This window comes from Antechinus flavipes, chromosome 3, assembly GCF_016432865.1.
Source record: "Antechinus flavipes isolate AdamAnt ecotype Samford, QLD, Australia chromosome 3, AdamAnt_v2, whole genome shotgun sequence".
In the NCBI taxonomy this organism is placed as follows: Eukaryota; Metazoa; Chordata; class Mammalia; order Dasyuromorphia; family Dasyuridae; genus Antechinus; species Antechinus flavipes.
The window spans coordinates 59,628,310-59,772,488 of NC_067400.1; the positions used below are offsets into that span (position 1 = coordinate 59,628,310).

The 144,179-nt window shown below is 35.0% G+C and overlaps 1 protein-coding gene and 1 long non-coding RNA gene across 5 annotated transcripts; one reads left to right on the top strand and one right to left on the bottom strand.

Moving 5' to 3' along the window:
* The first annotated feature begins 5,366 nt into the window (after positions 1-5,366).
* Positions 5,367-8,085, top strand: LOC127557748 (uncharacterized). Its single transcript, XR_007952616.1, has 2 exons — positions 5,367-5,581; positions 5,637-8,085. It is a non-coding gene; the product is annotated as an uncharacterized LOC127557748 (long non-coding RNA).
* Positions 8,086-26,955: 18,870 nt separating this feature from the next.
* On the bottom strand, positions 26,956-93,714 carry ACSL3 (acyl-CoA synthetase long chain family member 3). Of its 4 annotated transcripts, none has more exons than XM_051983459.1 (15): positions 93,472-93,714; positions 65,159-65,575; positions 57,917-58,094; positions 54,203-54,312; positions 51,350-51,488; positions 48,099-48,249; positions 47,561-47,684; positions 47,273-47,344; positions 46,016-46,155; positions 44,684-44,856; positions 43,638-43,712; positions 37,448-37,639; positions 35,543-35,657; positions 32,763-32,920; positions 26,956-30,440 (listed from the first exon to the last, which is right to left on the bottom strand). In XM_051983459.1, the coding sequence occupies exons 2-15, from the start codon at positions 65,534-65,536 to the stop codon at positions 30,283-30,285; spliced, it is 2,163 nt and encodes a 720-aa protein (XP_051839419.1). In that variant the 5' UTR covers positions 65,537-65,575; positions 93,472-93,714; the 3' UTR covers positions 26,956-30,282. The 4 variants fall into 4 exon arrangements, with proteins under 4 accessions (XP_051839419.1, XP_051839420.1, XP_051839418.1 ...); XM_051983460.1 differs by lacking the exon at positions 93,472-93,714 and adding an exon at positions 87,416-87,513; XM_051983458.1 differs by lacking the exon at positions 93,472-93,714 and adding an exon at positions 69,124-69,668.
* Between the last annotated feature and the right edge of the window lie 50,465 nt (positions 93,715-144,179).

Sequence of the window (144,179 nt, forward strand, 5' to 3'; positions counted from 1 at the left end):
GAAACCAGGTTACCTTAGGGTCTTTTGATATCTATTTCACTTACTTTGTATCTAGCATTGGGAAGACCCAAGGAGGCTCCAATAACAGGAAATTCCTTTCATGAAAAAGCTATTCTAGGGATTTGTAGCCATATCCATTCAGTTTCTAAACTCTCCCACAATTAACTTTTACAAAGTATAGTCCATCTACATCTGAGTAGGTTTATATATTCACTTCCAACATATAATTGTGCAAAATTTCTCCAGAATCTGCCTTAGTGCTTGTGCCTGCACACACACACACACACACACACACACACAGAGAGAGAGAGAGAGAGAGAGAGAGAGAGAGAGAGAGAGAGAGAGAGAGAGAGAGAGAGAGAAAGAGAAATATAGAACAATACAAACATAAGAGAAAGGAAAGAAAAGAGAAGGGGGAAAAACTAAGCTTCTACTCCACAAAAAGAAAAGTCCCTGAGGGTGCTAGATAATCAAGAAATCACTTTTCTAATTACCTGTTAATCTAGAGAAATATCTTGACTAAACACTGAAGATATAATCTGTGGCTTAGTACCTCAAAATCTGGGTATATATGGATTAAGTCCAACCTTAAGGAATGTTCCCACAAAACATATCTTAAGCTTCTATTGTTTCTTCTCAAAACTGCTTCTGGTAAATCTGAGTAAAGAATATTATAAATTGAAGCTTTATTGATTACATGTTATAGTATCATATTCATATGTTTCATAACTAGTATGTTGGAGAATCTCCAAAATGCCAAAAGTTCAGTTATTTGAAATTCAGTTTTCTGCCCCTTTTCACCCCATCAACCTGTTTGTTATAGCTGGGGTACTGTTAAACCTATTTTGCTGACACAGTCTCAGAATGAGAAGATTGGGATGCTGTTAGTCTTCTCTCTATTACTTATGACTTTGGAAAAATCCTTTGGAGGGCTAAAACTCATTCTAAGTAAAATATATTGAACCATATGACTTCTAGAAGTCTGTCCTAATTCTAGCACTCTATGAACAACTACTAACCATTTGAAGTCCTTCCATTTGAATACCATGGAAGTCTACTTTCCTTTCAAAAGGTTTGCATTAACTATGAGACAATCATAACATGGAACCAGAACATTTGATAAATGGATCCTATATTTTGAGAGATTTATCCTCATCTTGTTTCAGCCCCTTCCACTTCAAATATCCATGTTATTTTACAAACACTGCACCAAATAAATTTGCACATTTTATCGAGGGACCATTGTCCTTGGTCAAATTTGTCAGTCTGTCCATAACTGCAATTGATAAGACTGCTTTTTTTCACACATAGACAAAACAAAACACTTAGGACACTGGGGAACATTAGGAGTAAGTGGGGAGACTGATAAAAGTATTTTGCTCAGAATTGAAATCTTGCCACCATTATCCACCAGAGAAGCAAAGCCTTAAGTTCTAAAAAAGAAAATAATCTCTTTCAAATTCTGCATTCTTTGCGTGACAGCACATTGCCTCAGGGTAGGTCATCTCTCCACTTCTGACCTCAGTTCTGAGGAATCAGAGAATTGGACTTCATGAAAATCTAAGGTTTCTTCTGACTAAAAAATAAATAAATGCCATAATTCTAATTTCATTCAGAGTTGAGTGAAAATCCCCTGATTTCTTGGGCAAGGGAGTCACAAAACCATACCCCCAATGACAATGTAGGAAATATTTCTGGAGTACTTTTTTTCATCATTGTGGGGAAATGAGGAAGCCAAGCTGTTCCCACAGAGGGAAATGAAGTGTGAGGTAATGTGAAAGAAAACTGCCCCTAAAACAGAGAAAGGGCAGGAAAATGATGAGATCTATGCATGGGAAGAGGTATGGGGCTCTCGGTTCCTTCCGGTGGTCTGAAGACTTTGTTTTCTACTTCTGGCACTAAGAAGTGAGAAGCTGCTATAAATTACTAAGTCCTTGGAGAGTTGAGACCACTATCCTCCAAGCAGGAAGCAGCAGTTTAGACTAGCTGATCAGTTACAGGTGAACAGCAGTTGGTTTGGGGATTATCGTAGCTGGATTGCAAGGACCAAAAGCTCCTATAGTCCAGACATTGTCTGCTGATGACCAAAACCAAATAAATAGGAAGGAATCTAGGAAATGATCAAATCTACAGAGCTCAGAAACTCCAATTTTGGAGATCAATAGTAGCAGAGGTAACTCTTGTATATCAGGGTCATGCAAGTAGAAGACCGTTCTCTTTTATACCTTTTGGTAAAATTTCTAGTTCTTAGAGGTATCCCTCATATGCAATACTTTAAATGCTTTCCAGAACCTACAGGACCAGCTGGCTCTGAACTCTGCCTCTAGAACCCCAAGGATGCAGGAGAATGAGTAAAGTTTGGGAAAATGGTAGGAGAAAAATGTTAGGTACAAGCATTAAAGCTCTTTTCCTTTCATCTTCACTTTGGTCTACAAACCATGCAACCAAGCAAGGTACATGCAGTACCTATCTATGTTCCATAACTGGAAGGATGGGAAGGAGTGAGGTTTAAAGGGGAGGGAGAGGAAGGTCTACAGACTAAGATTCCAAATGCAGCATTAGGACTTTAGTCATATCTTTTCTATTTCTTAAATTCAGCTTCCTTAACCCATTGTTTTTAAAACATTTTGATTACTACATTTCAGTATAACTGGTTTAACTTATTTTTTGCATTTAAAAACATCATTCTAAGGAGTTCATAAGCTGCCACAAAGATCCATGACTCTCCCCAAAATTAGGAGCCCTTGTACTAGATAAATTCTAAACTTAGACAATACTATCTACAAAAAAGTATATAGAGGGATGGGAGTGAAGAAAATGAGGTGATCCTAGGTGAGGGCAGGCTAAGTACCCTCTAGGAGATAGCTGTATATTGATTGCAACCTGTTGGGAAGCTATGGCATTCGTGTGCCAGAGAGGGAGCTAGGCAAGTGACAAGGCCATGTTGTTGTAAAATTAATAGTCTTTGTGTAAGCTCAAGGAAGCACTGAAACAGATTTGGTTTGTCTTTATCACTAAGGCAGAAGGGTGCAGAAGGGAGGAAGAGAAGGCAGATTGTTTTGTGCTTGAAAAAGTAAAATTTAATTTTAAAAAATATAAATTCCTTGAAAGCTATAGACTATTTTCCCTTTCTTTGTATTTCCTAGCACTTAGCAAAGTGATTGATACAAAGTAAGCTTTAATAAATGCCTATTGACTCTCTGCTCATCTCCTTTGACAGCCTAGCCAGTGAGATAATATTGCTGTAAAATACTAAAAGGTCACTTCTATCCAAAAGCTACATCAGCATAAAATCTTAAGAAAGCCCACATTTTGAATAGACAACTATTTCCACTGATTTACTTAAGACACATATTACATAGCTCACAGAGTATGAAAATTCTTTGCAAACCTTAAAGAGCTATATAAATTATTGTTTTTATTATTCTTTATATTATAAGGTAATACCTCTAAGTCCCAAAGAACACCAAGTGTATTATTAGTTTGAACAGGAAGCAAAAGTTGCACATGTGAAGCTACTTTTAGAAGGCAATGATAGTAGAAACGGGATGAACAACTAATACTTTTATCAGTTGCATCAGCAGAGAACACTCAGTACAGGTTAATTTTTCATCATTTACTCTCCATTTTGAGTCCATTTGAGTTAGTTTTATTTTCTCTTTATTACATGCTAAAACAGAGAGCCCAGTAAAGTGGGCAAAAGGCAAAGAAGCCAATAATATTAGGATCTCCATCATGTTATTAAAAAGCCAGAATTAACATTATAAAAGTGCTTTCTATCTATTGGAATATAAGCTTCTTAAGGACAAGGACTCTATTTTTGGCCTTCCTTTCAATCTCCAGTGCTTACAGCTTCTACCTGACATATAGTAGGTGCTTAATAAATACTTATTTTCTGTAAAACATCAGTGATAAGGACATTTGCAAAAGGAAACAGGATTTAAAGATATTCTTTGGAGGATATTAAGGTTTTTATATTTTGGGGTTATTTTGTTTTTACTGCTTCTGCATTGAAGCACATAACCATTACACATTTACCAAGAAAAGGAGAAATGCTCCCTGATTCACTGGGGAAGAGAAATTGAGAGAAAATTATTCCAAGGGAATTACAAATGCTAATTGAAAAGATAATAGAATAATAGAAAATAGAGCTTGCTATTTTAAATATTAATCTTAACACCAATAATCATTCTTTAACTGTGAACTCAGAAAGTCACAGTAGAAGAAAGCTGTTCTTAGCCGTTAAAAGAAAAACAAATCTCACCAGAGCCGCCATTGAAAAGAATAGATAGGAGCTGGCTACCCTCTAGTGGTAAGAGAAGATATTGCCATTTTCTGAGGGATTTGACAGTGTTGCACATACACTGGTCAGAGAAAGGAGAGGGACATCAGGGGGTCAACTTAAGAAACTACAATGGGACACTTTCTGCAGGTTATGTAATATGTGGCTGTCTTTGCATGACCTATAGGAAGGTCCAAATAAATATCTCCAGCTTCTCCTTCCCCCATTCTTTCCTAAGATTTTATTTCCTGCCAAAGTAGAAGCAGGAGGTAGGGGTAGGGATTGGCTACAACTCTGTTCTTCTAAAACAGAGGGAGTACAGGCATTAAAATTATATCTGTCTGCTCCCTTAAATAGTGTTAATCTAAGGTAGTTTTAAGGTTCAAGCTAAACTTCTGATTGCTATTCACTGTTGTTTTTTGCCCTTCATTTTCAAAGACCAATGATATCACAGGTGTTTTGACTTAAGGGTGAATTGGATTTAAGGGAGGTAGATTTGTACCAAGTTTTCAGCCACATTCTTTCTTCTAAAGTAATAGAAATCCAGTGGCAGAACTCAATTCAAGACAACTAGCAATGGCCTGTGATACAAACAGATGGCCTTGGTATCTTCTACGTCTGTAGGACCAAGCTCTAAGCACTTTATTTCGCTTGCTTCAAACACCTTCATGGCCATTGGAACAACAGTCCATTCTGCCAAGAAGTCTTCACATGCATGGTTAGATATCCTGCTAACTTACCAATGGTTTTGCAATCTTTTAGTTACTCTCAACCTGGTTTAGCCTATCTGGTCTGAAATACACACAGAGTGTGGCTATTGCACATGCTTTCTGCAGCCACAGGTGAAAACTGGGTGATAGATGGACACCAAAGATGGATAACCAGCCTGAAAAAGCCTCAGCAAGCTGGTCCTCCTGGAACATCCTATGGGCTCCTGGCTATGAGAAAGGAGAACCCAAGCTTTATATTTAACATATGATTTCTTTTCCACCAAATGCCAGTTTTCCAATAAACATACATTGCAAATAGTAAAGAAACTATTAACTATATATATTAACTATTAACACTTGTGATGACCGCGTATTTAAAATCAGCCGGAATCAGGAATTCAGGTTAAGGGAAAAATCTTCAATCTTTATTGAAGTGAAGAGGTGAAAAAGGATTGGGATAGTAATATGGGCAAGAAGGATTGTGATAGCATTATGGGCAGCTGCGATAAGAAGCCAGCTAGCAGAGGGGGATTGGAGATGAAAGGCTGTAGCAATACCTCCTCAGGGAGGTCAGAGCCCCCAAGGGGAGGTGATCACACTCTCCCTGACTTCTCAGGAAAGGAGGTGAAAGCACCGAAAAGGAGGTGATCACGACCCCCCTGACTTCTCAGGAAGGGAGGTGAAAGCACTAAAAAGGAGATAATCATGTCCACTCTGACATCTCAGGAAGGGAGATGAAAAGCACCAAAGGGAAGTGAGGGTTGCTAGCAGGTTTCTGAGCTGAAGGGTCTTATTATGCACAAACCCATCAGCATGGGAAGTATTACACAAGCACATAGCAACAACACAGAGTCTATTAGTGATGACTCTCCCCACAGTCAGTGCAGGCTTGATGTGGTGTAACAAACATGAATTGTACACTCAAATAACGGTATAACAAACAATATAAATCAACATGGTGTTGTAAAAGATTGCCAGAAGTCCTAGAAGGAGAGTATGTAAACAGCAGTCACACATACGCCTTCTTCAGCAGCCAAGAGATAGTCCAAAACCAATCTATTGTCCATTGCTTCACATGTCAGGGAATCCAATGATCCCCCCAAGTTTTTGAAGTCCTGTAAAAGTTTTTTTATGTGTTAGGGAATCCAATGATTCCAGCAGATTTTGAAGTCCTGTAAAAGTCTTATCATTTCTCAGAAAATCCAATGATTCCTGAAGGCTTTCAAGTCCTACAATAATCTTGTCTCAGAGAATCCAATGATTCCTGAGGGTTTTGAACAATTTTCTATGTTCATGAGTCAAACGCCATAACTGCCATGCTCTTTCAATGGTGAGTACAATCAGCAACAGAACCACCCGATATTTCTTGGGTCTTCTCCTTCGTTTCAAGGGTCTACTCTGTCTCTCTGCGATGGACAAGGCGAATATGGCTCATTGGCACCCATCTGATTCCTTCTCCACCTGTAGAGATACAAGCAAACCCTCTCCTCCAAACAGTTAGCCTATCCGGTCCTTCCATTCACCACTTTCTGGGTCTCTCCACATCACCTGGCGATTATCTAAAGTTAGTGGAGCTGCTCGCACTGGACACTGCCCTTCTAGTGGGTTATAAAACCTGTCTGCCGGAGCCGGCAGACTTTGTCAAAAATCAAGATGTTAATAGTATAAAGGGTTAGATTTAGTAGTTCTCTAGAGTTATCTTTGGCTCCCCCTTTCTTTTGTTTTTGGAGCAGCATCTTAATGTCTCTGGTTCTCCTCTCTACTATTGCCTGACCTTGAGGATTAAAGGGTATGCCAGTGGTGTGTAAAATCTTATACTGTGCACAAAAGTGTGCAAAATGTTTGGAAGTATATGCAGGTCCATTATCTGTTTTTATTGCTTGTGGCACACCCATAATTGTGAATACTTGGATGAGGAATTCAGTGACCACTCGGGCTGTCTCTTTTGCTGCTGGTATTGCAAAAGTGAATCCTGAAAAGATGTCTACCACTACATGGATAAAAGACAGACGACCGAAAGATTTATAATGGGTCACATCCATTTGCCAGATTTCATTGGGTCTCAAACCACGAGGGTTCTTCCCTGGAGGCAGTGTAGGAGCGTGGAAAGGAAGGCAAGCTGTACAGCTTTTTACTATGCTCCTAGCTTCCTCTTTTGTAATCCCAAATTGTAAACACAAAGCTCGAGCAGCCTGATGGTATTTAATGGGATTCCTGGGCCTCCTGAAATAAAGGTGTACTGGCTAACATAGTTAAAAGGCTATCTGCCTTTGAATTCCCATCAAAAATAGGACCTGGAAGTCCACTATGTGAGTGGACATGCAAGATATAAATCTTTCCTGAATGCTTTCTCACTTGCTCTTGAAGTTCCTTAAAGAGCTGATATATATTAGGAGCTACAAATTTTATTTAGGCTGTGGCAATTCTTTGTACCACACCTATTGAATAGGCTGAATCAGATATTATATTTATGTCTCCTGGGTAATAAGTGATAGTCTGCAAACCTCATTAGCATTTTCCTTATCAAGTTGCCTTATCAAAATGTCTGTTATTGCATTTTTTCCATTTGTTCTTGTGATAGCTGTCTGCAAACGTCCCACAAAGTCAAAAAAAGCTTCATTTGGCCCTTGTGTTATTTTTGTGAAGCCCCCCCCCCTTGTCATCTTTATTGTGGAGAGAAGCCACGCTTTGATAGCATTAGCAGCAATTTGCTCATATGCTGCTATAGAATAATTAATCTGTACTGCAACGTCTGCATAAGGACCTACACCTGTTAGTAGATCACAGGTGATTGCAGCATGAACTCCACTTTGACTATTTTGTTGGGCTTGTATCCTACAGAGTTCACTATATTCAGAAAGCCACAAGTAGTTTTGTCCAGGTTTTGTCCAAGGTTTGTCCTTGCTATAGATTTCCAGTCATTAGGGGTCAAGATTTCAAAAGCCAAATTCTGTAATAACATCTTAACATTAGCTGATGTAGCCCCATAAAGAGTGCAAGCCTTTTTCAGGTCTTTGAGGATTTCTATATCAAAAGGAGCGTATTTTCTACTTTCTTGACCTGAAGAATTAAACTGTTGAATTACAGGAAAAATGTGGTGTTGAAATTCCAATACATCTCTCCCTTCCTCTTTGGCCTTAATTAGTCTCTTTTGCAATCTACTACTCATAGGAGTGGCTGGATGCTGGGGGGGCGGGGGGAGGTGCTGGTGCTGTCACTGCTCCTCCCACTACCCCTCCTCCCTCCATCCTGGAGGATGGAGTTGATGGAGGAGAGTCAATTACCTGCTCCTTAGGTGGCTTTGAAGCTGCCTCAGATTCACCCCATCCTTGAGTCTCACTTAAGTCTCCATGCCCTGTGGGGATATGGTCGTTAATCTGTTCATTGTCTTCCTCCTTTATCTCAGGCTTCCCCATTTGGCTATTCCTAGAGTTTTTTCCTTTTCTTCTAGAACTTATACAGTTTCTTAAGGCCAACTGTATTATATTGTATAAATAGAATGCCTCGATGGAAATTGAATGAGAACCGTTTTTGTTGTAATATGCGGAGAGCTGTTGACCAATCAATGCCCAATTATCTGGAGAGATTTGCTCTTCCTCTAAGAACGAAGGGGAGGTGCTTTTTAATGTACCCAGAAGTCTAGCTGTCTGTTCCCAAGTTATAAGTAGCCCTTAATCTTCTATCAGCTTAAGCAGGCTTTCTATAGCAAAACTCCTGGGTGGGACTGGGGGTGAGGGGGTTGGGGTGGGGGATGGAGAATCTTTAGCTAGGATCTGTCCCATTTCAGCCAAAAAAGGTTACTAAGTTTAGTCTTTAAGAAAATAAGTTCCCTGTTTGTCTGTTATACTCACCTAAGTTCCTGGTCACTGGAGACTTCTTCAGTGAAAGTAGGGTCCTTGGTTCCCACCATTGGGTGCCAAATGTGATGACCGTGTATTTAAAATCAGCTGGAGTCAGGAATTCAAGTTAAGGGGGAAATCTTCAATCTTTATTGAAGTGAAGAGGTGAAAAAGGATTGCGATAGCAATATGGGCAAGAAGGATTGCGATAGCATTATGGGCAGCTGCGACAGGAAGCCAGCTAGCAGAGGGGGATTGGAGATGAGAGGCCGTAGCAATGGCAATGCGAGCAGCTATGTCAAGACGCCAGCCAGCAGTCTCTCGTTCCGCTTCCCTTTCCACTCTCTTGCCTCCACCCACCAAAAACGTCATTTCCTATACAACACATCAGGACTTGCAAAAAGAGTGGGCGGGGGCCATTTTTTCTCCAAGCATATATATTAATAGAGTATGGAGCAATTACTACTTAGCCTCACGTGCTTGGGACCTCAGTGCATCAACTTGAGCCTCAGCCCATTACAAACACTTATCTAAATCAACAGCAAAAGAGGAGGGAGAGAAAGTATACATATGAGACTATATACCAGCCAAAATGTCGTGGAAGAAGCTCTCTCATTGCAGGCAAGCTAAGTCAGGTCAATCAAGAAAGAATCACATCTTATCCAAGAGGAACCCCAAAATTCCTAGGGTATCAAGCAGAGAATAAGGATACATAGGGATTGCCAATTCCTAGTTGATTTCTTCCCAGAGACTTTAACAACCTAAAGAGAAGATGACATCATGAGCATCTTCTCTCTTGACAATAGAGGCTAAAAAACCCTGAATCAATCTCCTCTCTTGCTCTTGCCAACTTTGTATTGTTCTTCATGCAGGGGCATTGATCACCAATGAGGAGAAAGTCCCAATGGGCTGTGAGCTCAGGTTACACTTACAAAATTAGAAGAAATCAAGGAAGACCCAAATTCATTGTATGAACCTTCTACACAAACTTATAAAAGGACATGGGAAAAAAAGTCACACATAATGGGCATAAATGGGTTTCAATCAACAATATTAATGGGAATGTCCATGTTGATGGGGTCACCATTGCATAACTTACCAATGCTTCTGATACCCAATAGTCTTAGCTAATAACAATATGAGGTGCAATCTACTTCTAGAAGGATTTTCATTTTTAAAATTGATTCCTGACTTAAAAGGCCTATAAAACCTGGGAATAAAGCTATGGGCAGTTCAGTTACAAGAGATGGAGTCAGTACTTTGGAGCAGGGGATCAATTGCTCTTCCTCTCAAAAAAGCATTTACTGAATGTAAGAAACCATAAGTCATAATCCTTACTTTCAGTGAACCTATAATATAGTTGGAGATAAGACAAATGCCAAACCCATGGACAACATCCAAAATCAATTTAACACAGGATGTAATTAAGTGGTATATTTATGTTAGGCTTTTAAATTCAAAGCAATAGGAAGATCCATCAAGGGCTGGATGGGAAGTGTACATGGCTAAAATGGAGATTTTGCAGGCACTAAAAGGATAGGTAAGATTTAGATAAACAGTTGAAAGAGAATGAGATCCAAAAAGGCCTCATGTTTGTCCAACTTTTGCCAATTCAACAGAAGAAAAATAGCATAAAGTTTCTTGTTATTATCTAGTATGAATTATGGAGCTTTTATTTCCTAGCATGATTTGTGGATCTTTATTTCTGTTTCTCACCATTTGAAATATATGCTATTTTTACAACTCAATTAGCCAAAAGTAAGTATTAAGCATCTTTATGACAGGAACTAGGAGCAGCTAGATGACACAGTAGATAGCACACCAAGCCTGTAGTCTGCAAACCTCAGTTCAAAGCTTATCTCAGACACAAATCAGCAATGTGACTCTGGGCAAATCATTTAAACCTGTTTGCCTGTTTTACTCCAGTATCTTTGCCAAGAAAATTCAAAATGCTGCCACAGAGTCATCAGACAAAACTGAACTATTAAGTCTCAGTTTCCCTGGTGGCTACCCACCCACTACTACCACCCCCTCCACCCTCCTATCCCCACCCACTTCCTAGATATTAGGACTGATATAATTAGGGCTGGGGTGCCCGAATCACAAGCATTTAAAAGAATCATTAAACTATACAGATGGCTTATCTCAGATACCTAAATAGGACTCTCTGAACCAGACTCCTTTTCCCAACTTTTCAGAATTTATGATTCTTCCTTACCCCCATCAGAACTGAATTTATGGTCTTTTCCTGGAATTCCCCATTTACCAGTGCTCTACTCCCACCTTACCTTTGTTTCCCTGATCAGTAGAGCCCTATAAGAGTCTCTGAAATGCCTTGCTCCTTGCTGGATACTTTGAGATAAGAGTCCAATCCAGATGGGTGGGGTCAACATGGATCCTATTTTGCCCCCAGGCCAAACCCTCCCTCTAATAAAAATAGTAAAAATCTCTCTAATCTCTATCTTCCCTCAGTTTCTCTGAAATTATAGAACAATATTTCAAGAATTACAATAGGCCTTGGGAAAAAAAATTTTTTAATTAATAAACTCAACAGTACCTTGTCTTCAGGTAGGTTACATTTTACTTAAGAATAAAAGGTGTTCACAGATTAGTCATAGTAAGATATATACAAAACAAAGTGATTTTGATGAGAAAAACCCTATCAACTATGCGAGTCTAGAAAGGAATTTTATAGGAGGGGACACTTGAAGATGCCTTGAAATAGGAGAAAATGGCAGATGTAAGGAGATCCTTTCAGACATGGGGGAAGGTGCAAAGGTAAGACAGACAATATCACCTATGCAAAATATTAAGTAGACTAGTTTGGTGGAATTACAAGAAGTCATGTGTATTCAGCCTGGGAAAGAAGCTGATCCAGGTTATAAATGGCTTTAAATGACAAAGAAAGAAATTTGTATTTTATCTAAGGACAACAAAGACCCACAGAAACATCTGCAACTGGGGAGTATTATGGTCAGTTTTAAGTTTTAGGAAGATCTATTTGGCAGTTCCATGGAGGACAGAGTAGAGAGGGGAGAGGGAAAACAAAGTAGCAGCAAATTACTGGGTTTATGCCCCAAAGAGATACTAAAGAAGGGAAAGGGACCTGTATGTGCCAAAATGTTTGTGGCAGCCCTGTTTGTAGTGGCTAGAAACTGAAAAATGAATGGATGTCCATCAACTGGAAAATGGCTGGGTAAATTGTGGTATATGAATGTTATGGAATATTATTGTTCTGTAATGAATGACCAGCAGGATGAATACAGAGAGGCTTGAAGAGACTTACATGAACTGATGCTAAGTGAAATGAGCAGAACCAGGAGATCATTATACACTTCGACAACAATATTGTATGAGGATGTATTCTGATGGAAGTGCATTTCTTTGACAAAGAGACCTAACTGAGTTTCAATGGATAAATGATGGACAGAAGCAGCTACACCCAAAGAAAGAACACTGGGAAACGAATATGAACTATTTGCATTTTTGATTTTCTTCCCGGGTTATTTTTACCTTCTGAATCCAATTCTCCCTGTGCAACAAAAGAACTGTTCGGTTCTGCAAACATATATTGTATCTAGGATATAATGCAACATATCTAACATATATAAGACTGCTTGCCATCTAGGGGAGGGAGTGGAGAAAGGGGAAAAATCGAAACAGAAGCGAGTGCAAGGGATAATGTTGTAAAAAAAATTACCCTGGCATGGATTCCGTCAATATAAAGTTATTATTAAATAAAATAAAATGAAAATGAAAAAAAAAAAAAACAGTAGCAGCAATTTGGTCTGGAGAAAGGTGTTAAAAATCTGAATTAGGGTGCTGGTGCTGAAGGTAGGGAGAAGATGGGTATGAGATGTTGAGGGGGTGGAATATATAAGACCTGGTGAATGTTTATATTAGAAACTAGGGGATGAGAGGAAGGGAAGACATGTGAAATGAAAAAGCAATATGAATTGAACCAAGAAAATGATATACATATGATTTTAACAATACAAATAAAAATAACTATAAAAAGAAAAGAAAAAGAAAACTAAATGCTATGGAAAATAATAGTAACCAAGCTTGGCCTCAAAGAGCAGATATGAGAAGGCATTTCCTTCCCTCCTTGGCATAATAGGGTATTATGAGTATGGAACACTGCATATAATGTTAGACTTGGCTAGTGTATTGATTAGTTTTAAAAACTAGCTTTTAAAAAATTTCCCTCTTTTTAATTATGGATAAATAAAGGATGGCTCTCTCTGGGAGGGAAAATTACAGTAGGGAATATTAAAAAATAAAATATAAAAACCAAAAGCTATCAATAATAAAAAAGAAATGAGAGTGAATAAGAGGAGAGTTAAGGAGGCAAACCTGAATAACAATAAGAATGATGGCACCCTTGGCAGAGATAAGGAAGAAATGAGGAAAGGAAATCTTGCAAGACTTACTTCTTCAGGCTTAACAACTCTTCACCATCCCCATCCTGGCTGTCCATTTCTGGAGTTTCTTTAGGGTTTTTTTTTTTAATTTAATATTTTATTTTCCCCCAATTACATATAAAAACAACTTTTGTTTAAATTTAAATTCCAGATTCTTTTCTTTCCTTCACTTTCCCTCATTGAAAAGACAAAGCAATGTGATATAGGTTGTACATATGAAATCATTCAAAATATTTCCATGATAATGTTTAAAACAAAATTTTTTTAAATAAAAGAAAAACTAGGCCTCAATCATTCAGACTCCATTAAATCTTTTTCTGGTGATAAATTCTTCAAAATTGTCTTGGATCATTGTACTGCTGAGAATAGCTAACTCCAGTTTATTAATGTCCTTCTTAAACTGTGTGGCCTGGAAGATAAGATCTGATGCAGGCAAAGTATAACAGGACTATCACCCTTCCATCCCTGGAAGTTGGGTTCTCTTAAAGATGTGCAAGATAATCTTTAGCTCTTTGGGCATCTGTTACATTGCTGAATCATATTTAAGTTTGCAGTTAAATGTTTTAAAAAAATAAAACCAAAGGCCTCTTCTCTTCCAGAGCAACTACCATCCTAGCCATACCTTCCCTTCATTTACTTTTTTATTTTATTTTTATTAAAGCCTTTTATTTACAAAACATATGAATGGGTAATTTTTCAACATTGACCCTTGCAAAGCCTTCTGTTCCAAATTATCCCCTCCTTCTCCCCACCCCCTCCCCTAGATGGGAGGTAGTCCAATACATGTTAAATACTCCCTGATCTACTTGTGAAAATGATATTTTTTTGTACCCAAGTACAAGACTTTACATGTATCCCAATGAATTTCATTAAATCAACATTCAGCCTATTGAGATACTTTTGGATGCTGAATGTCATTCAAAGTATTAGCTATCCTTTCCAGTTGAGAATTATTTACACATCTGATAAAAATGTTAATGGCAAATATAGATCCTTGGACTATTCCCGTTAGAGCTGGAATGATCCAGGCACAACAGCATTGGTCAATTAACAGGTATTATTATTTGAAGTAGTGGGGGGTGAGAAAAGTAGAAGGACTGAAATATAGCTTTTTTCTTGAATTTGATTATAAGAAAGAACAGGTATCAAAGACAATCCGAGGAGAACATAAGGCCAAATAAAAGTAGAGAAGTCAGGGAATAAAGAGAAGTTGAAAATTTAAGCAAGAAGATGTAAGTTTCTGGGCAAGACAGGATCAAAGTCATAAACAGAGGGCTTGGTTCTAGCAAGGAGAATGAACTTGCTATCCTCTGAAAAGAGTTAAGGGGAAAAAAAGAATGGCAGATGATATTGTGGTGACTTGAAATGTGGCATTTCTAGCTTACCAGTTAATGCTCTTTTCTTCCTATTCCTTGCCATTATCCCAGGTAATTTCAACTTCAATGTTGAGGAAAAACTGCATACCTAATCCACACTATTCCTCCTCAGTTCTGTTTATCCCCATCTCCATTCTGCAAACAATCACACAGCACAGAAGGACTATATCCTAGAATTTATCTTCATAAGGTACTTTCTATCTCCAAGATATCAAACTTGATGCTTTCTCTCCCACTCTCTGGTGTTCTTTTGCCATGCAAGAACTTCTCATTACTTAATCATTCCCATTTCACCAAGTCTGATATAATCAAATTATGTATTCTGTGAAAAAAATTTTAAATAATATTTTACTGATGACTTTTCTGTATCATCTATATTTTCCAATATATTCTTCCCCCAAATCTCTCCCCTACTCTCCTACCCCCAAAAAAAAGTTACAATAAAGAATTTTTTAAAAGGAAAAAACCTAAATTTTTAAATTTCAAATTTTATTATACCGTACATATATATTTTATTACATATTATTTAATATATATATTTTATGTGTGTATATACATACATATTTTTCCCTACATTGCTATCCATCATCATTACTTCTTGAAAGAACCAAAGGAAGTACTGTCTCCGAAACCTTTGGGGAAGGGGCAGGGGAAAAACTTAAGTTATTATCATTTCACAGCATCCAATTTCAATCGTTTTGCTGTTATTTTTCTATTTACACTGTTGTTGCAATTGTACATATTGTTAGTTTGGTTCTGCTTTTTACTTTACAATAACTCACATATTATCCCATGAATTCCCTAAATTCATTACATTCATCCTTTATAATAACATAGTAATATTCTATTACTACCATGTACCACCACTTGTTTAACTATTCTCCAATCTCCTTGCTAAAAGGAGAGAATTTGTTTCCACTTCTTTGCTATTAACTAAGTGATGAGTTTAAGTATTACTGTGAATATGGAAGCTTTCTTTTGGCAAGTACCACTCCAGATTTCCTCATTCCCTTAAGACTTGTTTTGCCAATGCCAAATCCAACTGTCCACTTTTTCTACTTACTCCTAGACAGCAGAACGCTGTTGGAAGAAACTGCTAAAACATGAAAATATGGCCTATAACAAACAGGTGCCAACAACTTTAGGAAGAAGGGGATTCTATGATATGAAGTTTATAAAGTAAGGTATATTCCAGATGTGGGGGAAGGCACAGAGATGGGAAGGAGCATGTTGTATGAAAGGAGTGGAGAGGCCAGTTTGACTAGATCAAAAATTATAGAAATACAATTAATGTATAATGAAAGTAGAAACATCTACACAAACTCCCTATTATCATTTCCTAAGGAAATTTAATTGATGTCAATTAATCAAAATGAATACACCAAAAGAGTCCAACTTTGGTCAGCCAACAATACCCTCTCTGCTGGTAACATAGTGCATGGAAAGCTGGGCTGTGGACCATAGCTCCAACATGGCTTGAGACACTAACTACTGTGTGATGCTGAGCAAGACATTAATCTCTGCTTACTTCAATTTCCTCATTTGTAAAAGTGGACATAATAAAGGACACACCTCGCGGGGTTATTATGAGGAAGAAATGGAGATAATATGTAAAGCATTTAGCACAATGCTTGTCACACAGTAGATGCCTAATAAATGCTTCTTCCATTACCTCCTCCTCCTTGCTAAAAGAAGAGTGATCCCATGCTGTGACAACCAAGAACACCACAGTTTAGACGCAGAGGTCCTCAAACTACGGCCCACGGGCCAGATGCAGCAGCTGAGGACGTTTATCCCCCTCACCCAGGGCTATGAAGTTTCTTTATTTAAAGGCCCACAAAACAAAGTTTTTGTTTTTACTATAGTCTGGCCCTCCAACAGTCTGAGGGACAGTGAACTGGCCCCCCTATTTAAAAAGTTTGAGGACCCCTGGTTAGAGTATAAAGTTAATTACAAGACTTGAGGCAGGTGTACAGGAGAAGATTATTAAAAAGATAGTTTCATAAAACAATGAGAAGCTATGGAAAGAAAGAAAAGTTTAGTGAGAGCTAGGAAGAGTTCCAAATGTTCTTAAGGATGAAAGTGGCAACACAAAAGATGAATGAATAATGGGGATTATCTGAACTACTGGTTAGAATACTACTTATCATAGCAGGGATAGAAAAAGTATTATAGAAAAAAAGGGGGAAAAACAGTACTTTCTATATACTTTATTTATATTCACAAAGTTAACAGATGAAACAAAGTATAACAGGAGGAGGTCCATGAAGGAGGTGTCCCAGCATTGAGGGCACTGATGAAGTGATTCTCAACATTGAAAAGAGACCAAAGTGGGGCAGCTAGATGGCACAATGGATGGAGGACCCAAGTTCAAATCTGGCCTCAGACACAACACTTTCTAACTGTGTGAGCCTGGGCAAATCACTTAACCCCAACTGCCAAAGCAAAAAAAAAAAAGAGAGAGAGAGAGAGAGAGATCAAAGGGTTGGGGGCAAAGGAAACAGGAGAGGAAATCTAAGGTCTTATTGTTACAAAGTATAATTAATATGAAAAAAAAATCTACTAACTACCAACCCATACAACATTCTAGGGTTTTGATTAGTGAGATTTCATTTTATCTTACCCCAAATCAAAGCCATTATGCCTCTTTTCTTCACCCTGAAACTGAAGGCCTATCCCTCATTCCATTTGTTTCTAATATCTTTTCCCAAAATGTACTGTCTTCCTTAAAACAGACTCCTTGAGTTTTATAGGGACTATCTTGCTTAATGTTGGGCACTATAGTTAATGGTTTCACATTCATTTATGGGCATTTGTAGGCAGCTGGAAAGCAAACAGGAGATAGGGAGGGAATGAAAAGAGATGAAAAGATGGGGATGATAGAGGGAACAATGTGCTAGAAGACAGATGGAGTGGGATTCACTTGCACAAGCACAAGCTTTGCCCTGGTAAGAAAGGTCACCATATTATGTCGGACAAGAGTAATGGCAGAAGTACCATTGCAGATGCCATGGCAGAAGAGTGGCAGAAATCTTTGGTGAGACCTAAGTAGAAGAGAATGGGAGAAGCTCTCAGCAAATGGTCCTTTTTTTTTCTTCAGTGAAACAAGGTAAAGTTCTCTAGAGAGAGTAAGAAGAGGGGAGCTAAAGGAAGTTAGTTAGTTTGGAAACTTGTTGGGTGCCCCTCCAGGGCAATTTGGGTTAAGTGACTTGCCCAGAGTCACATAGCTAGGAAATGTTGTGTCTGAGACCACATTTGAATTCAAGTCCTCCTGACTTCAGGGTTTATGCTCTATCCACTGTGCCACCTAGCTGCCCCTAAGGTTGGAAAGTTTTGAGGGGAAAAAAAAAAAACTGCTGTTATGAGAGGTGTGAAAAAAACTACCTTGCAGCAAAATAAAATCAGTTGAGGTTACATAACATAAAATTGTGGTGGTTCTCTGACATCCTAAAGCTTCCTTCAGCCACCCAAGAGTAAGTGGTGAAAGTGAACCAGGACAAAAACATATGAGGACAAGATGTGATGACCACGCTAGCCCCCAGGATACCTCAGAATCAGCTGGAGTCAGGATAAGCAAAAGTCCTTGGTCTTTATTCTTGGTCTTTAGACACAGGATTGAACAGGATGGAAGCAGAATCTCCACAACGCCTTCTCCCTTGTCTAGGGCCAAAGTGTGACTCTGGCTAGTCTTACTCCACCCCCTAGTCCCTCCTACAATCCTCTGCATATACCAATCATTGAGCCAGCACAGGATAGTGGGAAGGACCATTTTCCAAAAATATGCCCATAGAGTATTATCCAATTGGTAGTTAGCCTCAAGTGCTCAGCAGTCCTGATCTCAGTGCATCGACTCAATAGTTTCAGCCTTCTACAACAAGAGGTTCAAGAGTAGAAATTAAGAGCTGAACTTGATTCAATAATAAGTCAAGAAGAGGAAGAATTTAATCAATGCTGGAGAGAGGGCCTGAAGACAACGAAAGGGTCAAGGGACTAGAGCCACAGTGCGGACAAAAAACAGGGTTTAGGGAGCCTGGGGGGTAATCTTGCCCCCATGAGGCATAATCTTGCTCCCATGGGGCGTAATCTTGCCCCCATGGGGCCATGTTCTGTCACAATGCTCTGGAAATGAGGCACAATGGAAAAAGAGGAATTCTTGGGACAAACTCTACAAGACAGAGGCAGAAACTTAGATCTAGAGAAGAGAGCCCAGAACGAATACTTCCCTAAATTTTGAGTCTATGTGGAATACAGAAATGTTAGGGTCATGATCCAGAGAATGAAAGGATGGATAAAGACGAGAGTGGGAAAAAATCCTTCTTGGAAAGAGAAAGACAGAGACAGTAACTTAAAAAAACTAATGAACAGGACTAGTTGAAAGAAAAAGAGAGAATCTTGACTCAGAAAAAAAAAAAAGGGGGGGGGGGGAAGATTAAATAACCAGATAAAAGCAGAAAAGAAAAAGAAGCAAAACTCTAAAGGAAAAGTAATAAATGGGAAGGGATTAGGAGTGATGAAAAGAGACCTAGCAGAAATAAAGTCATGTTAAAAAAAAAATGATAAAAACCAATAATGATGAAAGTACTAAAATTTGGGATATAACTAAAGTTTTAGCAGGAGAAAAATAATTTTAGGTTAAATTTTGATAGTATTTTTATTTTTCCAAATGCAAAGATAGTTTTCAACATTCACTTTTGCAAAACCTTGTGTTCCAAATTTTTCTCCCTCTCTCCACCTCCACTATCTCCAAAACAGCAAGTAACATGTGCAATAGGTTAAAATGGCTGGATCATTTCACAATTCCATCAACAATGCATTAGTGTCCCAGTTTTCCCACATGCCCTCCCAATTTATCATTATTTTTCCCTGTTATCTTAGCTAATCTTAGAAGTGAAGTGGTATCTCAGAGCTGTCTTAATTTGAATTTCTCTAATCAATAGTAAGAGCATTTTTTTCTTTTATGACTAGAAATGGCTTTACTTTTTTTCATCTGAAAATTCTCTATTCATAACCTTTAACCATCTATCAATTGAGGAATGGCTTATATTCTTATAGATTTTAGAGTCAATTTCCTATGTATTTTAGAAATGAGGCTTTTATCAGAAACACTGGCTGTAAAAAAATTTTTTCTCAGCTTTCTGCTTCCCTTCTAATCTTAGCTGAATTGGTTTTATTTGTGTGTAAAGCTTTTAATTCAATGCAATCAAAATAATCCGTTTTGCATTTTACAATGTTCTCTAATTCTTCTTTGACCATAAATTTCTCCCTTCTCCACAGATCTGTGATTACTTGTTCTTCTAATTTGCTTATATTTATCACCCTTTGTCTAAATGAATTCATTTCGAGTTTATTTTGATATAGGGTGCTAGGTGTTGATCAATACCCACATTTCCTGCCATATTATTTTATCAGTTTTCCCAACAATTATTATCAAATAGCAAGTTCTGATCCCAAAAGCTTAAATCTTTGAGTTTGTCAATTATTAGATTACTACAGTCACTGACTATTATGTCATGTGAATCTAAGCTATTCCACTGATCCACTACTCCATTTCTTAGCCAGTACCAAATGTTTTTGATGACCATCACTTCATAACAGTTTACCATAGGTCTGATACAGCTAGGCCACTTTCCTTTGCATTTGTTTTCATTAATTCACTTGAAATGCTTGACATTTTGTTTTTCCAGATGAATTTTGTTATTTTTTCTAACTCTACAAAGTAATTTCTTGGCAGTTTAATTATTATGGCACTGAACAATTAGTTTAAATAGAAATGTCATTTTTATTATAGTAGCTTAGTCTACCATGAGCAATTGATATTCTTTTATTTGTGTGAAAATAATTATTTAATCTTTTATTTGTGTGAAAAGTATTTTGTAATTGTATTCATATAGTACCCAGGCTTTGTCTTGGCAGATAGACTATGAAATATTTTATATTGTTTACAGTTTTTTTAAATGGGAAGCTCTTGCTGCTGGACTTGGTTGGAAACATACAGAAATACTGATGATTTATATGGGTTTATTTTATATCCTGAAACTTTACTAAAGTTATTGTTTCTAGAAGGTTTTTTAATCAATTTTCTTTAAGTATACCATCATATCATCTGAAAAGAATAGTAATTGATGATAGTGGGCAACCACCTTGTTTCACTTAGGGTGAAAAATCATATCACTAAAAACATCATTATTTTCTATTCTGAATTAACAATTTGAAAATGCATTTTCAAAAACTTTAAAAAACCAACAGATAACTAAATTAAAATAAGCACAAAAGGAAATATTAACAATTGGAAGAGATAAATTGAAAACAAAAACTATAGAAACAATAACTAAAACTAAAGACTAGTTCTTTAAAAATTGGTAAATCTTTACTAACCTGAATAACAAAGTAGAAAAATCAAATAATGTCTTAGCAAATGAATAAGGTAAAAACCACAACAAAACCAAAAGGAATAAAAGGAATAAGAACATATTATAAAGTTATATGCTAACAAGACTGAGAACACAAAAGAGAAAAGTTTTCAAAACTATAAAATACCTAAATTATTAGAAGGTCAAATACTGATCTTAAATAACCTAACGTCAAAAAACAAAACATTTAACTTTAAAGAAATTACTCAAAAAATGGGGGAGGTTGATAAGGGGATGTGATTCTGATCTTTATGGCTTCACAGAAGAATTCTACCAACTTTCCAAAAAACAATCAATACCTATGCTTCACAAATTATTTTCAAAAATGAGAAAGCAAGCAACCTAGTAACAATCGTTTTTATGAGATAAATGAAGCCCTAATATCTAGAGAAAAACAAAAAGGGGGGGGGGGAGGGGAAAGGAGGGATGAAGGAAGAGATAGACCAATATCATTAATAAACATTGCCTCAAAAATTTTTAAACAAAATCCTATCAAGCAAGCTAGGTTTTTATGCAAGAGATCATTCATCATGACCAAGCTAGATTTATGCCAGGAATGTAAGGATAGTAAAAGATTAGTAAATCAACGTAATTAATTCTATCACAAACCAAAACATCCCAAAAAAACATGATTATCTCAATAGATTGCAAGAGCCTTTGACAAAATACAGTGACATCTATGCTTTAAAACTCTACATAGAACATAGTCATTGCTACGTTTCAGAAAATCATAATAAAAAGTAGCTATCTAAAACAAAAGCAAGCATCATACACTTAAGAGAATATACTTAAACCTTTTCCAATAAGCACAGGAGTAAAGCAAAGTTGCCCAGCCTCCTATTATTTGATGAAATTGTGAGAAACTAGTAACATCGAGAGAAAAAAAAAGTCATAAATAATAAGAGATAAAAACTACACCTAACTATTGATAATATAATGGAATACTTTGAAAATCCTAAAGAATCAGTAAAGATTTTGAAGTGTGATGAAGTTGCAGGGTACCTCAAAAAAAAAAAAATCAAAAGCATTTCTATATAATAAAGCACAAGAAGCAATAACAAAGAAGGTAATTCCATTCCAATTAGCTACAAAATGAACAAACTATCTGGGGATTGATTTACCAAAGCATTACAGAATCATGTAATTCAATTTCAAAGTGCTTCTTAAAGAAATAAAGAACTTCTAAGTAGCTGAAGGAATATTCATTGCCCATGATTAGACTGTATCATTGCACATCTACACTTTTAATGCTATGCCAATTAAATTACCAAGAGGATACTTCATAGAATTTAATAAAATAATAAAATTTGTTTGGAAAAACAAAAAGATAAAAGATATTAGGAGAAATGAATAAATAGGGATAAAGATAGAATTAGAACTTCCAGAATTCAAACTTAATCATAAAACAGTTCTCAAGATTTTCATGTGGTATTGGTTAAGAAAGGCAGAGAGATATTAATGAAACAGATATACAAAGAATAATCAGAAACAATGGAATTCAATAACCCAGAATATATATATATGTGTAATATATATAAAATAAACACATATATGTATATGTTTGTAAAAATATAAATTAACAAGGGAAAACTGCTGATTTGGTTTTTTTAAAAACCTGCTGGATCCTTTGACCCAGCAGTGTTTCTATTGGGCTTATATCCCAAAGAAATACTAAAGAAGGGAAAGGGACCTGTATGTGCCATAATGTTTGTAGCAGCCCTATTTGTAGTGGCTAGAAACTGGAAAATGAATGGATGCCCATCAATTGGAGAATGGCTGGGTAAATTGTGGTATATGAATGTTATGGAATATTATTGTTCTCTAAGAAATGACCAGCAGGATGAATACAGAGAGGATTGGCGAGACTTACATGGACTGATGCTAAGTGAAATGAGCAGAACTAGGAGATCATTATACACTTCAACAACGATATTGTATGAGGACATATTTTGATGGAAGTGGATTTCTTTGACAAAGAGACCTAACTGAGTTTCAATGGATAAATGATGGACAGAAGCAGCTACACCCAAAGAAAGAACACTGGGAAACGAATGTGAACTATCTGCATTTTTGTTTTTCTTCCCGGGTTATTTATACCTTCTGAATCCAATTCTCCCTGTGCAACAAGAGAATTGTTCGGTTCTGCAAACATATATTGTATCTAGGATATACTGCAACATATCCAACATATATAGGACTGCTTGCCATCTAGGGGAGGGGATGAAGGGAGGGAGGAGAAAAATCGGAACAGAAATGAGTGCAAGGGATAATGTTGTAAAAAAATTAGCCTGGCATGGATTCTGTCAATATAAAGTAATTATTAAATAAAAATAAAATAAATAAATGCTTAGTATAAAGAAAAAAAAAAACCTGCTGGAAAAACTGTAATGTAGTCTGGCAGAAATTAGTCTTAAACCAACACTTTATAACACATTTCATAACATATTCTTAATATATACACTCTCATACAAAATACATAATTATATATTCCATATAAGTAATAGCCATTGCCCAATAGTTTTCAAAAGAAGAAATGTAAAATATTGCTTAAGCACACAAAAGAATGCCTCAAGTTACCAATAATGAAAAATGTACATCAAAACCATTTCACCTCACATTCTGAAAATCAGCAAAGATGTCCAAAAATAGGCCATATCAATGTTCAAATGGCTATGTAATGAAAGGCATATTAATTAACACATTGTTAGTGAAGCTGTAAAATCAAACAACCATTTTGAAAAATAATTTGTGGGAATAGATGTAAATAAAGTAACTAAAAATGTCCATACTTTTGAACTAGACACTAGAACTAGAATTATATTCCATGGAAGTCATTAATAAGAAAGTCCCCACATACACCAAAATATTAGCAGCAATACTTTTTGTGATAAAAGATTGATTAAAAAATAAATGTCCCATCTATCACAGAATTACTGAATTAGGGTACATGAAATAGGATGCTATTAATGCTATAAAAAATGTGAGGAACAGAGAAATGTTAAGTTCTATATAAACTAATAGAATGAAGTAAGTAAAGTCAAAAAATAGGATACCTACAACAATGTAAATGGCAAATACACATACACAAATAAAAAACTAATGTAACAAAATCACAAAACCCAAGAGTGATTGAATATGAAAAATAATAGGACACTAAGGCACCCATTTGCGGAGGTAGACGTTTTATAGGTATTTTACATATCACATTTTAGACTTTTTCAATGTATTGATCAAATATTACTCTTTTTTCTTCTTTTAATCTTCAAAAAATACAACTTGTCATGTGGGAGAGAGTTGTGAATGTGACTTACTCAGGATCACACAATTAGTAACTGCCTGAGGCAGGATTTGAAATCAAGGAGTGTTCCTGGCTTCAGCCCAGAGTCTGTCTACTGTATCACTTAGCTGCCCCTTCTCCAAGTTTTTGTTGTGACTAAAAACAGGTCTCCACTCAATCAATTGTAATTATTAAATAACTTCTGGTCCCCAACACAAGCATATACATTATGCAGAAAACATTCCACTGAAATTACCTTGGAGAGATGCTTTATGTCTTGGTCCCAAGCAACTGAGGCCAGTTAGAGATTCTCCAAACAAAGGTTACCTAACTTTCAGAAGAATAGGAAGAAGTTGTAGTCTTATGATCTCACTTGAAATGACAAGAATCATGTCTAAATCTCATCTTCTTAAACTGTGGTTTAAGACTTAAACCTTTAAAACGTAAAAAAAAGTCCAAAAGAGGTTGCAAATGAAAAAAGTTTAATAAGCTCTGCTTTAAAGCAGGGGTTCATAATCTTTTCTTTCTGTGAATGGACTAATTGGAAGCCTGTGGAACCCTTCTCAGAATGTTTTTAAATGCATATAGCAAAACACCTAAAATCACAAAAGTGGAAGAAATGGAAAAAGTTTAAGGAAGTTAGGTCTACCATCAAGTAGCCTCAGCTTCCACTTTGAAAGCACAAAAGTCTGGTAACTTGCATAAGGATAGTGAAATAGCAAAGCCCAAAGCATGAGCAAAGTGGAATGAGGAAAAAATAATGAGTTCATTATTCAACAGAACTAAAATCAATGGTCAATTACAATATAAAAGAAAAATTAAAAAGATTGAATTTTACTGTAAATACTTTGAACAGATACTTTTTAAAAGGCTAGAGACAATTCAGTAGAGGCTGAGCATAAATGGAAAGAGAGAACATGGGAATCGTGGAAGAGAGCTGGATTCAAGTCTTAGAGAAGAAGAGATATTCATCAATTGGAGAACGGCTATCCTCATCAATTAGGGAATGGGTTGAACCGGTGACGGCAAGTGAGTATGACAAAATAGTGTTGTAAGGAATGATAAAGGGGGTGGTTTCTAAGAAACCTGGGAAGACTCATATGAACTGATGCAATCAAATAAGCAAAACTAGAAAAACAAAGTAATAATATAATCAACTTTAGAATACTTCTTAGTTAACTCCCACAAATACCACCAACTACAAATCTAGGGACTCATAATGAAACATGCTATTCAATTTCAGAAAATGAAGAGATGGACTGGATTGCAGATTAAAGCATATTTTCTTCTCTCTCTCTCTTTTCCTGCCCTTTTTTGGGGGATGATGCAGAGAACATGACTAATATAGATATTTATTATATAAGACTAGGACCTATATTTGTCTTGCCTGCCTAATTGGATGGCAAAGAATTTGGAATTAAAATTGAATTTTTTTAAAGTCAAAATACAGATATTAAAAAATATTTCTAAATTACTTTTTCGATTTTTAAGGGTGTGGGGGTGAATGGATGGTATTCTATTTTCTTCCATAATATGACTAATGTGGCAATAACCAAGCTCTTAAGTGCTCCAACAGTGCCTGCTTCAGCGTCCTTCATGACCATTTTTCTCATCTACCAATTCTATCATGGGAAGTCTTCACATGCCTGGAGTAGACAACCCCTTCCCAAACTCGCCAATAGGAACAACATGGAAATGTTTTGCATGACTACACACATATAACCTATATCAAATTGTTTGCCTTCTCAAAAGGAGAAAAATAATTTAGAACTCAAGAATTTTAAAAAACGAATGTTAAAAATATCTGAAAAACTTAAGAGGTGATTTAAATTCTAAATCTATTATTTACTACCTTGTGACAACAGGCAAGCTGTCAGCCTCTGGTTCTTCATCCAAGAATATGACTGAATGACCTGTAAAGTCCCATCTAGCTCTTAAATGTATGATCCTCTATTAGGGAAAAAAAGAAAAAAGCCTGTTATATAATTTGATACAAGTGTATTTGCCAAATATTAGGATTGTTCATACATCCAATCTTTCCCCATCTCATTTTATCTTTACAATGATAAATTATCGTTTAATTAATAACCTAAAGGTTCTGGGGTATGAATATCCTAATCCCAGTATTAAATGTTAATTCCAGTCCAAAGAAAATCTTTTGTATTTAAATACAAACGCTGCAGCTATCCTCTTCCAAAGATACGCCCCTCAAAAGCTTTGTTTCAGTTGCATAAAAAATTATCATCTCTAATAAAATGGTATAAAGTAGCACAAATCTCAGTATTCACATTGCAAATGTGAGTACTATTTCTACCAATACCCATTTGAAAAAGTACAGCTTTTTAAGATGCTAAGCAAAGCATATAGGGAAATAATGGAAGAAACACTGAGAAATAATTAAAAGGTTAGAATGTAAAACATCCTAGAACTTAAATATCACCGAAAACCTTTAAAGTGATAGAATGAAGATAATTTTCATTCAACACAAATGCTATGTAGAAAAAAAGAGGAAGTTATAATAAACAAAGAGAAAAATTGAGTTCCCAAGTTCTGAAAACTCATAATAGTTTTAATAGTCTAAAAACGAGTCTTTTTGAAAATAATATAGAAGCATCCAATAAAGTAAAAAATTCAGGGTTTAACTTAAGAAACTTATTTTACATTTCTTTATTCTTGAAACTTGTCCAATTACAAATAAATAATCCATACAACATAACTCTTTGATATACACTTTTTTTCAGGCAGGTAAGAGCGACAACCAAGAATACATTGAAAATGAGTTTACATTAAATAACCAATTACAATATACAACTGGTCATTCGGTTACATTTTCAGCATGGTCCAATATATACACTGTTTAAAAGTGGACCACTTTATATAAAACACAGATGTATACAATTTTCTTACAGGCCCAAGAAATGAACACACATCACAGCTTTAAAAAAAAGTTGCATCACAGGGTCTCTAAGAATTCAAATACAAAAATGTTTATAAGCTTGTGAATTTTGGCAGCAAATAGAAAAATGTATGCCAGGCTATCTTATTCTTACTGGCAGGTGCTGGAAAAATAGACAAGCTCCACGGGATTTTATAGAGGTTATCAAGTCGACATTTTAAAAAGATTATTACTTAGAGAATTGACATCACCTAATGCCATTGACTCAATTTTGCACTGCATTTAACTTTCATTTCAGCAAACTACTAACAGAAGAATGCTTCCTTGGTGAGCACATCTGATCTTCAAAGAAAGAATTACGGAGATTATTGCAACAAACTTGTGAGAACTCTTCAAACATCTTATTTTCCCAATCAATCCAGGAAACCTCCCTATTAAGAATGTCTTCTATCTGGAATTTGACATAGTTCAAAATTTATTTTAATATTTTCAGAAACAATGCCAAAGCCAAGGAAAACACCTTAGAACTTATTTATTTCCTTTCTTATCTGTCAGGTCACCAAAATAACTCAGTATCTCTCACAATAAAACATTTTAAAATTATTTAATTTTCCTAATGATGACAATGCAAGATTAATTGAAGGATGAATAGTATTTGTTCTATATACTTAGTCTCAACATTCTTGTTTTGCTGTGGTTATAGGAATCTGGCTCAGATTTGGCCTACTGAACCAATGTTCCACTCTAAGCCTATCAACAAATGAGAGACTAGGTAGATAATGAAGTCAGCTAAGTCTCAATAGCTGTTTCTGGAAAGAAAAAGAAAATATATTTTTCAGTTCTGAAATACATGCTAATTGGTTATCTAATCTTTTCTAACTAAATTCTACTTTTCTTAAGCATATCCCCCACCTGAAAGAAAGTATATTGCAGAATGCAACAGAATCCCAAATTAGAAAAATGCTCCCACTGTGGAGCAATTTTATTCTACAAGGTCAAAAAAAAGCCTGGCTTCAAATGGCATGTGAACCTTGCTTCTTTTTATGAGTTGTTTTCCTACAAATCTACATTTTTTTACCCTTCTTAATTCTTTTGTCATGTAATATATGCAATAAACTGGGGCAATTTAATTGTTTCTAATCTCCATTTTCCTAGAATTCAAGACTTTCTACTTCATAAATTATATTAATGTTGATGTAGAAAGAAGGCCTTCTTGTTCTTCCTTTAATTTCTCTCATCTTAAAAAAGCACTTCCTCAGGGCAATTGGTTTAAACTATAAAAAAAACATATATGGCAGAGAGAAATATACAAATACATGATAAGAAAAGCCAAAAACAAAAAATAAAAAAACTATTTCTCAAGGTGTGATACCTTTGTGATGCAACCAAAGCCTTCCAACCAAGCAACATACATCCATTTTGTCTTAAGTCGCTCAACATTCAAAAATCTTACCCAAGTTATCTAGGCCAAATATTTAATATCTTTGCCTTTGTTTTTATGTTTAAAGGAGCTGAGATGCAGTTACTTCTATGAACTGTGCTTTTACGTTAATAGGTAAAAAAATATTTCATGTAACATGTTGCTGAAAAGTGTGCCAATAAATTAAAAAGCATTGATTTGTGCAATTTCAATTTGTGTGATCATCTTTGATGTCATATTCTCTAATTCCTTGGGTAATGTTTTATAAATTCTAAAGCACTTCAAAAAGTTTATCTATTAGACAGGCAGCATTATAGGAATCAAGTGTCTAGTGATACAGAAAAACCTGGAAATTAAATTTTAACAGTTCTCTAATTTAAAAGTTAATAAGAAGAATATCTTCTAAATTATCACGTAACCTTGATGAGAACACTTTTTTCAATCCTAGATGGCCCCATTTTTATTCATATATCATATTCATATCCTTCAAGATAAAAAACATTTGTAATTTAGCAAAGGGGAAAAGTTGAAGACTTTTTTACAAGAAGGACTTACTCAAATATCCAACTAACATATACCATGTAAAATAAATACAACCTGGTGCAAATTTATATCCAAGAAAATAATCCTAAATTTAAAAACAAGAAATAATCAAGCCATTTGGACCACAGCTAGGGGATATGACAGTTTTCAATGATTCATGTGTTGCAAAATATAGAAACCTGAATGTTTTTAAGGCTGATGTAGAAAAAAGATGTTTGGCTTTTTAAACTACCATCTTTAAAAAATATCTTGCCGAACCTTCAGAGTTGTTTTCCTTTAACAGTTTCAGTGTCCTCCCAGTTTTAACAATTGTATAAAATTGTCTGGATAAATTTTGAAGTAAAACCATTAGAGGAGAGTTACTAACTGGCATTATACTTCCTACGTTAAATATCTTCTGAATTAATAATGACCTGTAGTATTGCTTCATTATATACAGTGCCATGACCAAACTTCATTATTTCCCGTTTTAAAATTAAATATTTAAAGAAGAAATTGTCAGGCACATATTCACAAGATGTTGATCTCTTAAATCATAAGCCTGAATATATTTATTTCTCTCAAATGCATACAAGACAATAATTACACAACAACAAGTCTGATCTTCTGTTCAACAATGATTTGATTCATAAGCATTTGAAATTTACATAATTTCACATCAATATCCTTTTGTTTTTAAATACTGTAAGTAAAAAAGGCCCCAAAAGCAACCATTTCTAATATTTCTTAGTTATCCCTCTATACAACCAAACTTTAAAAAGTTACAAACTGAACATTATACAGGATATATAAATCATTTTTAAAAATTTTGAGATTTTAAAATCAGTTTCCCCAATATGATTCAGGAAAATCCACAAACTGACAAATATAGTCATAGGTAGTGAAGTAAATTGGGGGGGGTGAAAAAAAAAAGAAGAGACAGACACAAGTTTGCTGTCTTAAAATTTTACTAATCCTGTCAGTTAAAGATGGTGATGTCATGAGAAATAACAGTTTAGGCTTAAAATGAGGAATGGTGTTTGTCTCAAAGACTGAGACATGCAATTCAAGTATTTTCCTATTTGATCTGAGCTCACTGTAGCAAACAGGTGCAAAAAGAGAATGATCATTTCCCTCCGTACATTCGCTCAATGTCCTCTTGATAATGTGTTTTAAGTTCTTTGCGTTTTAGTTTGAAGGCATCAGTCACCAGGCCAGTTTCGGGGGTCCATGGATCTGGGCTCAAACGAATTTTTACTGGAATTTCAAACTTTTCCAGACCTGCTGCCATGACATAAAAAAAAGTTTCAAAATTCAAAAGCGTAAAAAATGCCCATTAACAATAAGTACTATCCCCCATTTTTTAAATCATCATTACTATTGACATGTTTTTTAAACAAAGTCCATTCCTTCTGTCAGGACACTCAAATATGAAAAGTTGTTAGAGATAAATATTCTTGTCAGGACACAAATTTTAAAAGGGGAGATTCCTTTCAAGTAGCAATAACATTAAGTATATACCCCAAAGCAATCAAAAGGAAAAAAGGCAAAGAAGTGGTTAAATAAATGTAAAATAAATGACTATGTTATTAAGCACCTATTTTGTTTCAGACATTGTGCTAAAAGTACTGGATATAAAGTAAAAGTCTGTCTGTGATGTCAGAAGAACGATGACAACAAGCATACAGGGGACATACAAGACATATATGGAATAGCAGATATTCAATTAAAGGAGATATAAAAAGCCCCCAAGAGAAGATGGGAAATTAGTTTGGACTGGAAGGAAGCCAATTTAAAAATAAATAGAAATTTGGAAGAGAATATCCTGTTTACAAAAGATAACTAGTATAACTGGATAAAAGAGGGGGAGAGGTAATAAAAAGGAAAGACAGGGTCAAATAATGAAGAACTTTGCACAGCCCATAGAGTTTTTCATGACTGGCTCTGGAGGCAGTGGGGAACCTCTGGGATTTATTAAAAAGAAGGTGATATAGTCTATGTTCATCTGTTCAGTTCTTTAAGATCACTTTGACAGTTAAGCAGAAGATAAACTGGGGAAGACCAACCAGTGGGCTACTGTTAACATCCCAGGTGTGAAGTGATGAAGATGGACCCTAAAGTGTACCAGTGTCAGAGAACAGAAGGAGTCTTATGGGACAAATGTCCTATAAGTGCTCAAATTGACAGACCTGGGTAAAAGATTGGATTTAGGGGCATGGAAGTGAACAATCAAGGATGACACCTAGGTTTTGACAGTGATAATCTTAAAAAATAGGAAAATTCAAGGGTAGGTAGGTGGCATAGTAGGTAGAACACCAGCCCTGAAGTCAGGAGGACCTAAGTTCAAATCTGGCCTCAGATACTTAACACTTCCTAGTTCTGTGACCCTAAGCAAGTCATTTAACCCCACTTGCCTCAGCCAAAAAAAAAGAAAAAAAGAAAACTCAGAAAGGAGTGGGGATTGGGGGAAAAGTTAATTTGGACATGAAAATTTAAGATGGCTAAAGAGGATCCAATTTGAAATGTTCAAAAAGCTTTAAGAGATGTGAAAATGAAACTGTGTAAAGAGATTCAGGAATCATCAGCATAAATTAACACATGAGACAATAAGATCACCAAGTGAAATGGTGAAGATGTGCAGAGACTAGGACGACACCCACAATTCACAGCATAACCTGGATGAAGATCCAACAAGGAATAACCAAGAAGGAACAATAGATACGAGAAGAACCAGGAGAGCAAGACATGAAAACCTAGAGTATAAGGTACTAAAGAGAAATGTGGTTGGTCCATCAAAGACCACCACGAAATCGAGAATGATGAGGCTTAAAAAAACCATTACATGTGGCAATGAAGAAATCATGAGTAACTTTTGACAGAGCAGTTTGGATTGAATGAGTCAAAAGCCAGACTATAAATAGTTGAGAACAGAGTGAAAGATTTACTATGCTATAAGAAAGGACCAAAGGGACAAATTCAAAGAAATGAGCTGATAAAGTGAGTAAAACAGGGGAAAATGTATACAGTATAGATTACTATCCCAATCCCCACTTCTTGGCAGTTTATGAACTAAAGCTACAGAATGAGATATTCAATTTCAAACACAGTTTTGTTTAATTTGTGGCAATACAGCACTTGATAGTGATATTAAAAAAAAAAATTATCAACTGAATGATTTAAAAACACAACACCAGAGAATAGGTCAGAAGAAGACAATGTAAATAAGCAGACCAGTGTTGGACCAGGTTAAATCTGAACTATACATTTGTTATGCATAATGCAATTTTCAGTTTTATAAGTAGTCCTTTTTATGTTCATCTTTTTGAGAGGAAATGTTTGGTTTTGTTAATATTTATTAAATTCATCATTAGAAAAAAAAATTTATCTAAAGGGAGAGAAAGTGTGAAGAGCTGATTGATCTGACTAATAACATCTTGAATAAATAGCTATGAAGTTTGAACTTTATCTTATAGAAATGAAAGTTGGTTGAGGACATATAAGTTTTATAAAGGAAATATTGTGTAACATCAGAAGAACCAAAATGATTTTCCCCATTTCTTACAACAGTTTTCATGAAATCTGTAAAAAGTTTACCAGAGCACTCACCTGAAACAGCTGCCTCAGAGAGCACTTTTAGCACCTCTTTTTCCATTTCAGGACTGTTACAGATCTCCTCCCAAGTCCCTCTAAGTTCTTTTTGTCGAGCTAGCTCTGTTAGTTCCTTCTGATTTGGCACAACAAATCCAATGACATAAGAATGATAACTGAAATATATAAAAGATGGTAGATTATGTATTAACACATTTTAGATGTTAATGTCAACAGCCATGAATAACACCTGGATAAAAATATTGTCATTTTCAAAATTCTATAAGCGAAGAAATTCCAAACTACAAAATCTCTAAATTCCTTTGTTAATGACATTTGAATGTACCATATTTTACTAAACAAAGTTCTATCTATTCCTTCAATATTTCCCAGCATTTTACATCTACTACAAAGCTTTTTAGAATTTGCAATAGTAATGCTAATGTGCAACTGTATGGCTTTGGATAATATCAAAATATCACACCTTCCATGTGTATACTGCTTCCTAGTTTTTTAAAGTGATTTCACATATTCTGTATATACTGCTTCCTAGTTTTTTAAAGTGATTTCACATATTCTGTCTCAAACCCAAAGTGGCAGGGTAAAAGCAATCATCACCATCTTCATTTTTATGGATAATAGACTTCCACGTAGGAATAAGGATCTTCCTCTCTTGTCCTAAGTTCTTCTTCATGAGCAATTAGACATTTATGGTTATCCTTTGTGCCCCTTCTTGCACAAGTCATCTCTGATGATATTCTATCCTCTCTTTATATACACTCTCCATTGATCTTTATTTTTTGATAATTTTTGATTCTTATAGATATTGTAGTAGTAGTCCATGACTGAAAAAATTAGTTATTTAAAAAAATATTTTTTAACTTTCAAGAGCATCTTGCAAGAGCTAAAGGTAGTAAACAATTTTTCCCAACTGGGACACTGATGCATTGTTGGTGGAGTTGTGAATGGATCCAACCATTCTGGAGAGCAATTTGGAACTATATTCCGAAAAGTTATCAAGCTGTGCATACCCTTTGATCCAGCAGTGTTACTACTGGGCTTATACATATATCCTTTGATGCAGCAGTGTTACTATTGGGCTTATAGCCCAAAGAGATCTTAAAGAAGGAAAGGGACCTGTATGTGTAAAAATGTTTGTGGCAGTCCTTTTTGTAGTGGCTAGAAACTGGAAATGAATGGATGCCCATCAATTGGAGAATGGCTAAGTAAACTGTGATATACAAATGTTATAGAATATATTATTCTCTAAGAAATGACTAGCAGGATGGATACAGAAAGGTTTGGAGAGACTTACTGATGCTAAATGAAATGAGCAGAACCAGGAGATCATTATACACTTCAACAACAATACTATATGAGAACCAATTCTGATGGAAGTGGCTCTCTTCAACAATGAAAGGATCCAAATCAGTTCCAACTGATCAGTGATGAACAGAACCAGCTACATCCAGCAAAAGAGCACTGGGAAATGAGTGTGGACCACAACATAGCATTTATACTCTTTCTATTATTGTTTGCTTGCATTTTTATTTTTCTTCCCAGGTTATTTTTACCTTCTTTCTAAATCCGATTTTTCTTTGTGCAGCAAGATAACTGTATGAATATGTATATATATTGTATTTAACATATTTAACATGTATGGGACTACCTGCCATGGGGGAGGGGGGGGAAAAGGAGGGGGAAGAGGGAGGGGGGAGAAGGAGAGGAAAAGTTGGAACAGAAGTTTTTGCAAGGGTCAATCTTGAAAAATTACTCATGCATATGTTTTGTCAATAAAAAGCTATAATAAAATAAAATTAAGTACACTATCACATTATCTGAAAAAAAAAATTTTCCCAAAACAATTTAGAATTTTCTCTTCCCCTCATTTAATTCTGAATTTAACTTAATATTCACATGTACTGCCTAACAATGAGAGATGTACTGACAACCTGAATGTTATCTCTTTTCAACTCTATGCAATATTCTAGACAACAGACACTGTTCATCCATTTGATTTATCCTGTGTAGATTGGACCAAATTTTGTTTTAACTCATGAATCTCTCTCCAAGAATTTTAGACTTGATGAAATCAAGTCTGATATCAGCCACAAACAGGAAAATCTGGAAGTCACTACCATCTATAGGGAATCTCTTTCATACTCTGTTAAGCAGTAATGGATTCCTTCTGTGAGTATCTACCTCCTGATATTATGCCTCACTTATTATTGATCATCAGGAGAAGGTCCAATTTTTTTTTATCTACTCTGAGGTGAATCAATAATCCAAAAAACAAAATAAATTTACCAACCAACCCTTAGTTTTTTTTTTTTTTTTTAATATAGCTTTTTATTTACAAGATATATGCATGGGTAATTTTACAGCATTGACAATTGCAAAACCTTCTATCCCAATTTTTTCCCTCCTCCTCCAACCCCCTCCCCCAGATGGCAGGTTGACTAATACATGTTAAATATCCAACCCTTAACTGATGACGAAAATTGGAGTATAAAATATCATGAAACTTAACTATCTAGTTTGGTATTTTCGAATAATCAATTTTAAAAATCATTTATTAGCTCCTTATTTATTTGGTAGGTACTGTACAATCTAGGTTCAATCAAATGGATGCAACTATTACCTGCATAAAGCTGAAAACTAAACTCATGAGAACTACTGAGATCAGTAGTGATTCTCAATGAAATGAGGTATAGAAAAAGAAATAAAGAAGCCCAAGATAATTATATAAAATAAAAATGTTAAAAGAGACAAAATAGCATTAAATTTTCTTACCATACCTATTTGCATATGCACAGATGTTATCTATTAATGGGAGATTCTTTAAAGCTGCCTCAACTTTTCCAAGAGAAACATATTCTCCTGCCTGAAGTTTTACAAGGTCCTTTTTACGATCTGTTTAAAAAAATAAATAAATGAAGCAGAATCAATCACCAAGATGAAAATTACAAATATGAACAATGAAAGTATATATTTTTTTCACTAAATATCCTTAAATAATTGTCAACTAAATTTATAATAGTAAGGACTAAGCAAAAAGTATATGTCAAGAATTTAGGCTCTAATGAGCAATATTAAATATATACCATTAAAAGTAAAAGCCAAACAATTTGCCTTTTTAATAAAGTGGCATCAAAATCAAAAATCTATTTTTTTTTTTACTTTTATTGAATAAACTCGACAAAATGAAAATTTTTACATGTGGTTATTTAATAACCACAAATATTTGCTATCAGTGCAAATTTAGGCAATTAGCTCCAGCATTGCAGTGGAAGAAGAAATACTTTTAACAAATAAAAGCAACTATCTTTTAAATGGATAAGCTAGAAATTCATTCAAAATAGAATATGTTAGCTCTAGTACATTTTTAATTGTTATGTATGACCAACTATATTAAGTTAGACCTAAGTTGACTACATGGGGAAATTATTGTATTTGCTAAAATAGAGTCAAATAATAAACAACATGTACAATTATTCACTGTAAACTTAACCTTTCTTCCAATTTTCACATTTTTGTTGATGACATTATCATCTTCTAAGTGACCCAGTCAAAACTTCAGAGTTATTTTTATTATTTCCTCTCCTCATATTCCATATCAAGTTATCAATTGGCCAAGCTTGTTGACTTCACTTCTAAAGCATCATGGGTACCCCTCCCCTTTTCTCATAATATAATTCATTTCAGGATTTCACTTCCTCTCATTTAAGTATAATGAAATAACCTCTTTCTACTTCCTCTCTCTTCCTTCTCCAATCTACACTCCATAGTTGCCAAAATAATATTCCTAATTAATGATCACTGTACAATGAAGGTACTCCACATTTAGTGAATTAAAGATTTAAGTGGCCAAATAGCAGTAAAAATAAAAGACCTCAATACAACTGGTTCCATGAGAACTTTCCCTCTGCTCCCCTCCTGTGCTCCCAACAGCACAGACAAATAAGTCATCCAGAATTTTTCTTTTTATGTAAACAATAATAGTTGAGCTGCCTCTCCAAAGACAAAGCAAACACAATTCCTCAAAAATATAAAACCAAAAACTCATCTAGTATATATTGAATAGGGAAGGTCACATGAAGTAGTGTTACTTACACAGGCAGAAATAATACGTAGCACTAGAACACTAAAATATTATTGCTATAGCATTTATTGGAACCCTACAGAATAAAAAAATTATTGAATGTAATATCCACACTAGAAGTGGCCATCTTAGTCTGAATATAGACTTTCATTTTGCCCCCAAATCTGTCTAGTATAAAAGTTGTTAATTTAGAAATCACAATCTTGGTAAGAGAAAACAATACAAAACATTGAAAATAAAAAATTATTAATGCAAATATAAATCATAATCATAAAATAATTCTTTTAATTAGAATCTTATCACTAGAATTTATAGCATAAAATGCTTTTGTGGAAAAACTCTCATTTTTGATATGGTAGGGTAACCTAAATTCAGGTGCAGTCTTTATCCTAATACATTCACAGTAGAACATACAACCAAACAAAGATCACAAAATAAAACAATTAAAATTTATTAATTCTCATAAATTCTCTAATTTATGTGACTATACAAGATGACACAAAAAGATCAGTGCCATTTTAAGCTAACAAAACTGACATAAGATTTTTGGGATAATGTATTAGAAAGATTTACTTCCAACACCCATAATCAGATGACTCACCAATAATTTTTAAACATCCATCAGGATCAAATTCTCCAATATCTCCCGTACAGAGCCACCTCTGTCCATGTTCATCTTCAAAGAAATCAGCATTTGTTTTTGCATCATTTTTGTAGTAGCCCATTGTCACGTTCGGACCACCAATTAGAATCTCACCTCTTGGATGTGGTTTATCTGTATTAAAGTATCCACCTAATGAACATTAAGAATATTTTACATTGAATGTGAACCTCTTTAAGAAAAAAAAATGTATATATTTCTAAATTTTTCAATGCAATTTTTATCTATCTTCCAAGGTTGAACATGACTTAGAAATAACAGAGAAATCTATTTTAGAAAAAATATAGCTATATAAATGAAAAAATAATATGATCATTAAAAAATCATAACACTCCATAGATAGCTTAAGTATACTAATAGATTGAATAATTATTATTATAGATATGTACACATGAAATCTAGCATTTCCTAATATTCCAGAAGAGAAAGGAGGAAGGCACACCACACTTGTGCAGAAACAAAAGAGAACTTGTTTATGTTTTACAAAACTATTAAAAATGAGATGTCACATTCTTTCTTTTAACTAACTCCATCATTGTTTAGCAATTATTGCTCTCATAAATAATAAAAAGCGTATATATTGCCATTTCTATATTTTTTAACCACACATACATGATGATGTTTGTAAATTGTATAAGATACAAAATATAAACTGCATTAATAGCTGATATAAATTACATTTAATAGTGCTAAGAAAATACTTTCAGAGCACAAAAAGGTTATGAGGGTTACCAGAGAATTAAAATATTCTGATTAAGCGAATATTTACATAGAATAAATTAATGAAAAAGCATTTTATTAAATACTATGTGCCAAATATTCTGCTAACATTGGAGATAAAAAGAAGAAAAATTAGACAGCCTCTGCTATTAATGAATTCATACTTTATTGAGGAGGGGAGCATATACACAAATATACAACATAAGAAAATTTCTGTCACAAAGACAAAGGCCCTGAAGTCCTAAGGGTGCAGCAAAAAAGTAGATGGCAATAGTACAGAAGTCCAAAAGGCATCAACACAGGGCAAATGGTCAAGCCCAGATAACCTAAGGACATAGTAGCAGCAAAGTAATGTTTCATCTCTCCAGAACCATCAGCTTTGCCTCATGAAGTAAAAATGAGAAGAGTCAAACAGAAGGAAGAAAGATGCTGCCACCACCCCGTAAATGGCAACCTATGGATTGGGGGAAGGAGTAAAAAGGAAGTAAAACTTTTTATTAAAGCTATACTTTTCTTTAAACATTTGAATTAAAAAAATAAAAGACAAAAAAATTTTTTGAATTTTTAAAAATTATTCCAATTGACTTCTCGTCTTTATTGTACAGAACATACTTCTGGTGGATCCATATCTCATTTTGGGTACTCTTTAATGATGTGGATTACAGTCACTACCACTTTTTCATTCTAAGTGTTTATTGTTCATTTGCTACCACAAATTCTCCACCAGGAGTCCAAGTCCCTCCCAACATGCTGGGAGCTTTTTAACAATATATGGTTATATAATGACGGATGTGGACTGTCCAGTGTTGATCCTCTGCTCCAAGCTACTTCCCTGTACAAGCATACACTTCTCGCTGATGCATTCTTTTGTGCTGTTTCATTTGTGAGATCATGTATTGGTAATATGGCATATCATTATGCCTACCATGCATATGTTCACTGTTCCTTTTGTGATCAACAATTTTAATTATTTGGAAAGTATTACACTTTGAGACACCATACAGAATCACCTGAAGACCATCACTGTTCAAAATATGGATCTGTATTTCAGAAAAAAATCTCAAGATCATGAAAAATGCTGTACAATTTACCCAAAAATAATATCATCAATTCTATTCCTATTCAGCTCTAGGTCCAATTTACAGTACAATGTTCTGAACTTAATAAAACCAATATTAAGTCATCTGCAAAAAAGGAGAAAAATCACTTCTAGTCTGAATCTGACAGTGGTGAATATCTTTAGAAAGTATTCACCTCTATTTGATGCCTTTCATGATCTTTTCCAAAGAATCCTGTAAGATTTTAATATATGAATTGGTTAAACGTTAGTGTTTAACATAACATCCTGTCAGAAGCTAATTTCCCAAACCAAATCAAATGTTATTTAAAAAAACAATAACACTAGAATCCTACAATTAAGATGTGGGTTGGTCTAGATTTTGTGAAAGCCTATTTCATTCTCATACCTCCAAATTGCATTCATCAAATATCATTTGTGTATCTCAAATGCTTTCAGGGCTGTAAAAACTTTTAGTTCAATCTCTTCCATCAAAAAAATGGTTCAGTCTAGTTGCTCTTTCCATCCTCATTTTTTTTTTTATCATTATCTGTGATGTTAAGTCCAAGTAAGAAACTTCATTGTTACTGATATAAAAAATATTTTGTTGAAAAAACAAAAATTCAGATAAATCTGTTTTTATAACAAAATAGATTCAAATTTAACCCTTAAAGCTCTTGAAGGATCTTTCTTCTAAAGGTACTGTGTTGATTAAATATATTATCCACAGAGTTATTTGGTGGACTCAGGGCATATTTTCTGGACATGACCATAACATATTTTTTTTTTACTTGACTATATTAAAAAGGTTGATTTTTGTTTGTTTTGTTTAGCTTCAATGGGAGACTGGGATATTCTTATTTTTCCTTACTTAAAAAAAAACTTTAAAAATAGAGCATTGTTTTTCCTTGAATTGTTTCTTACTTTTCATGAAGTGATGCTACTATTAATAATCTTTTACAATCTTATATAAACATGTTGGAAATCTAAAGCAGTATAGCACTTGGCTGCCATCTCTATCCTTAGGATGTGAAAAATCAGGTATTGAACTAAGCTTGATTTTCAAAGGGTGAATTGATTTTTTAAGAATAAACTTTCTAAGGAAATGGTGACAGTTAAAAGAATTATTATATGAATACAGACTATCTCCTACTATTTGACATCAATTTGCTTTTGAAACATGTCAGATACATTGTTGGTGGAATTGTGAACACATCCAACCATTCTGGAGAGCAATTTGGAACTATGCTCAAAAAGTTATCAAACTGTATACCCTTTGATCCAGCAGTGTCTCTACTGGGCTTATACCCCAAAGAGATACTAAAGAAGGGAAAGGGACCTGTATGTGCCAAAATGTTTGTGGCCCCCCTGTTTGTAGTGGCTAGAAGCTGGAAAATGAATGGATGCCCATCAATTGGAGAATGGTTGAGTAAATTGTGGTATATGAACGTTATGGAATATTATTGTTCTGTAAAGAATGACCAGCAGGATGAATACAGAGAGGACTGGCGAGACTTACATGAACTGATGCTAAGTTAAATGAGCAGAACCAGGAGATCATTATATAGCTCAACAACAATACTGTTTGAGGATATATTCTGATGGAAGTGGATCTCTTCGATAAAGAGAACTAATTCAGTTTCAATTGATCAAGGATGAACAGAAGCAGCTACACCCAAAGAAAGAACACTGGGAAATGAATATAAACTGCTTGCATTTTTGTTTTTCTTCCCGGGATATTTGTACCTTCTGAATCTAATTCTCCCTGTGCAACAAGAAAACTGTTCGGTTCTGCACACATATATTATATCTAGGATATACTGTAACCTATTCAACATGTAAAGGACTGCTTGCCATCTGGGGGAGGGGGTGGAGGGAGGGGAAAAATCGGAACAGAAGTAAGTACAAGGGATAATGCTGTAAAAAATTACCCTGGCATGGGTTCTATCAATAAAAAATTATGGGAAAAAAAAGAGAGAGAGAATAAAGGAGGCCGTTTTGTCAGAAAAAAAGAAAGAAAGAAACATGTCAGAATGGAGTTGCTTCAGTTGCCAAGTTTTATCTTTTTTTTTCACCTTATCTTTGGTTCAGACTCTTTTCTATTAATTTTCTTGCCATGGAGAAAGTGAATGTCTCCAAAGCACTTTTTCATCTGCTTTTCCTTCAGTTCAACCTCCTAATGTATCATCTTTCCCTAATTAAAATGAGTTGCTTGAGAGCAAAGGATGTTTTATTTGTATATATCTCCAAGTCAGCAGTGCTTTGCACCAATAAGAGCTTAATATGAATTCAACTGTAAACAAATGATCTGGAAATTATTCTTATCTATAACCACTTGTTTCCTGAAAGAAAGTAATAAACTCAATTTTTTTATGATGTCATTTGTTGTACATCTTCAGTTTTTAAACATTCTTCTTGAAATATTAATGATAAACAAGCACATGAGCTCTGTAAAACACACAAGCATGTCTTTTTATTACTCCTAAACCATTTTTCCAACAGTTTTCATTCTCCTGCTTTACACTCAGTCTGAGATTGAAATCACCAAGTATTAAAATATTATGTTGACATGGAATTTTTTTCTACCTCCTTGCATTCAATAAAAGATTGAAGCATAGCTTGCAATCATTTTTTAGTGGCCTCTTTGTAAATGTTTATCAGGAATATTGCATGGGTGGGATAACCAATTGGTCCAACAAATTACTTTTTGTTACCATAGATGTACAACTCCAACTCCTTTTGCTTAAGAAAAATGTAAGATCTGCCCTTCTATTCAACTGCAAATTATTTTTATTTTCCAATTCCCATCATGATAAATTACATCTTAATATAATTATATTATTCTTCAGGCCAATTCCAGTAGACTTGGGTTGGAGAGAGTCATCTAACATCCAGGAAGAGAACTGTGGGAAGTTAATACGGATCACAACATAGTATTTTCACCTTTTTTGTTATTTACTTGCTTTTTTTTCCTCCAATTTATTTTTTCTTTTTCATCTGATTTTTCTTGCACAGCACATAATTGTGGAAATATATTCAGAATAATTGTACATGGCTAACCTATATTAGATTACTGGCTGCCTAGGGGAAGGAGTAGAAGGGAGGGAGAAAAATTTGGAACACAAGGTTTTGCAAGAGTGAATGTTGAAAACTCTTTGCATATATTTTTAAAAAATAAAATGCTATAATTTAAAAAAAAAAATAAACTTGAAAAACCTCCAAAAAAAAAAATTTATATACTTCATTGCACTTAACAGTCAACAGTCCAGTCAAATTTAAATTATTAAAAAAATTAAAAAAAAAAACAGTTCAGTCAAGAAACTAGGTTCTTACACATCTAACACCAACACTCAACATTTAAAGACAGTCTGTGTGATAGCATCCTCTGATCTATGTTTCTATCACTGATCTCATCACAGCAGAAATTTAGGGTCACTATCAAGATTACAGGCAATTTTATATTTATCCTTGCTTCATGGACTGCTATGGTCCAAGGATCATCAAATGGCCTATCATCATTGAATTGCTAGAAGGAAAACATTATATAAAACCTAAAATCCCTCTGTACTAATGTGAAGGTTTAAATTCTGCCTCCTATGAGAAACTTATTTTTTAAATGGAAGGATAAATGTTTAAAAATTTGCTTTTTAAAATGTTCTTTGCTTGTAACTTGTAAACTCTGAGAATAATGAGTATTAAATATTCTAATCTGACTGAACAATTCAGTTCAACACATATTTCAATAAATTATATATATATATATATGCATCATGTTTTCATGATAATAAAATAAATTTCTCAGTGTTGAAAACATTAACATAGCAACTGAAAAGCTTTAGAATATTTATTCAAATCTGAACTAAGAAATGACTTCTATCAGATTAGGTAAGATTTTTATTTTTTAATAGAACTAAATGTAATTATTTTTTCAATTTATATTTAAGCAGCAAAAACTAGATACTTAAAGTATGCACTCATGGGATCAATAATTTTCTGTCCATATAATGAACAATAAACAACATATCCTTACATCAAATACCAATATTAAAAATTCACCTAATATTTTTACTGACAGAATAATAAAGACATGAATGTTTTACCTATTATTTTAATAAATTTCTAACTTATTTTGGTATAATTAGTTATGCTATTTATAATCAAGTATTTTTTAAAAATTTTTATTAAATAAAATTTTTTTTAAAAATAAAATTAACTAAGAATATTATATCTTGACAAAATATCATTGCTGTAAAGAAAAAGTACAACCTTTTTTCCATTTCTTAAAATAAGAAAACTAAATATAAATTGACAAGTCCAATCACATATTAATGTACAGTGTACAAAATTTGTTACCTTCTTCCCAGTTCTTTAATTTGATTTCACAGCAAACTAATGGTGCTCCAACTCTACCAGTATTATAGTCCCAAACTAGATTAAAAAGAGAAAAAAAATCAATTTGAGAAAAGGAAAAACTGTATATAATTTTCTATATCATCAAAAAAATAAGGATTCCCTACATACAACTTTTCTAAGAAAGTATGTTAGAAACTAACATCATTTCATATAGCCATTTACTTTCCCCCTGATCTATTTTGAAATTGTTTATATAAACTGGTAGTAAATTTACTAATCTTACATCACTGAATTATAACTTCAAAAATATCAAAAATTTCCTGGCAACACTTGTAGACTCTATGTCCAAAGTAATTAAACAATGTCATTTCTAACATAGGATAAGTTGTAATAAATGGTCTTTCTATTTTAGGTGTCCCTAAAGTCCTAGTGCAATTTCAATACTTAAAATTACAGGCTCCAAAGGAAATTTTTAAAACTAATTTTAAAATACTAATGCTAAAAGAACATTGAGCCTTTTTTTCTCTGAATAAGGACCATAAATTCAGTTCAAATTTTGTATTAAGTAACTAAGTTCTTGGGAAGAAAGAAAAAAGCTGTCATTTTAAGGATATGGTGCATTTTTTTGTAGTGGCCTCTATTTAGAACAGTATGGTATAAACGTATATGTCTAGAGGTAGGATAGAACTAGACCTGTGAAGGGAGGGAGAGGAAAAATTGGAACAGAAGCGAGTACAAGGGATAATGTTGTAAAAAAATTACCCTGGCATGGATTCTGTCAATATAAAGTTATTATAAAATAAAATAAAATATAAAAATAAAATGTCAGCATTTTTAAAAAACTATTTTTAAGTTCATTTCAATGCATTAGTGGGTAACAAAAACAAGTTTTTGCATAAGTGTTTTAAATTTATATTGGTAAAATATCTAGAGTTACTTGCCCTTTCCCTCATTTGGTCCTAAAATTGCTTCATGTTTGTGAAAAACATTTGGGAAAAATTTAAACATATCAAATGAATGATATTATATTTCAGGGTAACACTGACCTTCAGTGATTGTTCCAGCCCCAGCTGATTCAGTGAGTCCATAGCCCTGACCAACAGGACAGCAAAAACAGATATTCATAAATCGCTGAGTTGTTGCAGAAAGTGGAGCACCTCCACATAGCAGGACCCGGATATTTCCACCTAAGAGGCTTCGTACTTTCCGGAAAACAAACCTAAAAACCAGAGTCAGAATTTTAGCTCCAATAGGCACTGTCTCCTGCTTCCTGCTCCTTCCACACTCACAATCATGTATTTCAAAACCCTAAATCTCAGATAATTAAAAAATGAGCTGGACAGAGATGGTGACCTTGTTTTAAAGTAGCTAGTTCTAGAGTCCAGATCAGCTCCACTTCAGAGCTAAGTTATTACTGTTCAAATAATATAAAGATATTTTATATTAGTCTAATTGTCTTTAAACCAAAAAATGCTTCTAAAGTATGGATAAAAATCTTTTAAGTATTATTTTTTCATACTAATCACATGTTTGGACTTCCCTCTAATTCTTAATTTTAAAATATTTCCTATTTTGGAAACCAAACCATCAGGAAGTCTGTGCTGAGCACTATGTCAGGTGCAGTAGTCAAGGACAAAAACGACATTTCTCCTAATACCATTCCTTCCTCAAGAAATTCACATTTTAAAGGGGGAGACTAATGTACAGACTCACATACCAATTCTGTACAAATTAGCATAAGGTAATCTGGGTCCAAGAGGAGAAGGCTCCTGGGAAGGACTGGATTGGTATATGATCTGAGCTATGAAGGAAGAAGGGAGTTCAAAAGGAAGACCAGAGAAGGGATATTTGTGCAAAGCTGGTACTGTGCTTACAAATTACAGCATAAATCAGGACAGCTAGATGGCAAAACCAATAAAGCATCAGCCTGGAGTCAAAAGGACCAGAGTTCTAATACTTCCTAGCTATGTGAGCCTGGGTAAGTCACTTAATCACAACTGCTTCAAAAAACAACAACAAATTATAGCATACATCCATAAAAGCTGTATTTAAAAATTGGATAGTAAATATTTTAGAAACAATTTTCCATCAATTGTTGCTTTCCACTGAAGAGAAATATCTGAATGGGTTTTTTGATTTATGCTTGTTAGAATAAATGTAAAAGCATCAGGAATTACAGCTGAAATTGATAGAAACTAAGCTTGTTAGAAAATATGGGTAACACAATTAACAGAAATTTTACAACACTAAATACAGAAAACCTGCTGTCAAATTTTACTGTACACATAAAATCAGCTAAACCTAAAGGTTTGGCTTTAATGACTTTTTAAAAGAAACACTTAATTCATGTTCACTGAAGAGTAGAGATAGTAAGCTACCTGTCACAAAGTGGGGTGCAATAGCCTTTTGAAAGCTGTTCCATTTTGTAGTTATAGGCCAAAATAAAAAGGTTGCGTTGAAAACTGCTCATCTCATTCACTTTATTCATGACATTTTTGTAGATTCGATCCATGATTTCCTAGTTCATAAAAAAAGGAATTTAATACCAGAATATAATACAGTAACATTCATAATACTGTTAATAATGCTTATATGTAATATTAAGAGATTACTAGAATTACTGGACAAAAACCAGAAGTACCAAGATCTTGAAATTTTCAGCTTTCCACAATGTGGTTCCAATATATCTTTTTCACATTATCCCCACTGTGTAAATTCTATTACCAGAAAAACCAGATCATTCCCCTATTCAACAATTTCTAATCAGATCCTATTACTCTAGGATAACTTGTCTATCTGGCTTAGAATACCATAGCCTTAAACCTATCTTATTAGCCTCATTATAGTTCCCCTTCTCAAACTCAGTTTGACAGTTTAACCACATCGGATTTTTAGTGATTTTTTACAAATAACTTCCTCTCATCTCTATGCCTTTGTCCTGACTATCCAATGCTGGATTTTTATCATTCTGACTTTCTGACTGATAATTTTTATCTTCCCTCAAGAATGTTAGAATATCAAAATGTCAAACAACAGATGAACAAAAGTATTCCTTCCTTTTCCCTTCCTGTCATTTGGCTAATAACTCTCCTCCTAAAAAAATTAAAATTAATGATTTTAGTGTGATGCAACAGAGCAGGGGTGGGAACCTATTTGGCGCGGCCCTGCCAAAGCAATCACAGGCAATAATGACCTTCTTTCTCCTTGTCCATCCACTTGAGTTCTTTTATTGGCTCATTTTGCATGACCTACTATAAATAACATACAAATGATCCTTGGCCAAAAAAAAAAAAAAAAAAAAAAAAAAAAAAAAAAGGTGTTCCCCCCCCCCCCCCCCCCGCAATCCTTGCAATTGAGCTTAAGTCTTCTCCTGCTAAGCTATTAGCTAAAATTTTGGAAAAGTCAAACATAATTATCAGCAAATGAATTATTAAGTAGAGGAACTTGACTCGATTTGGATAAAGAGATAATGTAGACAGACTACTAATAAAACATAAGTGAAATATAAATTGACTCACTGACAATTGTCTAAAATATACAATAAACAGTGCATTATGGGGATATATTTCATTAAGTACATAAGAGAAAAAACAAAAAAGATAAAAGAAGGAAAAAAGTATGCACAGAATTCTTACCGGAACAGCTGCCATTAAGGTTGGTTTCAACATAGATGTATCTCCTTTGCTTCCTCTTTTAATTTTTGTTGACTAAAAATAAAATTTTTTTAATTTTTAAAAAATGTGTTCTACATTTAAGAACTTAAAACCTCAACAAACGTCATAAATAGGTATGCATTTTTTATACCCCATTCTAAAGAAAATTCAAAATGAACAGTTGAAAACAAATTATCATCATTCTTACTCTCAAAAATATGTTAAAATCAACACCCTGTCTTCTATAATTTGGATTTAGTTAAGAAATACCTGATCTGCTAAAGTCTGTGGTGATGAATAGCCAATTCGGCATCCATGAGAAAGACAAACAAGCTCAGCACTTAATTCTAACACATGGGCAAGAGGCAAATATCCAATATAAACATCTTCTTCTCTAAAAAGGAAAATAAGAATTCAGGCAAGGAATTTACTGGCATTGAAAAAAAAAAGTGAATTGGAAATTCTAAAAACTATATAAAAGATCTGTGTTTATAACAGGTGCATCAGATTTCATTAATATAAGACTGTTCCTCTTACTTGGATATCTTAAGTGAACAAATTTTGTTCACTTAAGAGTTTACAAGTTAGCTCTTTAAAGAAAAATACCAAAGAAGAAAAAAATTTTTAATTACATAATTTATATAAACCTATCCACGTAATGATTTCTGATATAAGGTAGTAGAAATAGCAGGTCTAATGTTTCATCACTATATTGTTTTCCAAATGGTACATTTATTGTATCTTAAACTTTGAAGAAACAAGCTCAAATATAAAATGAAAGAACTTTCTCCTGATTGTTAGGACTTACCCCAGTCCTGGAATCCTTTCAGCCATCCCAGTTATACCAGCAATAATATTAGAATGAGAGATCATAACTCCTTTTGGAAGTCCTGTAGATCCACTTGTATACATGATTACAGCAATATCTGAGGGTGTAGGCCTGTTTTCAGGTGTATTTACTGCATTTAAAAAATATGTGGAAGAAAACATAAATATCTAAGAAAATAAGCTCTATCATATTACATAAATGGTAATGAAAAATTCAATTCTTTTGATACTTTTTAGTTAGTACTATAATGAAGAATTCTTGGGTCACTCTAAAATTTCCTCACACATATCTTTTATGTCATGACTATCTGAGTACCTTCTCCCCTAGTAAAGCTGCTGGGAAGTGGTGCAGTACCGGGTATACAAGGCTGGTCTTGCCTTAGAAGGACTTGAGATCAAATTTGACCATATAAAATTTGTGTGTATTCTGAGCAAGTCATTTAATTAAACTGCAAAATAACAGCAAGTACAAATTGGGATTTTTTTGAAGATCAAATGATATAATCTCAATAAAGCATTTAACTAGCACAGTGCCCAGGCATATAAGTACTGTATAAATGCTTATTATTCACTTCCCTCTATTTCCTCATTTGAATGTGAACAAACACCCTGAGTATAGTTAACTATTTTTGACTTTCTTTATATCCTCAGTATTTATCACAGTAAGTTTTTAATAAATGTTTGTTCAATGACTCAACTTTTGATAAAATTTTTCCCGAAAAACCCACACTCATTATTTAATTTTAGGAAGCAAAACTTCATTCACACAGAAAAATCTAAAATCAATTGTTTTTTAAGCCTGAGAGAAATTGACTTATTCAATTAAAATATGCAATTACCTAATTACTACCAATAATTAACTTACAATGAAATTATAATGAAACATAATATAAGTTTCACATCTATCACAAATCTTCAATTTTTTTCAAGTAATGGTCACCAACAGCATTTTAACTTCCCTCTGAAGAAGCAATATGGGTGGAAGAACTAGGGTAGACTTTATTTACATTTTTGCTTAAATTTCACAGATAGTCAGTGACAGAAATAAAGTATATCCCAATTCTCACTAATCCTGAAAGATAGATGCTATTATTATCTCATATTACAGATAAGGAAACTAAGGCAGAAAAAAGTGGCACATTTAGGATCGCACAGCTACTAAGTAGCTTAAGAGGCCACATGTGAACTCTAGTCTCTTGATACCAGGTACAGCACACTGTATCTACTACACTGTATCTACTGCATCACCTCCCTGCTCCAATTAAAAAAAAAAAACTTTATATATCTAATGTTTCTGAATATAGTCAAAGAAACATTTTAGTAACCTCTTAAGAGCCAACTCTCTACAATGATACATACCATTTTCTATCATGACACTAAGAACTATAATGTATATATAACATTCTATATTAGGAGAACAGTTGTACTATATACATTTTTATAGCTATGTACAGAAGCCTTTTAGATTTTCCAAAACCATCAACTCTTCCAACTGCCCTTAATGCTATTACCTCAAAAAACCCAACACCTAAACATAAGGCACAATCTCAAAACTTCCAAAATTGTTCACCAAAATGAATAAAATATCTGCAAGCTAAGAATTGCAAATGTGTATACAGATACACATTTCTCTTATTCCTAGTCTGAAGTATTTTACTGAATAATTCCCTATTGAGAAAGAAGCTATCAGTTAAATTTCATTTCTACATCATAAGAAAGTTCTTGTAACTTATTCTTACAAAAACCCATTACAATCAAGTAACTGGATTTTCTTCTGGAAGATCATTAGAGATACTGACTATGCAGATCTATGGTCTCTACAATTAAAACTCTACCAAAAATATTCAAAGCATAATCAGGGTACCCGGTTGGCCCATACTGAAAAAAAACGAAGACTGGGTTGAAGAAATGAACATTAGAATTAGTAAAAAGTAAGAACTTAAGGGAAAGGAAATGGCTGAGAGCCAGTTATGCTGGAGCATCCAATAGCCGATCAGAAGAGACAGAAGCCTCAGGAAGCCTCACAATGATCCAAAAAAAGCCTATCAAAAATTTCTTTCAAAATCCACGTAAGGAATATGAAATGATTAAATGTAACTGGTGGAAAACTAAATTAAAAAGAATACATACATACATACATAGATAAATTTACAAGTATATAAATAAAGGGGGAGGGAAGGAAGAGTATGTATGAAATGAGAAGAGGTCTGCATTTCAACTGCCACATCAAGAAATCAAAGCTGAAAATTTACTTACAGATGGGGGGAAAAAAAAAAGATGAGATTACGTTAACCAAGTCATATTAAACCGTAGTTATCACTAGGGCTTTAAATATATAGTTCTTACATATTGTAAATATTGTACAGACTTAAAAAAAAAATCCTCCATGAAATAAGCAGAAGACAAAATCAGAAACTGGTCTAAGTGCACTTAGCTCAAGCTAACATTTAATTCACATATTTAGAAAAGATCACTCATTTAAATAATGTATGCATACCTAACTACCAGTTCTATACAAATACATATATGCATTTTCAAATATGGTTCAGGAACTTCTCTGTCCCAAAGCTACTGGCTTCATTTTACTGGGCTTTTTTTTTTTTTTTTTTTAATTTTAAAAAATTTTTTTTAAACTTACCCACTGTAGTCCTGTTATAGAAAGCAATACAAAGACTTGGTGTATGCTGGCAGACTCCTATTCCAAACATGTTAAAATGCATATATAAATTTTTTTTTCTCCAATTCAAGAGATTTCCCAAAAGAATCAGCATTATAAATAACTATTAAGTTCTCCAACTTCAGAAGTGTTACTTAACATCACTCTACTGATATAGAGTTCAAGTAACATGTGGGTACTATATATTACACTGATGGAAAAAAAGCACCCATTTGAAGATGTCATATTTCTCTTTCACAAGCTTTAATGGGCAAAACTATGTAGGGCAAATAATACATGCCACAAATAATGTCCACTTTTGTGTATATACATTTGTATCTAAGCATTATGAACACAAATTTCATGATACAGTTTATGTTGACTATCCACAAGTAATCAGAAAAGAAAAAATGTAAAAAAGAATTCAATTTTTTAAAAGATAAAAATTGTCTTTTTCTCCAAATCACCATAAAATCAGAAGCAATGCACAAAAAGAAGATTCATGAGTATATAATACTAACAGTTTCTAGTATGACTAAAAATAACACAATTAAAGAGAAATGAGTACAGCATACCTGAGTTTGACTTTGCTCCCAAAGCCTGCACTGCTGCCATAGTGTGAACAATGACACCTTTGGGAAACTCAGACCAAGTTGTTGGCTTACCATCTACAGTTATGATATGACGCAGCTGAGGAACTAGAGACACAATTTCCTATGGAAATAGGAAGGGTTAAAAAAAATCATAATCATTACTTCATGCAATATTTCACACTGAAAGGCCTAACAAATATAGGAAACTTAGCAAAGTTGTGTTTTTCCCTTTAAAAAAATGGTCTAAAAATAGAACACAGACACCTTAGACTATTCTGCATTTTATATCAATAGTATTTAACCTTTCTCAGGCAAAAATAAGAGCATTTATTATATGTTTATTTTCATATGTGGCAGGCATTTTGCACATATTCTCACCTAATTCTCAAAGCAACTTCTGAGGAAAGTGTTGCTATCCCCATTTTATAAATAATAAATCTGATAGATTAATACAGAAATCTAGACCAGCTATATCAACTGATCCAATTGATCAATTGATTTTAAGTTTTACTAAATTCTACTACTAATTTCTTCTCTAACTGTAAATACTTTAAATAGAAATAATTAGAAGCAGATATTAGTTTTGTTTTCAAATTTTTTTCCTATATCTTGATTTTCTTTAAATTATGGATTAAAAAAAACCGTAAAAGTGACAAGTTGGTGTTTTGATTTGTATGTAAATTCTAGTCCTTTCTACTTCATCAACCAACTAGCATTTACCAAATCCTTATCATATCACCTTATAGATAAAATGCAGACATTTAAAACTCACTACTGTCAAGGAACTTATATTCTATGGGGAAAAGATAATTATATATATATATATATATATATATATATGTGCATAAACAAACTACATAAAAAGTCAAGAAATTTCAATGAAAAGTACTAAAATAATAGGGGATTAGAAAAGGTTATAAAAGAAATGGCCTCAAGGAGAGAGAGGGAGAGAATCTATATTAATAAAAAGAAGGCAGAATGCTGTGACTGAGCAATAAGCAATACCACTTTGGTTGGATCAAAGAATGTCTGATGGATAATAATGTGTAATAAAACTGAGATAGTAGGCTGGAGCAAGGCTGTGATGAACTTTAAATGAAAAAGGAATTTTTATATGATTCTAAAATTAACAAGGAATTGGTAGAGTTTACAAAGTAAAGAATGACACGGTCAATCATGTTTTAGCAATCTCTATAAACTGTATGGATAATAGACTACAGGGAGAATATGGCGGGGAAACAATTAAGAAATGATTACAATAGTCCAAATAACCTGAGCAACTAGAAAAATGGCAGCTACTTCAATAGAAACAGGGAAGTTTGGAAGAGGGGTGAGTTTATGGGAAAACATAATGAGTTTGTTTGAACAGGATTGCTTTGAAATATCAATATGACATACATTTCAAAATGGACAAGGTGAAATTGGTGATTCCTTCAGATCTAAAGGCCAGGTGAAATAAGAGCTGGATAAAGAAATTGGGACACTATGATGACTGAATCCATGAGACATTAGTTATCTGTTCAGTGTAACACACAGCTACAAAAGTATTTAAGACAACACTCCTATGGTTTAAACTTGGGACCTCAGAGATCATCCAACTCCCCTCCAAGACACTGTTGAGAAGAAGGGAATGTGAAATTAATCCAGTGATTCCTTTTCACTTCAACAATATCCTCAATGAAATCTACAACTTTAGAGGTTAAAAAGTTATTTCCAAACCTAGTCTCTTATGTCTTAAGGACACATTTCAAGTCTTCTTTTCAAACAGTTTCTTACAGCTGATATCCATTCAATCAATGAGAATTTAACAAGTGCTTACTGCGAAGCAAGTACCATGCTAAGTACTTGAACAAAGACAGATAAAAATCCAGGCCCTTCTTTTCAAGGAGCTCACATTCTTAGTGGAGCAGAGTCATGATGCAAAGAGTATAAACAGAAAATATGAAGTAAACTGACAGGATGGACAAGGGTCTCTCTGCAAAAAAGTGACACTGAATAGTGTTTGAAGACAGAAAGGAGATAAAAGCATTTCAGGAATAAGCAGATGGGAGAGTCAATAGTCCGAGCATGTGAGGATGGAGAAAGGGGCAAAGTGTAAAAAGACTAGACAAGTGGATAGTTATGTTTAAATGTTTAAATGTCAAACAGAAAGCTTTACATTTGAGCCTGAAGGGAAGAGGTAGCCAGTAGAATTGAGTAGGGGACTGCACAGATCAGCCAAGGGAAGGATGGATTAGAGCAAGGAGAAATGAGGCAGGAAGCCCCATCAGAAGGCTATTCCAATAGCAAAAAATGCTCAAGAAAGCAATGGGTAAGCAGTACAGATATGGTGATGTAGAAATTGGATGAGTAACAGATTCAATCAAGACAGATGATATCTAGGTTTTAAGCCTAGATCACTAAGAGAATGGTGGTAGTAATGGTGACGGTGATAGCCAAGTTTGAAAACAAAGGTTTTTGGAGAAAAATAATTCATTCAGAATTGGGCACATTCAGTTTGAGACATCCAGGAGGTGATGTGAGATTGGAGCTTAAGGAAAGATTTTAGGATTGGACACACTGATCTAGAAATTATCTATAGAAGATGATAACTGAACCATGGGAGCTGATGAGATCACCAAGAGAGACAGCATAAAGAAAAGAGAAGCCTTAAAGTGACTGAATATGACTCAGATGAAATGACAAATGATTCTCTGCTCTAGCAAAGATCTAACATCTAGATTTGCTAGATGTTAGATCTTTGCTAGAGCAGAGAATCAAATCTAGCAAAAGTATAGCCTGAACAAATACTTAGCATGTTATATATAAAATCATAAAAACAGTAGAATTTCTTACCTTCAATTTTGTTTGCAAAAGTTCTTTACTCGTAATGATGTTGGTTACCTCTGTTTCATTTAATCCATGAACAATTGCTGGACCTCCTAGAGTAGCATATAGTGTAACAACTACAAGGAATAAAAAAGGATAATTATAATTAAAACATTATATTAAAGTTTTTGATAATGAATCAAAATCACTAGTATCAATCAAAAAGCATTTATTACATATCTATTACATAATGAATTCCAATGAATGAAAACATTTTAAATCCATTTGTATAACACAAAAAAACTACTTCCAGTGAAACATTCTGATTTATGTTACAAAAACAACGATAATTTCCCCACTTCCATTCATTTGAAATCAAGATTTTCAATTTGCAAAATAGAAATCACCTACTCTGATTTATTATTAACAAATAAAACCAATTTCTAAAACATAACCCCTCATATTATTAAGTACAATATGGAAATTAATGCTATGAGAAAAACAAAAAAAAGTCTCTTGTCCACAAGGACTTCACAAAACTTGTTTTGAGGAAATAAAACAGATATATTTTAAAAGCTTAAGTATCAATCCAAGATGATAAGTGACTTAGCACTAAAGTAAGTAGTAACAAACTAAGCACTTCAGCAATACAGAAAGAAAAAAAAAAATTAATCTGAGTGGATACTAGTCAGAATCATTAAAAAAAAAAAGATAGGACAAGGGGCAGCTAGGTGTTCACAGTATATAAAGCAACAGCAGGAGAAGCTAAATTCAAATATAGTCTCAAGACATTTAACACTTCCCTAGTTATGTAATTCTGGACAAGTTAGTTAACCTCAATTGCCTTAGCTAGCTAGCTAAATGAGTGACTGGGTGAATGGCTGGCTGGCTGGCTGGCTGGATGGATGGATAGATGGATAGATGGATAGATAGATAGATAGATAGATAATAGACAAACATAGATAAGGTAGGACAAAATCTGGCCTTTTGTATTGCCAAGTCCTGAGAAAGCCATCTATGATTTGCACCTCCAAGCTTATTCTTTTACTTCACTAACTTATTCTGAATCCTTTACATTGTGGATTGCAATCTCATTCAAATGAAATTGCTTTCCCCAGTCACTTGCAGACTACAATGGCACCACTATGTCAGAGTCTGGGTATAGTGTGTCCACCTATGGATAATCAGACCAATGAAAGCTTGGTAAGCACTACTGGGAGTCAGACTATCAAATAGTCAATATGAGCTTTTTTAGTAGAGATCTCTCTAAAAAATGTGTGCCCTTCACATTTTTTTTAAGCTACTACAATTTTCATAGAACACAACATTTTCTCTGAAGCGGGGACAATGTGCTGAGTGGTCCTGTGCCTGTCTGGCCATATCGAAAATTGAGTCCCAATATTTAAATCAGAGAGATCTTGAGAATGTCCTTGTACCACTTCTTCTGACCTCCATGCGAGCACTAGCCTTGAATTCTCCATAAAATAGTTTTTTAAAGCAAATGTACATTTGACATGAGAACATCATGGCTAGCCTAACAGTCAAATTTTCTGCAACAGAGTTTGAATGCTTGAGAAAGGACTTCTGTAAATGGTAACGCTAGATCTTCAGAATCTTTCTACAACAAATCAAATTGCATGGCACTGTCAGACTGTATAGATTTCGTAGCCATACCACAGGGAGGTCAGCATAACAGCTGCAGATCTTCAGTTTGGCAAGCAGCCCAATACCTCTTCTCTCTCATATTTTTCTTAGAAGTGAAAAGCTAATTCTGGCAATGCATACATCAACCTTCTCATCTGTCTGGACATCCAGGGAAAACTAAATGTCACAAGGCAAATGAACTTATCCATAGCATTATTTTTTGTATTTGCTGGTATTCTTGGTTATGGATAGTGTGATGCTGGCTGGTGAAAAACTTTATTTTTTGGAATTGGCAGGCCACAATTAGCACAAACAGCAGAGAAACTGATCCATACTGAATTGCATTTCAGCCTCAGAGGCTGCATTACATGCATAATTATCTACAAATGAAAAATCATGCACCAATTCTTCCCTCTTTTGCCTTGGATATTATAGCACTTTCAAACTAAATAATTTACCAACAATGCAGCAGCTAACTTTGATGCCATTTTTATTTTCATTGAAGGCACCTGAAAATGTCGGTTAAAATACCACCTGAAAATGTCAGTTAAAAAACATAGGAGCAAGCACACAACCCTGATTCACTCCACTGGTAACTGGAAAAGCATGAGAGCATTGTCCATTAACCAGAATCCATGCAATTGGGGAACTGGCATACATACTGATAAAGTTTCTCTAATCCTCAATAAGCCCTCATAACTTAAAGTTTCATAATTACCAATGATCAATTATTAAATCTTAACGGCCATTGCTCAATCCTTTTCATTCAACTTCTTGCTAGTCTTTGACACAGCTGATTATACCGATTTTTCTTGATAATACCTCTTAATTTTTCATAAAGCTGCTCTCTTCTGGTTCTTTTCTTACCTATTTGATCACTTTTTGCTTGATTTTCCTCCATGTCATAATCAGAAAAAGTTGGTATTTCCCCCACCCCCTCCAAAGTCTATCACAGGCCCTGTTCTCTTTCACTTGCAGATTATTTCATTAAGTTTGTGGGTTCAATTGTCATCTCTGGTGCAGATGATTCTCAGATCATTTTGGTCAATACTATCTTCTCTCAAATTCCAGTCTCACATTATCAACTGCTCTTGGGTATCTCAAACTCAATTTCCCATAGAACTCTCAAACTTGTTTAATCCACAACTCATTAGCTTTGTCCCAAGCCATCTACCAAAATTTGCTAGTGTTTTCAAGGACACCATCATTAAGTTCTAGTCACCCAGGCTAGCAGCCTCAGTGTCATTTTAGTTCCTCACTCACAGTTAGTCCATACATCCAAACAGTCAATAATCCTTGTCATTTCCACCTTTATAACAGCGCTACAAAAGGTCCCATTCTTTCCACTCATATAGCTGCCACCCTGGTGCATGCTCACATCTCAAAGCTTTTTACTAGTCTTCTTTCCTCAAATCCATGCTCCATTCATCTGTCAAATGATCATCCATAATAAAATGACTACAATTATATGTTAGTTTTGAATATTCTTTTTTTTCCCTAACTGCCAAAGAAACAAAATCCACATGATACTTTAAGGTCTAATATCAAAAAAATCACTCATTATTGAAGACAGACACGAGGAAAGAGGCAGTGTGATTAGTGATATCAATATGATTATTTTGCAAAATATAAGCCTCAAACAATGCTTGAAGTTTGAACTTCTTCAGTGGGCTTAAGGTCTTTATTTTCCCCTCTCCTATTTTTCCGAACTTCTCATCTCTGTTATATACTTCCAGTATCAAAAGCATAATAGTAGAGAAGTTATATAAGGTTTACAGAAAAAAATGATGGTCAAAAAATCTTTTTAAATTGATTTTGAACATTGATCATCATATATAAACTGTTTCCAATACTACCTCTCCAACTATTCTCACAATAATATGAGAAAAACAGAGGGTTGGGATGCTATTAGGAAGAAGATAATCATATTCAAAGTGTAACTAAAAAATGGATTATCCATTGATTAGAAAGCATAACAGTACTCTATTACCTTTGCAGATTAAAAAAAAAAAAAGGAATTAGGTCAATTACTAAGAGACTTTTAGAAATTTTAAAAACAAAACAAAAAATTCAATTCAATTAAAAAAACTTTCATACGTTGAAAATTATACATAAAACAAGCTTGTGCAGCAATCATCCATTCTGCTCTGGTTTCACAGAAGATGGCAATGTTAGTCTTTGGCTTCTGTCCCAATACCCGGAGGCCATTTCCAAAGTTAAAGGCTCGAACATAAACTTCTTCATAAGACATCCAATTGTAATCTCCAAGAATAACCTAGTAAGAAAAAAGTATAAATACACCATAATGTGTACTGTGTATTGGATCTGGAATAATTATGTAAAAGTTCAAATTAATCAGTAACTGCATTTACTTCCAATTCATTCAGCATGCTTTTTTATAATCTAAGGAAAATCTGGAAAAGTTAAATTGAATAAAAATCATTTCAGTTACTGGTCTTTATTAACTATGATCAGATTTTACTCTCATCTTCCCTTAAATTCCTTCTCTCAATTCTTTTACTCAATTTATTTCTGTAGTTCACTTTCAACTTTCCAAGTGTTGATATCAAGATACAAAACATTCAGTATTAAATGCTATGGTTTTACTAAGCAGACATCTCATTTTCTGAAAAATATTTTTTTTAATCTAGCAAAAGGAAAATCTAGCAAAAAGAGAATGAGAAGTGATCAAACAGGTAAGAGATGAACCAGAAGAGAGAAGAGAGGTAGTATCAAGAAAAAGTAGGGTAATCAGCTGTGTCAAAGACTAGCAAGAAGTTGAATGAAAAGGACTGAGTTCATAGTACCTTATAACTGTTTGTTTTAGCTTTAGGTGAGCAAGAAAAACAAACCTTTGCCAATTTGGACTTGGCTCTGCTCTGCTAACTCATCAAAAAAAAAAAAAAAAAATCCTTTCTTATATAAAACACTACTAGTATCTTCTCATGTGTTTCCTTCCTACACAGATGCTCTATAAATAGACTGATTTCCAAAGAAATGGTATATTCACATATATCAAACTCTCTTTTACAAATATTTGTTATATAAACTACTTCTCAAAACATATGAAGGAGGAAAAAAAAGAAAAAAATAGATCAAAAAAATCTGCATCGTAAGAGATTTAGGAAATTAATATTTAAAAAGAAAAGTTTTAGTTTAGGGGCAGCTAGTTGGTGTAGTAGAGCACCAGTCCGAAGTCAGTAGGACCCCGAGTTCAAATCTAGCCTCATTTTCTGTTGTGTGACCCTGGGCAAGTCACTTAACCCCAATTGCCTCAGCAAAAAAAAAAAAAAAAGAAAGAAAGAAAAGAAAAGGAAAGAAAAAGAAAAAGAAAAAAGAAAGGTTTTTGATGGGTTTTTTTAAATAGCTGATCCAAACTTTCATCTTTTTCAACATGCTAATGTAATGCTCTGCAGTGAAGTGCCAGGAAAGCTCCAGGAAGAGAGAAATGATCAGAATTTAACCAAAACCGTGTGAATAATGGATCATAGTTATTAAGATTAAAATTGTCAATTAATATAGGACATGGAGGGGGACGAGGATGGAAAGGGACAGAGAGAGAATTCTTTCTCTTATTTTTCCTACCTACACACAGGGAATCGGGGATAGATGTAATAAGCATATCTCACTGAATTATCTTTCCCTAAAAAAAATCCATGCATCTTAATGAAATTTCTGCTAAGGGCACTGCCACTATCCCTCCATCATCCAGGTTTGCAATCTCAATGTCATCTTCTAGTCCTTGCTTTCACTTGATCAACATATCCAAATATACTTCCCTCTCCACATCCTTTGCATCTACTTTAGTCTCTCCATTCATCATCACCTGAAATAGCCACTGACCAACTGCCACCAATAGGTGGAAAATTGCAGGAGTCTTTGAGCATCTTCCAACCATCCTGTCTCTGGACCAGACTGCTGCTCACAGGGAATACAAGACAGTTTCTGAAGCAATAAGGCATCCTAAGAGAGACAAGTGGAGGTGCGCACCAAAGTGGTCAAATCACTACCACTTTTACCATAACAAGACAATCAGAAGCCAAGAATAACAATGTTTCTAGCCCTGTGTCAAATGGCTCATTATCAAAACCTAATGATTTTACCAGTGGAAATGCCATTAAAGAAGAAATATTACCATCTGCATACACAGATATAAGTATATATATTTTATCCTGTGGTCTAAATAGCCTAGCTATAGTAACAATATTCAAAATAAAATTCATGGTTTCAATAGCTATGTGAAAACATTCCAAATCATTAATGTTTTTTAAAATGTAAATTAAGACAACTCTGAAGTTCCTTCCCATGCATAAGATGGTAAAATTGACACCTCTCCAATTTTCCTTAAAAAAAGGAAAATGACAAACGTTGGAGGGGCTGTAGGAAAATGATTATCTTAAGACAAATAATTTTGACATTTGCATGGGAGAAATAACTAAAATGATGAGGTCAGACTCAAGAGATGAAATGGAAAAAAATGAGCAAACTAACAAAAAAAGAACGTCACCTTAGAAAGTTATGAAAGTGACAACTCAAAACAAAGAAGTCAATACAGCTACATGCAAAGGCTCAAAGAAAAAATGTGAATTGTATATAAAGCCAAAAAGAATTCCTAGAGCTTGAAAAGGTCAGGCTAACAGATTTCGTTGTCTTGGTCTCCATACAGTGAATAGCCAGAGTTGCACAAAGCAGGTCTGCAGACACGTTTTAGAGATCAAAAAGCAGTTTAATTAATCATTTTCAGAGTAAGGAATATATTTTACAAGTGTAAATTCTCCTGGGTAATAAATCTCTTCCTGTTGCAGTAAAGTAGAATTTTAAACACAAATTCTAAGTGAGAAAGAAGAGAAGGTGGATTGCAATACAATTATTTTCTGGGTTTGAATGGTTTCCCATGGTAAGTCCACAGTAAAAAGAAACAATTCAAATTTCAGGGAGCCACAGGATAATACAGGATTTAGCAGTTTCTAAAACTGGAGGATTTGCAATGATATTTCAGAAGGCAAAAGAACAAGGATTACAACCAAGAATAACTTCCCCAGCAAAACTGAGTATAATCCTTAGAGGGACATTTAATGAAACAGAACATTTCATCATTACCAGGATAGTTAAAAAGAAGTTTATGTAGATACAGAGCATGGTTATAAGTTGACTATGAAAAGATGATTTCAAAAAAATTAAAATGTAGGAGAAAGAGGGATTCACTGGCAGAAGGGGAGAGGTAGGAAGAAAATTCTCTCACATAAAAGAGGCACACGATAAAGTGTTTTTTCAGTGGAAAAATGGGAAAGTGTGGAAGGGGGTATTGCAGGCAACATCTGAACCTTATGGGACTGTTCAAAGAGCATCTCATACTCAACTGGAAGTATAAAAATCTATTTTATCTTACAGAGAAATAGGAGAGGAAAGGGGAAAGGTGGGAAGAGAAGGTAAAGGCTCAGAACTAACAGAAGCAAAACAGGTTAGAAAAGGAAAATTGGGGAGAAGGAGGGTATATTAAAATTTAATGACAACAGTGAAAAGGATGAACTCATCCACAAAACAGAGAAATCGATTAAAAAACAGAATCCAACAATACGCTGTTTACAAGAAACACTTCAAACAGAAAACCACGCAAAGCAAATAGAGAAGATTAAAAAAAACAGAATCTGAAATATGTCTTTACAAGAAACTTGAAAGAAGAAATACACATATATATATACACAGTAAAAATAAGGGGTTAGAGCAGATATCATGGATTCTTTCAAGTTTCTTGTAAAGAAGAAATACACATATATATACACAGAGTAAAAATAAGGGGTTAGAGCAGAATCCATGATACTTCAGCTAAAGTTAAAAAAAAAAAAAAAAGGCAAGAATATCAACTATAATCTCAGATAAAGCTAAAGTAAAAATGACCTAATGATATAGTATCCAAAGTTAGATGAATTACAGAAGAAAATAAAACCATAAACAGTAAAATTATATAGGTGAAGGATCCTCAACTTTTCCCTTTCAGAAGTAGAACAAGAAGTTGAGGAGGGGAATAATTTTTGTTATATCTAACAAACCTGTGGAGAAAACTGAATGGGAATAGAAAGAAACAAGCCTTTTCTCAACTGTACTTAGCATCTTCATAAAAACTGACCATTGTTTCTCTGAGAAAAAGCTTCACAACAAATGCAGAAAAGCAGAAATGTTAAATGTACCCTTTTCAGATACCAATATAATAAAAATGAGTGGATCAAAAAACAAATCAATAGCATCACTGAAAAGAATGACAACAATGTTAATAAACAGTAAAAGCTGCAGCCAAAACAAAATACATATGAGAAATGCTAAATCTTTAAATGCTTCCATCAATAAAATGAAAACATGATGCAAGTAAAAAAGCTGGGGGAAAAAAATTAGAAATCCAATTAACCAAACTAGAAATCTTGAAAATTAAAAGTGATGAATAAAATTAAAAGAAATCGAACTAATAAATAAAATGAAGCTGTTTCAATGGGGTAGGGGGGAACAAAGCATAAACCACTGGTTAATCTGATTAAGAAAAAAACCAACAGTATCAAAAATGAAATTGGTCATATTTACCAATGAAAATGAAATTAAAGGAACTATTTTATCAAATTACATAAATCTAAGTGAAGTAGATAATTAAAATATCAATTACCCAGAATAAAAGGAGATGGTCTAGAATACTTAATGGTTCCATCTTAGATAAAGAAATTGAACAAGCTATCAATGCACTCTCTAAGAAAAAAAATTTCCCAAACCACATGGATTCACAAGTGAATTCTACCATTTCAATACTATATAAATTATTTGGGAAAAAATTAGGCAGAGTCCTACACCAAAATCCTTTTGTGATATAAATGTGGAAGAATTAAAACAGAGAAAGAAAACTATAAATCAATTTCCCTAAAGAACAATGATATAAAAATTTTAAAGTACAAGATAGCACAAAGATCATACACTTTATGAACACATGGGATTTAAACTAGGAATACACCATACCAATTAAAAAAAAAAAAAATGACTGACTAGATGTAGAAAAAAGCAAAAGACATAACATATAAAACTCATTCCTATTAAAAAGTACTAAAAAATTAGTAATAAAGAGATCTTTTCTTAAAATGAGAAGTAAAATCTATCTAAAACCATCAGCAAGTATTATTTATAACAAGAATAAATTAGAAACCTTTCCAATAAAACCAAATTTGAAGCAAGGTCCTCAGTATCAAAACTATCATTCAATATTGTACTAGAAATTCTAGCTGTATCAATGAGGAAAAAAAACTGAAGATATTACAACAAGCAATGAGGAAACAAAAGGATCACTTTTTGTAGAGAGATATGGATGGTATAGAATAAACCAAAAAAGTCCAGCAACAAGAAAATTCCGTTTAAAATAACTGCAGAACTATAAAACATATAGTCTACCTGCCAAGACACACCCAGGAACTAGTTGAACACAATTATGTAATACTTTTCAAACAAATAAAATCTGAAATAAACAAATTGAAAAATATAAATTGTTCATGGGTAGGACAAGTCAATATAATAAAAATGACTTCTATCTAATAATTATTCAGCTACATAACTAAATAGCAAAAAATTATTTTACAGAGCAAGGAAAAAAATTGTTCTGGAAGAACAAAAAGGTCAAAAATATCAAGAAAAAATATTTTTTTTAAATATGAAGGAAGGCAGCTTAACAGTACAGGTGTCAAATTTTATCAATAATCCTTCAAAACAATCTGATATTAAGAAAGAGTAGTGGATCACTGAAATACATTAGGTACATAAGAAACATTAATAAGTGACCATAGTAATCTAATATTTGATAAACCCAAGGATCCAAGTTTCTGGGGCAAGAATTTGACAAAAATTATTGGGAAAACAAAGCAGAAACTAGGTGTATACTAACATTTTGCACCCAATACCAAAAACAAGGTCAAAATGGGTACATGATTTTTAGACATAAGGAGTGATACCAAAGGCAAATTAGTATCGGATATTTTACCTGTCAGATTGATGGGATAAGGGAAGAATTTAGGACTAAACAAAAGGCAGAGAATATGTTAAAAATTTGTTATAAAATAGGATTATTTTGACTACATTGAAAGGGTTTTACACAAACAAAACCAATTCAGCCAAGTCAGGAGGTGAACAGAAAACTGGGGGGAGAGGAGAGACAGGAAGAGGGATAATTACAAGTTTTTCTAATAAGAGCCCTCTTTTGGGGGGAGTGGGGGGGGGGTAGAGGAGAGGGCAGCTAGGGGAAGCAGTAGATAGAGCACCAGCCCTAAGTCAGAAGGATCCGAGTTCAAATCTGGTTTCAGATACTTAACACTTCCCTAGCTGTGTGATCCTGGGCAAGTCACTTAACCACACAAAAAAATCTGCCATATAGCTCAAATTACTCGCAAATGAGGAAACACAATTTAGAATACCATTTTATTTTAACAATGTAGAAATGAATACAATAGTTAAGAAATAAAAGCTTACTGCTCTCTGCCCTATGACAGCACATCATCATCTTTTCCAGAGTTTACAAGAGCAAAATTATCAGGCTAACTAGAAATCCCTAAGAGTTCCACATTCCTGCTAACAAATTCATCCATCACTCAATTATTAAATCTTTATTAACTAAATATAGAGAATACAAAAAGATTCAAAAGACAATCTCTGCTCTGAAGTAGCTTACAATCTACTATGGGAGACAAAAAACAAATATATACAAAGCAAACTATAAACATAATTGGAAATAATTTTAACAGAGGAAAGGCAATAAAATTAAGAGGGGTTGGGAAAGGCTTCCTTCAGAAGATGGAATTTTAATTGGGACACCAGGGAGATCAATAGGTCTAGGGGAAGAGAAAAGAGTACTCTTAACCTTAGTGCCTAGAACCAAGAGACAGGAGTTTGGCTGAATAGGCCAAAATACCAGAATCATTTGATGGAAAAATATGTTTTGAGGACTAAGATTGAAAGGTAGGAGGGAATTATGATGGGTTACAAATGTCAATCAGAACATTTTGTATTTGGCTCCTCAAGACACTTCAAATACTAGAGCAATATCTAACAATTAGGGCCTATGGAGCCATCTTCCTTAGATAGTCAGAAGACTCCATATCTATAAGACCACTTACAGATTAGCTATAATCCACTTTGTGGTTGGAATCCAAACCCCAACATACTGGGTGAATGGCTAAGGTAAAGACATTAAAAAGGCACAAAAGGCTAGTCATTTTCTCTAGTTCTAAAATTTTCAAAACCTGCATAAGCAAAAGCATTCAGTTCTCATGGCCAACATATTTTATCTGCAGACTTATTAGAAAACAAAGACCTGCTTACCTTTTTAAAAATTTTTCCATTCGGCTGTACTTCATCTTCTTCAATTAGTACTTCACGTGTTCCCAGAAGCCTTTTCTCTTTAAATTTGATTTCTGCATACTTAAAAACTTTATCTAGCGTATCACATCCAGGATAGAGCACTGACGCCAAACCATATAAGCTATTAATAGAACGGTATGCTGCATTAGGCTGTCTATTTACAGGCTTTGCTTTAAGTTGATTGGATCTTGCTTGCCTTGATCCACATATAAGGTAAAATGGAATGTACGTTAAAATAGTGTAGACCAAAATTACAAAGTTTATTAAACATAAAAGAATAGGGTTGATATTCTGTTTTAGCTTCATTGTGGCTGTTGCTGAAGCTCCTGGGGTACTCATAACTGCTCACAAGTTAGAATAATGGACTTCAGGAAGAATCTAAAGGAAAAAAAAAAAAATAAGTTACTTTAATGGTTAGATCTTTTAAATATATTTTAAACAATTCTTTAATATCAATTAGGTGATTCAATGTATATTTTTAAACAAACATGCTGAGTCTCCATCCCAATTATCCTCTCTTCCTTTTGACTTTAATTATTGCATCAACCAACTAACCTGTGAATTACATATAAAAGCTCACTAATCTTGAGTAGAAAAGCCTCAGCACTCTAGAAAGTACTCATTTTCACAGAAAGCTATAAAAGAAAAAGTCCAAAGAAAGTCAGAGCTTTCAAATTCAGGATTTCCATTATTTAGAAACAAGAGTGGTTTAAAATTTTTTTTAATTTATTGTTAATATTGTTAATTCTTTCTTAATTTGTGGATTAGCAGGCATACTTTTATTTTGTTATTAAGAAAACTCTGGGGAGCAGGTAGATGGTATAGTAAATAGAGCAAGGACCCTGAAGACACAATTTCTAGCTGTGTGACCTTGGGCAAGTCACTTAAATCAGAAAATAATTTCCTCTTGGGGGAAAAATATCAAAGAAAAATCACTTGCAGAGTGATTAATTCTGTAGGTGATTAAGAGTAAGTTAGTAACAAAGCAATAAAATAACCAAAACTGAAGTTAGAAGTGGAAGTTGGGTTGAAGAACAAAGCTGATAGACTCTTGAATATTTTGGTGCAGTACTTTTGAATATTTTATCTCTGGACTAATCTGAAGACTATTTTAGGGAACATTTTTTTTTAATTAAAGCTTTTTATTTTCAAAACATATGCATGAACAATTTTTCAACATTAAGCCTTGCAAAACCTTTGTGTTCCAATTCTCCCCTTTTCCCCCATTCCCTTCCCTAAACAGCAAGTAATCCAATATGCATTAAACATGGTTAAAAAATAAATTTAATATATGCATACATATTTATGCAATTACCTTGCTGCACAAGAAAAATCAGATCTAAAGAGAAATAAAATGCAAGCAAAGAACAAAAAAGAATAAAAATGCTATGTTGTGATCTACACAATTCTCAACCTATCTTTTCACATGAACTTGATATGTCACATCTATGTTATTTTGTTCATGTATAATCAATATATTTAACATAGAATAATTCATGTTTCAGAAAGAATCCCACCAAAATTAGCTAACCTATTTTGGTCAATCTTTACATAAGTTACAAAGAACAAGATATCATGAAGATAAAAGTATAAGATCACCCATGCCCTCAAGAAACTTTGAATTTGGTTGGGGAAAAATTTCAAAGTAATACATATGAAGAGTTATAAATTCATAAAAAAGAAAAATGGTAGTCAGGAAAGGGTTCCTCAGAGGAAGACCTTGAATTTAGCCTTAAATAATAGGCAAAAAGGTGGAACAAGGAGGAGACAATGCAATGAATCCTCCTTAAAAGTTTGCATAGAGGAAATCCAACTAGCTAGTTTCAATAGAGCTTACATAGCACACATCTTGTATTCAAGAACAGTCTTGAAATGAAACAGAATAACTAGAATAGTGGCAAAATGGAAGTATCTGCATGAAAGAATAATGATTTTGGCCATTATCCTGAAGAAATTGAGAAGCCACGAATTGATCTATTCATTTTAAGAAACAACCAGAAAAGATATATATTATATACTCAGCAAAGTTTCATTTTCTGCAAGAAAGCTTAGGAAAAGAAAAGGATGACTTTACTATCTGGCTGGGTTTTGAATCCTAATAGGATTTCGTCTTTTTTTCCAATAAAATAGTTCTATACTAGAGATCTATCTATATAAATAGCTTTAAAGAATAAAGATTAGAAAAAGGAAACTTCCAAGAATATTTGAAAGCGTTACCAAATAGAAGAAAGAGAGCAAACTGGATTGCATTTGGAAAATTGTAAATCCCTTTTGGTGGCACCTAGGTTTTTTGTTTGTTTGTTTGTTTGTTTGTTTTTAAATAAATTTCCCCTTTTTTAACACATTTTTTTCAATGAAGCTATATTTCAACTCATGGAATAGCACAATTTCTAAGCAATCAAAATTATGTCATCTAAAAGTCATGAAGAGAAGTATGGTAGACAGACAACAGCAAACTACAAATCCTACTTATAACTGGAAAAAAAAAAAGTAAGCTGTGTAGATATTGAAAAGCAAGGAATAAAAGATAGATGCACAGACTGAGTGCATTAGGAACTGGGTGGATTCCCAAGTGGAGATTTGTTAAGACAATATACATAACAACCATAAACAATGAGATAGTATTTATGTGTGAGTTACAATATGTATTGCTGGAGGGAATGCACATATCCCTGTAAATATGGCAGAAATTACAGTGGTACTATAAACGACATTTTTTTTTACACCCTCTGTGTAAAGAGTAAAGAGGAGCAGCTAGGTGATTTAGTAGAGTAGCAGCAGTCCTATAATCAAGAGGACCTGAGTTTAAATCTGACCTCAGACACTTAGTACTTCCTAGTTGTGGAACCCTGGGCAAGTCACTTAAACCCAATTGCCTCAGCAAAAAAAAAACAACAACAACAAAGAGTAAAGATGGTCTTGTAGTCACTTCAAACATCAGTATAAACATCAAAATTACAAGATGATTCAGGCATAATAAAGAAAACCAACAGAGAGACAGTGGAATGAATCATCAAAAGAATTACCTCATAGCTAATGTAAGACAGTATGGATATTAATAGTATTTATATACTATAATAATTATGCTTATTATTGTCTTATTCTGTATTCTATAACTAGATTTAAGCAAGAATGGTATATAGTTATGGTAACAAAGCACTTAATATGTCATTTGATTTTCACCATCTTATAAGAAAAGGGGACTATATGTGGATAGAGTACTGACTGAGTCAAGAGGACAGAGCTCAAATTCAACATCAGACACTTAAACACTAACTAGCTGTGTGATCCTGGGCACTTGTAAATTAGTAACACAAAATAGTAAAGTTGACAAGTAAGCCAAGTTAAAGTTGGTTAAAATCAGGTAATCCCTTTCTTCAGATTTCACTTTCAATGTTTCTTTTACTACTACACAGAGCTACCTTTCTACAAATATTCAATACGGGAGATTAATTTAGATAAACACTAATTTTTAAAATACTCAATGCATACCTATTCTAAGTTTATATTTTTTGTTCAAATTCTTTAAAGAGCTTTGTGACTATTCCTCTTTAGACTGAAGGGGAAAATATATTTGTGGAAATAAAGAATAAAGCATATATCAATTCATATATCGTAAAATATCAGGCTCTAGGAAAAAAAATAAATTGTGGTGTTTTTAACAGCTTAATCACTTCAAAGTAAATAATTTCCAATTTTTCAAAATGGTAACAATCGCACAGTAAATTGAAAATCCTCCAATTCCTCCTACACGTAAGTTCATTTCTCAAAAAATTGAAACTAAGACCCTAGGAAATTCCTATCCCCCAAAAATAACGCGTCGAAAACATCTCAGACGCTCGGTTTGACTCAGTACAAAGTAAGGCACGTTTATTTCACGCTAGGACACGAGTGGAGCGGCGGCGACAAAGAGCCAGTAAACTCACACGTCGGAAGAGCGTAACGGACACATGTTGGCCAGCCTCTCCACGGCATCGGCCGTCCCCACGGCGGGGGCTCCGGGGGCTCCGGCTCCGGCCAGGGCCCCCACCCGCCCGCCACCCGCATCACAGGCATCACACATGGGACCGAACGCTCAGCGCAGGTTCCAAATCAGCCCCAGGAGGCAGGCGAAGCTCAAGTGTTTGAGAGGGGGATTTGGGAAGGGAAGGGCTGGGGAAAGTGGGTTGAGGAAAGGAGGTGTTGGGAAAGACTGAGAGGATAGAGAAAGAGAGGGGGAAGAGAAATAAGGGAGGAGAAGGAAAGAGGCAAAGGGGAAAAGGAAGAGGAGGGCAAAAGAGAAAAAAGAAAGAGGAAAGGGAAGAGAGAAGCGGAAAGGAAAAGAGAAGGGGGAGGGGGAAGGGAAAAAGGAAGAGAAAGGGGAGGGAAAAAAGAGGGGAAAGGGGAGGGGAAAAAAGAGGGGAAAGGGGAGGGAAAGACGAGAATAAAGGGGAGGGAAACAGGAGGGGAAGGGGAAGGACAGAGAGGCCTCAGAGCTCAACAAAGCCCGTGGCCCCGCCCCTCGCCCCACCCCGCGCCCGTAGCTTTAATGACGTAGGCGGAGGGGGCAGGGGTTTCCCTAAAGGCACTCCGAAGGGGCGGGGGTGGACCGCTAGATGATGGCGCCGTAGTCCACAGATCCAGATCCATCTGTTTCCCCTTCCCTTCCCTCCCAGGCCACAGACGTACAAATTCCACGTGACAAAGCTAAATCAATTGCAGTCTTAAGAATTTGGCCTGGAAGCAAGTGGCATTACTGATGAAAAACCAATCCGTATAATTTTCATTGTGAGGAACACTCTGAAAGCCTTGTCTAGTGAACTGAAAGGTGCTTCAGATAATAGTATGTCGGAGTTGGAGTAACTTGTCATCCCCAAATCTCAGGCCAAAAAAAAGTGCTAAAAGCAATTTGTGAGGGCATTTTCGTTTTCGTTTTATGCCGGTCCTAATAATACAGTTTCAGACATGCTGAGAGCTCCCAAAGAGCTCTGTACACGATTTGAAATTTATAAGATTAAAAGAGCTGTTGCCTGGGGCACCGAGAGGGCATTTTGGCTTATCCAAATGGTATATGGCAGAAGCAGGACTTTCATCCAGGACTTACTAACTCCTGAAGCTCTGGCTGTCCCTCTGGCCTCAACACTGCATTTTGTAGCTAGCTAGCATAAAAGCAGGGAATAGACGGAATCTCCGAATCCAAATACAACTTCTTCCTTTTACTGTAATCTGGCAAAGTCAAATGATGTCGTTAAGATCATTGTTTTATCATTTAATTCAAAGCCAAGTCTTATAATCCCAAATTGGATGTTTCTTTTTGCCCCGCAGTATACCAACAAAAAATTCTTTATGGATATATAGGGCTCCATTAAAAAAAAAAAAAAGGTGTTAATAGCCTCTTTTGAAATAAAAAGAAAACAATTCATATCATATTAATCTAAAATAGAAAACTAAATATTTAAGAAGTTGTAGGCCTCATCAGCCTGAAGTGGAAAACAGCCATCCCTGTGAATCGAAGTTTTGGTAAAAAATTATTTTAGTGGTAATTCTTTTGCTCAATCAGAATATATTTTCTTTACTGCTTTTCAGGACTCAAAGGATAATAAAAGTACACAGGTTTGGTCAGGTAGAATTGATTAATATGAAACATTTAATTAGCTTAATTCTCCGCTCTATCTTCCTGTCTTGCAAAATGAACAGCAAGTTATCTATGTATCTAATAATCTACATTATTTTTAAGTGTCTCAAATATATATTAATAATCTTCAGCAGGGTTTCTTTAATGGCTGGAAGGCAGAATAAATAGAATGACAGGTCAGGGTTCAAATCTGGCCTCAGACTAGCTATGTGACTGGGCAAGGCACTTAACTCTCAGTTTAGTTTAACTCACGTGTAAAATGAGCTGGAAAGAGATGGAAATTCATTCCAATATCTTCCCAAGAAAACTTCCAAATGGGATCACTAAGAATTAGACAAGATTTAACAAATATGGTGATTTTGAAAACAACGTGGTTCTTTGGGAAAAAATAGTTCCTTTGTCTAGAAGAGAACAATTAGCCAAACTGATTAAACAAATCAGTATGCAAAAATATAATTCCACTTGGAAATATAGGTGAAATAAAAAACAAGGAACCACTAAAACAATAAAAATGTAACCACTCAAATATGGAAGTGCTGACAACTAGAACCAACATCTGTAAGAAGACTTGTGCCAAGGCACTTTACATTTCTCATTTAATTTCTTACAACAACCCTATTATCTCCATTTTACAATTTAGAAAAACAAAAGCAAACAGAGCTTAGGTGACTGGCCTAAGGTCACAAAACTTGTATCTGAGGTCTGGTAATACGTTAATATAAGAATAGTAAATCTAAAATTAAAAAATACTAAAGGAATGGTGGGACAATGGCAGAATAAGACAAGAAACTACCTGGCTCTCTGAAATAATTTAAAATAGTACCTTAAAAGTAAATTTTAGAGCAGCAGAATGAATTAAGTTAATTTACTGGAGCAGCTAGGTGGCAGAGTGGATAGAACTCTGGAAGACCTGACTTCAGACATTTGACATTTGACACTTACTAGCTGTGTGACACAGGGCAAGTAAGTCACTTAAAATAACAATGATAATGATTAATTAATTAAGTTATTTAAACCAAGGCAACTTGGGAGAACTCTCAGAAAAAATCTGACCTTCCCCGGTGATAATCTGGCAGATACTGCCTGCCAAATCAAAAACTTGCAAGCTCTGCTGACAGCTGTATAAGCCTTATTTTACCACGAATTTTCACAGTTTGGGGATCCAATAGCTGTTCAGAAGAAGACTGCGGGAACCCTCTGCTGGTTCTGGTTAAGACGCCAGACATGCTGACCAGACCCAGTTTATGAGAGTTGCATACAACCCGTTTAGTGTGGTTCCAGGCTCAGAGGCCCCACTGGTTGTGATCATTTACAAGAGAGCAGAGTCCCTGGTTTGGGCAGAGGAGTGGGCTTGGCGCCATCTTAATAACCACAAGAAGGGAATAGGAGTGGTCATAGCTGAGGAAGAAGACTACCTGAGGTTCCTTAGTTTATAAATTCAAACCAGGGTATGAACTGGAGGAGTAGTGACAACACCTGGCCTCAGATTATAAACAATGGAAGAACTAAGAAGTCAAAGGCCACCATTTAGAGCCCAGAACACAACAGCATGAAAAATCTATAAGCCTGAGATATTATCCCCTACCCATGAGCAAAACCTGACTCTTGACATATAGTTAACAGCCAAGAAATGGGATATTTAAAAAGAATGAGTAAAAAAAAACAGAGAAAGAACCAACCATAGATACCTACTATATAGAAGCTCTGGGTTCACAATCAGAAGACAAAATAGCTTCTTGTAAAGCTTCAAAGAGAAATGTAAAATGGTAACAAGTCAAGAAGAATTATTTATATCTATTTCTCTCTCTCTCTGATATACATATAAATATATAAAATCACAATTATATCACCAGCAAAACTAATAGTTTAAAGGAAAATATATCTCAAACTGGTGTAAATTGTGTCCCCCTTTAACCTTTGGGGGGGGCCATTCCTGAATCTCTCCCAGCCTCTGGGAGGGACCACACCCGTTCCTGATAAGTAATCTCATTCAATTGGAAATCTCGGCCTGGGACATGGTCAACATTCTTTTGAGTGGCTCAAACTCCCACTTAAGTAATCTCATTCAATTTTGGATTGAATTGAAGCCCCAAGCCTCAAAAGGCTAATAAAAGGAGATTCTGAACCCCAAATCTTTGCATAAGTCCTAAAAGGATTTTGCCCAATTTTGAAGATATTTTCTTCTCAGTGTTAACTCACCCTGGCCAATTTCCTAATCAGGAACTCTTTGCCTTTCTGGACTTGGCCCACTGATGAAGATATTTTCTTCTCAGTATAAATGCACCTTTGCTAATTCTCAAACAGGACCTGCCCACTAAGTAAGCTTTTTTCTTAGTGCAAATAAATCCCCTTTTGCCACACAGACTTTGGGTATGCAGAGGGGATCTCTTACCCTAAATTCTCACATCTCATCAAAGCTACCCAATCTCATATATATGAAAGTGTAAGATTTATAATATTGGACTTAATGTCTTCTTTAATGAGTGATGAAGGGAGTAAAGAAGAGAGACTTTGGAATTCAAATTAAAATTGAATTAAAAAAAAAAAAGATTTATGACACAAATTCCCAAAACTTGGGGGGGAAAGCAATCAAATACCTCATTAGACAAGTATAATCATAATTTTGAAAAAAGGCAGAAAGGAAAAGATACTATGATGACACAAACATTTTAAATAAATACAAGAAATACAAGCAACATATGGGACAGTAACCCTTACTCAAATTAAAATCAGAGACTTTCAAGCTAAAAAGCAAAAATGGATTTATTATGATCTTGGAGAATGGACAACTCCCAACAGACAAGGTGTCAGCAGAGGAGTGAAAAGCACAAACTGCAAACACAGGATTATATAGATCCTAAAGCAGAAGCCCCCTCCTTCCTTCCCTCTCCTGATCTTTTCTCCCACTCAATGGGGATTTCTAATTTATCCAGAGACTATATATGGACTCAAGAACACACTTTACCATAATAGGTATTTAAATGCTAATAAAACCTGGAGGAGTAAGATGGGAGGGAAATGTTTATCTAAGATAATCGGAACACCTGAAGCTTTTAACTATAGCTCAACTTATCATAGCAAAGTCTCAAGTCACACTTAGGGGATAGGTAAAGGCCACCTTCTTACCCAGGATGTTCAAGTTTCTTCCATTCAGCAATATATTAAATAATCCACTATTTCTAAATTGGATGTATACCACAGATCAAACATTAGAATAATCAACATAATTAATCATGTTAAAAATAAACTACATAGTATTAGTCAAAGGAGGCATAAAGTACTTGATAATAATGCAATACTCATTTAAGTTAAAAGCCCTAAAGTACATCATAAAAGAGTCTTTTAAAAATATATTAAAAATTATAGATTAAAAATTATTCACAATGGAAAAAACTAGATCTTTTCCACTCTAAATGTAAAGATGTAAAGTAGAATTCCCCCTCCTATCACCACTATTACTCGATAAAGTTGCAAAAATATTACATATTTATGTAATATTTACAGATTTATATATAATAATAATTACATAAAGAGAAGTAGAAATAAGAAAAAAATCAAAAACATTAACAATTAAACTCTTTCATTTGCAGAGATTGATTATATCCTTAAAAAACTCCCAAGAAACCAAGGGAATTTTGTAAGATAATTAACAGAGTTTTCAAATTAAGAGGATATTAAATAAAGCCACAAAAATTATGGGCACTTCTACAAAAACTTATAAAAAATTATATAGAAATCCTAATCAAAATAATGGCAAAAAGCATAAAACATTTCTTAGTCATTATGCCAAAACATGTAAGACTTACAATTACAAAGCATTCTGTACAGAAATTAAGATAAATTCTGGATTGTTATCATTATTCCTAAATGATTCAACCAATATCTATATACTTAATTTACCTACTATACTGTTATGCCAATAAAACTAGCAAGAGTATACTAAAAAAGAGCTTAACAGAAAATGAAATTGCTATTAAACAAAAGACTGAAAAGCTCATAGCAAATATTTAAGTAAAAACATTAAGTAAAAAAAAAAAATAAGTAAAAAGGAAAGGGAAATAATATCTTCAAAGTTTTAAATTATTTTAAAATGATAAATGAGCTAAACTTTCAGATATTGGTTAAAAAAACAGAAAAGTTCAACAATAAAACAAACTAAATCCAGAGTTCGACATACTTGAGGAAGATTTCTTATTTGAGCAGCAAAGAGTAGTTTAAGATCAGCATTCTATACTATATATCAAACGTTCCAAACAGAATTTCAAAATAAACATATGTAGTCAAATCATTTTAAAATGCTGCAAGAAACTGAAAATACCTTTACAGAATTCTAACCAAATAAAATATAAAAGAGAGCAAGATAAAATAGACAAATTTTGATTATATGAAGTTGAAAATGTTATTTTTTAAAAATCAATATAGCTAGCATAAAGAAAAATTATGGGTAATTTAACAAAGTCTTCACATCAAACATCTCCAAAAAAGTTGGATATCTATGATGAATCTCTGTTGTGACCAAAAGTTGCAATTCCAAGTAGATAAAGGAGAAATACATGATTCTCCAAAAAAATAATTGTAATCTGTTAATAGCCTTATGTAAAGAGTATTTTCAAGTAACTAAGAGAACTCTATATATCAGCTCTAAATTTTCTTCTCACGTCCAGCAAAATAAGATGACTAAAGACAAAAATAGCTAGTGTTGGAGAAGTTATGAAAGGTAACAATTGCTGGAACTGTGAACTGGTCCAATTATTATGAAAAATGATTTAACAGTAGATGGTTCCACCACTACTCATTTGGTCCAGGGAGAGGAAGAATAGGTAAAGAAATTCATAGATATATACACACACCCACATGAAAATTCTCTTAAGATGCACTATTTTTGATAATAAAGAATAAAAAAACAAAAGAGCAGACATATAAGAGAACAATGAAACATTATTGTACCATTATAAGACAACTAAAAGCAATTCAGAGAAACAAGGACTAATATGAACTGATGATAAAAGTAAAGTAGAATCAATTACACAATACAAGAAATATAACAATGTAAACAAAATATAATAAAATGAAACAACACTTTGTAATTCTAATCACCAAGTTTAACCCCAGAGAATCAAAGAATCTGAGAGCTAGAAAATCTTAGGAGCCAGCTAGTCCAATTGATATACAGTATAAATAAAATAAGGAAATGTACCTCCCTCCTTTTCTCTTGGAGAAACAAAGGACATGGCTATAAAATATTATGTACAAGGATATAAAATACTGTACACAAATGTGTCACAATGAAAGAGCAAGCATATATTTAGATATGGCTGAGTAAAAACAAAAGATCAATAAATCTTTTTTTTTTTTTAAATCTTATTAAGGATTTCAAAATCTAGTTAGGACAAGAGAAAAGTTAAGACGTGGTTTTAGGAAGTCAGATACACAAGTAACTATGATGTAAGGAAGATATCACAAATACAAAGGAGAAATTTGAGAAAAAAATTTCAGCTTTTTTTGGGGGGGAGGAAATGGGGGAGTGGTGATTTGGGTTTCAAGAAAGGCCCCATTAAAAAAAGGCTGAATCTTTAAAAAAAAAAAAAAAAAAAAAAGTCTTTTCCAACTAGTAAAGATGAACAGCAAGGTAAGCTACACAGCTAAGACTGGAGAAAAGAAGGCAGCAGGAAGAGAAACCAACCATAATCCAAATTGGCTACAATGTAAAAGGGAACAGTATGAGATAATGCTGAAAAGCTAAAGTTGTGTGGAAGGTCATGAATATCTACACAAAATTTACATTTTATATTAAACGATCAGAGCCCATAATAGAGATGAAAAAGGATTTAGAAATCCATCAAAATTCTTGTTTGACAAGACAAGTCCCAGAGAAAAGGGATTTGTCCAAGATCACAGCAATATCAGTGGCTCAGCTGGTTATAAGGAAACCCAATCTCCTGACTTCTAGTTGTCTTAACTAGCCAGAAAAATTATAAATATATCAAGGACAGATATCATTTTATAACTCCCATTCCCAGCAGTGCTATATGTGAATACAGATGTGTGTGTGTGTGTATATAGATTATATATATATGAATATTTATATATGTGCATAAACTTGTGAGTGCACATGTGCATGCACATGTATACATTTACTTACACACACACACACACACACACACACACACACACACATCCAGCACTGCTGGAAACAGGTTGTAAAATAGCCATTCACATCCACACATATATAGGCAAAGTGATAAATCTGTTGAAATTGCTGAACTGAAGTGTAAGTGATTTTGATGAGGTCATACAGCACAGTCAGTAGCACATTTAGGGGGAAAAAGCCCAGGTTTCCTAACTTCTCATCCAGTTTTTTTTTTTCCTCTCTGCTACCTGAGTAGGATGATTAAAAGGCTTATTAGTCTTAGCATTTTAAAAAGTCCATAAGAATTTCAAAAAGTGTCTTTGGGTTCTAGTTCTGCAGAGAAAAGAATTAAAAGAAAAGGTTGCTGCTGCCTCTAGAGGGTAGCAGTGATACACCAAAGGAAACAGCCAGCCTTCTACTTTGTACTAACCAGCCAAAAAAAAACACCCTTTGGGTATAGCAAGTCCCAAGAATCTCATACTGGGAACTCTAGTTCTCTCCTATATAGAGGCATCCTTACCGTGAGATGGCTAACTAGGTTTCCTGTAATCAATCTTACTAACTTTACATTTAATCACATCGACAAACAGGCTTCATATTAATGGAAAGAGTTATCCCTGTATAGGCAAATCAGACCTCTGCCCATCATAATCATGACTCAACCCAAGGCCCAATTTTCCTCCTCATCCACCAACCAACTCTCTCATAAATGGAAAAGAAATCAAATCAGTATCACTGAGTGGCTGCCAAAACATACACTGCTGGTAAGGCTATTCCTCTTAAATTACCTTCAGCCCACTTATTTTGCCTATACTCAATTTTTGCAATTTCTCCATTAGAATGTGAGACTCTTAGGGGCAGTTCTTGGTGGCAGGGATTGCTTCAGTGCTTTTTTGTATCTTTAGCTGTTGGCACATAGTTAAATACTTAAAAAACACTTGTTGACTGGCCACTACGGGATTCTTCATCCCTTCACCTGATTCTGCTATGTTCCTTCCCTCCAACTTTTTTCTCTTTCGGGACCTCTAAAATCCTTATTCTTTTGATAACTTTCCATTCATTTTTGACTTCTTTAGATCATGCCATCTTCTTGTACTCTCCTGGATCTCCATCACTCCCGATGCTTCCTAGCCATTCTTTTAGGCTGCATATAGGCCTCCAAGTAATACTCTGGGACATAAGGAATGGATGTCTTTCTTCTTCTTTACTCCCATTTCTAGACCTTCTTTCTAATACCAACACTACCCATCACCTTGTCCAGACTGTTTCCTGCTATATACCAACTAACAAGACATACTCCCTCCTTCCTTTTTCAAGCCTGACACTTGGTTCCTAAACTTCTTCACGTCAACCCTTGCTTTCATTGCTGAGGACTTCAATATACATCTTGATGTCCCCTTAGTTCAGTCCCCAAAACCATAACCTCTTCATCTTCCATGATTTCATCTGCTTTCCAAACTTATTTTTCAATATCCCAACGTCAAGTTACTGTGTCTTTTTCCAAGCATGCCTCCTATCCTCTATGCTCCTATTCAAGCTATATAATAAAATCATACAAACTTGGTATTAGTTTATCACATCTTTTTCCAATTCTCAAATGGGCTCACATTTGTCTCAACATCCCACAAAAATGATCCAAACTTTTTCTTTCTATGAGTCACATATACTAGTGCCTCCCCACACCCTTCAGCATTAAAAGACTATGCCTCATACTTTTCCAATTGGGTTACATCCATTATAACCATAACCACCAATCTCTCTTAGCTCTGGCATTTGGGAGAGATCATTTGAGAATTGACTCCCTGAAAGCCATTACTAAAAAAAGAATCTATACTTAATATTTCAATATTTCTTCAAAGAGCAGAATTACCACTTGTCAGAGAGGTAAGGATACTTCTTTTCTGATATAGATTGATGTAGATGGCCACTGAGTTCCTCAAAGTCAGAAATCCAATGATTCTATAATTTTGAGTTTTAAGATTAGCACCTTCAGATTCACAAACAGAAAGCATCTAGATTTCAGGTTTTTAGACTTTCCCTTTGATAACCTGTTATTAGATTTTCTTCAATAAATGTTCTGACCCTAACAATCTTTTACACATCAAAAGTTCAATTAATACATTATTGTATTAGCTAATGTACATTACCTAATTTAAGAAGTATATAAATTATGTCTACTTGCTGATTTGTTAAAATTATTTGGTTCTTATGACAAGAAAGAAAGAGTGGATGAAGAGAAATCTAAGGATTTTTGTTCCCAGAGCTTGACAAAAGCACTCTTTTTCTTCTGATACTATCAAACTATCATCCAATCAAGCAACAGAAATCTGAGAATCTACAATCAAAATTATTTATTTCACTTTTTATTGACACAATAACTGACTCATCACCTCATAAACTGGCTCATCCCAAAAGAAGACATTTCTCAGAACCCATTTAAAGGATTAGAACCCATAACAAGCAGCCCCACCCTAACATTACTTACCTACAGTTTTTGCTTAATTAAATCCCCAATATTTGCATTCCCTATTTGCAATGCATTGTTTTCTCTATAAAGATCTATAATTTGTATATACATATAAATTTGTGTATTATATAATTTATGCCTATGGATATAAAATATATTTAACAATTATAATTCAGATTTTGACTGCTCAGGAACAAATCTTCTATTTATAAAAATCAGTACAAAGAAAATGCCCCAAGGACATTATTTTCCTTGAGACTTCACAAAACTAGTCAACAATGTTAGGTCAAGTATGTGCTTGTTTGTACCTTTGTATGCATTTATTGTTTATAATTTACTCTCTAATGTATATTATCCTATTAAATCACATGTTCTTAACCTAGAATCTATTAACTTTCAATATAACTGATTTTCTTTGTAATCCTATGTATTTCATTTTATCCATTTAAAAACCTTACACTGAGAAGGGATCTATAAACCTCAGGACTACACAAATACTTAAGAAGCATGGTATTAAACACCTAAGTTCAATGAGAAAAAGATCCTGTTTTACATGATTTTTAAATTCATTGTACCAAGAAAAAAATTCTTGCTTTGAATGAAGTTTATTTATAAATAAAATTTTATGTGTAAATTATTATTATATAAATTATTATTATTTATATATACAAATTTATAAATAAAACTTATTGAATGAAGTATTCATTCAATAAATGTTTATAAATTATCCAGGAATCAAATTATGTAAACATTTATTAAGGGCCTACTATGTTATTTACAGGCAAACTAAGTGGTATAGTTTAGATGCAGTGCAACTCACTATAATGAGTTCAAATCCAGCCTCAGATAATTAAAGGTAGATACTTGACCCTGGGCAAATCACCCTGTTTGTCCCAGTTTCCTCATCTGTAAAATGAGCTGGAGAAAAATGGCAAACCATTCCAGAACCTTTGCAAAGAAAATCCCAAATGGGGTCAAGAAGAATAGATCATGACTGAAACAACTGAACGATTAACACTACATTACTTGGTACTAGATTCTTGCAAAAAGTAAAACATTTCCTACCCTCAAATAGCTTAGATTCTACAAAGGGAGACAATGTGTGTATATATATCCACATATGTAATATATAAAATGTATAGAAGGCATTTGCACATAGACAAAACTAAAAATCCACTACTAAAATAGCAACTGGATTGAGCTTTGTAGGAAATAAAGATGATAAGAGGCAAAAGTGAGAAAATAAATACATTTCAGGCATGCAGAACACCAAACAAACCAGAAACATGGAGAAAGGAGTTGTAATATGGTAAGTGAAGAATAGCAAAAAGACCAGTTTATCAGGAACAAAGAGTGTGAAGGTAAAGACACATCTGGCATATACCACATATGTCATTAGTCTATCTCTCTAATGACTAAAAAGGTAAGGTGCTGCTAATAGAGAACCAGTCAAATCTATTGAGCCAGATCAGGTCCCCTCTGATTTAAGCATGATCACTTTGGCAGCTATGGGGAGGATGAAATAGAAAGGGAGATTTCAAAGCATTTGAGAGAAGGTAAGTGACTATCTACACAATAGGGATTCCACTAACACATACTCATGCAAAAGTTACCCAGATTTTTCTTTAAGACTTTCTACTGAGTCATGACCAGCAGGATGAATACAGAGAGGCTTGGAAAGATTTACATGAACTTATGTTGAGTGAAATGAGCAGAACCAGGAGATTATATACTTCAACCACAAAACTGTATGAAGATATATTCTGATGGAAGTGGATATCCTCGACAAAAAGAAGATCTAATTCAGTTCCAATTGATCAATGACGGACAGAATCAGCTACACCCAGAGAAGCAACACTGAGAAATGAGTGTGAACTGTTTGCATTTTTGTTTTTCTTCCTAGGTTATTTTTACCTTCTGAATCCAATTCTTCCTGTGCAGTAAGAGAACTGTTTGGTTCTGCACACATATATTGTATCTAGGATATATTATAACTTATTTAACAAGTATAAGAATGCCTGCCATTTAGGGAAGGGGGTGGAGGAAGGGAAGGGAAAAATCAGAATAGAAGTGAATGCAAGGGATAATGTTGTAAAAAAAAAATTACCCATGCATGTGTACTGTCAATAAAAAGTTATTTTTAAAAAAATACTTTCTACTGAGTAGAGACTATTTCATTTTTATCTCTGTAACCTATGGCTCCTGGTTGATAACAGCCCTTCAACTCCCCCAACTCCCCATCCTGGCCAAGCCTTTTCTTCTCTGTTTACATGCCCAGGTTCTTCCTGACAGAGAGATCTTATTGTCTTTCTCTGGATACTTACCATTTAATCATTATTTTTCTTAAACCACTGCACCCAGACCTGGACACTTTTACTACAGATGAAGCCTGACCAGAGCAGAATGGGAATATTACTTCCTTACCATTACCTAAGATTATATTAGCTTATGTGCCTGGCTCTTCAGAGTATGCACTCATGTTGAATTAGTTACTAAAACCATCAAATCTGTTTCAGAATAACTGAATTTTAACTAAGTCTTCCTTATACTTGAGTTGATTTTTTTTTTAATTCAAAAGCAACACAAAAGTCTGTCCTTTTAAAATTTCATCTTAATGGATTAAGTCCAATGTTTTAGAGCTCACCGAGTTTATTTTGATGACTGTATCATCAATGTTATACTTCCCAGAGATCACCTGCACAATTTGAGGAGCATGCCATCTACATCCAAAAAAAACAAGCATAAACTCTTGACTGTGAATTGTCCATGTCAACACCTCTCTGAATCCAACCATCCAACAAATTCTAAATCCATCTGACTTATCTTCTCCACAAACCTCTGCTAATATCCACTTAAAAGAGGCAGCTAGATGGTATGCACATAAAGAACTGATCATAGAGTTGGGAGAACCTGAACGCAAATATGACTTCAGTTTAACACATATTAGCTGTGTGACACTGACAAGGCATTTAACTCCAAGTGCCTCACAAAAATAAATAACTAAATTCTACCTAAGTCATATTTATAATATCTTCCCCTCATAAAAAAAAAAAAAAAAAAAAGGAGGGAAATGGAAGTTAATGTGGCATGACATATTACTGAAGAAGCCAGGGTAATTCTCTGTAATCACCATTTTCCTACCTACATGTTCTCTTTAATGATTCATTCTAAAATGTTTCCAGGAATATAACTCAAATTACCTCTACTACAAAGGCTCTATTCCTTACCGTTTGAGAAAGAGAGAGAAACAGACAGAGAGAATGAACAATGTTTGCCCTTCTCTAATCTAGTAGCACCTCTTTCTATTTTTCAAATACCACTGACAGGGGCTCAGCAATCACATCTACAAAAACCAGGATGCAGTTCAGGAGACTTGAATTCATGCTTGTTTTGGATATCAACTTCAAGTCATTTGTTTTATCATTTTGGTCTCCTTTGCAAAGAAAAGAGAAAACAAAACCAAGTAATTCTTTTCTCACTGCTGTCAGTATTTGTCTTTTTATAGCTAAAAACAAAAAACCTCTCTTGTCCTATGCTTTTCTCACTAGTCTCATCTCATTCTGAACATTCCTCACACAATTATTTTTTCAAATGTATTTTATCTTTCCAAATATATGCAAAGATAGTCTTCAACATTCACCTCTGTAAGACTCTTTGTTCCAAAATTCTGCCCTCCTCCCTTACCTTCTCCCATCCCCAAGACAGCAAGCAATCCAATATAAATGAAACATGTGCAATTCTCTCAAACATATTTCTATACTTGTTATACTGTGCAAGAACAATCAGACCAAAAGGGGAAAAACCACGAAAAAGAAAAAAAAAAAAAACATAACAAAAAAGGTGAAAGAAAATACCATGCTTCAATCCACATTAAGTCCCTATACTTCTTCCTCTGGATGCAGATGGAATTCTCCATCCCAAGTCCTGACAATTTTTACAATACCATGTCATGCTATTATTCACATTATCTTTATCTTACATACATTTTTTAAAAAGTTTAATTGGTTGAGTTCCCTATACATTTATATGTATACTCGGTATGCCTTTTAGAATTTCACCTGTAAGGATCTGCTGAGATGACTTTAGTCTATTATATCATTATTTTCTCAGAATTCTTTGAACTTTATTTTCCCACAATCAAAATCCATGTCAAATTATAACCGAATTTCCTCTTTTCTATCATAAACCCTAGGATGACAGGGTCACATCTCCTCAAAGTTCCCATCATTTCCATCTTACTAACCATCTACTTTAGTAGATGTTTACTTTGTCTTTTTAGTAAGAATTTCCTCTTCTCAATTCCACCACCTTTTGAAAGAGAAAATTAACACCAGGCAAATAAAAAGTTATTAGCTAGCACTTTTCATTATAGCAAAAAAAAGAACTGGAAACAAAGTAGATGCCCACTTATTGGGCAAACTGCAGTACATAAATGCAACAGAAAATGACTGTGGTATAAGAAATGACAAAGGAATACAGAGACAAAAAAGATTAACATGAATTAATACAAAGTGAAATAAGCAGAGCTAAAGAGCAAGCTGGGCTTCAAGGGAGAAACAAGAAAAAAGAGGGGTCTACAACCTACAAGTATGGCACATTCCATATGCTGTCCAATTTTTTCCCCAAAAAAGAACGGGTGGTTTTCCTGATTTTTCTTTCTCTTCTTTTAAAAAATTATGAAGGGCGGGTAGCTAGGTGGTGCAGTAGAAAGAGCAAAAGCCCCGAAGTCAGGAGGACTTGAGTTCAAATCTGATCTCAGACATTTAATACTTCCTAGCTGTGTGACCCTAGGCAAGTCACTTAATCTCAATTGCCAAGAAAGACAAAAATTATGAAGGAAGGCTTCCCAGAAGAACAAGTGGAGAGAGAAGGGAATACAGAGGAAAAGTTAAGTAATATAAAAGCAAAATATATCCATTTTAACTTAAAAAGAAGTTATAAATTGCTGTTTTGGCAGAGAAACCAATTTTCTAATTGGTCACTGCACAATAACAATAGACTAGGTGAGCAGTAATCAGGAGCTGAATTAAGGTAGTGATCATGTGAATGAAGATAAAGGAAGAGATGGCGCATTATGTAAGAATACACAACACTTGGGCAACTCCTATATGCTAAGCACTTTTTACAAATATTTCATAATGAACCCCAAATAGAGAATAAGACATTTTCGGCCATGCCCAATGTATTGATTTAATTTGTATAATATTAGCCATTTGATAATTGAGCTGGGAGGGTTTAAATTAGTATAAAGTGATAAAAGGTGTACCCCCCCCTCCCCAAAAAGAGCATTTTTTTACCTTTTTAATGGCAGAGTTTTAGTAACACTGTTTTCATGAGGAGAGGTAACTTCATCAATTATGAGAACTCCTAATGTTGAAACTCTCTCCACAGAAGCAAAAAAGGCAACTCACTTGCATTCTGAGTTGCAGGGGGAGACATATTTTTTTCCCTGTCGTCAGAGTTAACATGTAAAGGTAGAGCTTACCCCGAGGATTATTACCAACTTTGAGATAGGTTTTAACTCCACTCCAATATACCAGGGGTTAGTCCCCAGGGAGTAGTCACAATTTGAAAATAAAGAAAAATAATAAAATAGGCAGGCAGAATTACACAGGAATGAAAATAGATATTAAGAGCAAAGAAGCATGCTGAGGTGAGAAAAGGATGGCAATACATAAAACTCCTAAGAATAGAGATGTGCAACTATCAAGAAAAAAGGCAACCAATGCAGGATACTTAACAGTAAATGTGAATACAAAAAAGGGAAGCAGCAAAGAGTCAATAGCCTAGTGTCCTTTAAAAAATGAAATAGAAGTAAAATAACAATGGTTAAAATGACAGACCATAGGAAGGCAGTCAGAAAAACAAAAAACGTTAAGGATTTCTGATGTATTGTTTTTGAATTTTGCTTCTTTTCTTAAAAATTACTTTTTAAAAAGGATGGCTCTGTGAAGGGAGAATACAGGGAAATCTAGGTGATATAATTTTTTTTTTTTAAGAGGAATGAAAAGCAATGATATTTCAAAAGCTATCTAAATTAAATGAAACATCCTTGAAATAGTATGGTCATAAAAGTACTCTGAATCTACACCAAAAAAAAGCACAAATAAATCAAGGAAACCTAAGATTACCATAGTAGCATAAAAGTGAAACAAAAGATTAAGCTGTCCCATACTTTTGTATAGGAATAAGAGTTTTTATAATTAAAATCAACATCAGCTAGAAGATATGCAATCTTATCAACAACTATATGGGGAAAAAGTTCCAATTTTACTAAGAGAAATGTAAATTAAAACTGAAGGATTCCAATTCACAACCCTTAAGAGTTGGGGTGAGAGGAAAGGGTCAAAGATAATTGTTACAAGGACTTTGGGAGGCCTGGACACTAATATCTTGTTTGTTGCTGAAGTTGTAAATTGGCCCAAAAGTTCTGTAATTTGGAAACAGACCCAAGAAGTCATCAAATTGTACATATTCTTTTGCCCTATCAATGCCATTATTGGGATTAAACCCAGATGGATGTCAAAGTCAGAGGAAAAGGATCCACCTATGTACAAAAAAATCTGTAATATCACTTTTTGTTGTACAAAGTTATCTGAGGAAAAGTGGGTGACATCAATTGAGGAATAGCTAATTATGCTATATGAATATAATGGAATATTTCTACTCTATAATGACAAAATGAACACATTCTGAGAAATGACAAAATGAACACATTCTGAGAAATCTGGGAAAACTGATAAGAATGAAGTGGTAAGAATTAGAATAATCAATGGTCACAATAAGGTAAAGATAAACAATTCTAAGAGTTACAAACACTAATGAATGCAATAAGCAACCCAGAAGAATCCCAGAAGATTGATATTAAATAAGACTGAGATTTCCCACTTCCTAGCAAAGAGATAATTGACTAGAAGTGTAGAATAAAACATACAATTTCAGACATAACCAGTAATGAATTTGCTTTGTTTGCCTATATATATTTATTTCAAGGGGGGGGGGGGGGGGAGGGAAGGGAAGGAGGTTATTTGAGAGTAGGGCCAAATACAGTTGTTAAGGGGAGCAGGATAGTAGTAATAGTATTTTTTTTAAGGAAGAAAAATGTTACTGGTAGAAAAAATACATAAAAGAGAACAGAAAACAGTTTAGAAGGGATACAAAGCAGAGCAATGTTGTTACAACTATGTTAAATTTAAAATATCAGTTTTAAAGAAATTGTACATTAAAGATTCAGAGATTAATATATAACCTTGTTCTCTTTTTTGCTGAAATATTCATGCTTATTGATGATTTAAGTTCCTAATAAAAATAAAATGTTTTTAATCCGTATCAGTTTTATTAAATTACTGAGCATTAAGCCTCCATAACCCCCCCAAAAATATGGTAAATTTTATTAAAATAAAAGGACTTTTTAATTAACAGACTAACTCAGAAGGAACCAAAAAGCCCATCTAACCAAAATATTGATCTCCCAGGAAAAGACGGAATCAATGACTTTAAAAAGGGGGACTAGAAAACCAGTACATGCTTGCATGGAATATGGAAGAGGAAATGAATCCAACAGGAAGACAACATGGGGAGAGGATTAAGAGGGGAAGACTGAAGTTTTTCTTTTCCTAAGACCTTTAATTTCTTTATTTTGCTGAAAATTCAAACGTAAATAGAAAAAAATCAAAGTGAAATATAAATAAACTTGGTTCTTTTTGAGCATGGGTAAGTCAAGGCATTGATCATGCTCCTCTGACTATTCAATTCAGATAGCCTTGGCATCTTAACAATTCAGTTACATATGAATTCCTATAACCAATTACTAAGCAATCTACTAATTTCATAAAAGAAGTCTTATCTGTGAAACCAAAGTTTCAGAAATGGGAAGAGTTTCCATTCTAGATATCCAAAAATTCTGAAAACGGATTTTTTTATTTCTCTTATTGCTAAGATAGAAGGTGCCCAATGACTCATACCACCCAAGGGGCCATATTAAGGAACTTCAAGGCTCTTACTCACATCAGATAACAGTGCTTTGCAGGTGCATAGGGAATGTTAATAAGGCTTCCACTATCTTTAGAGGCATCTCAGGAGACCAGTAGATGACAGGAAAGAATTCTAGTTTGACCTTCAACTTCCCTACAGTCAACGGGTAAACCAAAAAAAAAAAAAAAAAGTATTACCATTGGTCTCTGAATTGTCACCTTTGTTTACCAAAAAAATAAAATAAAAAAAGTAATTTAGAAATTTTTTTGGTAAACAATCTATTTACTATAACCTAATCCTTTACCAAGATTTAGTCATGATTAAATAAGTGATGAACAGAAGCTCAAGATACTTTCTTACTAGATGAAATTTTCACTAATACGAATTATATATATATATAATGACTAACAAATTATACAGTAAAATGATGATTAAAAACAATATCAAGTGTTGGTTCAGATTCAAAATAGTACATTACTACAGGTTTTTTAAAGTTTATGGAACCTAAGTTTAAAGACCTGTTTTAAGATTTTCTAGTGCAATCAAGTGATCTTTTTTTTTTTTTTAAGCAAGTTATCATTCTGATACTACCAGTGCAGCCAACAAATCAACCAAGAAGTATTTATTAAGGGTAGCTAAGTGGTAAAACAGATAAGACTCTTTTTCCCGAGTTCAAATCTGCCTTCAGACACTACTAATACTAATCCTGAACAAGTCATTTAACCCTGGTTTGCCTCCTCATCTGGTAAAATGAACAGGACATTTTGGCTAAGAAACCCTCAAAAACTTCATCAAGAGTCAGATATGATTGAAAAATGCTTAAACATTTATTAAGCTCAGTCAATATGCAGGTAACATGAGTATAAAAATAAAAATACTCTCAAGGACCTTACAATGTAATAAAGGAGACAAATTTAAATACATGTAACAAACATAAAATGAATAAATACCAATGTATACAAAGTAGTTAATACAAGTTAATTTGGGACAAAGGACATTAGCAGATCAACACTTGAGCTGCCTCTAAAAGATAAGAGGAATGAGGGGGAGATAAAGAGACAAGTGCAACAAAGTAGATGTGGACCTGAACTAAGGTGCAGCTTTGAGTCCAAGGGAAGGGGTCAGATATGGAATATTGTGAAAACAGAAGCAGGATGATTCGACAATTGCCTGTATGTGGCATGAGGAAGACTAAGAGATAAGAGAGAACGATGAGATTTTTGAACTTGGTAGAATAGAAAATAGAGAAGTCTGGAAAAAAGAGACAGTTTGCAGGAAAAGAGACTAAATTCAGTTTTGGACATGATTGGTTTGACATATCTCCAGTCCAAAAGATAACTATTAATTGGGACAATTAAGGCTCTAGGAAGATCCACTGGCCTCTCATGAAGAGAGGGCAAGGTTGAGGGTCTCCCTTAAGTCCAATTCACAAGCAGGTCAAAACATCCCTTTGTGATGTCACTGCTCCTCTTTGAGAATGAAGGATAAACAAGAACAAGAGGGAACAAAGGAGCATCACTTGGAAGGAGGAAGATCTGAGTTAAAACCTTGACTCAATTTTATGCATGACAGTCAAGCACTATGGCTCAGAGGAAACTGAGCCTATAGTATATATAGGAGATATATATGGAGATGATGATAATAACACAAGGTAATTATGATCAACTAAGTAAACATTTGTAAAATGCTTTACAAAGTGCAAGTTATTATTGTTGTGATTACCATCATCATCACCATCACTATGATTATATAGATCTAAGAGTCATCAGAAAAGAAAACTATACAAAACCATGAGAGCTGACGAAGTCACCCTGAGAATGTCGCAGGAACTGAGCAGACCTTGAACAAAATCTGAGAGGACCAAGTTAAAGACAGAACTGGATGAGAAACCAGTTACAGGATAGTGAGGGCTTCAACAGACAGGCAGAAGGAACACCAGAGTACAGACATATCTCAGAGACCACAGCCAGTAAGCACCCTGTCAGAGGCACAGGTAAGTACAACAGCAAAATGACTCATGAAGAATGCAAAATATCATAAGGAAGCACAATTTGATGATAAATCTAATAGAACATTTTAAAATCAAATCCCTCTAAGCATTTATGTCTGATAATCTAAAGGGAATATAAGAATGTATTTTCTTGTGAAACTAAAGATCAACGTAAGTCATATTATTAAAAGGTTTAATAAAAGATAAAAAATATCTTTCAAGCCGATTTAATACTATGATTTTGTGCAGTAGCACTTGTTCAAGCAGTTAAACTTCAGCTCTCTTTGCCACCTGAGGCCTAGTCACTACACAATTCCATAGGTCTAAAAGAGGAAGGCACTTCAAAGAACAACTTTTTTTTTTCTTGTGGAACAAACAATTACCCCTGAGGTTAAGTGACTTATTCAAAGTAACCACTGTGTCAGAGCCACCTAGCTCAGGTCTGACTCCAAAGCCAATGAATGTTCTTTCTATTTATCCTAAAGGAGTATCAATCCTCCTTCCTCAGAAGCACATTCCAAGAATTTAAGTTAAAATGTCTGCATCAGATACTTAACAGAATAATCTAGCTCAACACTTACTAAAATGAAGTAAGTATCTATGTATATGATCTGAAATATTGCAATCTGCATCACTGTGCCTAAAAGTCCAACTTCATGATTTGTCTTTTTTTTTTTTTTTTAAGACAGGTAGTTTGAAACAGTGAAGTGAGCTAGCTTTGGAATCATGAAGATTTGAGTCTTACTTCAAATAATGAGGGTGTGATATCACTTAACCTATTAGTGTCTTAGACAATTCTCTATAACATACATAGAAGATACTGATCTCTAGTGAGGGGGAACTTCCCCAGGAAAAGAGATAAGCTTCATCTAAAGTTACAAGTTTCTTTTTAGCATAGCTTTAAGGTAATAAATCTGAACCAAGTTCTCTTTACACCTGTCTATTTACAAGTTTTCCCTTCCTGAAACTAACCAGTGCTAAGGCTAAATTAAGCATAGCTGATTCTGGCTTCTCAGTTTCTTCTCATCTCTTACATATTCCTAGCAGTGTGACCTTGGGCCAGTCACTTAAATCATATATCAACACTCAGTTTATCATAAGCCTAATGAGCATTCAGTACAGTGCCTAACAGAATAAGCACCCTATAAATATTAGCTGTGATTTATCTTCATTTTTAGAAGCCAAAGATGAACACTTCGGATCAAGTGGAATATTGGTAAAAAGCACTTGCAGCAGCATCTAGCAAAGTGTAGGCACTATATATATATATATATATTTTTATATATCTATGCTTCCCTCTTCTTCCCCTTCCTTGTACCACTAACCTGAGATTTCCAAAGACTGGCTATTTATTCTGAAAACAAAATTTTCTCTCACTCATTGAATGCCATGGTATATAACCTGCAATGATGCTAGAGATGAAACTAAGAGAAGAAAAGAGGGAACTGATTGTTCCAGAGTTTTGGTTCCTATGACCAAAAGTTTCGTCTACATCTGTGAAGATGAGGCTTTTAGAAGCATTAAGAGATTAATCAAAAATTATGCAATTGTACATGGGTAAAACCCTGGCTCCAGTTTTAGTATGAGCACCTACAGTATTTGACTTCCATGTCCACATTATAACAGAAGAGTCTCATCAGAGCCCATAGATCTCTCAGCTCTGAGCTATGAAACCTAAAGAAATAAAACCTCTAAATATATTCAATGTCTGAGGATTTTGATCTCTTTACTCCACACAAAGAACATGTTTCAGATTCACGATTTATACTTTCTAATAAGACTTTCCTTTGAAGATAAACATCAATCTAGAGTCACAGGACTGGAAAAGATTTAAAATTATCATTCCAACCCTTTCATTTAATGGATTAATAGGATCATAGATTTAAAACTGGAAAGATCTTCTAGTCCAAGCCAGCAAACTTAAAATAAGAGAGATTAATTAATTTGACTAAGATCAAGCACCTTGTTAGGAACAAAAAGCAGTCAGTTTTCCCAACAGTAATTTTAATCCACACTACACTTTGGACTTTTAGCTTGTTGAGAGAAATTTAAACTAAAAAGAAAATTCACAGAGATGATTAGGGAAATAATATACCAATATATATATACTACTAAGGTGTCTCAAGAACCAATTGATCCTCACATCAATTCTCAAGCATTAAATCAAGAGACATGCACAAAACAGAACGTTTTAAACTTGGATAACCATGAAGGAGGAGCTATGCCAGTGTTACTATCCACAGCTCTCCTGGATCATAAAATATAGTAACATGGCCAAACTCCCATGCATTTACACAAGATCTAGTGTTCCATGCCATTCTGAATATTTTTATGCCCAAATCACAGGATAAAATAGCATGGTATAGGGAGGGAATAAAGCAGTGGACTTGGATATCAGTTAGACCTGATCAAAATACAGCTTCAGATTCTAGATCACTTAACTTTTGGGCCTCAATTTTCTCATCTGTAAAATCAAGATGTTGGACTTGTCTCTAAATTGTCTTCCAGCTATATTTAGGATGGGGGGGAAAGGGCTGACTATCAGATATGATCAGGCTCTGAAGCTTACTTGTGATGTTAGGTCACAAACCTGGGATTTGGACATGGGAAGTGCTTTGTTGAAAGGAACTGAACTGTCCAAGGTCATAAAGGCATCTTAGTGCTTACTGCTTACAGCAAAGTCTTGGAGGCCAAGTCACTTCTCTTAAGAGTTGGCTTTATTATCTGGAAGGTCTCCTTCTGGCTAAAAATCTTATGATTTTGAAATCTCCAAAATGCACTGACAACCTGGATCAAAAGAATAAGGTCTCAAGAGGATATGCACTGCTTCCAAAGGGGGAAAAAAAAACCCAAACCAAAAACCATGGCACATTCTTTGCGCCATTTGTGCTATTTATCCCAAATGCCAATGGCAATTTGGATTGGTAGAGTAGACCATAACCCAATTTCGTCCATCTTACTTGCCAAGGGATTCCCCTACAAAAGTTGTCAAACCTTAACAATAAAAGTCTCATTTCAGGTGCATTTAGCTTGGCTCAGGTATGGGTTTGGCCTCAATTCTCAACCCAACCCCGACAATTTATGCCTCAATTTCTACCATAGAGACTTGGAAACAACACCCTCACCCCCAATCCAGATCATGCAGTCTTAACCCTCCCCTCCCAAGCTATGACAGATCCAGCAGCAGCAATGCCCCTAATAGCACACAGCCCCCCCCACCCCCCAGCCTCTTAATAAACAAGAACCAGCAGCCCCCCACCCTCCATCCAGACCAGGTTTTCCTTCTTCCACCCCCGCTAACCAGACCCAAAAGGATAGGCAAAGCTCTGAAACCCTCCCAACTAGACCAAGCTATCCCCCTTCTCACTCCCCCACTCCCACGCTAAGAGGTCCAGAAGCAGCAATGTTTAGAACCCCCAGCCCTCCGACAAGACTCTCCTATCACCTTAATGCAGCAGCTGTCCTGTTCCCGGAGGCTCTCCCCCAGTCACCCCCACGCTGCTCTCCTATCACCCCAATGCAGCAGCTGCCTTGTTCTCGGAGGCTCTCCCCCAGTCACCCCCACGCTGTCAGGTCCGGCAGCGGCACAGCTCAGCTCAGAGGCCTCCCCCTCCCACGGTAGGTCAGCTTCAGCAGCAGCCATGCTCTAACAGTTCCCGCCCCCCGCAGGGTCTCCCCCCACACTCTCCACGCAGCGATGCTTGGAGCCCCTCCCCCAGGCTCTCCTCCCCTCGCCCCCACGCTGTCAGGTCCAGCAGCAAGGCTCCTAGAGCGCACCCCCACCACTCCCGAGAGGTGGAGTGCGGCATCTGCAGTCTCTGCCTCGGGGTCCCCAGCCCAAGCCCCCCCAGAAGCAACAGTAGCCTGGGCCGAAGCCGGACCGGGCCGCGCGGGTCCGGGGGCGCGCACGCTTTACCCCCACCCCCGCGGCCCCGTGCGCGCGCCCGAGGCCCTCAGCGGCTGGGGGGAGGCCGGGGGCGGGGCCCGCGTGCCGGCCAACGCTCCCCGGCCCCGGTCCCGGCCTTGGCCCGGCGGTCGGCTCGTCCTCGACCCGAAAAAAAAAAAACAATGGGCCGGCGGGCGTGCGTCCCTCACTCACCCAGCGCCGGCGCCACCGCCTGCGAACGCCGGCTCTCCGCGCCGCGCCTCGGCTCCCCGTCCGCCTCCGCGCCGAGCCGGTCAGAGGCCTGGAAGCATTCAACCCCACCCCCTAGCTCGCCCGCTGGCTCCGGGCGCAGGACCCGCGGCCGCACTTCCGAGGCGGAGCGAGGCCCTCCTCCTCCTCCTCCTCCTCCTCCCTCCCTCCCGGGCCACCCAGCGTCCCAACCGCCCCCTGACCGTGGCGACTAACGCTACCGCCACTCTCGGGCGCTGGGAAGCCAATGTCTGTTAAGTCCTGAACCGTCCGGGACACGCACCTCCCAGCGGCTCGTTTGCATATTCAGGAGCCGCAGCCTCCCATTGGTCCTCCGGTGGTGGCGCGTGAGGAGATGAGCCTATCGAATTCCGGCCGGGAAGAGTAAAGCCAGCGGAGGGAAGGAGGAGGAGCGAGGTTACTACAGGTCATTTGGGCTCGGGCTCCAGAGTCAAGCCGGAGGAAGCTTCCCCGGCTGTTCTTGGGCGTGCGCTGATCCCCTGTTGCAGTACGACTATGTCTGGGTCCCAACCTGCTGCGGGGCTGGGGGGAAGGGGGCGGGGAGGAAGGGTGGGATCTCCTTCCAATAATCGAAAGTGCATCATTCCTGTTGCCCGATATAGAATCCATAGAAGTACCTGTATTTTCATTCCTTCTTTTTTAATAGCACTAATTGACATGTTTTTGCAAAAAATGGTACTTTTCGGACTAAAAAGCTTTGACAACGCCAAATAATAAGAGCTGAACGCTTAACGTCTGGCAGCAGGCAAAAAGAAAATTCTCTTCCCCCTATTAGCCTCCCCTTTAATAAAATATGTAGAAAAGTGAGGTTTTATTTTTTTTTGTCAACGCGTACTTTTATGACCTCTGACTTACAAGCCTCATGCTTTCTTATGCTTTAAAAAAGTGTATTGTCAATTACTCTAAATAATGGAAGGAAAATGAGATTACACAATGAGTAGATTCCCACTGAAATTAACCACTAATCAATGCAATTTTATGGCAAAAAGCTTAATTAACTAAACATTCCTAATTTTAGGATCCTATTCTCGAGACGAAATAGAAGCTAGTCTATTAGGGAGAGCTAGGAAGAAAGACCGAGAAACAGTCGTCTCGAACACAGGATGTGTTACCCTGCGAAAATCACAACCTCTTCATGCCTTCTGCAGCTCTCTAAGATTCTTCCAGTTCAAGGGACTGTATAGACCAGTTCTGGAATGGTCATCTCACCTGCAATTTTTTTTTAAAAACAATGATGAAATGATAGATATAGTCTCTAGCCTCTCTGTCTTCCATACTAAATTCTCCGGGTTACCAGGGCCAGTGAAAAAATTTTAATTTCTCTATGTATTTATTTAGTTGAATTATATACCAAGGTAGAAAAGTAAAGCAAGTATTCCACTTCAAGAAGGAGAACTTTTTTTTGTTGTGTTTGTTGAATGCAGAAAAGCTAGAATCTTCTAACGTAAAGAGGACTAAGAGCTTTGAGATCAGCTCAGACACAAATCTTCTTTAAGTAGGTGAAAGGTGATTTTCATTAGTTAGCCTCTAGCTAAAGTAGGGGCTTACTTCCCTAAAGAATCTCTAGCAGCCAGAATGGGGCGGAGTGATGTCGTGAACAAAGACATCCTACTTAACTTGGGCCTGAAGCCAGTTTATCTACCTAAAGGAACGGATGCTTTACCTGAGCAACCTGTTCTTCCACTGGAATCCTATAGAAATTCTGCTACTCATTAAATCCTTTGAAATATTGTCATTTGATACTCCCCAAAAATAGGTTCTAGAATTTCATATCTGAAAATACTTCTTAGCATATTGTTTTTGCAACCTAGTGTGTGTTTTTCTCCCTCACAGAACTAAGGAAACCGCTTTCAAAATTAACACTTAAAAAAAAAAAAAAAAAAAAAAAAACCTAAGCTTGAACCCTACCAACCTAATAGCACTTATTTATATCCACTTAAATTAACCTTTTACACAACTGTATTTTTAAAAATCCAACTGTATAAGGCCATGAGAAAATGTTCAACATCCTTACTAAATTGCAGTTTTTTAATGCTATATGTGAATATGATGTATACTGGAGGTATGAGAACTGAGTAAATGGTACTGTATTTTGTTACACTTGTTCTCAAAAATAATTTTTGATAAATGTTTATATTTTGGAATGCTTTAAATACCCTAGTATTTTCCCAATTACTTCCTTAAACCAGGACAATCTATGAAACAATAAATCAAGCCTGATTTGTAAATTATAGATTTTACGAGGGGATTTTAATATTCCTTTTCTCAAAGTGAAAGGAGCTAACTTACTCAATCACCCAACTAGTAAGCATCAGAGGTCGATATTGAACTCAATTCTACCCTACTTCGAGGCTAGCTCTTTATATACTATGCAGGACTTCCAATATGTGCTTTGATATAGTAGACGTTAAAAAGATGTTTGCTTAATTAATTGAATCAAAAATTCTATTTATAGTTGCTAGATGCTTATTCTGTTAATAAGTGTTTCTTTGGAAACATTAACAGAGCTTTCACAGATTTATTAAATTGATTCCATTTTTCTCTTCTTATGAAATGTTTAGTTCAGTAAATCCAAAGACTCTATAAAATTACTATTCTTCATTTCTAAAAAGACTTCCAGAATTACAGGTCTCTCAATCTCCCTTGGAACTATGACCTAGAATGTTTAAAGGGTCTCTAGGATATTGGGTGATTTCTCACATTCTCAACTCAATTTTCCAAAATTTAGCTTCATTTCCTCTTGCTGTACCATCTGTGATAATGCAGAACAGTCAGTTGATCAGAATCCTCTTTATAAGGGCTCTTAATAGATATAGAAATGACTAAATCACCGTTTCACCTCCTCTTTTCTAGTTTAAAAAAATCTTGTCTCTTTTAAGCTTTCCCCAAGGGCCCATTGCCTATCCTTTAAATCATTTTTATTGTTTCCCTCATGCGCCCTCATTTGAAACTACCTCATTTGAAAACTAAAATAGTCTTTTTTTTCAGATCTTATCCTATTTGACCCCTGTACAGGTTTTTCTTCCACTGGACCTTCCCCTTCCCCAAAGCTGGCATAGTGAGCATTCCATGTCTTATCTTCCCACCTTCATATACCCTGTATTTCTCACTTACTCTTAGAATCCTTAGCTTCTTTCAAGACTCAGCTCAGAAGCTACTTCTAAAGAAAGCCCTTCCCTAATCACTCAGCTGTACTATTAGAGCTTCTCCATTCCTCAAGTTACCTTGCAATTATTTATCTGCATATATATCATATCCACATTGTATCAGCCAACCGATTAACAAGCACTTATTAAGATTACTATGCCCCAGACACTAATCTTAAGAATATAACCTCCTACACAGAGAATCAAGCACCAGTCCTGAAGTCAGGAGGACCTGAGTTCAAATTTGATCTCAAACACTTAACACTTCCTAGCTGGTGACCCTGGGCAAGTCACAACTCCAGTTGCCTCAGCAAAAAAAAAAAAAAAAAAAAAAAAAGACTTTTTTTTCTTTTAAAGATCATGGTCACCAAAGAATATAGCCTCCTAGAGGAGGACTGGATTTGTTTGGTTTTGCCTTTGGATTCCCAGCACCTAAAGCTGTTTTCTGTATAATGGCTCAATAAATGCTCATTAATTTCAATTGATTTAAATGACCAATACAATGAAAAGTTTTATATGTCATACTCTGCTGATATATATTAATATAATACTAGCTTAAAATAGCATTAAAACATTAACTTATAGGGGTTTTTTCCCATTAAAACTCTCCATTCTTATTTTTTTTTTTGCTGAGGCAACTGGGGTTAAATGACTTGGCCAGGGTCACATAGCTAGGAAGTGTTAAGTGTCTGAGGCTAGATTTGAACTGAGGTCCTCCTGATTCAGAGCTGATGCTCTATCCACTGTGCCACCTAGCTTCCCCCTCTCAATTTTTTTCAATCAATTATTTAAATTAGAACTAGGTCTAATTCATTATTACATTGATGACCTAGTAACTTCCTGATCTCTCAATTCATCAACCTCCTCAACTTATATGAGCTTCCTCGCTAGGAAGTCAACAATGAATTGTTTATTGGTCATTGAGGACCTAAGCAAAGTTTGGAGAGGTTCACCACCAAGCTGACTACAGTGTGATTCATTTTTCGGTCACAGCAATGGACAAGTATCTCTAGCAGTTCTTGTGGAAAGGATGGCAAGATGTAGAATCAACAAGTACTTCAGTGCTTAGAATGTCTTCCTCACAACAAGAGAGGTAAAGGAAGTTAAGTATTGGGGAAATTATCAGCCCACTTTGACAGAGAGGGGAAAAATGAAAGAGAGGTTAAATGATTTATTCCTAATCACACGAATGGTAAGGGGAAAATGGTGGAATTTGGATCTAGGTTTCTAAGTCTAGTTCTCTCCCCTTCACCACATTATTCTCCAAAGACATCACCTAATCAAAGATGTCCAAAAGATGGAATGGGAAGCCAGAATTGCTCTATTTCAGAGCAATATCTTCCCACCTAATTAATGCCTATTCCCTATAATCTGCAGGCATTGCTATGGGGTAAAAGGAAGATACCTTCATTATTCTTAACTTTTCCTCTTTTCTTACCTTCTTTTTCCTTACTTTTTCCTCCATTTTCTCTTTTTACACCAGACCCTTATCTGCTAAGGCCAACAATGAACTTTTCCTGTCAATTTATACATTTCACCTTCAGTCCCTACTCCCCATACTCCATACCCAATCAAAAAAAAAAAAAAAAAAGAAAGAAAGAAAGAAAAAAAAAAGTGAATTCTCCCAATGAAAAACTTGAGGTAGTTTGATTCAGTCTAATCTTAACGTTTTATAGATGAGGAAACTAAAATTCAGAAAACCACAAAAACTGGCCCAAGATTAGTTGACAGAGTTGGAGCTAGAGCTTACTTCTTCTAACAACTAAATCTAAATTATTGCATTAAACAATTCTTTGATAAAATCATTTAATTTCATTTTTTAAAAAAATTAAGGCACTTAGCTTTTTAACTCTTCAGGATCCCTATTAGTCAAAGGAGGAACTTCTTCCTGCCTTTCATTTCTTTTTGTTTCATATTCCCAATATCACTCAATGTCCCAGCATGTATGTGCCATACTTCTCAGTATTGTTTACATCAAGAAAACCTTTTCATATTTCTAAGATTATCTTCTGGTTATGCTAATTTACTAATTCTAATTTGGGAATTTTATTTTTTCTAGATTTTTGATTTAAAAAACATTTTAGGGGAAACATAATTTAATTAAAACTTTTATCAAATTGCAGAATACTTTATATTTTCAATTTATACAAACCCTTAAGATACAACATACTCAGCCCTCAAATTTAATCTTCCCTGTAACCAAAATTAACAAATAGACTGAAAATACTTCCCAATAATACAGTATTCTGAGAAACTTTTTGTAGTTTTGGGTTGTGTATCTCACCAACATGTTCAGGGGTAGGGTGGGGATTCCTGTAAGTAGTAATTCTGAGCTATCAATCATCATAATCCTTCTGCTGAAACATGTCTTGACACACCACTTTGTTTTGAATATGTGTGCTTGTAGGACAATCCTGCCTGTCAGTTGTTGTTGACGTTAAAGTAGTCTTTGCAGTTTTTTTTTTGGTGACATTGTGATGACAGCTCTTATGGTAAGTTCAGTTTTTACAGGAAAGGGGAAGGAGGGGATGACACTACCATGTGCTTTGATCCTCTTCAGAATATAGCCTTGCTTCAGAAATAGATTTATACTATGAATAAATACCCATACTCACTTTAGGGAATTTTCTCATTCTCCTGGATTTTGGCCCCTACTCAGGTAATCTGGAGAAATGTAACATGATATCCTCTAATATACTGAGTCTGATTTCCCAATTAATCACAAAGGATCCTGCTTCAGTCCCTGTACTGTATACATTCCCTGTATGACCATGAGTGAGATGTCACCCAACTCAGTTTCCTGATTGTAAAAATGAAACAGTTGGAAGAGCCTCTATAGTACTAAAGGATTTTACATGACAAAACAATGGAATCGAGTCATAACAGAAAGCCACTGAGATTTTTTGAGCTAGAGAATGTTATAGTCAGGCCTGTGCTTTAGGAATATAAATTAGGCAGCTGATTTGGGAATGGATTAGAAATGAGGGACTTGAGGTTAGGAAAAACCTATTAGAAAGCTATTGCAATAATCCAGGAACTAGAAAATGAGCTAGAATAGTGACTATATAAGTAGTAGACAGAAGGGGACATGGAGACCTCAAGACTGACAAAAGTCAATAATTGTATTTGCAGAGATGGGTGTTAAGATTTGGATCCTGGTTGATGAGAGGGATGGAGGTACCCTTGACTAAAACAATATTACAGAAGAAAAAAAAAATATTTTTTTTGGCTGAGGTAATTGGGGTTAAAGTGACTTGCCCAGGGTCACACAGCTAGAAAGTATTACGTTTCTGAAACCAGATTTGAACTCAGGTATATCTGTCTTCAGGACTGGTGCTCTCCACTCTACCACCTAGCTGCCCCAACAGAAGAAAGTTTTACTAAAAGGAGAAAAAAAACTTTTTTTTAAAAATAAAATTTTATTGATATATCACCAAAATTCCAAACAGTATCCTTCCTCCTCCCTTCCCAAGAACCATCCCATATAACAAATATTATTTTTTAAAAAAGGAAAGAAATCAGGAAAGTTGATCAGTACATTGAAACAGTCTGAAAGTATGCTTTCAGGCTCAAAGATGCATGTCAATCTCCAGTCACTTACATTCCCAAATAGCATATCAAATCATCTGGTAGAGATTTCTTTCCTCCTTCCTTCAGTCCCTTCCTCCCTCTCTCTCTGTTTCTTTCCTTCCTTCCTTTCTACTTTCCTCCTTTCTTCTCTCTCTCCTTTCCTTCCTTCCATCCTTTCTAACTGGTTCTGGCTTGGGCTTGGTCCACTGCTCCTTGAAGATCAAAGTGAAGTGGGTGGGATATTTTTATTCTTTTTCTCTACATTTCCTCATGGCATTTTATCTCCAGAGCCTGTTCAGCTGATTCACTGGGTACTCAAGCAAAATGGGGATAACTTATATTGCATTAAAGCATCTGTTCTCCTGCACAAATAGGCCAAAAATATATATAACATGGTCCTGGAGTTGCTGGGGTTGCTGCTGCTGCTCTCTCCCCTCAGGCATTTCCTTTGCTTTTTCATTTGAGAATTTTTATAATTCTAGAACAATGCTATTTCTCTGTATATTGATATGTTGTTAGAATGCAATATTACTTCAATGAAGATATGAATTTTGGGCCAGAGAGAAGAAAGGAAGGAAGGAAGGAAGAAATTAAGGAAGGAAGGAAAGAAGGAGGAAGAGTCTTTGCTCTCAAAGAGCTCCAATTCTTCTTAAGGAAGACCTTACTGACAGGAAGGAGGGCTCAAGGACAGAGCAGATAAAAGGCTTGGGGATACAAACAAAGGAAATCAAGGAATACGTGACTGGATCAGTTGACCCTACAATATTATTTTGGTCATTCTGATAAAAGAGAGATTTCGAGTCACATTTTTCAAGGAGCATTTCTATGAGAATTTCTCTTTTATAATAAGAAGATTAAAATTTACTAAGAAATTAAAGGAGCAATACATTCTAAGAAAACATGGTTCTGATGATTCCCTATCATGCTAATATGAATAATATCAATGAAGAATTTACACAAAAAGTTTACTAGGGAACATGATAAGCAGAGCAGTTTTGTTACTATCATCCTAAATGTAATACAAACTTTTTTGAAAACAAAGTATCACAGGAAGAACTTGACAGTTTCATATATATTTTTTGTTTTCTATTCTTTGTATGTTAAAATGTTCACATTCATTGTTGTTTGTTAAGATCATAATAAACAGTAAATTTTTATTAAAGCTTTTTATTTTTAAAACATATGCATAGATAATTTTCAACATTCACCCTTGCAAAAACACCTTGTGTTCTGATTTTTTTTCCCTCCCTTCTCACCTCTTCCCCTAGAGGGCAAGTAATCCAGTATATATTAAACATGTGCAATTCTTCTATACATATTTCCACAATTATCATGCACAAGGAAAATCAGATCAAAAAGAAAAAAAATTGAGGAAGAAAACAAAAATCAAGCAAAAAGACCATTGGAACTGGCCTGAATCATCTCGCTGTTGAAAGGAGCCACATGCCTCAGAACTGATTATTGTATAATTTTGCTATGCTATATACAATGTTCTCTTGGCTCTACTCACTTCAGTTAGCATCAGTTTATATAAGTTTATCCAGGCCTTTTTGAAATCATCCTGCTGATTGAATAAACATTAAATTTAAAATATATATATATATATATATATATATATAGATGTATTTTAAAAATCACATTAATCTGATTACCTACCTTTATACTTAAGAAAAAAGTCTTAATGAGATGAATATTTGATATTACATTCCTTTGGGTTTATTTTCATTGAGAAAAACAATGAAATTTCAGAAAAACATCCAGAGGTGACTGCTTTATTTTATAAGGCAGGTATTTTTGGACATAAATTAGAGAATTGGACATAAAAGGAGAAGCAAAGTATGTCTCTGCTCTTTCACCATAGTTCAAATGACAAATATTTACTCATCTTTTTCAGGAAGGAGTGACTTGGATGAAGACATCAGTTTTCTGAAGTTGACTAAGCTTAAGTAGTTCAATAAAGGGTCACAAATCTTTCAAACATAATCGATATTTATTTAGGAAAATGTGCTTTTGTACTTAATAGTATGAATGAACAGAACAATTGTGAAACAACATAAGGAGTCCACAGGATGCAGAATTGACTTTAAAAAATTAAAATATAGTTTTTTGCTCAATATTCTTTGTTATCCTCTCAGGGTTGTAGATGGATGCTATCATCTCGGGATAAATATGAATTCTGACTTAGAAAAGTCTCTGTCTCTGTCTCTCTCTCTCTCTCTCTCTCTCTCTCTCTCTCTCTCTTTCTTTCTCACCCCTACACCCTTGAGTTGCCTTCTTTTGGTTTGATAGCCTTTTGGGTGCTTAAGCAATGGTTAATTATTTGGGCTTAAGAAAGTCTTCCAAATTCCTATGACAAGATATTCTCCAAGTACCCATTAATATCAATAAAAGACTAATCTAAATAAAGTAGACATTGTTAAATTCATGAGTAGGTACCCTCAAAATTACATAAATCTGATTTCCTAATACACATTAAAGAGACAGAGGAAGGTGTGAACTGTCTTTATGTTTAACTGTCACTCAAAACACAAGTTTCTTGTACAAAAGGATGTGAGGCTGAATGTTCTCCATCCACCTGGTTAGTTGTCCTATCACTAACTCAGAAAGCAAAATTTACTCATAAAACTTGTGTTTAGTGTCTCAAACCTAGTAGCTTTTGGAGTCAGTGGCTTTTGGAGTTTTGACAACAACATGACAGCAAGGATCACAAAAGATTAAAAGTGGGTCTGCTCATTCAATCTTCAATAGACCTATCGTCCTGTGTTGTTTCAATTATATACAACACAAATTGCCTGAGAATGCCTTTTAAGCTAAAAAGATTTTCTTTCCTAAAGTTTCTGCATCAATACTTTTTTAACCTCCTCTAAAGTATTTAAATCTCATATATACTTCTGATTCTTACTGTATTTCCAAATTCTAGTGACGTTCCTTTCACAGGGCCTATGGCCTTTCTGAACTATTTTAGCATAAAATAGTTCTTTAAAAAAATCTTCATTAAACTTCACTATTTACTTTTGTAAATGAAGATTTAACTTTTCCATGCATTTTTTTTTCTGTGAATAATTTAAATTTTAGAAAATTATTTGAATTTCACAAATCTAAGTCCTATGTGACATTTCATCAAAGTGGTTTGGTTGGCTTGGATTTTATTTTATGAGAAATTTATTTCCTCATTCCATAATATTTTTCTGAGCCAATTCTAAGGCTTTGCTTTTCCTGTTTTTTACCTGGTAGATAAAAGGATGTGAAAGTGAGGACAGAATATAGGATGAGTTGATTTGGAGTAGACCAATTAGAAAAATACTTTCTCACAAAGTATTTTGCACAAAAACTTGTACCACTTTGAAAACAAAAAAGAATAAGCTTGAGAAAGTAGTAGGAAGAAAAAATTTTGTTTTGCTTTGCTTTGACAAAAACCCAACAATACAAGTTCATCCTAGGATTAGAGGCTGGTACCTTATCCATTAAAGATACTTAAAACATAGTACCTTAACCATTTTTGCCAGGTTTTGATCCGCTGGAAGGGAATATGTGTAGTAAATGCTAGTAAATTGTAATCCTGTTTTCTTAATATTGTGTCTGCTTCTTTCATTCATTATAAGGCCTCTTCACTCTTTCTCAGTCTGTGCAGTTTTTGTCTATGTCCTCCCATAAAGCCACCATAGAACATTTACCAATATCTTGGAGTTCACCTAGGATTTTCAAGAAAATCTTCCTCCAATGTATTAATTATTGTGGCATACAAGTTCTGGCAGATTCTATCAGATCAGGCTGAAAAAGCTCATCACCAAGATTTTGGTCATTGTCATAATAATCCATGAAACTAAGAAAAAAATACATCTGGAAACCACTAAGCCAACATCTCATTACCTTGAAGTGAACTGAAAAACAAAACATCATGGAGGACTTAGTTGATGATAAAGTTAGTTACTGAGGATATTGAAGGTAGTGAGACAGGAAGAAATTCCAATATATTGCCATAGAAAAATTTTAGGCAGAGTAAATGGCTCATTGCTTAAGAAAATCTACTTAATGACTCACTAGAATCAATATATAAACTATCCAGAACTTTTTATGTGGTATTTCATAGTTCTTTGTAGTAGATTGAAAACCAAAGGCATTATCCGGACTCTAAATTAAAAGCGTCTGCTTTTAAAACAAAAATTTTGAATTCCTGAAATCTAAAAGAATTTCCATAAATGAACAGAAACAGAAAGTCTTTTGTTTCCTGCACATAAGATGTTAAATGAAAGAGTATAAGGCAAAACAAGTCCCAGCTCAAAGGAATTGAAGTAAGCATGCCTCATGGAGGTAGGGGAAATAAAAAACAGACATGCCAGGAAAATAGGTATTTGAAAGAATCTTAAAACATCATATTGGAAATTGGTGGAAAGATATCCAAAGAGGCCTTTTGTTTTATTTTTGTTTGATTTGGATGTTAAAGGCTGCATCTGGCCAGAGTCTGGCTGTTGCATTTGAAAAAGCAGAGTGATATAATCAAATTGTGATGCATCTGCAATAAATTTTTATTTAATTCTTTCTGCATTTTAGCTAGATAACCTCAGGTTTACTTCATATTTTTCTCTAATGAAATTGTGTGAAACTAAATAAATAAAATGATAAGTGAGTAAACTTATAAGGAAGAAAAACAAAGAAACACAAATAACCCTAAGAATTTTTCTTTCAGCAATATATTCCAAGAAGTAATGGGGTCCTCACTTAATTCAGTGAATAATAAGAGCTAAAGCTCATCTAGCACCTTAAAGTTTGCAAAGTGTTTCTGTTCTCAAAATGACTCTATAGGGAATTATCATCTCTATTTTACAGATGAAGAAATCGAGACTGAGATAATGGTTAAATAGTACAGGATCACACAGCAAATACCAGAAGTGACATTTCAATCTGGGTCTTGCTAAGGTTTGTTGTCCCTTCCATTAGAGTTTGCTGTCTCAGTCTTTAATTTATTTCTTTATGAGACTTCTGGGAAGGTCTTTTAACTGAGAAACAGATTCTCACATCAGAATTGGGTAGAAGAATATTCCAAATTAGCCAATTTTTCTTGAGTTGGGTATGTGGAAGAAGAGCCTGTGAAATTTATCTTGGAATCTGTGAAATTTATATTGAGGAAATCCTAAATGAAGAAAGGACATGGCATATTTTTTATTTTAACATGAATGTTCTGTTTTGGGGTATGACTCTTTCTGAGAAGATTTATGTTGTTAATTACTCCATTTTGCCATCTAAGAAAGATAATAAAGAAAATCAAAGTCATTTAGATCTCAGTTGTCCTTCATTCTGGACAGCACCCAAAGGACCAAAACAATCATACATGGAACAGTCTCAGATTTCTGCAGTATTCTTCTAAGCCTTCAGTGCCAAAATGGGAAGCAGTAATGAAGGTCTAGGATGACTGCATTCGTGCTGTTACTTTTTCATTATCATTCTACTACAATAAATTTTTGATCATCAGAGAACACATTAAAAAATTTATGTTCTTAAATTTCCATCATTTTGGACTCCAGTATGGAAGAAAGGGTGAATTTGGTTCATGGATCCTTCAATTCAACTTATCTAGTCTTACCACAATCAAATTATTCTATGGTCAGTGGAATGGACAAATTAATTGGTCTGGTCATTTAATAATCTGTTTGATTCCAGAGATAGTGTGGCATAGTAAAGTTAGTTTGAACTGGGAGTCAGAAACACCTAGTTATCATCACCTCAAACATTGACTAGGTTGAATGACTCAGGACAAGTCATTTGTTAATTTATGTCTTTGATTTTCTCATCTGTAAGATAAAGATTATATTACCACCTATGCCATAAAACTGATATAACAATCAAGTGAGACAATGCATATAAAGTCTCTTGTAAACCTTAAAGCACTATATAAATATGTGCTATTATTATCCATGAGTTTTTGTAGACATGCCTTTGTAAACTCATAAATATGCAGTTTGGGCTGAAACCCAATTTTTTTGCTCTTGTTTATGACTTCATGTTGCTATTTCCTGAAGGTTTCCATATTTTAACTAAAAGAAATTATGGTGTGGGTTTTAAATATTTAGTTTTTAATAAGGTAATGCTTGAGCTGTCTCTAGCATACCTGAGCCAATGCTATCCAACCTAACCTTGGACCATTGGAAACTGTAATAACAGAAAACTTAGCCTATGCCAGAGAACTCTCCTATGCTGTAGAACCCTCTGCCATGCAGAGGTAAGGGATGGGATGACAGCTGGAAACCTAAAAAAACAAAGCCTCAGGCTAAGTATGTTCCCAGAAGGCCACCAACCCACAGATCTACTGAAAATGATTCATTTCATTCCAGTGAATATGAGATGGTTAACTGTTTCTGTTGGTAGAAAGGTCTGTTTGTTAACATTTTAATGCTAATATTACTTTTTCACTATCCTTTCAAAGTTTGCAAAGTACATTTCATAGAATTTCTCAATATGTGTACTATTAGAAAGTAGGTACAACAAACAGATCAAACATTTATTATGTAAGTGCCAGGAAATATGCTAAATATTATTCTCCATGTAGGACAGATTAAGGAATGGAGAGTCCAAAAGATTAAATCACTTGCTCAGGTCCCAGAGCTAGCAAGCTACATGGCCACAGCTGTGTTTAGTTCTGGTTGCCACATTTAAAAAAAGATATTTTCAAGCTGGAGAAGATCCACAGACTAATAACAACAATAAAAATTTTTAAAAAAGGAAGAAGAAGAAGAGAAGGTTCAGAGGTGAAATTCACTTTTTCACCTGGCTAACCTGAATGACCAAATCCAAGGAACTCCTGAATTTCTGGTATTATTTCAAGCCATCCCAATTCCTTCTTGATTGGGGGCTGGGAAAGGAGAAAGAAGAACACCAATTTTATGCATAGTTATTAATTTGATGCACAGTCATCATGGTCTTATTTGAAAAATAAAAATTAAAAATAATACCAACATGGAATTGTGAGCAGATCCAGCCATTCTGGAGAACTATTTGGAACTACGCTCAAAAAATCATCAAACTGTACATACCCCTTGACCCAGCAGTGTTTCTACTGGGCTTATATCCCAAAGAGATCTTAAAGGAGGAAAAGAGACCCACATGTGCCAAAATGTTTGTGGCAGCCCTTTTTGTAGTGTCAAGAAACTGGAAATTGAGTGGATGCCCATCAGTTGGAGAATGGCTGAATAAATAATGGTATATGAATGTCATGGAATATTACTGTTCTGTAAGAAATGACCAACAGGATGGTTTCAGAGAGGCCTGGAGAGTCTTACATAAACTGATGCTGAGTGAAATGAGAAGAACCAGGAGGTCTTTATATACAGCAACAACAAGATTATATGATGATCAATTCTTATGGTCATGACTCTTTCCAACAAAGAGATGATTCAGGCCAGTTCTAATGATCTTGTGATGAAGAGAGCCATCTACACCCAGAGAAAGGACTATGGGAACTGAGTGTGAATCACACATAGCATTTTCACTCTTTTTATTGTTGTTGGCTTGCATTTTGTTTTCTTTTTCATTTTTTTTCTTTTTGATCTGATTTTTCTTATGCAGCAAAATAATTGTATAAATATGTATGCATATATTGGATTTAACATTAAGAAAAAATAATAATACCAGAAAATCAGACATCCCAAAGTGTCAGATAGGATTGAGAAATTGATATTCACTGTCAGAATGTCAAAAAGGGAGATGTTAGAATCTTGGGCCTGGACTCAGGAAGATCTGAATTCGAATCCAGTCTCAGATACTTATTTGCTGTGTGACCCTGGGCACATCACTTATGTTCAGCCTGCCTCAGTTTCCTTTTCTATAAAGCAGAAATAATAATAGCATCTAATTCTTTGGATTATAGAGAAAATAAAATAATATTTGTAAAACACTCTGCAAACTTTAAAATGCTTTATAAAAGCTGTCTATTATTATTCTCATTTGATTTAGCCCTGGAGGGCAAAACCAGTAGAAACAATTAGGAGAAGTTGTAAAGATATCAATTTAAATATGGAAAACTTCCTCATAGTTAGAAGTACCCAAAATACAATGAGCCGCTTCAGGAGTTGGTGGTTGAAGATCTCATTGGGGATCTTCAGGCAGAGTTTGAATGACCACTTTCAGGATATGGCTTTCTTTACTCTCTGTGTAGGACCAAATAACTACTGAGGTCTTTCCAAAATTAAATGATTTTATGATTTTTTTTTCTAAGCTCAATATTCTATCAACTAGACAATCTCCTATAAACACCAATAGAAAAAAGTGAAATTAATTTTTAAATTTCCCTACTTCTTTTAGCAGGACAATTAAACTTTTTATTTCTCTCATTGAAAATGTATCCACTTACTAAGGAATTGGATTAACTAAAGGCTTCCTGAAATCTTTTCCTGAGGCATTAACATGTGTGACTTACAAAATAAAACTATTAAACGTTTTGTTGGGTTGTAATAAATTACAAGTATATGTTGGCTCAAGAAAGGATAGAATAGAGACTGGTGATTTAATGTTGTTTGTCCATCATTTTCAAAGAGGAACAATGACATAATAGGATGATGTTTTGATTGTGTGTGAATTGGATTTAAGTGAGGCAACTTTTACCTACAACTTTGTTGTCAGCCTTACTCTTCCACAGTCATCAAAGTCTGGTGCAAAGACAAAAGTAGAGAGATGGTGGATGGCCACAGATGCAGTGAAAGGGTTGGTATTTTTGATTTCTGAGCAAGCTTAAGTGCTCCCCCGCACTTTCATGATTGTTGGAACAATTTGCTCTCATCCCCCCATTCTGTCAGGGGAAGTCTTCATATGTTTGGGGTACACAACCCCTTAACTTACCAACAAATGTGAGACCTATCTGTTGCCCGTTCCCCTCAGTCTGGTTTAGCCCTTCAGTCAAAAAGGTTTAACTGGGTTGTGGCCACTGAGCATGCTACAGTTCTTGGAGCCACAGGTGACAATTGGGTGACAAGTGGCCCTAAGAAGGCTCAGAAACCTCTTGACATCAGAGATGCTAGTCCTCCCTTATTGTTCCATATGCCTGAGATGAATGAAAAGTCTGAGACAGAGTTCCTGGGTAATTTATAATTAATTTGTTAATTTGACTAACAATAAGATAAGGTCATTGAATGTTTAAATAGTTTTAGAAAAGTGAGTGGCCCTGACAGGCAGAGATCAACATTGATTGGTGATTAATGAGGGAATGGACTTATTGATGAGAAGAGGTCAAAAGTACTCCAGCTGAGAACTTGATTAATGAGATTCAGTTGCCTCCTGCTAGCTGGACAAAAGAATTCATTTACACTCACCTCTTTAGTTGACCAGTTAAGGGAGTGGAGTGGGAGTTACCTTTGTAAGTTATGAGGGCATGAGAATAATGCTTTTTAGGATGGAATTCACCTAGGTTAAATTATCTTTACAAGTTAATCAGAAATAAATTCTCCACCCAAGATGGAAAAGAATGTTCCTAGAGGTTTAGGCTAATCTCATTGTCAACTTTATACTTCAGAGACTGGCTGATTGACCTATAAGGGCTAGCTGTGAGAAAGTAAAAAGAAAAAAAAAAAAAGCCCAACAACTGATTATTGTAGAAAAATAATATCTCTCATATCCCAGTATGAGAAAATAACATACTCAATAGAAAATGCATATATGCTATTTAAATCATTGGCTATATACTTCAATATCTCATTGATACCCACTGAAACAGACACGACCTTTATTATAATTTACTACAAAGTCTTTAAGAATTATCTTGAGAAAAATTCAGCACTATGTGACTAGTTTAGTGAGAAGACTGCAGACTTAAAAAGGTTGGGCATTGGTCAATAGAATACTGTTCATCACCTGGCACACACTCAAAGCTTATCAATTTGATAAAACCTTTACTTCATTGACATAACTCTCAAACATCCAGGGTCACTTACCCATAGTAATAAAAATGAAGCATTGGAGGGGGGCTTTAATGGAAAAATTCATTGACTAATCACCTACTTGTAAGAAACGTATATAAAAACTTTACTTTGTTGTTTGCCGTATGTTCAGAAAGCATTACAGAATCATAGCTCATATTTATATAGTGCTTAAAGTTTCCAAAGTACTTACCTTACCTTCTAAGAAGGGAACATGGTAAAATAGAAAACAGTACTGAATTTGGAGTCCGAAGAACTAGTTTTGAATCAATTCAGCTGCTGTCTACTATTGTAATGCCGGAGAAACTGAGCCAGACAGAGGTTAGAGACCAATTTAATAGTTTATTAAATGGAGAGATATGGATTTTGGTCCCAGGGCTGAACGAGATTATCATCCCAAAGAATCCAGCACTACGTATCAGAGAGCAAGCTTTTTTATAGGATAACAATAACAATGACATAATGGGGGAGGTACCTGGATGGGCATAACCTAATAGGGTGAGGCACCTAGGATGATACAATGGAGTGAGGTACAGGAGAGGTTACTGATATTCTAATGACATCTACAATGGATACACCTTTATTTTGTCAAACATTAAGAAGGAATGTCTATAACCTAAAGATATAAAACCTTTATCTCATCAATCCTTTAAGAGGGAATGATTATAACCTGGGATTTTGGGGCAGAGCAATTGAGGTAGACCTTTGTCTCATCAAACATTTAGAGGGAAAGGTTATAACCTGAGGCAGAGTAACTAAATAGGACAATTAGGGAAACTAGGTCAGGACATCAAAAGGGAACTGTCACACAACACTATGTGACTGGGAAAATCATTTAATTTCTCTGGGCCTCAGTTTCCTAATGTGTTAAATGATAAGGTTAGAGTAGATGGAAGGAGACATTCGTCCCCTTCAGTATATACTTCAGTATTATTATTTCTCATTTCATAAATAAGGAAATTGAGAATCAGCAAGATTAAATATAATTTGGGGTAGGTTATCTAGCCTCTCAGTGCCTCTATTTCCTCATTTTGAAAATGGGGAATAATAATGCTTGTGTTATCTCTTTGATAATAGGACCTGAAAAGGGTTTGAGCTAACAAACATTTGACAGCAGAATATGAATCCAGTTTTCTCTGATTTTAGAATCATCTTTCTTTCCATCATACATTCTTCACTACTATTTGCTATTAGCTGTCCTTCATTCTCAAAGACTGACACCAGGAAGATGATGTCAAGACAGGCAAAAGAATTGGAATGAAGTGACTATGACCCCTTACTAACAGATAATTAAAAGGTATATGGGATTAGATTAATTACCAATTTAACTAACTTGATATCATTACTTTCTGGTTTGAATATTTCTTTAATATAATTTAAAGAGGTTTTTTTTTTTTTTTTTGGTTTTGGAGTTTTGTTTTTGTTTTTTCCGGTTTTGCTCCAGTTTTTTGTTTGTTTGTTTGTTTGTTTATTTTTGCTGGAGTACAGAATGTCAGTATCTTTGACATGATATTTAAAGAATTATGTGACCTCTGTGGTACCACAAGAATGGCTTCCTGCAGTGAGAGCAATACAATTTTTTGGATTTTCCATCAATATTATTAATACTATGTCCAACGTCTCAGTACTTCTGAGTTGTTATGGTTTCTCCAAGAGAAAATTAAAGTGACAGGAAGAGTAGAGCAGATGGTAGAAACATGTAAGTCCCTGAGACAGATTAGTGACAGACCAGGTGCATTTTGTGACTAAAGTAAACCCTGCAGAGTCTGAGGGGTAGGGAAGAAATAGAAAAGGAAGTGAAAGTTAAGGGTCAGAATCAAGTGAGGAGATGTTTGTACTCAGTGTGCAGGAAGTATTACTTTCCCCATCAACTTAGAACCAGGAAGTAATGGCATAACTCTTCAAAAACATACATTAAGTTTATGTTTCATCACTTCCTTGATGAAGGGGGTAAGGGAAAATAGGGGAGAGGGGAATTGAGTTCTGGGGAATAAAAACAAGAAGTAAAGTCAGGCAAGTTATCCTTTTAAATTGTAACCTATCCCAGACACATCTGTCTCAGGGCTGTGTAAGGCAATTTTTTCCTTCCTTATGCCTTAGAATAAGGGAAGTGCTCTCAAGGTACTTATATTTTATTATGGAAAAAATCAGTATGCACACATGCAAGGAAATATAAAATATATGCAAAGTGATTTGAAGAGATAATATACATAATAATATAGTATTATTATTATTAATATAATAATAAGTAATATACAAAGTAGTATCTGGGGAGAGGAGATATTTGGAAAACTTTTTTCCCCTTGGGAATTTGTTGTGGGTGTTTTCTAAAAATTTCAAATATTGAAAAAATTCCCTAGTCATTTTGGGGGTTGCTTACATTTGGGTCCCATCCCCAGCTCCAATTCCTATGGTAGTTTTTCCCTTCAAAAGCCAGCAATCCTCAAAGACAGCTATATGAGAATTAAATTCCCATCCTGCTGTCAAATATAGATGGACAGCTTCATTTATCCCTACTTACCTGGCACCAATTGCCACCTACAAGACATTTTTCTGCATCTATTTCATCTTCAGTCCATTTTCCTACAGTAATCTCCATACTCAGCCATCACCAACCAAGGGTTACAAAAGGAGAACATAAGAGAGTTAATTGCTTAAACTGAGTTTTGAAGGAAAACAGATTCTAAGGAGTGAGGAAGGACAAGCATTTCAGGGATAGGGGACAACCTGCACAGAGACAAAAGATGTAATGTTGTGTCAAGGAATAACATTATTCAACCTTTGGTATCTGTTGGAATCTTTACAAATTGTTAAGTCATTAGAGTTGATACAAACAGTAATTATCTAATTTAGCATGGTTCAGTATCCTTGATCTGATCTTACAAGGAGATGTTTTGGGCCAGAACCTGAAACAAGGTACTAAATAGAACTAATTGATACAATGCATGTGTTCACACCTTTACTCATTGGAGTTCACACGTTTGGGAGATTTCAGGGTTTAGTATGAGATATCCGAATTCTATTCATGACCATCCTATGTTCTAAAACAAAAGAAAGCAGGAGATGTTGGAATCTTTATAAACCGTTAAGTCATTAGAGTTGATAGAGACAATAATTATCTAATTTAGCATGGTTCAGTATCATTGATCTGATCTTACAAGGAGATGTTTTGGGCCAGAACCTGAAACAAGGTACTAAGTAGAACTAATAGAAACAATGCTTGTGTTCACACCTTTAGAGAGCCCATATAAGCAAGAAGTATTTAAGTACTCACTAGAGTTCACAAGTATGGGAGCTTCACAAAGTAAACTTTGTAACTTAGTGAATTCACGTCTTCCCTGACTGCTCAAAAAAAGGAGGGAAAACACCATAAATAAATAAATAGCAGCAGAAGTCAGTGCTGCCCCTATGAGATGGACATTTGAAAATGAAACAGGAGTTTTTACTCCTTTTGGGGTTGAAAAAATCCCCATCAATCTGTGGGGAAGAGACATTTTACAGCAGATAGGATTAAAATTAAGTACTTTGGATTTTTAGGCAGGGCTGCTGTTGTAGGCCTGCCAGCACTCTCACCGGTTCCTATTCAGTGGAAAACTGATACACCAGTGTGGGTAGAACAGTGGCCCTTAACAAGAGATAAAATTCAGGCCTTAGTAGATATAGTTCAAGAACAACTTGACCAAGGACACTTACAACCTTCTCTAAGTCCTTGGAATTCTCCAGTATTTATTATAAAAAAGAAATCTGGAAAATGGAGGCTGTTGACTGATCTAAGAAAGATAAATGAACAGATGGAAACTATGGGAACTCTTCAGCCTAGACTTTCATCTCCTACTCAGTTGCCTAGAGAATGGCCTCTTTGGGTTATAGACATCAAGGATTGTTTCTATTCTATCCCACTAGATAAGAAGGATATGAAAAGATTTGCCTTTTCAGTGCCCAGTATTAATTTAGCTGAGCTTTATAAAAGATATGAATGGACAGTTTTGCCACAGGGAATGAAAAATAGCCCTACTATGTGCCAAATGTATGTTGCTGCTGCTCTTGCTCCAGTAAGAAAAGCATTTTCAAAAGTTAAGCTATTATATTATATGGATGATATATTGGGATGTGCACCTGAGGAATGAATATTAGAAGCATGTCTACAAAAGACCATAGAAACACTAAGAAACTACAAACTTCATATCGCTACAGAAAAAATTCAAAGGCATGCTCCTTTTCAATATTTAGGATATGAAATATATCCTAGGGCACTTACAGTACAAAAACTATCTTTAAGAACAGAGAGGTTGAACACCTTAAATGATTTCCAAAAATTAATAGGAGATATCCAATGGATGCGTCCAGTGCTAGGCTTAACTACCAATCAATTGCAACCCCTATATGACATTTTAAGGGGAAACACTGCTTTAAATTCACCATGCCAGCTTACAAAAGAAGCTCAAGAGGCTTTAAGAGAAGTTGAACTGGCTTTATCCAATATGGTTAAAAGAATAACTCAAAAACCCTTTGCTATGAAAGCGGCACCCACAACAGTCCTTCATCAAGGAGACAGTGTGATAGAGTGGGTGAACCTCCCAGCACAACCAGAACAAAGCCTTACTCCTTATCCAGTGCTTGTGACTAGAATTTTATTAAAGGCCATTAAGTGAGCAGTACAATTATCTGGGACAAGACCTAATAAGACATACACCTTTTATACAAACGCACAAATTAATGTATGTTGCAAGACCATCCCAGAGTGGCAAATTTTATTGGCCACGGCTCCAAATTTTGCACATGGGTCTCCATTAAAGATAATCAGACTATTGCATAATTGGCAATGGATTTTTGAGGAGAAGGTTTCTAAGGTTCCTCTTAAAGGACCAACTATCTTTGCAGACTCATCCAAAAAAAAATATTTGTGCAGTATACTCTCATGATTTAATCATAAAAAGAGTAGTCAGAACTCCTTTTCATTCACTCAGCACAACGAATTATATGCAATCATGCTAGCTCTCACTTATTACCCAGGAGACATAAATATAATATCTGATCCAGCCTATTCAGTAGGTGTGGTACAAAGAATTGCCACAGCCCAAATAAAATTTGCAGCTCCTAATATATATCAGCTCTTTAAGGAACTTCAAGAGCAAGTGAGAAAGCATCCAGGAAAGATTTATATCTTTCATGTCCACTCACATAGTGGACTTCCAGGTCCTATTTTTGATGGAAATTTAAAGGCAGATAGCCTTCTAACTATGTTAGCCAGTATACCTTTATTTCAGGAGGCCCAGGAATCCCATTCTAAATACCATCAGGCTGCTCGAGCTTTGCGCTTACAATTTGGGATAACAAAAGAGGAAGCTAGGAGCATAGTAAAAAGCTGTACAGGTTACTTGCCTTTCCACTCTCCTACACTCCCTCCAGGGAAGAACCCTTGTGGTTTAAGACCCAATGAAATCTGGCAAATAGATGTGACCCATTATAAATCTTTTGGTCGTCTGTCTTTTATCCATGTTGTAGTAGACACCTTTTCAGGATTCACTTTTGCAATACCAGCAGCAAAAGAGACAGCCCGAGTGGTCTCTGAATTCCTCATCCAAGCATTCACAATTATGGGTGTGCCACGAAAAATAAAAACAGACAATGGTCCTGCATATATCTCCAAACATTTTGCACACTTTTGTGCACAGTATAAGATTTTACACACCACTGGCATACCTTTTAATCCTCAAGGTCAGGCAATTGTAGAAAGAAGAAACAGGGACATTAAAACACTCCTCCAAAAACAAAAGAAAGGGGGAGCCACAGGTAACCCTAGAGAACTTCTAAATTTAGTTCTCTATACCATTAATTTTTAAATTTTTGATAAAGATGCACTGGCTCCAGCAGACAGGTTTTATAACCCACCAGAAGAGCAGTGTCCAGTGCGAGCAGCTCCATTATCTTTAGATAATTGCCAGTGATGTGGAGAGACCCAGAAAGTGGTGAAAGGAAGGGACCAGATAGCTTAACTGCTTGGGGAAGAAGGTTTGCTTGTATCTCTACAGGAGGAGAAGGAATCAGATGGGTGCCAACAAGCCATATTCGCCTTGTCCATCAGAGAGAAACAGAAAAAGAGAAAAATCTTGAAACAAAGGAGAAGATTTAAGAAACATGACACTGAAAGAGCATGGCTGACAATGAGATTGTTAAAAGAACTTTTAAAATCTTCAGGAATCATTGGATTTCCTAAGACAAGATGATAACTTGAAAAACTAGCAAGAATCATTGGATTCCTTGAGATGAAAAATTGTTGATGAGACTATTGCAGTACTTCAGAGTTTATAGGAACTATTGGATTCCTGGCACATGAACTAATGGACAATGTGTTCCTTTTGGACTATTTCTAGGACTTATGGACATGTGTAAATTCTCATGTTGATTCATGTTATTTGTTACATCACTACTGGTCTGTGTTATATTGCTATGTGCTTATGTATTTTATGTAATTATGTGTAATGCCTCCCATATTGATGGATTTATGTGTACCTGTTTCAAGTCAGCCCCTTCAGAAAACCTGCTAATTTGATTTGACTTCCTATTTCCTTTGGTGTTACTCATCTCCCTTCCTGAGATGTCAGGGAGGGTGTGACCACCTTCATTTTATAGTATTTTCACTCCTTTTTTGAGCAATCAGGGAAGGCATGATCACCTTTTTTTGAGGGTTCTCACCTCCTTGAGAAGTCAGGGAGGTCATGACCACCTTATGTTCTAAAACAAAAGAAAGCGGGAGATGCTGGAATCTTTACAAATTGTTAAGTCATTAGAGTTGATAGAGACAATAATTATCTAATTTAGCATGGTTTAGTATCCTTAATCTGATCTTACAAGGAGATGTTTTGGGCCAGAACTTGAAACAAGGTACTAATTAGAACTAATTGATACAATGCTTGTGTTCATACCTTTACTTATTGGAGTTCACACGTTTGGGAAATTTCAGGGTTTAGTATGAGATATCCGAATTCACACCTCCCTTGAAGCTCTTAGGGCCAGAGTGCACGCTCGGAAATATCCCACAATCCCACTCTCTCATATATAAGAAACAGACAGAGGCTCTCGGAAAAAGAGTTCAGCTGAAGATTGAGAAGGGAGCATCAGTTCAGTTGAGGAGAAGCACTCTCTCGGAGGCACAACCAGATTCATCTTCATCTCGCACCACTGTGGTGTCTGGGCTCCTGCACTTCTGCCACTGAGACCAAGCTGGTCTGAAAGACTCTCCAGAAAGCTAGCCGAGCCCCAAGTGAAGGAAACAAGAGATTCATTCCATCTTTGTGCTGGCTGGAGGCTGAAGAAAGCAGAGGCAGAAGCAAAAGACAAAGCTGCAAGAACTCTTAAAACCAAGCAGAGAGATAGGCCTCAACTAACCAGGTTATTTTGGAAGGAGAAAATAAATGTTTGCGCTTTTACCAGCTGGCTGCATTTTGGGTGATTATTTACTTTTAACTGATACTAAGACTGCCTCCAGAAAACCTCCCCAAGAAACCTGCTCTCAGAGAGAACCATTTATTATTATAAAGAAGAACAAGAACTCAACAGGTATCAATTGAGAATTAGTCATTTCCCAGCTGTCCTCTTGAATATGATATTAAGAAGGAATGACCATATTGGAAAGCTATAAGAGAGGCAAGAATTATAAATGAACCAAATTATCAAAATGGAGCAAGATGAAGTAGATAAAGGAAACCTAGCACAGAAAGAAAATAATTGTTGACCCTTTAGCCATGTTTTTTGCTTATAATAACTACTTCAAGAATAATTACATTTATCCTACTAGAATTATCCCAAAAATGTTGTTTGCCAGTTAATAGAAGAGGATCCTATATCCTAACACTTGCATTCAATTCCCCCAAAAAACAATCATTTTATCTACCTGAACACCAATCCTAAGAATATTAACTATAAAAGAATAATAGTGTAATGCCTTATTCCTATCCGAATTCCATTGAAATAAGAAAGATGTGAAAAAATATCTTCCTTACATTGAACTGAAATCTTCTCTATAATTTCTACCCTTTGGTCCTAGTTCAGACCTCTGGAGTTAAATAAAGTAAGTCTAATTATTCTTCCTGAAAAAAATCCTTCTAAAGTTAGAAGATAGCTCTCATGTTAACTCCTACTCTCAAGCCTTCTCAGAACTGAAGAACAGCTTTAAGCATAGAGTGGAATGTCTTTCTGGACACATTTCCTAACCTGCTAATTCCTTATGCCGGTGAAATCACAGATCCAATCTCAATACTTCTGCTACTACTAATACTGCATTACTAGAAATCGGGTTTAAGTGAAATTCCAGCTCATTGTCCCTAAGCTATGAAAGCAGTGTTCTTAATCTAATCTTTGGAACTCAACCTTAGCTACAGAACTTGTGTAAATATTGACTAATGAAGAGTGTGTGTGTGTGTGTGTGTGTGTGTGTGTGTGTGTGTATTTATATATCCTTCAGTGGGGGTACAGGGGAAGGGGGAGATGCACACACACACACACACACACACACACACACACATTCCAGAATTCAATCTTCTGATCTCCCAGATACAGCTTCATCTGAGAAGTTGTATTATACTTGACATTAAAGTAGTAAATCCAGAGCAATTTGTATAACCGTCGTAAGAAGAGATAAAACATGATTCACTACACTGAGGGAACCCAGCAACAGACTTGATTCCTGGAAAGTAACCCATGAGACAGCAAGTTTTTTCCTTTAGAAGACAGATGTTCTTCAAGTTCAGCCTAATAAAAATCCCTCTGGGAAAGAGAATGACAAGTAATAATAAAAATAACAATATTAACAATATTTAACAATAATAATATTTCATTTGATCTTTATAATAACCCTGTAAGTAGGAGCTATTATTTCCATTTTATAGATGAATAAACTGAGGCTTTTGACATATAGGTAGGAACATCATTGGGAAAATTATATATTTCATTTTTAAAAATCTCTTTTTCAAAATTTTACAGAATATACCTGTTGGGTTTTGGTCTATATTTTATTTTACAAGTTAATTGACATTGGTTCCTTCTTGGTTTTGCTGCATTCCTCATATTGCTAAAGGACTTTGTAACAACTTTTATCAAACCTAGAAATTTAGTAACTTTCTCAGAACCATAGAATAGCAAATGTCAAAGGCAGGATTTGAACCCAGTCTGTCTGATACCAAGTTCAGTGCTCTTTTCAAAACTATGCCATCCAACATTATCATCTGGTACTTATTCAGAGGCTTCCAGTAAGAAATACATAGTTTTATTTGCTGAAGGAGAATTAACCTGAGAAAAAGGATGCTAGAAATGACATACATTAAATATTGAAGGAAATCTAAACTTAACTAGAGGGCTTATACAATTAATATCTTTCATTACACAAGAATAGAACAATTCTGAACATGCAGGATTTCATTTTAGGATCTTACATAACATCATTTTGCCTTTATTAAAAAAAATGATAAATGGGACCATGGGACAGACCTGGATTTGATTTCAACATTAATACTTAATAGTGATCAATCAACTTCTGTTGAAATACTTCCAGTGACAAAGAAACAGATGACTAGATTATCTTTAACGTCCCTTTCAAGTCTAAACTTACTTGATGAAATCACTGAAATCCATTTCACTTTCAGTCTTTAATCTTCAATGGTAGGACTATACCTTAAACCCAAATCATGCTGACTCTCATTGATTGGCCAATCATAAAGTCACAAGCCAAACCCACTTTTTCTTTGTTTGGGCCCTGATTGTCTCCAAGTGAATGACTAGATTTAAAAAGGCCATTTTTTGCCTCATATTTTTCTTATCTAGCTTTAATCACTGGATGAACAGTTGCCTGAGTCCAACTGAGATCTGTTGAAAACTTTAGCTTCATAAGGTCAAGTTCTCCGACTACATCTGGGTCATCTCCAATTAATGTGAACCATATCTTGCCAGTGAACCCAGATATCTTTGGAGGATAAAGTGAGGCTGGTGACTTTGCACAGCCCTCTCTCACATAAATCCAACTTAGTTGGATGTCATAACATCACCTCCCTGCTGCGATGGTCTATTTCAAGAGTGAAGGACAAACAATAACAACGAGTTTTCATAAAAGAAAAATGGTAAATGGAGGCATGGGAAAAAATTAGGTTTGAGCTGCAACTCTAATATTAATTGGCTGTTTGATCTTAGACAAATTTCTCTGCCCTTCCACTCCCTCGTTTATAAAATTAGAACAATAATACCTATAATATTTATCTTATCATTGTGAGGATCAAATAAGACAATACATATAAAAAGTTCTATAAATATTAATGACTCATATAAATATCATCTGCTATTATCATTATGTCTATATATGCTGAGAGGATGGATTAAAACTTTTTGAAATTACAAATTATCATTAGAGATCATTGGAATTATTCAAAAGAATTTCTTGAGTACTTCATGGTGCCAAGAAATTCCATTATTAAGCTTACTCTACACTGCACAACTAATCCTACTGTTGCTAATAGGCACTGTTCTCATGGTGATTACTAATTATTGGTTTACTGGCCATGGAGTTGGAGCATATTACTCTCCTTCCACAGATCCGGCTTCTGCTGAAGCCTTCAAAAATTATGGGGAAAAAAGTCTATTTTCTATCTCTTTGCCTAGAGAGTTTAGGTTTAAATATTAGCTCTTTTAGAATCTTAACAACCTGATATCACACTAGAGAAAATATTCAACTGCTTTTTTTTTTCACCTTATAAGGACATTTACACAGTACCCAGAATTCTAATTTTATTGGACTTTTTCTCTTCACAGGGAGATTCTCTACTTCTAAAGTAGTTAGTTCTAAAGTAGTTCTACTAAAGTAATTCTAACACCAATAAGTCAGATGAGATAACCAGCTAAATAGTCCAAAGATATTTGCTGTGCCTTTGAACTATTTATATCTGGGATTGAATCCAAGCCCCTTATCCTAGGTGGCTCTCTGATCTGTGATTAGAAACTCCTACAATGAACCAGTCTTGCAACCTCATTGTCATCCTAAACTCCTCCTTCTCATTCACCAGAGATATCTAATCCACTGCCAAATTTTGTAATTTCTTTCTTTATGTTTCTTTACTACATCCCATTCTCTCTACTCACAAAGCCATCACCCTACCTATCCACCTCTTACCTGGACTTTTGTAACAGTCTTCTGATTCTCAGATATCTGGGCTGCATAGTAATGAGGATGATAATAATAGCTAGCATATATATTGTGATTTAATGCTTGCTGTCTGCTTACAACTATTATCTTATTTTACCCTCACTTCAACCCTGATAAGGATGCTGATATTATCCCCACTTTATAGGTAAGATTATGGAGGCAGACAGGTGTGTGAAATGACTAGCTCAGAATCAGCTAGTGTCTGAGGCCAGATTTGAACTCTTCGTCACTCAAGATCCAGCCCATATAACTGCCTAGAATGTCAGAAACAAAACAAACAACCCCCCCCCAAAAAAAAAAGCCAAAAAAACCTTGTCTGCTCACATGGCTAAGATGACATGGGAACTATCAATTCTACTCTTTCCAGTGAGTTAAAGACCACAAGACTTTAGTATCTTTCCTGCCATGATGTTATGTCATCTACTCTCCACTGCACTGTATCTGATCTAATGAAGCAACCAAAGGACCCTTAGGGTTTTCTAACCCCTTGTTCCAACCCCAGAAATTTCTTGGATGTATGTTTTCCCCAATGAGAGTATGAGCTTCTTAAGAACAGGGACTTTCTAACTTTTTCTAGTTGTGTTCCATCAGTTAGAACAATGCTTAACATAAAACAATTACTTATTGTTTAATAATTGTTTAATCATTTGTTCATTCATTCAGTTGATCAATAAACATTTATTAAGCCTACACTATATCTACTATTACCAGGTAAAGATAATATGTGTAGCTAGGAGTCACAGTGGATAGAGTGCTGGGGCTGCAGTCAAAAAGACTAATCTTTCTGAGTTCAAATGTAGCCTTAGACACTTACTAGCTATGTGGCCCTGGGCAAGTCACATAATCCTGTCTGCCTCAGTTTCCTCATCTGTAAAATGAGCTGGAGAAGGAAATGGCAAACCACTCAGTATTTTTGCCAAGAAAACCTCAAAATGGGCTTACAAAGAGTAAGACATGACTGAAACGACTGAACAGCAAAATATATTACATTGTCATTATGATTATTTCATTTGATCCTCACAATAATCTTGTGAGATTGATGCAATCAGTATCCCTCTTTTATAAATGAGGTAATTGGGGGTGAGAGGTTGTCAGTAAATTGACTCATTAAATTTTTTAAACACTATATTCTAGGCATTGTCAAATAACTAGTAAATATCTAAGACAAGATTCATTCACAGGTCTTCCTGACACTATAAATGCTATAGAAAAATTTTTTAAAAATTATTGAATATGGGGACAGCTAGATGGTGCAATGAATAGGGCACCAGCCCTGAAGGTGTGGGTTCAAGAGGACCCAAGTTCAAATATGACCTCAAACACTTAACCCATCCTAACTGTGTGACCCTGGGCAAGTCACTTAACCCCAATTACCTAAGCAAAAAAAAAAAAAAAAAAAACCAACAACAACAATAAAAACATTGAATGGAGATTAATCAGGACATGTTTCATAAATAAATATTTATGTCCAGTCTATATATTTACATATATCCAATATGTGAAGCAGCTATATAGCAGAATGGATAGAACACAATGTTTAGAATCAGAAAAATTCATCTTCTTGAATTCAAATCTGACCTCAGACAGTTACTTAGCCATGTGACCCTAGGTAAGTCACTTAACTCTGTCTCAATTTCCTCATCTGTAAAATGAACTGAAGAAAGAAATAGCAAACCACTCCAGTATCTTTGCTAAGAAAATCCAAATGGGTCATAAAGAGTCAGAATTGATATTATTGAACAACATATATCTACCTACCTACCTACCTATCTAAATAAACATATCTATCATCAACAAAGCTTAATTTATCTACCTACTTCTTGAAGTGAGTCTATTTTTGTGTGGATATCTTGTTTTTCACATTTATGAAAACTTATTTTGTAGAACATATGAAATTGAAGAAATTGCATGAAAATTTTATGTAGGGAGGTTATAAATGTGAATGTATGAGATATGAAACAACATAAGTTATACGTCTTGGGGTATAAGCAGGAGTCTGCTATTAAGTGACAATTGGCTTTTCTCCCAAAAGTGTACAGACAGCACATTTTAAAGAGTAATTTGCATTATTACCATTCTCTCCATCACTTCCTTAAATCTAGACAAGCCACAAAACAATAAATCAAGCTATGATTTGTAGTGTTTACTGATTCCTGAGTTGTAAATGCTCACACTGAAAATTAAACAATCATCACTGAGAGCCAGTTCCAGCTGTCTCCAGTATACTCTGGATGTAGATGTGTATTCTAATAATTGGGATTCATTAGGAAGGTTTAGTTTAAGGGTAATTTAGATCATGTGATTGCCAATGTGAATACTGTACAAATTCTACTTTTGTATGCATGTTATCAAATTGTATGCAGTCTTTAGACCAAGGAAACAGCAAATGAATAAACACATCGGTTTCCATTGTAGTAATCTTCTTTTTGAACAATTCAATTAGTGAAGATCATAATTAGGATATTACCCCACCAAACTGCTTTAATTATGATCAGCATTATCCCCAGTGTTTTTAAGATTTGCAAAATACTTTACACAATTATCACCATTTGAGGCTAATAGCATTGGAGAAGCAGGTGATGTTATTATCCCTATTTTAGATTTGGGGAAAGAAAAGTTGAGAGAGATTAAGCGACTTGTCCAAAATTACACACCTAGGAAGCATAAGGAGGCAGGATTTGAACTGAGGTTTGCCAATACATTAACAACTAAGCCACCTAGCTGCCTTGGGGTGATCTCTTAGCACATGAAAAGAGTTGTAAAATGATAGAGACAGAAAATATCCATTAATAACCCTCAAATTAGGTTTGTTTAAATGCAAATTGAATTGTTCCTATTTACTCATTTTATCTAAAAATAACTTTTAAGCACCTTTCTTGGGGTATGACTTACATGAGTTCAGCCATCAGCTGAATAAGCACCACATCAGGCCAGGATCTTAATTGGAATCAGAAACATAGTATAGCCATTTCCTATTTTCTCTACTAACCCAATAAATTTTAGAGGCTGAAGTACTTTAAACTCTTAGGCGTGGAGTCCAACTTACCTATAATTTAACTTCAATCTCCTTTATGCCATCCCCAACAAGTTATAAAGTTTTTGTTTGAAGATATCTAGTAGGTTTAGAAATTTCAAAAGAAATATTCTTTACTCACTCACTTCTGAGTCAGCCCATTGACCTTTTGAACAGTTCTAATTATACAATTAGGAAGCCTTGACTCACAATTCAACAACATCCATACATAAGAATATCTCAAATGATATTTACTCGCAATCAAACCTGTATCTATTGAATCTGGTCCCTCTCATAACACACACAATCCAATTAAAAACCATTATCAGGGCATACCGCCATTATTTATAGACCCTTACCTATCTCATTTAGATAGATCAACCCACTTACACTTGAATATTTTATGGATCAAATTTGTTTTCCCACTGTTTACTTCCTATACTCATATTGAAATTCGTATCATCAAAATCAGCAGGAAGGCAATAGATGCCAGAGACCTAATTTTCCTAAATCAAATGTCACCATGAACACAAAGTATTGCAGTTTCATTTTGGAATGACATTGATTTCTTGAAAGTAATCCCTATTTAAGACCACATATCATTATTGATAGTAGTGGGGTCCCCAGTTAAATGTGTCTACCTATGGACTTTACCATGTCCTACATGAACAAGACAGGCTAGTATTTTAATGCATTAATTTTAAACTGAAAGTTCTCTCTCTCTCGCTCTTCTCTCTCTCTCTCCTTTCTCTCACTTCTTTCTCTTCTCTCTCCTCTCCTTTCTCTCTTTCTCTTCTTTCTCTTCTCTCTCTCTTTCTCTTCTCTCTCTTTTTTCTCTCTTCTCTCTTTCTCTTCTTTCTCTTCTCTCTTTCTTTGCTCTCTCTTTTCTCTCTCTCTCTCTCTTTCTCTCTCTCTCTCTTTCTCTCTCTCTCTCTGTTTCTGTCTCTCTGTCACTTTCTGTGTGAGTGTATCTTTATCTTTCCTTCTTTTCTTCCTGTTTTCCATATATAGTTCAAGGCATGCAAGTTCAGGCTTGTGAGCTTCTATGTGAGTACTGAAAGGAAAGATGGAAAGATGCCAAAGAAATTTTGTCTCCTTCACAATGTTTCCTAAGACAACTCCCTTCCATAGACTTAGGGCTGCAGAATCAGAACTTTCCCTGCTTATGTAAGGTTGATGGCTGAATCTTCAGCCTACTTTCCTCAGAGACATTGGCACCCTGCCATAGCAGGGTTCTAACAGTCACTAACAAACGCTTTGATCTTCATGATTTAGGGCAAAGGGTAGGTTGCTGGATGAGACATAAACATTAATTTTTTTCTCCTCTCAGAAATAAATAAATAAAGGTAGAGATCAAAAGTGTAAACACCTTTAGTCAGTCTAATTTCTTGAACATTAAAGATGAAACCACTAAGGACTACCATAAAATTTTTAGCATTTTGTTTTTGTTTTTCATTGTATTGAGGAAAGTGAAAGGATAAAGAGATTTCTTCCAATTGTGCTGACTGTATTTTGTGAGTCAAAAGAATTCTGATTACTGGAGTAACTCAAGCCAAAAACAAAATCTGTTTTGAGGTCTGAATTATCCAGTTTCACTGTCTACACTGATGGAAAAAAAAAAAAAGGATCAAATTTCTAAGTCTTTATACTGTTCAGACTTAACGTCATAAGCCAAATGAATGATAATGCTTTTAAGAAAAGTTGATCCCAATCTTACTAATATTGGAAGATTTGACACTGAACATACGTAAATATTTTATTTTAATGTTAACTTTCAAAACTGAAAATTATGAAATAGATTTTTTAATATTGTGGTTATTCTCTTTTGTCTCCTTCTAGGAGCTACTTAAGAATAGATTCTATATTAGGATGAAAAAGAATAAATCATATTCCACTTTCAGATTTCTGGTATTCAATAAAAAAATTCATTTTTTAATATTTCAAAGGGCCATGATCTTTCTTCTATGAATACTTCCTCCTCTGATGCAAATTATAATTTCTAGATGACTTTATTGAACTCTTAGAGGATGAAGTAGGATAAAGCAACTGAAAAATCTTATGACTAAGGTCTCGATGAATTTTTCCTAAAGTTAAAGTAGTGTTTGGATGTATATATGCAACTTATCTTGGCATTATTCACACTAATTCATATCTCTGCTTTACTGATCTAATTGAGTTGTATATTCACTTTGACCTATGTGTTGGAATTTTTTCCTTCTCTCAAAAGGCTAGATTCTCGGATCTTCTCTCTCTAAGAGGATTACCCAGGAACTCCTCTTCTCTCTCTAGAAGGAAAGTCCCCAAACTTTTAAACTTATGTTACTAGGAGAAAATCCCAAGGTTAACATGAGAAATGCAAAAATACAGTGGAAACAGCATTCACATTGGATTTAAGGAGTTCAAATAACTTTAGCTCCAACCCTGTTTTTGTTGCTTACTACCAATGTAAACTTGAATAAATCAGTTAAACTCTCTGATCCTCACTCTCTTCATCCATAAGTGAGGAAGTAAGAATATATGATTTCTGAGATTACTTCCAATTCTAAATCTTTGCTTTGTGGAACAGAATTTAAGAACACTTGCTATTTGGCTGCATACTTCTCCTCTTCTAGTTTCATGTGATGGAAAGTACTTGCAGTTCTAATATGCTTTTGACATCCCTCCAAAACTAAATATATGAATTTGGGGTCTAGGCAGTCAATTTTGGGGCTGAAATTTATAATAATAAAGGCTATTTCCCAAATAATAAATAATCAAAATTATATGAACAGATAGTTTTCAGAAGAAGAAGCTATCAATAGTTACAGGAAAAAAGCTCTTAAATATTTATTGATGAGAAAAATGTAGATTAAAACAATTCTCAAGTACTATCTCACACGTATCAGATTGACTAACATAATGGGAAAGGAAAATGATAGATGCTGGAGGGGGTATGGAAAAACAGGCACACTAATGCACTGTTTCTGGAGTTGTGAACTAGTCTGACCATATTAGAGAATAATTTGGAACTATACCCAAAGGGCAACAAAACTGTGCATACCTTTTGATCCAGCAACACTACTTGTAGTAATAATATCCCCAAAAGATCAAGGCAAGGAAAAAAAGACACAAAAGAGACCTATTTGTACAAAACTATTTACAGCAGCTTTTTTGTGATGGAAAAAATTGGAAATTGAAGGGATGCCTTTCAATTGGGGAATGGCTGAACAGTTGTGGTATATGATTATGATGAAATACTATTGTACCATGAGAAATGAAAAGCAGGATGGTTTCAGAAGATCTGGGAAGACATATAAAAACTGATGCAAAGTAAAGTGAGCCAAATCAGAACATTGTATACAGCAAAGACAATATTTTAACAATGATCAACACCACTATTCTGAGCAAGACAATCCAAGAAAATTCTACAAGACTCATGATGAAAAAGCTTCATCTCCAGAGAGAGAAATATTGAACTCTGAGTGCAGATAGAAGAATACTTTTTTCATTTTATTTTTCTTGCTTTTCTCCTCCAACATAGCTAATATGGAAATGTGTTTCACATGTATAATTGATAAGATAGAGAACTAAAGGAAGAGGAAGAAAAGAAGGAAAAAAGGAAGGAAGGAGGGAAGGAAGGAAGGAAGGAAGGAAGGAAGGAAGGAAGAAAGGAAGGAAGGAAGGAAGGAAAGAAAGAAGGAAAGAAGGAAGGAAAGAAGGAAGAAAGGAAGGAGAATTCTTGGGATAGATAGATGAGAGCTCAAGCAACTCGAAACTGCTTCTACTCCAAGGAAGCCATTAGTGATTCCCAGGGAAGACTTGTAGTACTATGGTCTAGTTCTTTTTTTTCTTTGTAGTTCTTTAGTCTATCTTCTAAACAGGGGGAAATGGCAAAAAGAGTCACGTTTTTACATATTACCTTACAAAAATGGGGGACTTTGACTCATAAACATTTCAAACAAGTTATTTATCCCCAACAGATAAGACACATCCACAAAAAAAGCTTACCTTCCCATAAATTCATCAAGTTGATCAGACAGGGAAGGTCAGAACTGATCACAGAATTTGGTGTAGAGTAGATTCCTGGATGACAGGTCCCACAGCTTTCTCTTTTAAAAAAAATTAGACTGTACTCAGTAAGGTTCAATAAATATGAAATGTGGATAAACTTTTAAACAACAATCTGATCACTAATAAAAATTGCTTAGTGCCCAATTAACATATTCAATTTTAATTTTACATTGTAATTATGCCCTGGGAATATAAGTAGTAATAAGAAGGTTATAATATAACAACCCACATTATCTTCTTCTATAAAGAGAAAGTCAACTATAAATACTAAAGATTAGAGGTGAATTTAACCTCGTAACTAATAGTAAAATATGATGAGATGGGACCTGTAACTGGAATCTACCATGGAAAATATATTCTTTATTCAAGAAGAAAAGGATAAGTAAAATGAATAAGTAAAAGGGGTAAAATCATTAAGATGATGTGATTGTGTGAAGAAATCCAAAAATCAAAGCATGATAAAAAGCATTGTAAAGGTCTTTCATCTTTCATTCCTCTCTGAGCCTCATCTGCATCTACTAAGTCTCAACCATCTTCTCATCCTGGAAGATCTCTCTACCTCTCTATCTAATTGGTAAGTTCCTTCCAGAGGCTCCACTTTAAGGATGGGACCAGGTCAGGTATGTTTACTCCTTCACTCCTCTCTGGATCCCACTTTTGACTCACTAGATTTAATACTTCTACCAAGTCTCAGAAGTTTTCTCTCTCTGGAAGTTCTGTCCATCCCAGTAAATCCTTTCTCTAATTAGTAAACTCCTTCTGGAGTTTTATTTTGAGGAAGGGACTAGGATAGCCATTTTTACTTCTTTATTCCTCTTTAGATCATGTTCCTGACTCCAAATTTCTTTCTCCATCATATTCCACCTTTCAGAGGTATCCTTTCCCCCTTCCCCTTATTTTTCAGCTTCTTTTATTATCTTCACCCATTAGAATGTAAGCTCCATTAAGGTAGGGATTGTCTTTCTTTTTAAATTGTATTTGTATTCCCATCTCAGAATAATGCCTAGTATGTAGTAGATGCTTAATAAATGCTTGCTGATTTGATTTGAAGATCAATTGACCTTGGAATATATAACTGGCCACATGAACATAAAGATGAACTAAAGAACGAGTTTGGGAAATAGATTATGAATGGGACATTTGATATAATAGCAAAAGGTCTTTATTTACAAAGATATTTTCAGGAGCTCATTTTCCTCAAATCAGAAAACCAATAATTTCCTTAATGATAATTTCATTTTTAAAAGGAGAGACAGAGACACAGAAAGAGACAGAGAAAAAGAGAGACAGGTAAGAGAGAGAGCCAGAGAGAAAGAGAGAGAGAGACAGAGAGAGAGAAAGATTTTTTATTTTTTCTGAGGCAATTGGGATTAAGTGACTTGCCCAGGGTCACACAAATAAGGCAGTATTAAGTGTTTGAGGCCTATTTTGAACTCAGGTCCTCCTGATTTCAGGACCAGTGCTCTATCCACTGTGCCATTTAGCTGTCCCAAGAGAGATATTAGAGAGACAGAAAGATTAAAGATTAGAGAGAGACAGAGAGATTAGAGAGAGATAAAGAAAGATATTAAAGATTAGAGAAAGAAATAGAGAGAAGAGAGGGAGAGAGAAAGAGCTCGATGGCTAAGGGTATTTTTCATCCAGTTCTCATGAACAAAGGGGAACTATTCATTGAGAGAAAATGATGTGAATCTTCAAGGAGAAGTAACCACTCCATTTTGGAATTTGTGATAAAGAAAGAGAAGAAAGCCCGGCGGTATTGGACATATGTTCTAGATTTTAGAACAGAATTGAGTAATAACATTTAGAAATGGGTCAAGTGAATCAAGAATAAAAGAGTATTATCATTAAATTAATCAACTATATTAGCAATTAGGTAGACTATGAAAGGGAGAAAGGGAGATCAGAGCAAGACTTGTAGAACAGGGAGGGATATGAGGTTGGAGGCCATAGGTAAGACAGAGAACAGACTCAGGATAAGTGGGTCAGAGGATGAAAGAGAAAGAACGGAGATTAGATTACATTCAGAGAAGATAATTTCAGTGATCATAAGCATGGAGGTGGTAGGATTCTGGGTTATGGTGAAATCTAAGTTATGCACAACCCACATAGGTGGCTAAAGTCAATTGAAGTTATAGGAATTGCATTAAATGGAAGGTCAGGGTATTTGAGCAAATTTGAAGATGGAAAAAAAGCTTGGATTGAAGAGAAAGACAATGTGGCAGGTACCGAATTCCCTAAGAAAGGATGGATAGTGTATCAGAGGCCTCTGGATCACAGGGACAAAGATTTGGGCTACATTTTAAATAAACAGGGGAAACTTGGGAAGAGTAGAGCTTGTTGAAGAAAATGGCAGCAATTTATCAACTCTTTCCATTCCAGTTTGTTGCTGGGGATGAGAAAGAAGGGATAACAGAAGAAGCATCATTACTAAAAAGATCGCCAGTATCTTCCAAAAACAGTAAGGTTTTGATGAATGCAAGAAGCAGGAAGAGTTTGATAGGAATAAAGAAACAAAACTTAATGGTACAGCTTTCTTAATGGGGGAGCTGGGGATAAGACATTAGTATATACAGGATACAATGGAAAAAGAGGGGAGAGGAGGAAAATCATATTGGCAGGGTAGGATTGAGGTGGCTGAGGACAAGAATAAAGGGGAAAGAAGCTGGGGATGTATGAAAGTTGCTTCTGGGAGACAATGTCTCTGACTCTCAGTTAGGGAAAGAGGAAGTGCAAACTTGTTAGTTGTATATATCAATTGTTTGAAGCCTCTTGCTTCTAGGATACTTTTGTGAGGGATGTAGAAGACCCTTACCCAAAATGATTATTCAGAGATCACTCAGTAGAAGGTAGAAACGTTGTTTATTGAAAACGTTTGGAAGATGAGCCATCCCATTGCAAGATAAGAAAGAGAAAGCTTGCGGTAGGAGGGCTAAAGAAATAGTAAAGATACATAGCTTTTATACAAGAAATTACATCACAAGTAAGAGAGCATTGAGAAGGGGAGGGGGAGGCATCTAATTGGTTGTTGCTATTTGGGGAGATTGGAATGCAAGGTTTCTATTTCCCTGAAATCTCCTGATTTCGAGGAAACAGAAAGTCAGGCCTTCAGGCTTAATCAAGCAGACAGTGGTCCAACTAATAGACTAAATATCGATAAATGTCAAATACCAATAAATGTCATTAGCTCAGGTTAAGCAAATATGTTTCTAGCTGGCCAAGGCTCAAGTAGATATGAGCCTGCACATATTATACAGGTCATAGGGGAGACACAGAAATAATAAAATACAGAAAAAGAATTCATGCATTCCTGTAAGTTCTTCATCTTATCTATTCCCCACAATTTGATGGAGAGATGTTCTTTCTTCAAATACCAGACAACTAGGTATTCGAGTGGCCACAGTCTGGGACTGTAAGGATAACTCTGAATAAAAATATGGCACCTGAGCAGTAGTTAAATCTCAAGAGAGCCTGAGTTGTTAAGTAAACAACTTCTTATATAAAAAATGACCTTTGGACTGGAAAGAACAGAACAAGACTTGCTCATAGAAAATTAATACTGAAGATAAGTAGGGAGATAGTAAGAGAGAACTCTGTTGGCTTGATGAGTTCAAGACACCTGGCCCAGTTGAACTATAACTAACCACAATGAAAGACCTAAAAGTGATTCTTGAATTGTTGTCACTTATCCTTGAAAGGCTGAGAAGAACTGAGGGGTACCACAAGATTAGGGAAGGGCAAATGTAGACCTTTAAAAAAAAAAAAGGAAAGGAAAAAGAATATGGAATTTGCAAAATTATAGGCTAGTAATCTTGGCAAAATTCTAGATCTTACCAAAAGTTAGAAAACACTTGGAAAAGAAAATTATGATTCAAAAAAAGCCAGTGTTGCTTTATTTTTATGGAAAAGATGGAGTGACAAGGCTTAGTTAAACAGATTCAGAAATGGGTAAATGGCTAATGCAAAAAGTAACCATTAATGGTGGGATGTCAACTAGAAAGGAGGACTCCATGGGAGTCCTTTCAATATAAAAAGCAATAAGGTGGAAAGAAAAGGTCACTGGACTTAATTTTGAAGTATTGGATTTTGAGTCCCACATCAAATACTGGCTGTGCAACTAGTGCCTATGTCATTTTGGATAATTCCATTCAAGAAGCTTTTGCCTGTGTGTTTTTTAAAAATTGATCCCCAGATACTTTATACATTTTGTAGTTATTCAGAATTGTTTTTTTTTTTTTTGCTATTGTCTCTTAGTTGTGACCATTATATAAAAATGTGGTTGACTTTTGAGATTTATTTTATAATTTTTTATATTATATATATGATTAATTAATTAAAATATATATAATATTTTATATATAGCCTGAAACTTCGCTGAAGCTATTATTGTCTCATTAATATCTTTACTGATATTCTAGGTTTTTTTCCCCAAATATACCATCATATCAGCAAATAGGGAGAGTTTTATCTCTTTTTCATTTGTCTTTATACCAGTAATTTTTTTTCCCTTTTCTTATTGCCATCGCTAGCATTTCCAGAATAATAACAAATAATAGGAGGAACATGGGGAATTCTTGCTTTATTCTCTTATTTATTGAAAAAGATTCTAGTGTGTGCCTAGATCTGTATGTGTGGAATAGAGAGATAAGGTGAAGAACTTACAGGAATATGTGAATTCTTTTTCTGTATTTTATTTTCATTATTTCTGTGTTTCCCCTATGACATGTATAATATGTGCAGGTCCATATGTCCTTGAGCCTTGGCCAGCTATATCTGAAGCCTGAAGGCCTGATTTTCTGTTTCCCCAAAATCAGGTGATTTCAGGAAAACAGAAACCTTCCATTCCAATCTCTCCAGATAGCAAACAACCATTCTCAATGCTCTCTTACTTGTGATAGAATCTCTTGTATAAAAGCTGTGTATCTTTACTACTTCTTTAGCCCTCCTACCATGAGCTTTTTCTTTTCCTTATCTCGTGATAGAATGGCTTCGGATGAGCTTTCTGTTTTCTATTTTGAGTGACTCTGAGTACTCATTTTGAGTAAGGGTCTTCTACATCCCACACATGCATTAAATGCTTGCTTTTGATTTTAGATAGATGTCTTCTACTATATTTTTTAAAAGATCCCCCCATGCCTATATTTTGTAGCGTTTTAATATATATGAATGTTCTGCTTTTATAATCAACTCTCACTCTAGACCTTGACATGCAAAAGGAGGAAGAATAAATTATTTCACCAATTTTGGTGCTCTTTCCACAACTGGTTGACATGTCAAAAAAGGAACATACAATTTGGTCATAAATTGTATTAAGGACTGATATAGAGTTCACATTATCAGACATGATTTTGGTCAGTCCAAGTGATCTGAATTTTCCACCCAAATGAGTTGCATTAAAGTGTTCTTTAACACTGAATCCATTTCAATTTCTGCAAGTATTAAGCCACTCTTTGGGGTTCTGATATATTATAAGCTTATTCTCTCCCTTATTCAACATTACATCCTTCGTTCTCTAAAATATCACCAACTAAGTTAGCATTGATGAGTACCTGTGAGTTAACTAATGTCATTTAGGGGACTTTTAAGCAATGACTTTTCAGAAAAAACCTATTGGGATATATTTGAACAATTGTTTTAATTTATTCTTTTTAATGCCTTAGCCATGTAAATAGAATCTCATTTCTTTATAAAGTTCATTTCCCTGGACATCAATACATTTTATCTTTAATACCAGCAACATCAATAAAAGCTGCCAAAATTATTCATTTCTAATTGGGTGGCTTCTTTCATTGTGACAATGCATACATCATTTTCAAGTTCAAAACAAAGAGATGTCTTTTGTTTTTAGCTTGTCTTTAACCAACATTATCCTAGCGAACCGGATGTTTTTAAGGGGATAGACTTTATGGGTAGACTTTATGACATATATAACAAAAAAACAAAGTCAGAAGCCAGAGTCACTTGAATTAAGTTTCCTTCTTTATTTAAGGATCACCTTACTTTCCATGGAAACACAATCAGCCTCATCTAGAAATGCAATAATAAACTGCCAAGTAACTCAACTCTGTATGACCTTTTGGATTAGAAACTGAGAAGGAATATCATAGACAAAGTAAAAGACTGGGAGAACAGGACCACAAATAAATGACTTTTAAAAGAAGCATTGTGCTTTAGAGTTAGATAAAACCAGGACTCACTTGTGTTTCTCTAAAGGGAGGAGTGGATTTCTTCTCAACCAGGCCACCAGCCTATTTAATTTCCAGGGTAAAACATTACATAAATCTGATTTTTCCACTACTCATTATTAAGTCAATAGGAAACATGGTAAAGGTACAGTCTTCCTATTTTTAGGAAATTTCAATATATCTTTTAGTGTATGGTTCTTTCAGTCTATATTTCACATAATTATTATGAGGAGAATAACTCAGCTAATTTCATTTTCATCTTTTTTTTTTTAGTTCAAATATTGTTAAGATTGGAACTAATAAAGTCTTGGTGTTCCAGGAGCTAAAAACAAAGGAACTCTAAAACAATCTGCTGTGGTCTTCAACTAATTTTAGTTTTGTTTAATTTTTTTTTAATGTCATGGCCTTAGAGAATAAATATGGTAATTGGGAGAAGATGCAGTTTAACTTCTAGAATCAATAGAATATTTTAAGGGCCTAAGAGATCATCCAGAGTGACCCTCTTGATTTACAAAACAATTAACAGATTTATTATGTGCCATGAATTGTGATAAGTACTGGGAATAGAAACTCAATGAAAATAATCCCTACTCTCAAGAATTGACATTCCAATGAGGAGACAAATATAGTATATATAATATGCTCTGGGGTGATTATTTCAACCATTACTTGAATTGATGAGTCAAGTAGACATCATCACATTTGCTCTTATCCTGGGAAGAAAAGGCCAGGATGCAGATGGGAAGAAAGGAAGTTGAAAATGCTCTGGACCTTTCTCTATCCAAACATATAATGGAACACATTTCCTTCCTCTAGATAAAGAAGTTGGGGAATTATGGGTACAAAATTTGGCATATGATACAAATGATGCTGCTGAAAAGAACCCTCAACTCACTTAGCTATCTTGTATTAGGAATGATTGATCCTACTTTTGGGTCAGAAAATGGATTTTTATACGGTGTGTCCCAGAAGTCTTAGTTCAATTTTCAGGTTTAATAACAGGCAGAATGCACTCTGTCCTGCAACCACCTGGATACAAAACTCTCTTAGGGATACAATTAGGTTGGCATATAGATTAGCTCAGTCTAAATAGAAAATCAAGAAAAGGTGTACAGACAAAGATTTTCTGCTTTCTATAAAGCTAGAACATTACTTTGGTGTCCTATGGGGCATTAGGCAAATTAGTACTTGAGTTAACCCAATATTAATCCTCAGGGAAAATAAGTTTCCAGTTCTCTCTGTGTATCTCTCTCTGTGTCTGTGTCTGTTTCTGTCTTTGTCTCTCTCTTTCTGTCTCTATCTCTGTCTGTCGGTGTCTTTCTGTTTCTCTCCCTCTGTCCCTCTCTGTCCCTCCCTCTCTCCTCCTCTCATTCTCTTTCCTTTCCTTCCTCTCTCTGTCTCTCTCTATCTATGTCTCTGTGTCTCTGTCTGTCTGTCTTCATAGAAAATAATTTAATATGGTTTCTGTGTAGCTCTTAAAACAATAAAGCATTTCAGACCATTAAGCATAAATGGAGGTATTCAAGCAAAGATTGAAAAGTCATTCATCAGGTATGTTATAGGGAGATAGGGGAGTGGAATGGAACTCTTACAACTCTGGAATTATTTGACACATTGGAAAATGTGTGGATTTAGTTATCTGTCAAAGATACCTAAATTTCAAAGGGATAAAATGCTATAGATTCAGTATGCTTCAGAAGAAGACCTATTTGGAGAAAGGGTTATTTATTTTTTTAACAACTATTTTGATTCATTTTGTTAGAGCCTGTCTGTCATCCATTTAAGAAATCTGGAGACTAATTGTAGACTATTTCAAAGTCTGATTCTTTTTGTACAGCAAAATAACTGTTTAGACATGTATACATATATTGTATTTAACTTATACTTTAACATATTTAACATGTATTGGTCAACCTGCTATCTAGCGGGATGGGATAGGGGGAAGGAGGGGAAAAGTGGAACAAAAGGTTTTGCAATTGTCAATGCTAAAAAATTACCCATGCATATATCTTGAAAATAAAAAGCTATAATAATAAAAAAAAATAAATCTGGAGACTAGTTAGAAAAGGTGTTTTCATGTTTTAGAATGTGAATTACCAGCTTATGAGAGGACAATAACTTTACCATCCAAAATTTACCAATCCACTTAAAAATTTCCTGAATAAAATTTCTTTTGATATATAAGTAATCTATAAAAATAAGAGCTCATAAATCCAGCAAGAAAAAATAATTAGCAAATTTATGCCAGAATTCTTTCAAAAGATAATTACTGGTTCTCTTTTTAAAAAATCATGTTTTAATCAGTAATAACATATCTGTATATATAAATATATATGACTTTAACATTTGCAGTTATAGATATTTGTAAATATGTATATGTGCATACATATATACAAATATGTATACATACACATATAATTTGTATCTTTCCAACAACAAGGAAAATGTGATTATGAATTCCATTTAGATGAGGAAACTTAGAATATGAAAATAAAGGTGCAATCTGTATGTCTACAAACAATTTTAAGAAATCTAAAACCTGCACTTCCACATATGTGGAAATCCAGAAAAATTGTCATTTATGCATAAGTACTGGGATTCTAATGAATTCTGAAAACTTTATTTCATAAATGAAAATGATTAAAATTACCAGTGAAAGCACAAAGAAGATTCAGTTTAGTTAGGAAAGGAAATAAATATTTATTAAGTACCTTACTATATGAAAAGCACTGTGCTAAGCTCTTTACAAATATTATTTCCTTTGATCCTTCCAACAAACTGAGGCAGGCAGAGATTAAGTGGCTTACCCAGGATAACAGAGCTGGTAATTTCAACTCAAATCGTAACTCCAGGTCCAAAAGTCTATCTACTGCAAAATTGTTCTCTATTGTGAACATTAGTTTTAATCATCATATACACATTCACTTTGCTTCATTATATTTTTGAGATTCTTTTATGAAGTTGTCTAAGTGTATAATTTGTGTGATGAAAGAAAATGTTATGTCTTAGCTGAGAACATCATCAAACTTCATCATAAATATTCTTGTAATAATTTAAAATCTGATTACATTTGAATTCATCAGGATAATACTCAAGAGTGAAAACCAGAGACATGAAAATATTATATAGTTAAAGAATAAACAACCAAATTAATTATATTTAGCCCATAAGATTCATAACAATCAAATGAGCTCAACCAAACTATCTACACAGGAAAAAATTAAGTGGATGAAGAGTGTCTATTGTTCAATCAGTTCAATGGAAAATCTGTAGAACTTATACCTTTGTATGTGAAATATATAAATAGATATACATATATATAAATATGCACGTGTATATGTTTGTGTCTGTGTAGATATCTATATATATAGATATTTATCTGTCTATCTGACAGATATTGCAAAAGACAATGAGTTGGTCCAGAACTAAAAAAGGAAAATAAGTTGCATTAGTTTTGGAAAACTGCAAAATTAAAGACCCTAACCTTCTTCCTAAAACAAGTCTTTTTAAAAACTTTAGTATTTCAAAGATATTATAGGGCTTCAAGTCACAGAATATTATTAAACTAAAGGTAGACATACCCAAAGAATAATGGAGAAACTCATGGGACTTAGTGAACTGCCTGAACTGAGGAATCTCAAGGGAAGCAGTGTATCAGGTATTATTATAGATACGTATGATTAGGAGAGGGAAAAGGGACCATATTTACATACTTACTAGTAAGAATAAGGGATAAATTATATTCTCCACTAATAGGTATGCAATATCCAGAAAAATAAAGGATGATTCCCAACAGCTGGTTGTAGTTCCTGTGGTGGATTACAGCAAGACACAGTCAAGAACTGAAAAAGATATGAATGTGTCCAGAGGATTATCCATATCACAGATCCTTTGGAAGACTGAAATTTTTTTTACAAATAGTCTTGACTTCCAAATAGAGTTCATTCATGTTATTCTGTTTGATTATGCAGAACTATTATGAGCTTTCCCATCAGCCCCTGGTAATCTGCCAACATGCCTGTTCGTCTCTTAGTCAAGCTGCTAATAAGACCAGAAATGGATAAGACGGAAAGGAAAATAAGAATTTCTGATTCAGACTTCTAGGTCTGAAAAGACCTTGGGGATGATCTTGTCCAAACCCTCATCTGCATTCCAGAGGGAAAATTGAGACTCAGAGAGATGCAGTCACTTGGCCAAGGTCACACAGATCACAAATGACAGAGCCTGTTCTTGAAGCTTCCAGTTCATTCATTCTAAGATGATTTTTTTTTTTTTTGAGGATGAAACAGCAGATGGTGAGTCCTATTTTCTGCTACTGATTTTTAAATTTGCAATTCAGCATTTCAATTTTTTTCATACTTAGGCACTCATAGTATATTAATTCATCTTCAAAATAAAAACAAATCCCAGTCACGCTATCCTATACCTTGATACTCAATAGATAACAGACATTCACCTGTGCTGGCTAGGGAGTGGTACGATGCAAATATTAATTCATTACTATTCTAAGAAAAAGTTCTCCAACATGTGAAGAAGCAGCAAGATGATGCAGGGGATTGAAGGCTGGGTTTGAAGTCAAGAATATCTGTGTCCCAATTTTGACTCAGTTACTTATTTCCATTGTGATCTAGAGATAATGGTTACTTAAATTTCTCTCAGGCTCAGTTTATCTGTAAAATGGAGATATAAATGGGACTTACCTCTTGGAAATGCTGCAAAAATCAAATGAGATAATATATGTAAAGCATTTTTAGACCTTCGAGCATTGCATTACTGCTAGATCTTAGAAATGCAAATTAAGACAACTCTGAGGTACCACTACACACCTCTCAGATTGGCTAAAATGACAGGAAAAGATAATGATGAATGTTGGAGGGGATGCGGGAAAACTAGGACACTAATACATTATTGGTAAAGTTGTGATTCTGTGAGATCTGATCCAGCCACTTTGGAGAGTAATTTGGAACTACGCCCAAAGGACTATCAAACTGTGCACACCCTTTGATCCAGCAGCAGTGTCTCTACTGGGTTGTATGCCAAAGAGATCATAAAGGAGAGAAAGGGACCCACATGTGCAAAAATGTTTGTGGCAGCTATTATTGTAATAGCAAGAAACTGGAAACTGAGGGGATGCCCATCAATTGGAGAATGACTGAATAAGTTTTGATATATAAGTGTTATGGAATATTATTGTTCTATAAGAAATGATCAGCAGGATGATTTTAAAGGTCTGGAGAGCTCTACATGAACTGATGCTAAGCGAAGTAAGTGGAACCAGGAGTACATTGTACACAGCAACAGCAAGATTATATGATGATTAATTCTGAGGCACATGGCTCTTTTCAACAATGAGATGATTCAGGCCACTTCCAATGGTCTTGTGATAAAGCGAGCCATCTACACTCACAGAGAGACTGTGGGAACTGAGTGTGGATCACAACATAGTATTTTCATTTTTTGTTATTGTTCATTTGCATTTTATTTTCTTTCTCTTTTTTTTCCTTTTTGATCTCAATTTTCTTATACAGCATAATTGTGGATATGTGGAAATGTTGGAGTCCAACTCCAGTGAATCCCAAAAATGTGAATCTGAATTGAATATCCGAGGCCAGGTGGAAGATATACTTTGCACATGGACTTATTCAATACTGTCCCTCTACAGAAATCAATTAATTAATTGCACATGTGTAACATATATTGGATTACTTGCCCTTTAGGGGAAGGGGGAGGGGGAAGAGACGGGAAAAAATTTGGAACATCAGCTTTTGTAGGAGTGAATTTTGAAAATTATCTGTGCATATGTTTTGAAAATAAAAAGTTTTAATAGTATTTTTTTTTGAAAAATGTTAGCTCGATCATGAGAGATAGTGAAGAGATAAAGTATGAAACCTTCAAATAGGAATTATATAGAGAGACTCTCAACAAGATTCTTAAAGTGCCCTATTTCTGCTGGCAATCTTGTGATATCAAGAGAAAGCAAGAAAGGCTTTTAGCATATAGGTGAATTTATGGGAACAAGAATCACAGAATATGAGCAGGCACAGATGAATTGCTATCTGAATCTCTGAATGAATAGCCACATTGCTGAGATCATGAATCTTATTATTTGAGGCTACACAGTGTTATCAAAAGGAAATCAGAGAGAGCAAGATGTATTGCATAGGGTAGCGGGATAAATGTTAGGTGAGTGTGTAACACAGGACAAAAGTAGACACCAAATGTGCTGTTGAACTCAGAGGATGTTTCCTAAGCTGGCCTGAGAGTTAGATTCATAGCCTTCTGACTCTAAATCAGAAAAAAGAGAAAGAGGGAGATATATTGGCTAGAATGTTGGGGAGATCACAATTTAAATAATAAGGGGGATTGAAGGCAATTCTGCTTTGCCCCAGGAATTAAAATTCTATGTGTGTCTCTGCAGATATTATTTTTCCCCTCAGGAAGACTGACGTCAGGACCTGGAACATCAAAGTATTATAATCCCTCCCAGGAAACAGCCCAGAAAAACAGCTATTCATCCAGACAAAATATGACACCAGAAACACAAGTCCAAAAAAATGACTGGAAGAAGAATGGTCAGAAACCCAGCTAAACTGGGGCTGGGAGGGAGGGCAGGTGCTGAATATTCACTATAGGATAACTCATCCCTTCTTTGGAACGTCCTTTGCAGTAATATGCTTTATGGGGGAAAAATCACTTCAAGAAAAAGCACATAAGAATAAACCCACAGAACACTCCCTGCCCCCACCCCCACCTTCTAATAACTAGTATTTGGCACATGTGGTTTATAATTCAGGAAAGACAGACCAGATGCTGAGTCACTTCTGTCCTTAGGTTTTTCTTCTTTTTTCTTAGATTGCCTCCCCATCAGAGCCCACACTGTCACATCTCCTTTGCTCAAGAGACCTCAGGATCTATTTTGGTCTCTCTCTCTCCTAAACCTTTTTAGACTGGCTTTCGTCTGCAGTTTCATCTGCTGCCCCATTGCCCCTGCTCTAGAGATTTTAAAACAAGCAATAGACCTACATTAATTCTCCAAACAGCTAGGTGAAGGAGGGCTTGTTTTTATGCTCATTGACTTTCAACAGATAAGAAATCTTAGGCACAAAAAGAGCCGATGGATACAGACTCCAAAAAAGGAGTCAGTGGATAGCCCTAAGAAATCAGAATATCTGGTACACTGATTCTTACTCCAGCAGCAAAAGAGAATCCCTTCCTTGATCTTATCCTCCCACTCCCAAACTGTCTTAGTCGTGCATAGGATAGCCAACAAAAAGAGTCAGGCATGAATGGCTGATGATTGATACCTTTTTATTCTTTCTCCTTGGAAGTGGAATTAACATATCCATTGCTGGCAGTTTAACCCAATGGTAACATAATTGATAGGATGTCAAGGCTTAAAAACTAAAGGGGGGAGGGAGGGAGGGAGGGAGAGAGAAAGAAAGGAAGAGGAGAAGAAGAGAAGGAGGAAGAGGAGGCAAAGAAGGAGGAGGAGGAAAAGGAGGAGGAAGAGGAGGAGGAGGAGGAAAAAGAGGAAGAGGAGAGGAGGAGGAGGAGGAAGAAAAGAAGAAGAAGAAGAAGAAGAAGAAGAAGAAGAAGAAGAAGAAGAAGAAGAAGAAGAAGAAGAAGAAAAGAAGAAGAAAAGAAGAAGAAGAAGAAAAGGAAGAAGAAGAAGAAAAGGAAGAAGAAGAAGAAGAAGAAGAAGAAAAGGAAGAAGAAGAAGAGGAAGAAGAAGAGAAGGAAGAAGAAGAGAAGGAAGAAGAAGAAGAAGAGGAAAAAGAAAAAGGAAAAAGAAGAACAAGAAGAAGAAGAAAAGAAAAGAAGAAAAGGAAGAAGAAGAAAAGAAGAAAAGGAAGAAGAAGAAGAAAAGGAAGAACAAGAAGAAGAAGAAGAAGAAGCAGCAGCAGCAGCAGCAGGGACACAGACAAGGCAGAGACAGTGTTCAAGAGTCAGGGGACTTAAATTCACATCCTACCTTGGGTACTTTCTGCCTAAATGACCTTATCTAAGTCACTTAACTTCTCTACACCTCACTTTCCTTTCTATGTCAGACAAATTAGATGACCTCTGAAGTTCTTTACAACTGTAAAATTTTTAATAAGGTTTTTTTCCCCCTAAACTCAAAATGAAACTTTTTTATCCCAGCATTTCCAGTTTTCTTTTCACATAGCCATTGTTCAGTATTTCTCTTATGTGTCACTTAGCTCTCATTTTCCAGACCATCAGCATTCCTTGGAAATGCTTTATCATCTCTCAGATGAGGGAAAATAAAGTCATTTTTGGAAAAGAAATTTTCCAGAGATGATACCATTTCCCTTGCTACTTCTCCCCTTATTTTGTCACCTTGCCCAAATGCTTTCTTTTCCTCTTCTGTACTTAGCCTTTTGCAATGATCCAGACAGACAAGGTATTTCTGGCATTCAGTTTGCTTCTCAAATAATTTAGAATGACATAAACTATAACTAGGAGTTATTCTGGAGTGGCTGAAAAATTTTAAACATTGTCAGAAGACATTTATATACCATATATCCATATACTATGTTAAATGTTTAATGTATGCTATGTTATGTATACAATACATATCACATATACATATACATATACTATATTAAAAGAATTGTGCTAGACCTGGAGAGTTACAAAAGTAAATACAATAGTTCCTGACCTCAAGGAACTTAAAGTCTAGAAGGGGATAAAACCCATATTTACAAATAATGATTATATAGATGTTAATGATAAGTAGAAAGAACGGCTTTGTTCTCCCAATTAACAAAAATCTATTTTCTGACTCTCCTACCTTCTCTATTTACTGAGAGGTGGGGAGGGAATAAAATCCTTGTTATAAACATGCATAGTCAAGCAAGACAAATCCTCACATTGGCCAAATCCAAAAATAACTTGTCTCAATCTGTATTCTCTTAGTCTATCATCTCTGTCAGCAAAGGAGGAGCATGTTTCATCTTGAGTTCTCTGGAATCGTGGTTAGTGGTTATGTTGATCAGTGTTCTTACATCTTTCAAAATTATTTGTCTTTACAATGTTGTTATTCCATAAATTGTTCTCTTGGCTCTATTTATTTCACTCTGCATCACTTCATAAAGAGATCTGAGATGGAAGAGATCATCTTTACCTGGGAGATTCAAGGATGGCAGTTCTAAAACTGAGCCATGAAAGATAGTTAGGAAAGGGGATGTGTGGAGATACATTTCAGGGATGGGGGCACTCTGAGGAAATACAGACAGAAAAAGGTAGAATAAACTCATGCAACATGAAAAATAAAGTGAGAAAAGTGTACATTGCAGTTAAATTGTTCAGAACTTGATTCCATGGTAAAGGATTTTATTTAGGAAACAATGGAGAGTCACTGCATTTTCCATATTGCCTTACCCAATCCTAGGAATTTGGTCAAGATTCATCAAGGGCTACTGATGAACAGGTTCCAATGGACTTGCTAATGTTAGAAGAGATATGTAGCAGAAAAATCCCCATAAGTGAGGTGGGCAGAATCTTCCTGGTAACCAGCCAGAACTAGTAAATGAAAAGAAGGATCATGGAGTTGAGGAGCCAGAGGTGGTAAGGGATGTCCAAGTTAAAAGCAAA

Coding starts and splice junctions, on each gene's coding strand:
- ACSL3 (XM_051983459.1), bottom strand. CDS start 65,536: ATGAGTACCCCAGGAGCTTCAGCAACAGCCACAATGAAGCTAAAACAG. Junction 47,685..48,098: donor GAAAGGATTCCAGGACTGGG/GTAAGTCCTAAC, acceptor TTTCCTTTTTAG/AGAAGAAGATGTTTATATTG. Junction 32,921..35,542: donor ATCTGTGCATATGCAAATAG/GTATGGTAAGAA, acceptor TATATATTTCAG/TTATCATTCTTATGTCATTG.